The sequence below is a fragment of the Alligator mississippiensis genome, chromosome 4 (assembly GCF_030867095.1).
Source record: "Alligator mississippiensis isolate rAllMis1 chromosome 4, rAllMis1, whole genome shotgun sequence".
Classification (NCBI taxonomy): domain Eukaryota; kingdom Metazoa; phylum Chordata; order Crocodylia; family Alligatoridae; genus Alligator; species Alligator mississippiensis.
In genome coordinates, this window is record NC_081827.1 from 80,767,749 (window position 1) to 80,911,927 (window position 144,179).

Below are 144,179 nucleotides of genomic sequence, written 5' to 3' on the forward strand. Positions count from 1 at the left end.
TCCTTGTTGAATTGTATTCTGTTGTTTTCTGCCCATATGTCCAACCTGTCCAGGTCTGCTTGTAGTTGTTCCCTGCCCTCCAGCGTGTCCACTTCTCCCCACAGTTTTGTGTCATCTGCAAACTTGGACAGAGTACACTTCACTCCCTTGTCCAAGTCGCTGATGAAGACATTGAAGAGTATTGGTCCAAGGACCGAGCTCTACGGGACGCCACTGCCCACACGCTTCCAGGTTGATACCGACCCAACCACTACGACTGTCTGGATGCGACCCTCTAGTCAATTTGCAACCCATCAGACTGTGTAGTCATCTAAGTCACAGCCTCTTAACTTGTTCACCAGTATGGGTGGGATACCGTATCGAAGGCCTTCCTGAAGTCTAAGTAAACGACGTCAACCCCTACTCCTGCATCCAGTTGTTTTGTAACCTGGTCATAAAAAGAGACTAGATTAGTCAGGCATGATCTACCTGCTACGAATCCATGCTGGTTTCCCCTCAGCATTATTTTTCCTTCCGGGCTGTCGCAAATGTGAGCCTTGATAATTTTTTCAAAGACTTTGCCTAGGATGGAGGTGAGACTGACTGGCCTATAGTTGCCTGGGTCCTCCTTCCTCCCCTTCTCGAAAATGGGGACCACCTTGGCCCTTTACCAGTCCTCCAGGACCTGGCCTGTGCGCCATGAATGTTCAAATATTCCCACCAGTGGCTGTGCAGTGATGTCAGCCAGTGCCTTCAGTACCCTCGGATGGAGCTCATCCAGGCCTGCCGACTTAAACGCATTCAGTTCCTCCAAGTGCCTCTGCACCATCTCAGGGTCTACGCTTGGTAGTCTGGTGCCCTGCTGCTGCCTCTCTTCAATCCCAGTGATAGCCTTGTCTTGCCCCTCGCTTAGGAACACTGAGGCAAAGAACTCATTGAGGAGTTCAGCCTTGTCCCCCCTGTCCGTCACCAATTGCTTATGCCCATTTAGTAGAGGTCCTATTCTACCCTGGGCCTTCCTTTTACTCCCTATATATCTAAAAAACAATTTTTTGTTATCCTTAACTTGGGATGCCATCCTCATGAAGTTCATTTGGTCCTGCTGACTTATAAATGTCTAATTTTCTAACTGATCATGCACCAGCTCAACATCAACAGTAGGAAAGAAAGCAGTCATTCCTGCCACGCCCATTCTGAACCTTATCTAGTATGATTTCCCCCATAGTCCAGTGAAATATTGAAGCAAAGTAGTCATTCAGGAGTAGTTTTCTCCCAAGTATCAGTAACTAGCTGTCCTTAGTTGTTAAGCAGTGGACCCATGCTTCCATTTGTTTTCCTACTGTTCCTTACATACCTAAAGATGGACTTCTTATTGTCCTTGATTTCTGTTGCTAGTTTAAATACAATTGCTGCCTAAGCCATCTACTCCCTATAAGTGCAAGCTATTATTGTATAGTTCTCCTTGGGGACTGTCCCAAACTTCCATTTTTTGTATGCCTCTTCTTTTTCAAGAGGACCATGATATCCCTATTAAGCCAAGAGGGCTCACCAGTCCTTCTGCTACCTTTCCTCCTGCAAGTTGTTTAGGGGACTCCTCTGCTACCTTTCAATACCTGCAAGTTGCTCAGAGGACTCAGTTCCCACAGAAACTAGTGTTCTACTTCTGGTAGGATTGAGACTTAGATTGTTGTCCTTGGGGATGAATACGGAAAGGTTCTGACATGTTATAGGAAATAATAATTTCCTGATAAAGGTCTGATAAAGAATTTATTGTATTTGAAAGAGTATTTAACTTTATTCCAACTATATAATTGGTTCAATGAAATATATCACCCTAAGAAATCACTGCCTCTCGCATATTTTTCTGGACCATCACAGCTACAACATCACTCTTACACTAAATATACCCACTGAATGCCAATAGAAGTTTCTCCATGTCTGCATTCTCAAGCTTCTGTTTTTACCATTGAATCAATTATTTTTACCTGGTGAATGAGAAGAAAAGACAGAACGTATGCTTATTTAAATCGCAGATCTATAGAAGAGCCCGTAAGTCTCTGCCTCCTACATTTCCCTCCCACCATCCCTTGAAAATAAGAGAACATGTCATGACTATCATAAGAGGAAAGAACAGAGCCACAAAGGCAATGAGATCACAGGGATATTGTAAACATGAAGCTCTTCACGCTTATGAGATATTTACCTAGTGTCTGAACTGGCCATTCTGAAAACAAGTGATGTCCGGGTGAGAAAAAAGTCTAAAAGCCATGAATTATTCTTGTCAGCAAGGAATGTTAATTCCCATCACTAAAAATGTGTCCTTATTTCCTAATGCACCAAATTAAATTAAAATATTTTGGTAACACTTCATAATAATCTAAAGTAATTTTGTTTATGGTAGGGAAGTATATGACTATTAGTTGTTCTCACTACAAATCCAGATGAACAAAGGGGCAAAGGTAGCAATAAAACCATGTCTGCATTAAATTAAACCTGGATAACATGCTTTGCTGGATAAGATCTGTGATCTAACATTGCCAGTAAATGGCCTTAAACGGCTGTAACAGCAACTGCAGGATAATGTGCATATACCGTACTTGGCTACATTCAGGTAGTGTAGAAGCTTCTAAACAGGTCCATTCTACACAGGGATGTCCTGTGGTGATTTCAAAAGTTTGTTCTACTTTCTTTTTTTGAGAATCAAAAGAGATTATTTTACTTTTCATGCTCCATGATTTGTAACTGATTTTGAAGTGGTTAACATAAAAAACTAAGAATTCTGTTACATGCATCCGACGTTACTTAAAAGGAAAGGTACCTATGAAAAACAATTATCCTTGGATGACTCTCTTCTTCAAACCAAAAATTAGCCGCTTTACACATATTAAAAGGGATGTTTAATACAATACCAAATCATGATTTATCGTTTAGGCTGGCTACAAAGGCTTCATGAACAAAATAAAACAGAACAAAGGTGAACTTAGAATGAATATCAGGAAAATGTTAAATTATATCTATGATAAATATGCTTCCTCCAACATTCCCCCTGATGGTGATATTACCAGTTCAAAACAACTGTTACAGGCTTTGAGAGCATGCTAGGGCAATCAAGGCTTCAACATCTTTTCGTATTTTTACCACTAAGCCAGTTTAACTTATACAAGTTTGGCAGATACCCCTAATTTAATACCTTGCATATCAAGTAGTCTTCCATGTGTGTAGTATGCTTGATAATCTATCCTGAGGTATGTTTGGATTTATTACTCTAGTTTTTACTGTCCACCATAAATACAGGTGTTTCAGAGAGTGTTAAACCCATCAAAGTAAATATCTTGTATATACTATTTCAGTATATACAATTCCTCAGGATAAATACCTTATTAGGTAACCGGAACAAGACATTCTGTACCAAAACAATATAGTTAATCTGTCCAGCGATCCATGATTTTGCATGGGTCTGGAAACTGTTCCCACAGCAGTTTGCACTGTGGAGGCAGCAGTATTTAGTTTGTTTTCTGTGGCCTCTGAACTGTTCAGAGATCCATTTGGGGAGACCATTACACACATTTTTCACAGTCCAGTTTGGACCACAGTAGACTGGTTCAAGAGGTGATGGGGGAACCTTGCCTGGCTGACTGCCATAAGAGAAGGGACAATCTCTCTCATGTATGAAATATAAAACAGCAGGATCAGTTATAAAAAGGGAACAATAAATGATAGAAATTAAAGGAGAAAAGAGGCAGACTGCTGCATGTGAGAGAGCTTGTGTGGGTCCAATTAACATTCCTGAACATAAAAGCAAAGTCATATCATTAAGCAACATTAATACCTCCAATACCTCTTCCATATGCTGTTTCTGCCTTTAAACACTGCATGTGATGGTCTTTGTAATAACATACGGTTTAGTGTAAATACCATGCTTGGAGCAAAGCTTTAAACTATGATTTCCCATTGAAGAGAACAATGTGTTTGTGGGTGCACTGGAGGCTAGTCTATTGTTGCAGAGACTTTTAGAGCTATCCTTTATTTATGGACCCAAAATTAAATCCTAGATTTACACTTGCATGCCTAAGTAATTTTTTTTTCATAACCAAAAATCCTAGCTTGCATAATTGAAATTTTTACACTTGTGCACAGTGAGGCTCAGTAGGCTACACTATGCCCAGGGTGAATAGAAACACCCAGGTATGAATTTAATACTGCATAAATCCCAAAACTCCACTTCCAAAAAGCCAATGGCCCTTCCACCTTTTAGCCTAATAGCCTAGTGGCTAGGGCACTTGCCCAGGGAGCAGGAAACCAGTATCCTGGGCCTCTTTCTCTCAAGTGTTTTTACCTATACTCCCTGCTTCTCAGCAGGTCACAAGTTAGGCATTGCCCAGTGCACTCTTTTCTTGGGAAGAGGATGAGCAGGGACAAGATAATAGGAAAAAAGAAGGATGTATTAGAGCTCAGTGAGATGAGCCCTAGACAGGAGGAGTCTCTGGGTTCTAGCCTGAAGCCTTTCTTCTAATGAGCCGAAAACTATCCTAATACTGTGTATCTATTTTATCCAGTAGAAATGAAATGCAAAGTGCAGTGGGCCAGCTTCAGGAGGGAAGGTGGAGCCTATAGGTGTGCCTATGGATAGAACACTTTGCTGGGAAGCAGGAGATGGGGGTTCAAACCTCCTCTGGTGGAGAGTGGGGGCAGAACTTGGGTCCTCCCACTCCTGGACAAGTGCACCAGCTGTTAGATTATTTAGCTTTTACTTCAAAAAGGTGTACACAGAGGGAGATCTTATTCCACCACATGTGGAAATAGACTCCAGACTCCTCATAAATGCCAAACATTGCTATGTGGCTATGGAAGTATGACTAAGGTACATAAGGTGAAATAAGATTTACCCATTACAATTTTATAAATGCTGAATTAGTCTGTTAGTAGTAAATGAACATTCACATGTAAATACCAAAAAGCAATATAAAAAAATCAAAGCACTACCTTATCATTTGCTGACCATCACTGTTCTACCCTTCTCCCCTAGTTATTTCCTGTCCCCCCCCCCCCCCCCCCCCAAATCATTTCCATTTGTAATGAGGGCTTTGGGGATAGAGAATGCCTCTCATTCTGTGTTCTATGCCTAGTATAATAGAGCCCATTTTTTATTTAGCCTCCACACAGTAGTGTATTAAACATAATTAATATAGCAAAACGTATTGCATATTTGTTCAAATAAAAAACACAGAGTAAACAGAAAATGCTGTATGTTATGCATATTTATGTTTGAAAATGAAACAATATTTTATTTCAACCTTTTGAGGCTTTCTTTCTTATTAGGACAAAATGTTCAAGGATGCAAATTTGTCCACATGTGGAAGCATTGAAATACAATTTATTTTTAAGGAAAGTACCTTAGTTTTTTGTTTTTTGTTTTTTTTTAATTCATTTAGAAATCTGTGTAAAGGTTTTGCATGCATTACATTTTTTTTAACTTTTCATTCAACCCACAGTGGGACAATCAAGTTTAGGTTTCAGCTTGATCACAGCACATTCTTATACTTACACAACCATAATTTCCTTTTCTTTCTCCAAGAAAGATGATTGGGTTGCTTGCAGCTTTCTTAATTAAAACTCTGCTTATTTTGACTGGACTTAGGTTAAGAAGATTAAAAAATACTGTGAATATACCATTTATGACTAAAATGAAATGTTATCTGGGAAGAAAAACAGAAGTGAAATCTGAGATTAGATTTTGATCGTCTCTCTTTGCAAAAATAACCTCATCCAGCATGAGCAAAAATTTCAAGAGGGAATGCACAGCAAGTTGTACTTTTCTCTGTGGACAGTGTGGTGACCATTTTTGAAGAATAGGCAAGCTAACAGATAGCACAGGCATTTCAGGGCCAGTTTCATATACACAGAAATTCCGTAAATTGGCTTCAGTGTGTTGTTCAGCTGTAATGTCTCCTTTCTACATGCCATTTTACTCTGCCACCTGATGTAGATATATTTAAAATCTCACCTTTTTACAGGCTAGTTCATTGGGTACAACTGGATTAATTCATGGATTTCAACATCAAATATATATTCTGTCTAAAATTATGCAAGATGGGGGTGGTCAGCTTGCATCACAAGTGCCACAAGTGGCATGGATGGCTTGTGTGTGTGGCACCTGCCTTATTAGGGAGGAGCAGGCAGTGCAGAAAGCAGAGCAGCTGATCAGCTGGGTATCAAAGCGGGGAGAGTTCCAGGCTTAATTTATGGGCAGACAAGGTTCTTTGGGTAAATCTGATATCATTTATTAGACCAACTCAAATAGTTGGAAAAAATCTTCTTTTCAAGCTTTTGGGTATAAATACCCTTTGTTAGGCTGAGGAAGCATCTGCAGTTGGTGCATGCTCTTCCTGGATGGAATGAATAATAAAGAAGCCAGATGGGCTTAATTTATGGCATGCTTTCCAGAAAAAGTTGTTCCTCACTGATGCATGGCCTCTATGGGTTGGACAAAATTCTCACATAAAAGCAGAAGGAATATATAAATCTAGAAATAAACTATTTTCTCATGTACTTCTGACCCAGGTGATCTACGTTGCAGCCGTTGATGTTGTTTGGCCCAAAGAAAGGGAGAGAATCCATGAGTTGACATGGCTTTTAGTTCTAGGCCTTTTAGTTGACATGGCTTTTAGTTGTATTTCTGTATGCCTGCTTAATATGCAGAAGCTGTGGTAAGGCAGATCAGTAGGAAGGGTCAGAAATGAGGTGTGACAGTTTTGGGTTTAACTAACTGCTGTTTCTGAAGTTGTAGAGGAAGGCTTTTTTGTTGGGAATTTGCCAGGCAGATCACAGCCAGAAATCCTTCAAGAGCTTTTATATCATATAATTCTAACTACCTTCCATCTTGCTTTGTGAGTATATAAATAATATAAACATATATGAAAAAAAATATAGTAATGTTACATTAATTGGGGAGATGGGTTAATAATATATACATAAAATCAAATATTATAATAAATTATTAAAGACACTGTTGCTGACTCAGTGAGTGATCATACCAGAGGAGGAGTAAGAAATATACCTCCTGTGAGGCCTGGGTCCTAATACCTATTCCACATTGAATACTACAGGGTGTTATTCCAATTTACATGGTTACACCATGTTTTGTCCACAATGAACTTGCAATGAAGCAGATGACCAAACTGAAAGTATTTCTGAATTTGGTCAACTCCTCAAGTAATTGAATCTGATCTGGAATGTATTTATTCAGGCACAGCTTCACAAAGCCATTGAAGAAGAAGAGGCAACATTCTTCTTTTGCCCAATAGCCTAAGGTATGGACTGAGGATGTAGGAAGTTGCAATGTTAAATCCTTCCACTGCCTGAGGTAATATGAATCCACTTCATTCATCTCCAACAACGGCATTCTAAACACCATGCGTTTGCATGATCTGGGTTCTTTTCAGTAACTCCTGTTGAAGCTCTTCCTCTAGGTATTTAGATTATTTATATGCTAACTGATCAAAATAATCAGGCGTTATAATTTGCTGGTCAAAGCATTAATAAGAGATGACATACATGGTGATTCAATCTCTCCTCTGAATCAGGAACGGAGTGGATTTGAACTATGTGGGGTAGTTGCCCCCATCATCAGGATGTAAGCTATTTTGAGTAAAGTTTGCCTTAGTCTCTCCTGTTGATGCTGGTTTATATTAAATAAAATACTCACCTAAACTACTTAAGCATTTTTAACCTGATGCTTAGGTGCCTACTTCCTTGAAAATCTGGTTCCAAAATCTTTAGGTGGTTTAAAAAAATCAAAATTTAACTCTTTCCTTCAGTTTCAGATGAAGTTTTAGCAGCATAAGAAATAACAGATTAGTAAACTCTTTCCCCTGATTAAATAGCCATCTGGACATCTTCCCTCCACCCAGCAAAATAATCTTACCATTTTATAACCTTATTTTGGTCACCAGCCCACATTTGCTTATTAAATAGATTAAGTTATACCAAGGGCTTAAAGTTAATTTAAAAAAATCTTTGCAATATTCTAGTATTTACTTAAGTGGAATATAAATGGAAAAATAAATAACAGCCTTTTCAATTTAATTCCATAAATTTAGGCAGGAAAACAACTTATATTATTATGATTCTCTTGTGTGGCTGAAATGTAAAGCAACAGTAGTCACTGTTTTCATAAAATCCTTTATCTAAGAGAAATATTTTGGGCATAACCACAATTAAAAAACAAGCAGTATCAGCAAAAAGCACTATAAATAATCCATTTTTTAAAAGTGTATTCTATTCAATTAACTAGGGCAGACAGAATACATTATGTTGACTAAGAAAGGTTAAGGACATTGGTGGAAAGGCACTGAGAGACTTGTATAATATTTATTCACTTTAGCAAGATGCATGGTTGCGTACGTGTTCAGTGTCTTATTTTTTCCACTGCTGTTCACTCAGAAAATTGTGCTGCTTGCAACAATACATAAATATGAGACGCTGTGTGGCCAACTGTCACAAATTTCTGTACTTTATCATAATATCAGCATGGTCAGTATTAATGGTCTTTTATTTCACGCTCCAAGATAAACAGCTTTGTAATGGCAAGTATTTAAATAATAATACAAAAAGATTGATAAATTATAATTCTGCTGTAGTTCTTTGAAGGGAATTAAAGTATTATTTGGAAAGAGACCACAAATTTTGGCAGCAACTGCCTGTATCCAATTATCCTCCACAAAATTATGTCTCTGCACTTTATGGATCGCAGTTATCTCAAAGAGATGTTTCAATGATGAAACAAAATTTAACTTTGGATGTTTTATTACACTTAATATTAGCTTGATGAGTAGCTTAAAGGATAAGTTATCCAATATCTACTGGGGTAATAAAATCCCAGCTATTAGACTAATAGTGAGAGGCTTAATCAACGTTCCTTCTATGTTTAATCAATTAGAAAAACCTTGGAACCACAGTAGAGTGTATAACAGGAGGCTCTGCAAACAATGGAAAATTTTAACCAAAATCAAACCATTTATTTTGAAGAATGGATAAACCCATTCCAATCTTTCAAATACTTTCCATGCAAAATACCACAGCACCCAGAAAACATTAGTATTGTGCAAATATTGATTAATAATAGTGTAGCTGCTTATTTGTTTTCTTTCAGTGTATATCTGTTATTCTAATGCTATTTTTACTTTTGTTCTGGAGGTCCAAAAAACTATATGTAAAACCTTGATGCCTTTGAATTAGTCTTCTTCCTTTCACTTTCAATCATTTTTTCTTCTCCCTGTCATTTATTTTGTGTCACTTTTACCCAGTTCTTTCTGCCATGCATTTTATCAAATTCAGACCAGAATGAAATTAGTTCTTTGATAGAATGCCTATTTTAGGGTCCTGAGAACAAAAGCATCATTTCATGGTCCATTGGTGCTTCTGTGTGAGGGTTGGCTTTAGGCTTTGTAGGCTTTAGGCTTCCTAGAGCTAAGCAAAAGAGGGACATTGAAGACATGTATATGTCTTAAATTCTGCCCATTGGCTGCTTATTGAAACCTCATTTAGCTGCAGGGGGGCCTCCTCTGTATTTTTGGGTTACAGAACCCAGAATTCTCTCCTACCTGTGTCTTTTCTTTCAAAGAACTGAGCAAAGCTTATTTTTTTTTAAACAGCCAGAGTAGGAGCCACACAGATTTTTTTTTTAATAATAGCCTGGTATTGGAGCACTATTTAAAGCAACACTAATAAAGTACTAATAAAGGTAAACAAGATGTAATGCCCTCAACAATGAAAAAGTATTCAAACCCATGTCTTCCACCTCTGCAAATACTGCCAGGCTACAGGCTAGTTTGGATGGTGAACTCAAAACTCAACTCCTGGTTAAGATGGCTCACTGAGCAGAAAAAAGTTTACATTTGTTGGGTCAGAGAGAGAATTGGAAAGAGAGAGAGAGTATGTCTCACTAGTATAGTAGTTAGACACTTACTTTGGAGTGAGAAGACTTGGTTTTGGTCCCTGATCACAGATCTGTTTCTGTGGTTTACATTAAATGGTCACTGGAAAAATATAGCCCTAAATTCCTTATTGCACAATAGCAGAGTCCCCCCTCCACCCCACCTCCTCCCCACCTCCAAAACACACCATTTATCTGTTGTGGGAAGATAAAAGTAATGGGTTTCAATCCTTTCAGGCACAGGAAAGAAATAATGCTTAGTCTTCCACCTCCTGGGCAAATGTGTCAAATACTACACCTTTATAAAAAAGACCGTGGGATGGTTAACCTCCATGTTTTCAAAAACAGAGTAGCTCCATTTTGGAGGGAGCCTGATTTACAGGTCAGTGGTTTTCAAATGTCTTAAAGTCACGGAACTCTTTCATATCACTTCATCTGGTGCAGGACCCCCATCCCTGCGCTAAAGAGCTGACAAGCAAAGTGACCTATCCTAGCAACAGTGGCTCCCTGTTTCCTGGTTCTCTCCACCATCACTCCCAGTCTCTTTCTAGAAGCTTTGATGACATGTCACAGAACCCCAGAGGTCCACAGAGCACAGTTTGGAAATGACTGCTGCAGGTGTACTCTGAGAACATTTTTGGTATTAAACACATACATAAAAGAACCTAATTTGGCTAAGTGAGAAATAAATGCCAAGAAGCTCAGCCCAGTCCAGGCTAAGACAGTTCTGGCCTTGTCTGAGGATGTAACTCTGAAGACCAGATCCTTTTTCACTTGCTAGGTAGATAAGTGTGAAATTATTCTACCCTGCTAGAGTCCCTGAAAAGCTGTTAATACAAAGCATAGCCCCTCTTCCTCATGGCTTTTCAGTGATTTAAGTAAGAAGAATGTTACAAAAATATATGGATTTGTAGGAACTTTATACGGACTCAGAAAAAATGGAAGATCACACTTTGGAGCCTAATAAATAGAGAAGGATCTGGATAGATGTCTGGGGACCTTAGAAGCAAAGAAACCTGAGGGCATGTGTAGATGAAACAGGGGCCCTAAATTGAAGCAGTGGGTTTTAAAAAAGCACCGCTTCAATTTAGGGCTGATAAAATCCCCATGTTGTGCACACACCTTTTTGACTTACCTGTCTCTCCAGCGGCTGGGAGGAGAGTGCGAGCTGCTGGCAGGTGAAGCAGTCCCTGGAATGTGGGGAGGAGGGAGGCTGGCGCTAGCTGTGGCCCCCTCCCACGCGGCACCCACCCACAGGCACTCAACTCGAGTGGTCCCAGGAGGCACCACAGCTGCAGAAGGAAGCACCGGGCTCCCACACAGCTCAAGCAGGCAGGCAGCCTCCAGGTGGAGGTGGGGAAGATCAGGTTTGCTGCTTTTCCCCACTGCTGTCAAGCTGTCTGTAGGGCTTCCTGCAGAGCTATGGAGTTGCATGGAGCCCAGTGCTTCACTTCGCACCTGTAGGGGCAGCAAACTTAAACTCCTCAAAGGAGTTTTAGTTTGCTGCATCCCAAGTCATTTAAGGTGCATTACACCACCAAATTCCCTACAGCAGATGGAATTAATGCACAATACACCAGCAAGGCATGCAAACACTGACACAATTAAAGCAGTATAAAAGCCTTGCTGAGCTGGGCTGCAGCCATGCAATGCGGCAGCACAGGTGCCAGGTGGCCTGGGGCAGTTCCTGCTGCCCCGTGCTGCATGGGGGGCTGTGCCACGAAGCCCTGAGAGGCTGCTGCTGCAGCTGGTGAGTGCTGGGACACTGGGGCTGGTTGGGGGGTGGGCGAGGGCTGGGACCAGGCCAGGGAGTGATCAAGGACCTGGGGTCAGGTGGGGGAGTTATTGAAGGGGGCTGGGGGAGTGATCAAGGAGCTGGGGCTGGGTGGGAAAATGATTGAGGGGGCTGGTGGAGCAATTGGGGAGCTGGGGCAAGGTGGGGCAGGGGAGCCATTGGGGAGCTGGGGGAGCAATCAGGGGGGTTTGGGGAGCAAGCAGGGAGCTGGGGCCATACGGGTGAGAGATCGGGGGGGGGGGCTGGGAGCATGATCAGGGGCCTGGGGGAGCAAGCAGGGAGATGGGGCCTTGCAAAGCCACCCATGGTCCCCTCCCTACTCCTCCAGCCTCCCCCTCACTCCCTACTTACCTGTCATGAAGCCTGGGTCCAGTTTCCTACAGCCTGCCTGCAGTTGCCCCACAAAGGGAGGCAGTATGCTTCAGCACTGGGGCAAGGGCCAGCCATAGAGATGCTCTGGCTGGCTACTGTTTTTTTCTCCCAGGATATTTTTGGGTACCTGGATATCCGAGTATCAAATTTTGACCCAGCGCTGCAAATATGCAGTGCAGGAAACATTTTTTTGTTCCAGGCGTGCATCTTGCAGCATCCCAAAGGGATTTGAGACACTGCAAGAGGCATGTGCGGGCTCATGTGGATGCACCCATTGACTTCAAAGAAACATTTATTGTTGTGAGTTACTGTTCAAATTGGGCATCATAATATAGTTATTACAGTAATTTCATATCTAACGTATCTTTTTATTGTATTAGGATTTTTTGGCAACTGTTAGAGGAAAAGAATAGATTGAAAGACCCTCAAAGGAAAGCCATGAAGGCATCCTATATTTCCTTGAGAAATACTAATATTCATCTCAATCAATAAGATATAACTGGTCCATGATTTTCTAGGGAGATTTCCCCACATCATTTATATTACAATACATGATTTCTTATATTTCAATGGATATTTTAATAATCAGAAAAAGACAAACTTGCAAAACTTAATAAAAACTCAGGACTTAGCTTGTATTAATTAGAAACAAAATTATATGAGCTACAGAATATTTCAGTTTAGTGCTTCAATATTCAATCTCAACAGTATGTCAGCATACAGCAGTCTGTGTTTTGAGCCAACAAAGAAAATATTTAACTTTAAGCAGATGGTTAAATCCAACCCTAGTAAACAGGACCTAAGTTAAAAACAAATATGTTCATTAATGCTAGGCAGAATTGAGATCTGAAATATTTAATATTTAGTTTTAGTAAAGCCTATATATAAATCTCACATAACTTAACAATCTTCTTTTGACTCAGTAGTTTAAGGAAGAGTTTAGAGTCCTCATTGATAATTATCTTGCTTTTTATTGTCCATTATTTAAGTTATATTTAAGGGAACTTCTAGATATTGGTGATGATTCTTGTAATTAATTCCTTTAAAAATATGTCCTCAGAAACTTATGGTCCTTTGGGTACTTTTTCAGAGTACTTCAGTACTAGTATCTTCTACTCAACTTCAAAAAGTGATGTGAACCACCATTAGGATATTTTGTCAGGTTAGTGTTTTGTCTAATAGAGACTGAATTTCAAACCTTTCCAAATAATGTATTGAGTCATTATTTCACAGTTATAAAGCATTAGTTTATGCAGATCTGTAACAAATTACAAAAATTAATCAGAGACTCCAGGGCATTGATCCCAGAAGGAAAAAAACTATGCTATTCATGCCATTGTCACATAAAAAATGAAGGAAATCTTTTTTTCCATTTTATGATCTAGATCTGATGATCTTCTTTCATTAAATGAAACTGGTGTTAGCAGAGTTTTCATTCTTGTGGAGATTTTAACTTGTGAATATAGGTAGAATAATCCCAAGTGGCGCAATCATTTGGGACTATTTTTCCAACTAACAGATTAGTATAAAAGAGAGTAGGAGACTGAATTGCAAAATTACATCTAGCCTTGGTTTGCTGTGAATTTTGCTTTCCTAGCTCATCTATGAGACCCAGTCCAAAATATGTTTTCATAGGATGTCCAATGCATGGGAAGGACAGTGAGGAAGAAGTCATGTTGTCCCCGCCCCATCCCTAACAGTCCACTGCTTGGGAATGTGGGACACCCTGCCTGATCTGAGGAGGGATTTGAACTCAAGGTGAAGGGAAGCCTTTTATCCACTAATTAAGACAAAAGGAACTTACTTTGTTGGATGGGACCCTGGAATGAAGACAGAGCACACCTGTCTCTTCTCTACAGAATCATTTTATTGGAAAGTTAACACTTGTTTAACTAGAATTCAGATCAGGCAATGAGAATTCAGAAACATCCTAGAAGGATGAGTGTAGGCTGGAACCCAGGATCTCTGAGGCCTTGTTGGTTGTTCAGCTCGTGAGGTCCTTCATTCCATTCCCAATTCTTCCTAGGTTTACAGTCATAGTCATACAATGATTAATGATGATATGCATCTACCAACACTTTGATTGGATATACATTAATGATAGGGATTGATCATGAAGACCCATTCTTTTCCAGCTAAGTGAAGACTTTCTGATAAGGTTCCACATTCCTTTTTTTATGACTTAAACTAGGATAGTCTTCAAAGATTATCATTTAGGTTTCAGTTCTTGACAGGGAGTTCTATTCCTTATGGTTATAGGTTTCAATTACTTTGCTTGTATTACTGTAGTCAAACACTTAGGTCCCTGGCTCACATTAAATAGTAACAGAAAATAGTGGAACAGATGTTCCACAAAATATGTGGAACATCTTTGTGGTTGGTTCTTATGGTTTATAATTTGGATGTATAGTATGCCATTGCTGGGAAGGGAGGCGGGGTGGGGTGAGGAGGTAATGGGAGAAAAGTGGTTCTCTGCTGCTGAGACCTTGGCAACCTCAGTGCCAGAAGCCTTTCCTACTTTGCCCTGCATAGGCTGTTGGACAAAGCATTTTAAAATGCCTTGCACTTCAAAGGCAAGCACTTTATGCATCCAGCCCAGCAACAGAGACCCCAGTATGGGGTAGAGATTCTCTGATTTCAGTGTCCCTGTGTGCTAGGGTGATGGACTGAACACACTTATTTTTTTTTTAATTTCTAGTATACAGAAATCCCAGGATTGGGGATTGAGCTGCACACCTGGCTTTTAGCTATCCACGGACATCCTGATCCTGGCAAAGCGATTATGGGTTTGCAGATGCGAAGCAGGGGGAGTCCATTGATTTCCCCCAGTCCTGTGTTTGTGGACCCCTGCCTGAGGCCACTGTTGGCAGTGTCACAATTAGGATTTGATTCTCCATCCCAACAATCATGGCATGGGAAGATGCATGATTGTTGGTATGGAGGATCAGATCCCATTGCACCAATAAATGAACATCTGCCAGGCCCCTTAATCAGTGCTTTCCTTTTAAATCAGAAAAAAGCATGAAGTCTGGTCTTGCAAGCTCATCTATATAAAAGGTTAACCCAGTTTTTCTATTTTAGTTAGACACTTACAGTGACAGCATAGGTTCCTGGCTTTAAATAATGGAGAATATCCATAAGATGGAGACATTTATGGCGAGGCCTTTGTGTTCCTTTGACTAGTCTTCCACTTCCCATATAAGTATATTAACCAGTTAGGTATAATTTTTCCTAGTTTTATTTGCTGAAGGTTCCAGTCTGTGAATGCTGGTGCCTCCCTTTGGTCTAGAGTTTCATGCTTTCCTTTCTGAGGGGGGCAAGGATTATGCTCTGCCCCTCTCCTTAGTGCGCATGTCTACACATGCATTTACACCAGCTTAAACTTATTGTGCAGTAAGTTAATGTGCAGTAAGCAGTAATAGTCCGGCATTCTGCTCAAGTGCAGGGAGACTAGATCTGATGATCTTGAGAGGTCCCTTCCAGCCCCTAGCATCTATGAATCTATGAATCTACACATGCAGGCATTAAAGCACATTAATGCTGTGTGTGGACTGACTTGGGACTAATTTTAGTCCCAAGTCATCCACACACAGCACTAATGTGCTTAACACACATAGTGTTACTGTGTAGTAAGGCATCCACACATGCATTACTGCACAGTAACTAATTGGGCATAAATTTGAAACCTGCTTGATGCAGATTTCAAATTTATGCTCAAGTCAGTGTAAGCCATCATATTGGCTGCACAGTATGTGCACGTGTAAACGTGTGCCTGTAATATGTAGTAATTTCAGTTACTGCACAGTAAATGCACACTTGTGGACATGCCCAGTATTTATGATGGGCTAGGTCAGATATATGCTTGCTCAGTTGGTAGCTTTGTTGAATCTCATTCTTAGGCTTGTTTGGAGCTTTAGTTTCTCAAGAAGGTTGTAGATTCCTATAGGTGACATCTAAAAATTAGGTATTATAACTATGCCTATATTCTTTTTCTGGACTGGCCTTGGGCCTGAAGCCTTGATCTTGAATTCAGTGCGACTGCTCACTTGCTTAAAGTTTAGCATGTAGTTAAATCTAGTGCTGGATTTGGGGTCTTAATTCCTAAAAAGACATTTTGGCATCATCAAAGCCAGTAGGCATTTTGCCATTGACTTCAGTGGCGCCAGGATTTCATCCCACATCTCTCATTCCTTCCTTGAAGAAGGAGGGATGGAGAGAACATTTTCAGCCCCAGAAGAGGGGAGGCTTTTTTTTCCTACAGCATCTAAAAGTGAAATGATAGTCTTGGAATCAGGTCTCATGCACTGACCTGAGAGCCCATAAACTTAATAACTTATGTAAAGCTGTACAATGAGGTTCTGCAAAAGACAAGCTCACTGCTGACTGCACATTGTAAATGTGACACTGACATCATATTTTAGTCATACCCTTTTAGAATGGAAATGTGGTATCTAACTGGAGTGCAGGAGTGTTGCTACATAACTATAATATGTAGTCACAGTCTAGTGAGAGAACAATCCTTTCTAACTTGCACTAATTTATTGTGAGATGTTGGGCAAGACACTAAATGGTTATGTACTTTAGTTTTCCTACAAAGTGAAATAATGTTGCTTGCCAACTTTTGTTTAAGACTTTTGTCTATAGATGAAAGGTGACATTTAAGCATAAATATTCTTATTTTTATACAAGTGGTTGAATTCTGATTGTGAGGTTTTCATTTGTAAAATCTTTACATAGATATTTCTCTACATATTCATATCATTCTACCCTGATAGGGAGACATTATTCAGTAGTCAGATTTGCTTGTAAAATGATTGAACAGGTTGTTCTAAACAATAAATTTTTCTAAACAATTTTGTGTAAACCTTTGCACTCTGATTGGCTGTAATAAATCCTCTGTCTGTCTAGCTTCTGGATGCTAAATCTTAAAAGTTTTTTGTGCTTTCATTGCTTTGCTTTATTTCATTGGAAGCTGTAATCTTTGATATTTATATAAAAGAAAGAATAAAAAGTAAAAAATCAAACAAATCCCATCTCCTAAATAAATTGATTATATCTTTCCTTCTTACTTCACATCTTTGAAATACTAAGTGGAAAAAATAACTGAATTTGGAAAAAAGGACAGCAATATGTCTTTACCTTGTTTTAAATACATAACTGACCTCTCCACAGTTTGGGATCCTATTTAGTTCTTTGTATTTTTTGTCTCCCTTTTCATTTAAATTGTGACTAAAATCCTCAAGCTTTATTCAGTCAAGCATGTAGTTTTTAATTTGTAAACTTCTGTGCACCATACTTGATATAATTATATGTTATTGTAATGTAAACCCCATTTTTCTAATGGTTTATTCTGCCAGTTTTAAATTAATTTGCATTACATTGTAACTTGGTACAATGCCTTCATATATGTAATTTGTGTACATCTATTAATAGGCTGTTTATTTAGGTATCAAACACTCACAGATGTATTTGATATGAAATGCGTATATAAGAATGTAACATTTTATTCTATAGATATATTTCATGTATCAAACATTGTATCGTTTTACATGGAATAATTACATAATTACAAAATATTAATGTGGTAGATAATTTCAAAGCCAAACTTCCCTATTTTATATTTAAAATTCTGAACTAAATAAATGGTATTCAAAAAATTAAAAACTGGGAAAAGTTTTAGGAAAAGTGGCTTAACTTCTCTATGGAAGGTTTGTTTTATTAGTATATGAGGTGCTATAAAAACTGAGAGGAAATTAGAATGAATTCCATTTGATTCATACTCAGGTTGCTACTAGAGAGCCTGATCCTGTGTTTTTTAACTCTGGCTAGATTTTGGATGAGAGCAAGAAAAGAGTCCATATTCAGACCAAAGAATTTAAGACATCTACATGATGACAGTTAATTTTTAGCCAGATGTGAAAAACTGTTTACCGTGTTTGGCTTTGATGATTTTTTCTTTCATTTCAGTTCTAATTATGATTCAGATCTAGGAGTGCTTTAATATTATTCCTTATTTGATCTTCTTTTCCAGTTGGACAACTGTTGGAAATATGAAATTATAGCTCACCCCAGAAGGGTAAAGTAATCTGAAGAAAGCTGCAGGGGACTACTTCCGGTCATATTGTCCCTATACAATATCCATCTAGAATTAAAACTTAGTGCCTGCTTCTGCTTAGGCTTGATTTTGATACATAGAAGTCATTTGGGGCACCTATACATGTGTAGTGAGGTTGCTCTGATGCACTGTAAATATAGTGCATCAGAGCAGACTCAATTAATTGGGGGATTAATCGAGCCTGCTGGAGTGTGTGGGGCGGGGCGTGCTTTAAAGCTTGTTTGATGAGCCCCTGCTGCTGTTTTTCAATGTGAGGGTACTGATACATGTGAAGCTCCAGGCACTTTAATTAGAGTGGCTCTCAGAGGTGCTCTAATTAAAGCACCCCCCACACACTCACAGACCACATGTATAAATGCCTTGGATGTTTTGCAACCAGCTTTAAGTGGTCAATTTAGCTAGGCATTTGTTCAGGCTACTCTCTTCCTTCCCACTACCCTGCACCCCACTTTGTCTGCAATAGTTGTAACTAGTAGTAGATTCTGGATTAAGAGTAATGTCTACTGAACAACTGCTACTGTAAGCTTTTGTCCTACGATTTACTGTACCATGGTAGCTGCAATCCATGCATAGGTGGAAATGGTATAAGAGCCCCTTTGTCTATTTTGGCTCATCTCCCATTATGTATATGGTAACAAGCATCAGCATTCAGGTCAAAAAATTGTGTTTTTAAATGCAATGTAATAAAGTACCGATTCTACATTTGAAAGTTCTACAGAAGTTCTATAAAATTCTAACTCTAGAGCTCTAATTCACACTGATGCCCACTAAAATATACATATCAATTTAGATGGGATTTAGATGCCAAAATCTAACATCCCACATTCTAGGTTCTCTAAATGATAAGTTCTGCTTTGGGACCAGTCCAGAAAAATCTCAGTCAGGATAGCGCTTAATTCTTTAGTGCCTACCTCATGTCTAATCCCTATTAGGATCAACTAGGCATTTTTCTGCCTTTTTTGCCAATACATTTAATTTAATAGATGCTGTCAGAGAATGGATTTGTGGTTTATGATGTCCATATTTATGTTGGTGAGCACTTAGTCACATAATTATGATGACCAGGGAAACTGTTTTTCTCTGCTAAAAAAAAATCCCCAATTTTCAGATATAAAAAAGAAACCCCAAATCCACATTTTTCTGTGATTAAAATGAAACACCACTAATATCTATCTATCTGTGTGTGTGTGTGTGTGTGTGTGTGTGTGAAATCTATCTATCTATCTATCTATCTATCTATCTATCTATCTATCTATCTATCTATCTATCTGTTTCATTTTAATCATGAAAAAAATTGGATTTGGGGTTACATATTATATCTGAAAATTGGGGATATTTTTTAAACCAGAGAAAACCAGGGTCCTTGATAATTATACATGTCAGCAAGAGAGATCTACAAAAGAGACTTAAGCATTGTAATGCTAGATGTTACAGCACCTAACCTTTAGGTACTCCAATCCCCAACAAACATTTGTGACATTGTCTTTGGTTTCAATTTGCATAGGTTTACACTCCCACTGCTAATAATTCATAATTTTAATATGTAGTTTAGTTGAAACTGGGTGCATCTACACATGCAATTAATGCACTTGAATTTCAAGTCAGTCCCAAGGCTGCTACAACCATTTAGATGCTGTAATAACTCTCCTCCACTCCGCATGAGGCTAGTTAAGTTGCTTTGCATCATTGGTGATTCTTTGGGCAAAGTGATGCCCATCTCCTCTCCAGGTATGGGTGGCCACTGGGTCACAAGGAGCTCATCTGCCCTTTTACAGGTCTTGTTTTTAGTCCTGCTGGGTATCCACACATCCTTCTCAACCAGGTTAGCCCAGGTCGGGGCGCTGACTTAGTTGCTGACAACTCCACCAGGGAACAGGTTCTACTGGTCTACATGGTACTAGATAGCAGGACAAGAGAGGCCCGGCCAGACAAAATCTGCACAGTAAATTCAGGGTCATTAAACTTTGCCTGGGAATGCATCTACACATGTGCCTATCAGATGCATATCTGTGTCCAATATGAGCAGCCTAGTTTGGGGCTGCTTCCTGCCCTACTTTGCCCCCCTGAAGCATCCAGGGGGAGCTGGACTGGCAGGGGCACAGGGGTCAGGCCTGGGCTACAGAGCATGGGGGGAGATGTCCCTGACTCCAGGGGCAGCTCCCAGACCCACAGAGCTTGGGGTCAACTGCAGTCACTGTTTCCAGGAGGAACACATGCAGGCCTGAGCCACCAGCTGGGGAGGTGGGGCCCATGTCCTTGTACTTGCTTGCTCCTTGCTTTCTGCATTGAGCTGGGCACACTGGTGCTTGCCTATCACCTACAGAGAGCTCTGCAGATGCACTGGGTTCAGCCCCACATCAGTGTGGTAGCCATGCAGCAGGTGGCATGCCCAGAAGCACACCAGCAGAGACCTCTGCTCTGCAGAAGCCCCAAAGCCAAGCACAGTTGGTGACAGGTTAAATGGGCCTCTGCCATTATACCAGGTACTGCAAAGAAACAGGGGCCCAGACTGTCCAGCACCCAGTACCTCCCCTTTGGCTGCAGGGCACACCACAGGGATGCTTCAGGCCCCACTGCCATGGCATTTGCAGCTCCTGGTGGGGCTCCTTCCCAGGGGAAGGAAGAAGGGACATAGTAAGGGTGCCACAGGGCCCACCTCCCTAGCTGGAGGCTCAGGTCCACGTGTTCTTCTCTCTGGAGTGCTGGTCACAGCTGACTCTTACCTCTGTGAGGCTGGGAGCTACCCCCAAAGTCAGTTACAGGGCCCTCCACCCCCTGGGGCTTGGGGCTTAGCCAGGCAGCAGTGTGGCCCCCTGCTGCCTCAGCTGACTGGGAGCAATTTGCTCCCGATCAGCATCTATACACACAGTATGGTACTTTAGTTTAATGTGCTGTTTTCTAGTACCTGTATCTATTGGTACTAGCAAACAGTGCATTGGACTAATCTAATGTATAGTAATTGCCATGCATGTGTAGGCAGTGACACTTTACTGCATATTACATTAGTCTAATGTGAAGACACTCCCACTATGTAGTTAGAATCATAGAAAGAAGAACCAGAAGGAACCTGTAAGATCATCAAGTCCAGTCCCCTGCCATGGACAGGAGGTAATTGAGCTCAAACGAGCTCAACAAGGTATTTGTCCAGCCTCCTCCTAGACTTCCAGAGATGGCAACTGCAACACCTCTGCTGGAAGTGTGTTCCAGATTCTAGTTACCTGTACAGAAAAGTGTTCCTTATGATCAGTCAAAACTTTTCTTCAACTACATTCTGTCTATTGGTCTGCGTCTTCCCAGGAGGGATGGGGATGGGGGTACTTTTCTGAAAAGTTGTTCACCTAGGCCCTGGTGTTCTCTCTTGACATACTTGTAGGCAGCTATCAGGTCACCTCTTTTGCTCAGGCTGAAAAAAAACAGATCCCAAAGTCTCTTTTCATAGGGCCCACAATGGGTCCCCTAGGCCCTCAGGCCCTTGATCATGTGGGTGGCCCTTCTCTGCACTCTTTCAAGATTATCCACTCCTTCTTGAAGTGCGGTGCCCAGAATTGGACACAGTACTCCATCTGTAGCCTAATGAACACTGAATAGAGGGGGAGGAGCACCTCTCTGGATCTGTTGGCAACACGCAGGCTGATGCACACCAGAGTTCTATTTGCTTTGTTGGCAACTTCATCACACTGGTGGCTCATATTCTTCCTCTGGTCAATTAACAACCCCAGGTCCCTTTTGGATGCAGTGCCAGTCAGTGGACCACCACCAATTGTACAGATATGACATTTGTCCCCGTTGAACCTCATATGGTTTTGTTTAGCCCATAGGACCCACCTGTCAAGGTCTTCCTGAATGCTTGACCTGTCCTCTGACATGGCCACTTATCCCCACAGCTTGGTATCATCCGCAAACCTAATCATTGCACTTTTCACTTCCTCGTCTAGGTCATTAATAAAGATACTAAAGAGCAGGGGCCCAAGCACTGATCCCTGGGGTACACCACTGGAGATGGCCTTCCAGGATGAGGACAGCCCATCAATTAAGATTAATTGGGATCAGCCACTGAGCCAGTTCCCAACCCAACTCACTGTAGCCTAGTCTAGGCCAGTACTCTCCAACTTAACTGAGAATTTCATGGGAAACAGTATCAAAGACCACTGATACTGGTATTCTACCTTGCTGAAATCTAGGTAGATGATGTCTACCTTCTGTCCCATGTCCAGGTGGTTAGTTACCTGGTCATAAAGGACACCAAGTTTGTTAAGCATAACCTCCCCTCTACAAAGCCATGATGGTTGCTTCTCACTACTTCACCAGATGCAAGCTTGTGGGTGATAGCCTCCTTGACATTTTTTTCAAACATCTTCCCCAGGACCAAAGTCAGACTGACCAGTCTATAGTTGACAGGGTCATCCCTCTTTCCCTTTTTAAAGATGAATACCATGTTCACCTTCTTCCAGTTGTTAGGGACAACTCCTGAGTTCCACAATTCCTCAAAGAGTCTTTCCAGAGGCACCGCTATGAGCTCAGCCAGCTCTTTCAGCACTCTCGGGTGAAGGTCATCTGGACTAGCTGACTTGGAAGAATCCAGTTGGTCTGAGAGTATCTTCACCTGTTCTGGACTGATTTTATGAGGATAGCTGCCATTGCCGTATTCTCTGTGTCCCTGGTCTGGTGACCAGTTCTCACCTGGTTTCAGGAATACTGATACAAAGTAATTGTTGAGGAGCTCTGCCTTTTCACGGGGTCAATTGTGGGCTTCTCCCCTATGTTTTGTAGTGGACCTTGATTTTTTTCTTGCTCCCTATGTACCTGTAGAAGGATTTTTTGTCATCTTTAATTTTGGTCACCAGTTTGACTTCCATGGATGCCTTGGCTTTTCTTGTCTCGTGTCTGCAGATCCTGGCCTCCTGGGAGTACTCTTCTCCTGTACCATTTTTCCATTTTCTTTTTGAGAAGTTCCTTAATGTCTTTGTTGAGTCAGGCAGGTCTTTTGGCCCCTCTCCCTCTTTTCGATTGCATAGGGATGGCTTCTCTTTGAGCCATAAGCATACCCTCCTTGAGGAAGCGCCTTCCTTCTTGAGCTCCCAAGTCACCCAGGTGCTGTTTGCAAAGGGCCTTTCCAACTAGACACCTGAGTTTACCAAAGTCTGAAGTCTAAGACTTTTGTTCTGCTGGTAGAGTTCCCAGCCTTTTGGTGGATGGTGAATCTGATCAGATCATGATCACTGTCACCCAGAGCACCTCCAAGCTTCAGGTTGCCTCCCCTTTGGCCAGCACCTAGTCCAGAGTGGCTTGACTCCTAGTCTGCCCCTCCACAGCCTGTATCAAGAACAGGCTATCTATAGTCACCAGGAAGTTGGTTGTTGTACCTGTTTCACACCGTGTGAGAGAGACAGAGTGTCACAGGGGGCAAAGGAGCACTGGTCAAAGATAGAATCAGCAGCCCCAGCCCAAAAACCCCAAAGGGCCCAGCAGAAATCCTCCTTACCCAGGTGTTTCTGGAGGGGAGGATCTGGGAATTCAAACCGCAATATAAAGAGGAGCCCAGAGCAGGCAGAGGCAAGGAGTGCAGGACTGGAAATAGGTGAGCCGGGCCGAGCAAAGCTGCAGGAAAGCCTGAGAGCAGCCTGGAAAATTGGCAGGAGGCTCCTGCAGAGAGGAAGCTACCCCAGAGAAAGCCTAGAGAGAGGATTGGTGAAGTAGCAGCACCAGAAACTGACTGCAATCTGGCTGACAACCTGAAGAGCACCATGGGGTAAACTACCGTAAAGACCCTAATAGAAGGGCACTCCAGACAGAGAGGGTACTGTAAAAACCCTAAAAGGGGGGCAAGGACAAATTACTGATGGTAGACCCAGTGGGGTGAGAGGACCATAATGACCTCAATAGGAGGCTCATAAAGAGGTACCGTAAAAACTGGAACAAGGTGAAGGAGAAAGTGACCTTACTGAGTATTTTTTCTTTTGTTTGTTAAAAGCTGGGTGAACAATAATCTAGGCTAGGAGGGCTGTTTGTTTGTTTGTTTTTTGTGTAATATAAAGACAGAGGCCCCGAGTGAGAATCCACCAGCCTGACCAGGGACGAGAAGACAATTTACTACCCAGTGGAATGGGTGAGGGTGTAGGGGATAGTGGAGCCCTCACAAACATAGGACAATGAACGACGACTGACTGGAACTACACGCCCAGGTACAGAATACTACTCCCATAAACACCAAGTTGTGGCAGGCAAGTATGTGGGTGCGTGGACCTCTGGTTGGGACTCATCACTAACGTCAGCCAGTAGGCTGAGGTCCTATGGTGGAAAAAAAAAGGAGAGAAAGAGGTAACAGACTCTACCCAAAGACTGAGGGCAGGGCTGTAGGAGCAAAGACTCTCGGGGCTACATAATTAGCTCCGTGACACACTGTAACAGTTGGAGGCTCCAAATCAGCAAAGCACTTGAGTCAGTAGAACTTAAGTATATAGTTAAATTAAAAGAACATTCTCAAATGCTTGCTGAACTAGGTTGAAAATTAGAATTGGGACCTCAAAGCTGAATTTTTATATGATTTCCATGAATAATTATAAATCAGACCAAGTACACGCCAAAGGATAATGAACATTTCAACAAACTTTATCTCAGTTTTCAGTCAGTAACCCAGTTCAGGAACAAAAGCCCATTACTAGGAAAGCTTGTGCAATTGGGGGTTTTGTTGGAAGCATTTTTGTGTAGCTCTACCAAAACTATTAGAGGGGGAGAAGGATCAATCATTAATTTGAGAAGAAAAGGGAGAAGAAGCACTTATTTCAAAATTAGAAAGATCATTTTTAACAGATGGCCCAGATTGTGAAACCAACTCCAGATTCCATTGGTTTTTCCTATGGTTGTAGCTCTATCTTCACGGTCTAAAAGAGACAGACATACACATTGCAAACAGTGGACTGGAAATGAAGGGATAGACTGTATAGAGTTGTGATTCATGTGTGGGCAGACAAGGAGATGACAGCAGGTTAGAGCCAGCAATTTTAAGAGTACCTTATGGACTTAATTACCAAAGTTCAAAAAGTCTTCAAAAGCCAATTAGAACTGCTATTTGTAATAGCTAAAGCGATTAATATGGAAATATAGCAAGAATGAGCCTCTTAGCTTTGGAGCCCAAAGGAATTCTTTGTTACAGGTCTTTCAAATCACTTTCAGAAATTTGGAAAGAAAATTGAATAGGGATTTCCTGCTGTTGTGGAAGATAAACAGAAAATGTCCTTGCATGGGCAATGCACCGTAGTTGTAACACTGAATTGAAATCTCATATCTGAGTAGGACAAAAAGTTACAGAAAAGGTATTACAGAAACCTACTATCATTAGGCAATAGCTAACAGTGCATTTGAGAATCATTCACACTGGAAGATGTTTATTGTCTTTTAATAACCTTATTAAAGCATTAGCAGATAGACTGAGACTGGAAAAGTAAAGGAAAGCAGGCCTAATTTCAAGGTCTGATATAAGGAGAGTTGTATTTGTCTGAGCAATAATGCAACATGTTTATATTATTGTTTGAAAGAAGAATTAAAAAAAAATCTAATAAAAATTCTCAATATTGTTTTCCTAACATTAAATGTATTCTTAGACATGATAACTTCCAGAATCATAGGTACTATAATAGTAAGCAAAATAACTTTTATAATATTAATACAAATGCAAGATACTTTCAAAAAAGGGGAAAGGTCTTTGTTGAGAGATCACTGTGGGCCTTTGTGTCCCATTGACATTCACTGGCCTTCTTCTTTTCCAAGGCCGACACCAGTTGGCACAGCTGTGTCAGTTTTCCTCACTCTTAACTTGCTTGCCCTGACTTTGATGACTTAATTAATGGGGGGAGGGATGGTGACTGCCCGACCAGGTACGCAACAAAATTCTTTGCAAAGGAGAATAGTATTAATGAAAAACTTGCTGTCCATGCAGTTGTTCCTCTCCTGGTACAAGGAACTCAGAGGCAGCCTCTCACTTCTCCCTGACTGCAACCGACAAGTGCTTCATCGCCAGAGCTGCAAGCAAGAGGGTTTGTTTGTTTTTTTAACTTGCAGTAATTGATGCTGCACCAGCTTAATTGACCACCCAAAGCAGTCAATTAATGTGGAAATGTGTCTGTCTTCTCTCTTCCTTCTTTTTTTTTTCTCAGATGTGAGCTCCTCCAAGCTCACCAGACCCAGCAGGTCTCTTGTCCCACACCTGGGGACTTCAGGTCTGGACAGCAGATGGGTATCTCCCCTATCTGCCTGCACTGCCCTCTCCTTCTCATTTCCTTCCCTTGTCCAGTCCTCTGGGGCAGAAATAGCCCCAGCCACTTAATTAGGCCAATCTATCTCACCCAGCGAGGTGATAAAATAGTGCTGGGGTTGGTCGGGAGATCCTGTTGCAGCGTGGTCACACTACTGCATTTGGGCAAATCCCCCTGGCTAGGGACCCACTCCCGGTAAGTATTCTTGGTCTCTTCACTGTCTTTCCTTTGCCATTTCCTTTCCTTTGCCACTTCCTTCTATCTTTACAGATTATAGTTAAATATGTTCTTTGAAATGCAGGGCTGCAAAAACTTTCTAGATCACTAGAATGCAAAATGAAGATATAATAGCTGATAATGCAGTTATTAGGTAGGCAGAACTTTCATAGGAAACATGAAGTATATTAACTAAGTAATGTAAGAGGCATGGATTTCTTAGGGTGATATTTTTTATGGACTCAGGTCTGACCTGAGGAATAATGTCTTGCATTTGAAAGCTTGTCTTATTCTGTCCAACTACATAATTGTGCCAATAAAAGATATTACTGTAAGAAATGCTTGCTTCTCACATAACTTTTGGACCATCACAGCTACAACATCGCTTTTGCACTACCTTAACTAAGTAAAGAATATCGGATCATGCTTATCAGTGCAAGCAAAGGTAAAGAAATTAAGCTAATTACAAATGGGTGCATCTATATGTGTGCTTGATTGTACAGAAGACTGATTTGCTGCAGTGTAAAGCATCATAGTCTACACATGTGACACTATTAGACCATAGCAAACTTATTTTTAATGCTGTAAGATAGTACTGTCCTTGATGGTACTATCTTACAGCAGCTAAAATAACCATGCCTAAATGCACATGTAAATGCTGATCTGGGTGTACATTGTGTCTGGTCAGCCCAAGCAGCAGGGGCTATATGCCTGCTTGTTGCCTAGCCACAGGGCTCCACAAGCTGAGGCAATCTCATGCCTCTGTCACCAGCTGACGCTTCCTGGAGCCTGGGGATGACACCCCACCCTCCCCTGCCACCCTGAGGCTGCTTTACCTTGGCTCAAATTGCTGTGGTCCTGCCATCTGCATGTGCACCCTATATTGCAGCAGTTTGAATATCTACACATGGCATAAAAGCACCTTAATGGCACATGCAGATGCACCTAATTTTATTGTTGTTACTTTGTTTTTGTATCTAGCATGGACCAGAAATTCCACTCAGGACTGGAACCTCCTTTTCTTGTGCATCTAGTACAGTAAAGGCCTATGGCATATCCACATGTTGAAAAGTAAAGGGTGTTTTAAGGAGATTTCAGGTATGGGCACACAAGCAACTTATCATTAAGTGAAAGGACCCCTTTATTACTGGATTCAGGGCTTGTTTTTGGAGCTTATTGAACTCAGTGTAGTTCTTTAGGTGGATGTCAGTGGGTTTTGGATAATGCCTTTGGTTTGTTGTCTGATTTTGTATGGAAAAGTTTTGGAGAAAAGTGACAAGACTTTTCAGTGTTAACACTGTTCTTGCCTTATTCCCTTCAAAAAACCCTTCATTTATTCATCTATGTTTGTTACATAATAATGGTTTTGCCCCCATCAAATATATTGTATGATAAGCTTTCCTTTTTGTGCTTATGCCAGTGACATAATTTCAATTTGTTGGCAAGCCCCTACTAAAGACAACACCACCAAACTGTTTCACCAGTAAATTACAGTATTTTCATTCATGTTTTAATTTAAAACACATACAGGACCAGTTTTCATAACTACATGAAAATATATGATGTTGCGATATTAATGTATACTCAGTTTGAGCTTGCATATATCTATATTTTAAAATTAATTTACTTCAGTCTGTGTTTATATATTACACAAAAATGTTTTAATGAACATTGATAATATTGTAGTCAAGTACATGAAAGTTAAGAAAATGCTAGAATTAAGGTTACCAATGCAAATTTAATTCAGACTTCTTTAATGTTATGATACAATCTTTACTTATGCAATCATATTTTTTCCACAGAATCCTTGCCTCATTCAATACATATATCATTCATTAACTGAGTAGGTATTCAATATTTTGTTTTTTGCTCATTATTCAGTGTATAATGTCATGCCTGTGGACACCTAACTTACCCTGCACTGAAGAGAGAATTATTAATTTCCTAGTAGACTTTTCCATCTTGTTTATTACTATAGTATGTGAGTACTTCTTAAACATGATTTCCCACCCCCCCATACAATTATTAATTAGCTCTTATTTCACAGTTAGACAACTGAAATACAGAGAGAAACTGAGGTCAAATTATTCATTACTTTTGAGTGCCCAATCTCAGACTACCATTGTATAGGAACCAAAATATAAATTTCATGGTAACTTCCACAGTTTTAAAATTGTTTTTGTTTTGAGTTGGAAAAAAAATATCATTTTTTATAATTTATTATAAAAGAAAATTATCTGACCCAACTGAAGGGAAAAAAAAATCCAAATAGGGAAAATATTTCTTGTAACAGCATTCTACTCTGTACATTTTGCACTATGTGCACAGCTGGACCAGACCATCTCATATTCTATCATTATAAAGTTTATTTGACCTGTACTTGGCTCAACATTTATTCCTGGCACTTCTGGTCTTGGTTATGCAATATAATATGCTGTTAGAGCACTTGTAAGGCCTTACAACAAAAGTTGCACCTGGGGTTTGAAGCAATCTCAATAGTGGGTATTATAACACTGTTTTATGTTTATAAGCTGTAACCTAATATAACATTTCTAGAGGAAAGCAGCTAGAATGTACCAGATGAACTTTATAGAAGGGCTTGGAAACAGCTTAAACTGGTTGTTTTCCTGAACTATGTCAAATTAAATATTTTTCACTGTATTTGTTTTCATTAATGACCAGAATATCTCTATCTCCTTTGAACTAGCTATAATACTTCCAACTGATGCAAGTGATCTTCATTGGTGAGAGGGTGGAGCTGTTTAGTTGTAAGGATTACAGCTCTGGAGTGCAGCCAAGTAATCACTTTAGAAACTAGCAGATGTTCTCACATTTTTCAGTCAATGCAAGAACTCTTCAGCTTCCCCCTCAGATTTCCCTATGAATTTTCAGTGAAATATGAAAAGTGAAAGTCTGGATAATCTATCAAAATATAACTATAGCAGGATAATAAACCAACCTTGAATATTATGCACATGGTTTCATTACGTCTAATCTACAGTATTCATTGTAAAAATACAGTACACAACAAACCCTTATTCCTATTCCTGGAAAAGTAAATATGCACTATTCTGTACAACGATGTATACAAAAAGATAAATAAACAGGACCAAAATTTGGTGTGGTTCAGGAAAGTGGTTACTGTGTATGTTATCTTTTAATTTTTTTCTTTATAATTTTAGTAAAAATGGTCAGAAAAATGTATACATCTGTTGTTACTGATGAGAGGTTGAATTGGGAAGATTTTGGCTTCCACAGGTTTTCTGTAATTTAGAACTTTTTTGATAAATAATGTGGGTTTCCCCATAAAGATCACAAATGGTTTTTCTTTTGTTTTATTTTCTGAATTGAAAAAGGCAACAAAAAAGCTCTAAAACAAATCTAAATTCTAGCAATCAAAGTTTCTTGTCTTATCTTCCATTTCCCACAATTGTTATAAGAAACCTAAATGCATAACAAAATTAATATTTAGTAGGATAGTGCCATATCAAGCCATTCCTCTCTGACAATATTTTATTTTAGATCATTGTGGTATTGTGCATAGAAAGGAACAAAAGGGTATGGCTCATAAGTAGCATTATTCTATCTGATCTAACATTTTCTCTATGAGTCAGTGACCAGTATCTAATGATTCTGAAGAAAGTAATTGTCCCCTTTCATAGTGTGCCTAGATAAATGTGTAAAGCTAAGAAATGAGAGGACCAATTATTTCCTAACTCTTGTAGGCAATCAGCTTATGCCCTGAAGCCTGAAATTTGATTACTCACATCATTGTCTAAGCTTGCTTAGCAACAAATGTTAATAATGGTTGTTAAATTATCCAGTCATTTTTTAAATTTAGCCCCCTAATGACCTCCTGTTGAAGATGCATTCTACAGGTTGATGATATGCTATATAAAGAAAGTCTGCTTTTATTAGTCCTAAATTTATGACCCTTTATTCTTTTCATGAGATCCTTTGTTGCCAATGATACACCCAAACTTGCTCTCATTAAAGTTAATAGGAAATTTGTCATTGAGAGAAGCATACCTTGTAAGGACTATGCATTTCTTTCTAGCTGCTAATTTTGAAGTCACATATAAAACTGTCTAGTAGAAGAGAAGTTATTCTCTCTAGGTGTGATTCAAAGTCCATTGAAATGATTAATTTTTGTGGGAGATAAATCAGGCCTTTTCTCAGACAGCATACAGGAAGGCTCAATCTGAACAAACAAATATAAGCAAAGTACATTAATGAACATGTATAAAAGTGATTTTGAGGAGGATATTTCATACAATGTGGGCATGTCTACACATGTGCATTTGCTGTGTAGTAACTGAAATTACTGCGCAGTACAGGTGCACGTCTACACATACACACCCGTACTGTGCAGTAAATATGATGACTTATGCAGACTTGAGCATAAATGTTATACCTGATTAGTTACTGCATAGTAACAGACATGTAGATGCCTTACTGCACAGTAACACTGTGTATGTGTGTGTGGACTGACTTGGGACTAAAGTTATTCTACAGTATTCATTGTAAAAATTTGGTGGGCTAACTTTAGTCCCAAGTCAGTTCACACACAGCAGTGTTAATGCACTTTAACACCTGCATGTGTAGATGCCAGCCTATTCCCGCTTACTGTACAGTAATTTAATGTGCAGTAAATATAAGCCAGTGTAAATGCATGCGTAGATGTGCCTTGTAGGCTGTATTATTTTGTTCCTGTTAATGTTCTCAGTGGGTTCTCTGAAATGAAAGTCAGACTTGGTAACCTCTAATCTGTAAGAATGCCTTTGTCATCTTTTCTGATAAAGAAGTATCTTATCTTATTTAGTCCCCAGTTCTACCAGTTTAAAGTCTTCAAGTTTTATAAAATAAACCCTTATGCATCTTAGTTCAGTCTAGAATTATTAACTTGGGAAATTGAGAGAGAAGCAAATAGTGATGAATTCCCTTTGTCACTAGCAGTGGTTTGTTTAACACTCCTTTGTGTCTTTAAAAATACATCGTTATTTGATTGATTTATTTGAAAGCAGACAAATTGTTTAGGGATTTCAAAAGTCAATAAGGAACAAGATATGTATATTTTTTAATTACCAAAAACAGTGCTTCTCAATGTTTTTGGACTCGGGTCACCCCTCACTGGATTTGAGGCATCCCTCCATAACTTTTGTGAATTGAGTGGCACCCAATTTCAAAAACTAATTTATATATTACAGTACTTAGGTCCTTATGCAGGGGCTGGATGGCAGGGGTGGGGGATCATCCAGGTAGAGACAAGCTTGCACCCAGCTTATCTGCTTTATTTATCTGCTTACCTCCTCACACAGCATGGCACCGGTACCTTTCAAATGATCTGGCAGCACCCCAGAGGGCCCTGACACCCTGGTTGAGAATCATTGACCTAAAAGAGTAAAAGTAAGCAACAGTTTCTTCTCTGTGGATCCTCTATTTTTCCATCCTTGCTGTCCAACACTTTTTCTTTCTCATTATTATGTTTTGTCTGTATTTAAACTATGAGTGCTGTGGGGTAAAACTATGTCTCCTCTGTGTTCTATGATGTATCCTGACACAGTTGGGTGCTATATAAATAATGATGATATAAACTAAGAAGGCTTAGAATATTTTTATTGATCTGAAATAATGTTTTGTTTTGAAAATGCCGTCTCTGGATAGCTGCCTAGACTATTTTGATAATAAAAGGCTTATGTCTATAGAGATTCAAATGTCATAAGTGGAGTCAGATTTTTAAAAGAACTCAGCATATTTGATGCTCAGCTTTTGAAAATGTAACTCCATTCCTGGGCCTTGGCACTCGAAAATCTGGTCTTGAGTGATTTTGAAAACATAGCTCAAACCTGCTTTATCAGTGAGCACTTAAAGTTATTTCCCATGGAAAAAAGAACAATGGCAGTGGGGCAGGGCAGGGGAATATTATGTGGAAAACAGGGAAAAATGAGGGAAAACTTCCAAGAAGAGTTTTTAAGGCAGGAAAGGAAGGGTTTAGAGTCTTAAGGACATTGTGAGGGTGACATTTGTTTGCTTCCCAGTCTAATTCCAAAGCACCGTAACCCCACGGCCTGTTCTACTTCCATATAGATTATACTGTACAACAGAAGTGGTATCCCTCCCCATCTCTTTGGGCAGTGGGGATCCATATGTATAGGAAAAACAGGGAGAGAATCTCGGTCACTGCATGGAATTGTGTTTCTACCCAAAAATAACCTGATAAAGATGCCTACATTTTAAATAAACCTACATTGGCTCAAGGATGTAGGTTGTAGCCGTGTTGGTCTAAGGACATAGGCAGACAAGGTTCTTTGGCTGAATCTGATATCTTTTATTAGACCAACTTAAATATTTGGAAAAAAAATATTTAAGCAAGCTTTCTGTTTTAAAAACCCTTTGTCAGGCTGAGGAAGTTTCTGCACTTAGTGTGTGCTCTTCCTGGAAGGAATGAAAAGTAAAGCAGCCAGAGGCTGGGCTTTTGTCTGCCTACATTGGCTCGAGACATTTCTTGATTTACATTAAATACTGTCATTTAAAAGCTTGCCATTATAAATATTTAAGTAACTTAAAGGATTCTAAAAAGTAAAAGAATCATTACTATAGGGCTAGGTATAACTTTCATTTAAAAGCAAGGAATGTTATCATTTGCATTTTTTAATCCACATGCATCTTGATCACATTTATTGTTAACTGCAATATATTCGTTCACCAGAACAACAGCCTGTATTAATAGCAATATCTAGTTTATGTTTATTCTCATATCTTTAAAGCCAAAATGCACACACATTATAACTACCTGCATTTTATTTAAAATATATATTTTTTAAGTCTTTGGTTTGCTACCATTCTCTGTGATACCAGAAAAAATGTCCTTTTTTTCTCTCCCTGATTTTTAATTAGTGAAGCTGAGTTACATTTTCTTTACAAACAGGACACATTATTTAACTATACATGAGAATCAGAGCCTTAACTGGTATGAAAGCCTACAGCTTTGTTGGTTTTCATGGACCTGTGACAAGTTACCTCAGCTGAGACTCTGTCCCTAAGACCCACTTATGTTCAACATTTTTATTTAAGAACTGAGTATAAGTTCACTGTTTTGTTAATATGCTTGATGAATATCAAACTTGAAAAAAAAATTGAAGAAATGAAATCAAGGCTTTTAATTATTCTGAGGAAACATTTGATTTAAAACTAATGATTCATTGCCAGAAAAAAACCCAGTTTCCTATATTATAAAGGTTACTGCTCAGGAATGTAGATGTTTTGGTTATTAGGGGCATTTGATTACATATTTAATACTTTATGGTGATATACATCCTGATTTTGTTAAGGAATCTGTTATAAATAGCTTTGAAATAGCTATCTGGATTCAGCAATACAAACATGAGAAGAACAGATCAGAGATAGAAATGGTCTGTTTTCTTAGGTTTGTTTTGAAATTACTGTTGTACTTTCTTCTAATACTCTCTTTCTCTCATACTCACCCCTCTTTCTCTCTCTTTCTCTCTTTCTTTGTCTCTAGTAATCAAATTTAGAGAAAAAGACAGAAAAATTACAAGTAATCATAAGGTTTTAGCGAAGAAACTGCCAGAGCAACTATATCATGTAAAATTTTAAACTGCAGATCAAAGCAATGATAAACCTTTTTTAAAATGAATCTGACCAAATTACAAATTAGAAATCAGGGGGGGAAAATGCAAAGGAAATCTACAGGTATTTTTTATATTTTTCCCATGGTTAAATTTTAATTTAAAAAAATCCATCCTGCTCTACTATAAACTTTGCAGCTATTGAAGTATGGATCAAAGGCTTAAATACAAAAAAAGGCAGTAAGACTTGGTAACATTAAACAGCTTTTGCAAGTTAATAGCAGCTTTTGGCTTTTCACTCTACCGTTCCAAAAGTCTGTCAGTTTCTCTTCCATGGAGCTATCAATCTGTTGAAACATCCATACATACAGTAAATGAGTATTTTGTTCTATTTGGATCATGTTGTTTTCCTACTTTGGGAAAACTGTACTAGCTAAAAATCCCCACTAACATGTTTAATCAGCTCAAACTCAACACATGTTTAAATCACAAAATGTGAATTACAAATGTATGGCTATATCTACTATGTCTTGAAACAAAGTCTCTTAAACTAACTTCTGCATTTTCATAAGAATTTCAAAAAGATTATTTTCATTTTTAGTTATCTATTCAAAGGGCCAATGTCTCTAGGAGTTTGATTGAACACATATTCTTTAGTATTCTTTTAATGACTGCTTCCAGACTTAAGTCAATAGATAAAGTAGAGTCCTACCATAATCCTCAATCCTGACTCATGCTTTGTGCTTTAAGAAATACACAGAAAATTATGCATTGATTCCACAAGTTCAGAGAATTAATATTCATCATGTTTCTTTTAAACACAGCATCTCCAGTAGCCCTTCTGAGAGTAGCATATAGGGAAGCAACAAAGTACACTCTGGGTGTGACTACATGTTCATTAATGTGCAGTAACTACAGCTACTGCGCAATAGTGCTAGTGCACTTTTTTGTGATGCTTACTGTACAGTAGCCTAATAACACTGCGCAGTAGTGTACAGTTTTTGACCAGCACACTACTGCAGAGTGTTATTAGGCTACTGCACAGTAAGCATTATGTGTAGATGTGCCCACAGACTCTTAAAAGGGTCATTGTAAAGACAGTTTCTGTAAAGGTGGCATCATAGGTTTGCATATTTTTTTTACTTGATTTTCAGGTTTCAATGTGAATTAGAGTTTTTTCAGTACACTTTTTTATCTTGAGAGCATTTAAAATTATATATAACTACATGGTTACTAAAGGATTTGGGAGTATATTTAGTAATCTATATGATATTTAATTTTGCAGACAGAGGGCACATCTACATGAGACACTGTCTGATCAGTAGCCAAAAAATAGTGTGTAGTAGTGTGTCATACCATAGATAGTGCTAATACGTTACTGTACAGTATTATTAGACTACTGTACAATAGTGTCACCTAAAAGACATTTGCCGGCACTACTGCGCATTAAGTCCAGTTACTGTGCATTTATTTAGTACTTGCTGGTACAAATACTAAATAAAAGCACAGTCACAAATGTGCAGTAACATTTCATGTAGACATGCCCAGAAAAAGGTAAAATAAAATTCGTCATTGTGAATTTAGTAACAAAATGTGAAATAATTTATGAAGAATTTTTTTCATAAAATGCTAGCTCATGTAAAGCTTAACTCTGGAAAGAACAAAGGCCATCCAAATTTCCATGAAAAAATCATAGACAACAATGATCTCAGCAACAATTCCAAGAAAGCACTGAGCACATTGAAGACTGGTCTAGTACAGGGATGGGCAAAGTGCAGCCCAAGGGCCAGATCAGCTTGGCAGTGGACTCTATTTCCCAGCCACTCCTGCGCATGGCTGGGGGTGGTCTCCGTGTCTCTACGTCCTCTCCATCGCTGGGGGTGGTGTTTCAGCTGTGGCTGTGGTCTCCATGAAGATCGGCCCCAGCCATGCAAGCAGAGGCTGCTGGGAAATGGAGTCTGGCTTCTGGCCATATTGGCCATTTTCAGAGTTTCATAGTTTTTATGGGCTGGAAGGCACCTTACAGATCATCGGGTCCAGCCCCACTGCACTTGGGCAGGAAAGACTGCTGGGGTCAGATGGCCCAAGCAAGATGAGCATCAAGTCACTTTTTGAAGATCACTAGGGTGGAAGACTGTTCTACCTCTGGGGGAAGCCTGTTCCAAACCCTCAATACTTGACTTGTAAAGAAGTTTTTTCTTATGTCTAGTCCCACTCTTGGTCTAGTATGTATTTAGTAAATATTGTATAATGCTAGGAATATAATCAACATAATGCCAAATTATTTATTCTGTGATTTGCAGGCAGAGGTACCTGGGGGAGATGTTTAGCTCAAACTATGTAACCAACTATTTTTAAATAAGTACCGTGTGATAAATTTTGCTTACCTTCTCTTGTGAATATTTCAGTTGAAATCACGAGTAAAAAAAAATAAGATTTTGCAATTTTTTTCTAAATAGAAATAAGCAAAAAAGAAGTGTCTTATTTCCATATCTGCATATATTTTGTTTCAATGCACAGATCTTATTTGTTGAGCTTGGGTATACTGGGATGTACCTTAGTCAGATACATGGATTTGAAGAGCAAACAGAAGTCCAAATTCTATTTTTTCTCATGCAGTCCGAACCCTATCATCTGCCACTGAAATTATGCAAGTTTATATTTGTCTTTGGAGAGAATAAGGTTGTATGTTAGCGATCAATAAATATGTGAACTATGGTAAATGAGAGATGATCAGAAAGTAGAGGTTTTAACTAAAACTGTTCTATTTTCTTACCATATTTCAAGAACTAAAGATCTTGATTTCTATTGGAATTTTACATTTGGAAGAATGCGGTTTGGACTCTACTGGGTCTATATAACAAAATTATTTAATACTTCCTTTGGTATGCTGCCAGTTGCAACAGGTGGAAGGTGAACCAATTTAGAGGTCATAAATTACAGCAGAATTTGGAAACAATAGTTTATAGTCTTGGCCTTCCTCATATATATAACTATTAATCAGGTGTTTTGACCGTAAAGCTTTCTGAGCACCTTTTAAATAATTTAGAGCTCTGAATGCAAAAGCTATCACTCTGAGTCCCTCTCAGAGACAAGTATTTATGATTAATTTTTTTAATTCAGAGATTCTATTTTTGAGATCTGAAATCCTGTTATCTAGTAGATTTTTGTTTTGGGTCTACTGCTTTATGGTAATATTCTAAATGTCCACTTAAACTTCCAATTTCTACCAATATTGCAAACCATGGATTTTTCTTTCATTTTGTTCTTTAATATATTTCAAGCATTTTCAATTGTTTTCACATGTTTTAATATCTAAAACATGCTAATGAGCATGTGGTACTGAGAGCAAATGGTACTAAACACAACTAAATGGCAACATTACTTGCATGAGCCATGCCAGTGGGAGGAAGCTGTATGTGTACATGACTGGTCCTTAAGATAATTTTCTGATATTTTCTAAAGTGAACTTTCTTGCATTTATAGATAAGAATTAATGTTTCATTTGTAACAAAATCTGTGCTTATATGTAACATTTGTCCTTCTATTTTAGTGGATATATTATGCCTCTGGAGCATCTGCGAGACTGCTATCAGGGCCTTCTCTTTATCTAATTAATTGATGTCAGTTTGAAAAGAAGAACTGCTCTTTTTCACACTTGATTTCATTTTTAGTTTCCTAGTTGTAACAAGGATTCTCAGCATATCACAAAGGCAGACACTGTGAAAATTAAAGCATACTTTTGGCCATCTTTGTACATTGAACTGATTGATGGGAAGCTGCAAGCTTTCTGTATATATCTCACTATCTTAAGCCTTATACATCAGCAAATGAAAAATTGCTGTTATATTCTGATCTGCCAGAAATCCCATCAGCTACACTTTTGTTATATTCTTTCTTTCTCCCAAATTTCTTCAGTTTTATTTTATTTAATTGAAATTGTCAATAGAAGTAATGAATTCTTTTTCCCCTCCTTTCTTTGGTTTAATTTTCTGTCTGGGCTAATACCTGATTTGATGATTCATGTTGCCCATCCCCAACCAGGACTAAGCTAATCAATGTATCATCCGCAAAGGATGCACTTTGTTACAATTATCATTTACTAATTCTAAGGAATATTAGGTGGTATAAAAGTTAGCATGTGCTCTGAGCAGTCACATGTTAAGGGTTATAAAGGAAACTGCTGATGCTCTGGATAATGGTGTAAGTGTAAGAGGTCTAGTGAGGTGCCTGTGAATCAGCATGTAGCTGACAAGCCCAATTTGAGAGCAGCACAGCTTGTTACAAGTTTCATAGATCCATGTATTGTTTGAGTTGGAGTTCAAGTTTACACCAAACTGTTTTCTTCTTTCTCACTTTGCTTCCATCCTCTGGATCAAAGCCACCTCATGTTGAGCTGCACCTAGTACCAGATCTCAGGTGGGATTCTGTGCATTCCTCTCAGCTTTTTACATTGATGTTAAATGACTTCATATCATTTTTGCACACATGACACTGGTATAGGTGGCGGCTCTGGTTTCTAAAGTTGTCTCAAATCTCACTGTACAAATTATTTTTGGGGATGTGAGCTTTTCCCATTCTCCTGACATGGCCAAGCCATTACAACATCCTTTTCTTGATGATAGTTTCTAAGTGTATCAGTCCTGTGTGCTCAGGTACCTCTGTGTTCAGCATTTCGTCTCCCCACTTTATTTTCATGATTTTGCTGAGTCATCTGATGTGATAACTGTTCAGTCTCCTGATATGTCTAATGTATGTGGTAGGGCTGTGCAAAGCTTCAGTTCCTGATTCGATTCAGTGAAGATTCAGCCCAATTTGGTGGCTGAATCTCCAAATCTGAATCAAATCAGAGGACCCTTTAATCTCTCTGAATAGAATTGGAACCCTCCAAATCAATGTGGAGAGATTTGGAAAGATTTGGCAATCTGGACATACATACAGCTTTATATGTTTTTTTCTACGTACCTCAAGGTACCAGGCGGCTCATGAATGCTGCAATGCTGGGGTGCATGGAGTGTCCCAGAGAAGTGTGGGGGTCCCCAGCACACTCAGAAGCAGACCTAGAAGTAGACCAGAAGCACTTCTGGTCCACTTCTAGGTCTACCAGACAGCATGCAGGGCCCCCCCCCCTCAGCTCAGCGACTGGTGCCTCCTGGGTCTGGGGGCACCCAGGGTCCTCCCACATCCAATAATTGATCCAGGGGAGCACGGGGGGGGGGGGGGGGAGGGGCAGTGCACTCCCCGGCAGACCTGGAAGTGGACCAGAAGTATTTCTGGTCCACTTCTGGGTTGGTTGCCAACCATGTGGGCCCCCCACACACCCATGTGGGATGCTCCATCCACCCCAGCATCACAGTATTCATGAGCCATGCCTGGTATCTCAAGGTATTTAGAAAAAATATTTAAATCTGTGTCTATGGCCGAATGACTGATTCTCCAAATCAGCATCGAATCTTCAGATTCAGATTTGGCCAAATTGCACTGGGGAGAGTTATCCAAATCAACTAATTGAATCACTATCCCTGCTTTGGACTGAATATGAATCAAATAGGACCCATTTTGTACACCCCTAATATGTAGTCCACATTTCCAAATCATGAAGTAGGGTTGACAGCATGCAAGTCTCATACATTCACAACTTCACCTTAGTTAATAGTTTGCTGTTATTTGATGCACATTTATGTAATAGTCTGAAATTCATAGCTGCTTTTCTGATTCTGTAAGTCAGTTCAGTCTGAAGGTCAGGATTCCTGTTGATCATAGAACCCAAGCAGCAAAACTGTTGATAACACCAAGACATTTACCTTAGAGCGTCTTCCACCCATTGGTACATGATCACAGTCTTCTTGAGACTAATTATCAACCTGAGCTCTTGTGTGACAGAAAATGTACCCAAGAGATTTTTCAGGGAAGATTCTTTGGACACCCAGGGCTACACCATCTGCAGACAGGAAATCTCCCAGAACTAGCTTTTTCACCTTGGTTTTTGCAAGCCCCATGAAGTTATACTACTCTGTTGGAAAGAAGAAGTGATACTGCAAAATTTTAAACCTGCTCAGTTTGTACAATTATACAAAAACAAGGGGGTTAGAAGCAACTGTGACAACCACAGATGCATCTCTCTATTGAACATTGTCATAAAAGTTGTCACTCACATTATGCTCCATAGGCTACAAATTCTATAGGAAACAACCCATCCTGAAAGTCAATGCAGTTTTTACTCAGGATGCTCCACCATTGGCATATTTTCAGTCAAGCAACTACAAGAGAAACGTAGAGAAAAACGAATACCACTGTACATAGCCTTTATCAATCTGATGAAGGCCTTTGATACAGTCAACAGACCCCTTTTTACTGTTCTGAAGAAACTGGGTTGTCCCCCCAAACTGCTGAACATCATTCGCTCATTACATCAAGGTATAAAGGCAACTGTAGTGTAAGAAAACAAAGAATCAAATTCCTATGACATCAACAACAGAATGAAACTGGAGTATGTCTTAGCCCTTGTGTTCTTTAACATCTGCTTTTCATACTTGCTTCTTCATGCATTCAAGGACAGCAATGATGGCATTTCTCTTTGAACCAGACAAGATGGAGACTTGTTTTTAATGGTTAATATCTCTCTAACATGCACAGATCTGACCTGCTGCTAGAGGGCTGAGACATGATTGGGAGCTATCAAATCTGCTTCATGGGTGCCTGGCTTGCTAGGTCTAGTAGTAGTAAAGGCTCCTCTGTATAAGCAGAGGGTCTGTGCTGTGCCTTCTGGGACCTTTGCTTCAAGGTCAGTTCCATGCTGGCCCTTGGCCATCCAGATCAGACTCATGTCACCCTCACCAGGTTCCGTCCACCTGGATCAGACCTTTGTCACCCCCACCATCCAGGATTGGGCCTATGCTGCTCCCACCCACCCAGATCAAGGCCTTACTCAAAATTGAAGCAGAGTAGGAGCTTCTCTCATCGCTGGCACAGAAGCAGCAGCTGGGTGAGTGGGGAGCTGGGAGCTGAGGAAGAGCCCCACAGGGGAGAGTGAGCCCACAAGGGAGAGAAAGGAAGGGAAGGGAACATGCTTTTGAGAGTGACAGAGGTAAAGGGGGTGGAAATCTTATCTGCTTTGGGACTCCTCTGATTGCTGGTTCTCCCCAGCTGTCATTCTGGGACAGTAGATTTCCAGATTGGATCTTCCACATATGGGGGTCTGGGAGCAGTGTATCCTAGGATTCTGGAAGACTATTCGCAGCTCATATTGGCCCCACATTGCATCTAACATTACTGAAGTGGATCATCTCTGAGATGTTCGGAGCTCACTTAGATTGATTTTTCCTGCCTTAATGTTTGGACACTCCAATTTTAAGTGTGTGGGAAATGTAGGAAAGGCAATGTGTAACCGCACCTGAACACAACAGTTTATGAAGCGTCTGTCCTAATACTAAATTATTTTGGCTCGTGATCTACATTGTTACTGTCTTGTTCAAGTAACAATACGCATACTGCTGTATCAGATCTGAAACGTGGCAAATCTGCCATTTTCCTTGCACCCAATATTTGCATTATTGGTTTTTAATTTTATGATGTCTTCCTTATTCCAATGTTGTTTGTAAACTAAGGAAGTTCATAAAAGGGTAAATGCTGGGAGTTTTAAAATTTAAAATATCTAGAGCTTTTTAGGCCAACATGTCATTTCCACTTGGTTGGCTTTACTGTGCTTCTATTAAAGAACTATTAAGTTATTTAAATGGGCTTTTAGTTCAATCTAGTGCTTGACATTGGTCATCTAATATTATTATTTAATGAGTAGGTATATTTGGAAAGTTCATTTTAGAGTTAAAAACTCTAAAATTAAAAAACAAGAAAACCGCTTTCCTTAAAGAATTTGTAAAAAAAAAAAAAGCATTAAGAACATGACTGCCTAACTGGATTCACTGGTGTTGCCTTTGTGTCTAGGGATATATGGCCATGACATTATTCTATGTAATAAAGCTCTAATCTTAAAGCCCCATTTCTTCATGGCATTGCTTGTCTTTTTAGTTTTAAAAACAACCATGCATCATTTATATTGCATCTGTCCATAGAAGGCTGCACTGCAGTCAGAAGGAAGGACAGCTTTATTCTGACTTTAAAAGGAAATGTAAATTCTAGAAAATACAGTGTAATTTATTGTAATATTGCTTTTCCTTGGTTTGTGAACAAAGAAGGACACTTTTACTTAATCTATAGCTATGTGACATTCTCTGAAGGACTGTCTCATCCCTGTAAAGGATATATAGTAATACATATGTGCTTTCTTTTCATTTGTGGAAGATATTGGAATAACGATATTTTATTGTGTTTAGCTGCTTTAGTAAGAGAATTACAGTTTTGTAGGACATGTTATTGAGGCCTTTTCCACTGCTGATCTGTGTTCATAATCACTATGGACATGTTCATAAATATGTCCTGTCACATTAAGTATATGCAAATAATGCAGGAAGGTAGCATTCTTGATTGTGAATACACTAAAACAACAGTGTGATTGGTTTAGTAAATGTCAAGGAGATGAGCTTACTTTCTAGATTTATACCAAGTACAAAAGAAAAAAAAAAGATTCAAACAATGAACTTGGGAATTTATGACTTTTCTATTGCCTGCTACATGTATAATAGCTGGGGAACTATTGAAAAATTTAACCTTATCCCAATGTAGAGAAAACTCAAATTATATCAAACAGTACAACTAGGAAGGCAAACTATAGAGGATGTGATTCTTAATCTTTTTAGACTTGAATCACTCCTCATTTGCCTTGAGGCACCCTTTCATAAGTTTTGAATTGAGCAACACCCCATTTTAAAATGTATTAAGATATTACAGTACTAACCTCCTTCCATAAAGGTCAGCCAGTGGGGGTTTGGCAGCAGCCAGGCAGGGGTGAACTGAGTCTGCACTTACCTCCTTACACCTGCTTATCTTCTCACACCCTGTGGCACCCTTCAAAAGATCTCGTGGTACCCCAGGCTGCCCAATCACCCTGTTGAATCATTGGCCTAATGACATGGCTTATGAACTCAAAATGTTTATACTGGAATTGGAGAGTGAATAACTTTCTCAATTGAATAATATTCATAGCCAGATAGAAAACAGCAAGATGTTTGGAGATAATCATCAGTCACGTGAAAAGCACATATTTGTTCATAAAATTCAGCTTGAACATTCAGTGTTCAACAGTGTTCAACTTTAAGTCTTTGTAACTCAACACTGGCGGATTGTAAAGGAATGAATTTTCAGTCACAAGGTAGCTCTCACATCTTATGAAGCACCTTCTCATCCAGTAATGAAGTTGCTCAAAAATGGAGGATATGGATCTGATTCATTTGTTTTGAAAGGATTTGCACCAGACTCAAAGTTAGGATATGCCAGGGAACATTGTATACTGATTTATGGCTTTCTGTTCATCTTTGGAGTGATTTTTCCTTGCTGGTTTGCTTGCTTTTTCCCTTGTCATGCCTTTTTAGACAAATCCATTTCATATAGATGACAAGACTGAAAAAGTAGAATTTTTTGTGTGTGTCCTTTTCTACCCAATTACTGGTGTATGTAGTAACTCATTGTTTCTGAAAGACACATTTCACCACAATAACGTTCCATACTTGGCATTTTACTTGAAATGCAATTCGCAATGTAGATGTGGTTGCTGTATAGGATTTCTTTGCAGTCATTTCCAGAAAAAAATACAACTGCTACCTTCTGCCTTGTGAGATCTGGCTCAAACAATAGGCACCTCTGAAGTGCCAAAGTAGTTTAAAAACTTGTCTGTTACAGAGGACACCATTTAAGGTGCATCTATATTCATTATATTCCACTTGCTTTGTTAATTTTCCATGGTGTCTCCTTTTAATTTCTTTTATGAAATTGCATTCTCTATAACATTCACTAACTTTAGAGTTAAATGTGCCTGAACAACAGTATGCTATTTGACCTTACAATTGGTACATACTAACTCAAGAAATTTATAGATTCATAGAAGTAGGGTCGGAAGGGACCTTGTAGATCATCAAGTCTGACCCCCTGCCCTGGGCAGGAGAGAAAACCGGGCTCAAATGACCTCAGGCAGGTAGACGTCAAGCCTCCTCTTAGAGACCCCCAGGGTAGGAACCAGCACCACTTCCCTTGGAAGATGGTTCCAGATCCTAGCTGCCCTGACTGTGAAGTAGTGCCTTTGGACGTCTAGTCTAAACCTACTCTCTAACAATTTGTGGCCGTTATTCCTTGTTACCCCGGGAGGTGCTAGGGGGAATAGGGTCTCTCCCAAACCCTGCTGGTCCTCCCTAGTGAGTTTATAGATGGCCACCAGGTCCCCCCTCAGTCTTCTCTTGTGAAGGCTGAGCAGGTTAAGCTCCCATAGCCTCTCTTCATAGGGTCTGCTGTGCTGTCCCCGGATCATGTGGGTGGCCAGCCTCTGGACACTCTCAATGCTGTCCACATCCCTCCTGAAGTGCGGTGCCCAGAACTGAACACAGTACTCCAGCTGTGGCCTGACCAGTGTCACATAGAGGGAGAGGATCACCTCCTTGGCCCTGCTTGAGATGCATCTGTGGATGCACAACAAGGTACGGTTAGCCTTACTGACTGTGACCTTGCATTGTTGGCCCATGTTCATCTTGGAGTCAGTAATGACTCCAAGATCTCTTTCTGCCACCTTGCTCCCAAGAAGGGAGTTTCCCAGCTTATAAGTGTGCTACTGGTTCCCACTGCCCAAGAGCAGCACCCTGCATTTGTCAGTATTGAAACCCATCCTATTTTCATTAGCCCACCCCTGTAACCTGTCCAGGTCCTGCTGTAATCTGTCCTTCCCTACTAGCGTGCCCACCTCACCCCAAATCTTGGTATCATCAGCAAATTTAAACAGGCTGCTTTTTACCCTGTTGCCCAAGTCACTAATAAAGAAATTGAACAGTGCGGGCCAGAGGACCAAGCCCTGGGGGACTCCACTGCCCACTTCCCTCCAGGTAGAAAAAGACCCATCCACCATTACCCTCTGAGTACGACACCTCAGCCAATTTGCAATCCATCTGACTCTGTAGGCATCAATGCCACAGTCACCTAGTTTTTTGATGAGAATGGGGTGGGAGACAGTTTCAAAGGCCTTGCTAAAGTCCAGAAAAACTACATCCACCGTGACACCTGTGTCCAATGTTTTTGTGACCTGATAGTAGAAGGCAATCAGGTTGGTCTGACAGGACCTGCCCCTAATGAAACCGTGCTGGTTGCCCTTGAGCATCATCCCCGCTGCTGGCCCATCACAGATGTGCTCCTTGATGATCTTCTCAAAAAGTTTCCCCAGGATTGAAGTAAGACTAATGGGCCTATAGTTGCCCGGGTCCTCCCTCTTCCCTTTTTTGAAGATGGGGACCACATTGGCTTTCTTCCAGTCATCTGGCACCTGGCCCGAGCACCATGAGTGCTCATAAAGCTGTGCCAGGGGCCCTGCAATAACCCCTGCCAATTTCCTTAACACCCTGGGGTGGAGAGCATCCGAACCTGCTGATTTGAACAAGTCCAGCCCCTCTAGAAGCTCTCTAACCTGGTCCTCCCTGACCTTAGGCCTGGTGGAGTTTCTCCCGAGTCCATCTGGCATCTTGGACAGGGAGTCCCTACACAAGAAAATGGAGCCAAAGAATTTGTTAAAGAGGTCTGCTTTCTCCTCTGGTGCAACCACCAGATTGCCAAGCATATCCTGCAGGGGCCCCACATTACCCGGTGCCTTCTTCATTCTCCCATATATTTAAAAAAGGACTTTTTATTATCTTTGATCCTTGACACTAGCCCTAGCTCCGTATCTGCCTTAGCTTTTCTAACAGACCTCCCTGGGTCCCCCTTCCTCCCTTTTTTGAAAATGAGAACCACATTGGCCCTTTTCCAGTCCTCTAGCACCACACCAGAGCACCATGAGTGCTCATAAAGCCATGCCAGGGGTCCTGCAATGACCTCTGCTAATTCCCTCAGCACTCTGGGGTGGAGGTTGTCAGGACCAGCTGATTCAAATACGCCAAGTCCCTCCAGAAGTTCCCTGACTAGATCCTCACTGACCCTAGGCCTGGGCGTGCCTCCCCGGGGCCTGAGGGGGTTCTGGCAGATGGTCTTATCTGGTCCCTGCTCAGGAAAATGGAGGCAAAGAAATCGTTAAATAGGTTAGCCTTGTCATCTGGTGCGACAACCAGATTTCCTAGTGTGTCTTGCGGAGGCCCTACGTTACCTGGTACCTTCTTTTTTCCCCCTATGTATTTAAAAAAGGACTTCTTGTTGTCCTTGATCTGGGTACCTAGTCCCAGTTCCATCTCCAGCTTGGCCTTCCTGACCTCCCCCCTGCAGCCCTGAGCAACCGAAGTATAGTCCTCCCTGGTGATGGCCTCTCCCTTGCATTGGGTGTATGCCTCCCTTTTAGCTAGGAGGCTTTTGGTGAGCCAAGGGGGCTTTTGCGCTCTCTTGCCCCCTTTGATCCTTGTTGGGATTACCTCCCTTTGGGTATGGAGGATCTCTTTGGTGATAGCCCCTCCTTTCCACTGCATGTACACCTCCTATTTGGCAATCAGGCATTTGCGAATGCCTTTGGTGAGCCAGGGGGGCTTTTGGGCACTCTTGCTCCCTTGTTTCTTGTTGGGATTGTCGCCCCTGGGCTCTAAGTATTGTCTCCTTAAGGAACGACCACTCATCTTGGGCACTGAGTTCCCCTACTCTCGAGGAGTCCAGCGCCTCTCCCACTAATCTCAACTCGTTGAAGTTGGCCTTCTTAAAGTTTAGGGCTAATGTCTTGCTGCAGGCCCTTGGCACCCTGCACTGGATGGTGAATTCCAGCAAGTGCTGATCACTATCACCCAGGTGGTTGAGGACCTGGAGCCCTATTACCAGGTCATCATCTGTGGCCAAGACCAGGTCCAGCAGGGCATTCCCCCTGGTAGGACTGTGGACCTCCTGGTTTAAGTGAAGGTCCTGTATCTCAGCCAGGAACCTCTGTGAGCAGTCCGACCTGGCTGACTGCTCCTCCCAGCAGATGTCTGGGTAATTTAGATCACCCATGACAACTACATCCCCTGCCTTAAGTGCCTCTGCAAGCTGACCTGAGAATTCAAGGTCCAGCTCTTCCCCTTGGTTGGGAGGTCTGTGGTAGATCCCCACTGTTAAGTCCCTTTCCCCATGACCCCCCTGTATCCTGACCCAGAGCACTTCAACCTGCCCCTCCTCTGACCCTATCCTGCTAGTAGAGGATGTGTATTGCTCTTTGACATAGAGCGCCACACCCCCGCCTTTCCTTCCTGTTCTATCTTGCCTGTAAAGCCTATAGCCCCTAATGTTAACCACCCAGTTGTGGGATGAATTCCACCAGGTTTCTGTGAGCCCTACTATTTATGGGTTTGAACAGGCTATTCGGAGGGCGAGTTCCTCCTGCTTATTCCCCATACTGCGAGCGTTTGTATAGAGGCATTTAAGGCCTTGTATTGCTGCATATGCCACCCCACAATTTTAAAGACTATCTGGACCTCTGTTATGTACCTGGGTACTCCTTGCATATGTCACCTGTCTAGGTTGGGAGGTGTCTTTAAGTCTTCCTGTGGCCCCATCCCCCGGCAAAGCTAGTTTAAAGCTCACCACACGAGATCAGCCAACCTGAAAGAGAAGACACGCTTGCTTTTAGGAGAGAGGTGTAGCCAATCCCTCCCAAGCAAGTCCCCTGCATGAAAGCATGGGTCATTATCCAGGAACCTGAGGCCTGCCTGGTGGCACCAACTCTGTAACTGCTGGTTTACCTTGCCAATGCAGGCCTCATGTTGCTGTCCACACCTACTCACTGGAAGAATAGAGGAGAATACCACCTGTGCCCCCATCTCCTTAAGCTTGGCCCCCAGAGCCTTGAAGTCCTTCATGATGCAGTCTAGGTTGCCCCTGGCCTCATCTTTTCTTCCTACGTGGATGAGAACCATGGGGTACTGGTCTGTGGGTTGGATGTAGGCCGGGATCCTCTCCGTGATGTCCCAAACCCAAGCCCCAGGCATGAAGCAGACCTCTCATGCCATGGGGTTGGGATGGCAGATGGGACCCTCCAGTCCTCGTAGGGTGGAGTCCCTGATGATGAGGACCCGGTGTTTCTTCCTGCTGGTGTTCATTCTCTGCACCATCTGTGTCGTGTGGGGAGTGGCATTATCCCCGCTGGAGGGATCCCCTTCATTGTTCTCCATCACGGCTGCCAGGGCTTCAGACCTGTTCCCCAGTTGTACCCGGGGAACCTCCACCACTGTAGCCCAAGCAGCTCTGGATCTGGTGGACACCTTCTGCCACTCCTGTGTTGGACGCATCTCCGGGGGGGGGGGGAGGGCTGTACAGTGGACAACTGGGCCTGCAGTGAACAGAAATAAGAGTTGATTTCATCCTCTGCAGCCCTGATTCCCCTCAGCCTGCTCACCTCAGCCTGGAGCTCCCTCACCTGCCCCTCCAGAGCCCTAAGTCAGGCACAGGAGGGACAGGCAAGGGAACCACCTGCCCCCCACACTGTCTGCCAGGACCCCACTGAGCCTCCCCCACAGACAGGGAGGCAAGGGGTCACAAACCCTACGATGAGCTCCATCTGGGTGGAGGTCTCAGAAGAGCCCAGGGCAGGCGGTGACACTGGGGCGGGGCCCCTAGCAGTCATGCTCCGCATCCGCACCATGTCCGTGGAACTGAGTCTACTGCTCTCGCTTGTTGCAGGTGCCCTTCTGGGCTGCTACCACGCACCTGCCTTATGCGAATGCCGGCACAAACACCGGCATGCCTTTATAAAATGCGCCTGTTTGCGCACACTGTTCGTGCACGCTGCTCGCACACGGCTCGGGAGCATGGCTTCCTATCGGGTGAACTAAGAGGGGTCCGAAGGTCTTCCCCTTCGTATCCGCCTCAGCTGTGCCGCACCCTCTGCCCCACTTACCTTAGGGGGATCAGCTGCTGCTGCCTCCTCTGCTGCCTCTGCCGCCGCCAATCCTGCCTGCTGCCTCCGCCGCTGAGGTAAGGGGGTACACATGTGTGTGGGGCACACATGCACCCTGCTCCCTCTGCTACTAACCCCCAATGTTAAGCAGTATTAAAGTTAGCACATGTTGGGTACATCTACATGTTCATTAATGCGCTTTAGGTAATGTGCATTAAATCTAGTACCTCCATTGTGAGGTACTAGCAAAAGACACTTTAGCTTATTTTAATGTGCATTAGCTAAAGAGAATTTTTTTGGGGGGCGTGTCTATACAAATACTTTGAAGTGGTGAGGGCGCTTTAATCAGAGCAGCTCTGAGAGCCACTCTAATTAAAGCACCTGCAGCATCATGTGTATTTAGCATCCCATGCTTCAAAATGGTAGTAGGGGAGCTTTAACTAAAGCTCATTCAACAAGCTTTAATTAAACCACACCTGCCACCATTTTGAAACATGGGGATGCTGAATACACATGATATGGAGGCTGCTAGAGCATGCTAATTAGCACTTTCCAGCAGATTCACAGCAGACTTGATTAATCAAGTTTGCTCCAACACATGGTAATTAGCTTGTGTCGAAGCAGAGGTCCATCGCATGTATAGGTGCCCTTAGTGATGCTTTAACGTGCAGTAAAATATGCTGCTAGGAAGGAGGAAATCTTGTACCTCTGCCACTATCTCTGGCAGACTCCATCCTCCACCCAGCTACTCCCCACAGCCCCAGCTGGAGCAAGGCAGGATCAGGTCTAGGCTTTCTCTAACTCCCAGGTTAGCTGGAGAAAGAGGGGTGCCTATACAGGTACAGTGAGGCTGCTCCAATGCACTGTAATTGCCATTCATGCAAGCAGACTCGATTAATAGAGTCTGCTGGAGTGTGGTAATTACCGTGGTCCAGCAGACTCCAACATCACATGTATCATTGTTTCAGCACTGAAAAATGATGGCATGGCTCCTTAAGTAAAGCTTGCTGAACATGTGATACTCTGGGAGCTTTAATTAGAGTGGCTCTCAAAGTCACTCTAATTAAATTCCTGCCCCCCCCCCACACACACACTTCCAGAGTATGTGTATACACACGTGAGGTGTTCCCTCTTGCACTTGCCTTCCCTCCTTGCACCTGCTCTGTGCTTGGCTTCCCAGTGCCACCCACGCAGGGGCTCCAGACACACCTCACCCCTATCAATTACCCCATGGTATAAAGATCTGGGTGAGGAAACTCAAAGTAGAACACAACTTGGTATCTAATTCTCAAATAGAGTACTGGAATTCTGAATTATAGGGTTCAATTCCCAGTTTGGCTATTCATTTGTGAGCATGGACAAGTCACTTAATTATTTTTATTTCCTAAGATCACATGGTTATCATATGTTCTAGATAAAAGATTCTAGCTTAATGCACAGTGTTCAGCTACTTTAGGATTTGATACTATATGTTCTGGTGAGGCAGAGTTGCATAGGATGATCTGTATCAGTTTGTTCCCTTAATTATGATAAATGAAAATATATTTCACCCAAGGAATCAAGATTATCTCAGTGGGTGCTTATATTTCCTTCCCTTATAACTGACATAAATATGTCTGGTGTTGAAGACCCAAAGATAAAGGAAAGATAACTCATGGGCTATAGGGTCATAAATGTCATTCCTATCATCTTGTCTGGCTTTTTGCATAATGGAAACCATAGGCTTTCTGCAAATCAGTTCTATTAACTAGAGCATTTGAACTTGTGTGATTATAAAGAGGATGGAAATATACTTTTCTCTGTGGCCATAGGGGACAGAGTAACTACAGCAGAGGACATTAGGTCAGAGATTTAGGAGGAACTTTCTGACTATTTGGGTGGTTCAGCACTGGAACATGATACCTAGAGAAGTCTTAAAATCTCCATCCCTGGAAATTTTTAAAAGCAGGAATGGAAATTTGACTGGGATGGCTTAGGGATTGTGAAGGGAAGAGAGTGGGGCAGGAGAAAAGCCATGGGAAACTTGAGCAAGAAGTACTCACTGTAGGAGGAAGCCTGACTGGAGCAGGCAGCACACTGCTGCATTTACATTATGCAGCTTGTGCTCCCTGCAGATTGATGGAATAGGCCTGCTGAAAGGTATTTCTAGCCCTGGAAAGGGACAGCCACTAGAGGACCATGGCAGACAGATGAGGAAGACACCGAAGGGTCTCCCTTTCAACTGAGTCTAGCAGCTGACAATCAGTGAGGGACAGAGTTGTATCAGCCAGAGTGGTCAGAGGACCACTGCTAAACTCAGGTAGACCCCGAGTGAAGACACTGTTCCAGAACAGATCACAAAAGCTTAAATTGGCAGAGCTGATGCTGAGGGGTCTATTAGTCCAGTGGTCGTTGTCCCTATAATTTCCAGTTTGGTGTGGGGGGGTGTTTTTTCCTCTTTTTTTGAAAGACTTGTGTTTCCTTTGGCATGCCTTGGGCAAGGGGACAGGAGGGAATGTCTTCCCTGCTCCACTGAGGATGCCAGCAGGCCTGACATTTTGGGGTAGGAAAGGCAGGGTAACATTTCAGCCTAATGTACTTGGGCCGATCATGGGTGCAGCTTCAAGGCACCCTCATTAGGTGATGTAACCCGAGAGTCAGGCAGCTGTTTGTAGATTTTTCTTTTGTTGTTTGGATCTGTGGATATACCCTTAAGGAACTCAGTGGGGTTTTGGTTTGCTTGAGAAACCCATGAGGTTGGACTCATAGTATAATTGAAGGACTGATTACTTGATGATATCCTAAAGGGACTTACATAGACAAGTTGACCCCGTGGGTCTGAGATGAATTGATAGAGATGCATCCATCTTGTGGATTTGAGAAAGGCACAAGAAAATTGATAGATGTATGAGCTAATAAATTATTTTATTGAAAATGGTCTTATAAAACCTGAAGGACTCTGTGAATTTCTAGGAGGGCATCCAGTAATTCTGTGGCCAACCATCAGTCACATGAGGGGCTACAGGATCCTGAGTCTACTGTGTGTCACCTGGATGTGGTGAGGGTGGGTTGTAAGGCAAAGAGGAGCCCCACAAATAAAGTTCTCCTGTGAGATCTGTCAGAATCATCACCAATCCTACATCCAACTCCTAAGGCCCAATCTGAGCATGTGGATCAGGTGGGGTAGTGCCAGGACTGATCCTGACAAACATAGCTGGGCAGGGGTATTGCCCACCACTCTCCTACCACCAAAGTTTTGGACCTATGTGGAACCCTGTGGGCTAAATGAAATGAATCCTGGGAGCTCAATTTGGTTTGTAGGTTAGAGATTGAGCACCCCAGTATAGGGTGTTTGAATTTCAACTTCTGCTATCTACCAAAATGCCCCAGTCATAAGGCCATTAGCTGGGACTTGCTACTGCATAGGCAGCTCACTGGGCAGCAAAAAGGGGCTGATACTTGGGGACAGAAGGAGAGCGAGTGAGAGGGATGATGCCTTACTGAGATGCTTCATAATCATTTTACTTCGTTCTTCTAGAATACTGATGAAAAGAACAAGTATCAGGCCAAGGCCTGATCGTAATGGGACCCAAAAGAGATTCTCCTGTTTGATGATTCTACATTAAACATTATGTTTTAGACCTATGAAATTATTTTTAGTACATTTAATATATACCTTATTGATTTTGTATCAAATAGGGTAGTAGAAAAAATGCAGAATGTGAGTTATGCATCTTAGAGAAAATAAAGGTATGGGTCAATTCGTATTTTTGCTATAAATAGGATATTTGTTTCCCTTTATCAATTAGTTTCATACCATGTTGGGTAAATAGCCTTCTACGACTGGTTCTTTTGTGACTCAAAGATTTGTGTTAGTAGTTTTACATGACCTAGGGTGAACTTCCATTAACTGATTTCCTAGAGGATTAATTAAAAGGAAATGATTTGCTATTTTTGTCTATGCTTGGCTTTTACCTTAAGTCTCAGAGGTGGGATGAATAAAAGTGGGGGGAAAAGGCCAAGCTAAAAATAACAGTCACACATTTTCTTTATCATTATGTGTATATAATTTTATGTATTAGAATTAGGAGGTGTCGTAACTAAACTCATTCAAATCCCCCTGGAATATTTGGCAAGGAATTCAGCACAGTTTCCAAGTCTAATGTATGTTTCTTTCTTAATGTCTTGACCTATAAACTCAACATAAGAACCACAATTGTGCAGGAATAAAATACTGCTGTCTCAGATAGCCATTCCTTTGATGGTAGCTTCACTCAAACAGATTTCACTCTTGTTTTGAGAAACATTTCAGTTACACTCCTTGTTGTACATTGTCTACCAGATTTGCAGGAATTACCTTTTGCTTTAATTTAGCTGCTGTACCTTGTCTACTATACCCACTTCTATGTAAAAGGTATTGTATAAAGTGTGTGTGTGTGTGTATCAGAGAGAGAGAGATTTCCTTCTTCCGTACCCTGGATTCTGACTGCACTTTATTATCTGGAGAGAAACTTTAGAAGCTGTATCACAGTTCAGGAAGCAGGAACTGGCTTTTGATAAAAGGCTTCCTTTTTCTCCTCCACAATACATCTGGGGCCTTTCACAGTTGATTACTGTAATATTAACTTAATATAGCTTTGACATGCAATTGAGAACTTCAACAAAAATTTACATTGAAAAAAAAAACAGCTTGCAGGAGGGACATTAATTAACTGAAAAATGGTTTGTTTTGATTAGTCTCTAATCAAAAAGAGTCCCTGACTTAGTCAGTCCACACCACTCTTTTATAACAACAACAACAACAACTCAATCTGTCTATAGTGAACATGAGGAATATTTGTTTATTGGATCATTCAGACTTTCTTTGTATATGAATAGGCAAGCATCTTTTTGGAAGAATGTTGCTAGTTGGTACATCCCTGCTGGGTGAGATGAGAGAGAGAGATGGTCAAAGAATTTGTTTTTTCTTTTTCCCCCTGTGAAAAATCCTGTCAACAGTGATTTTTTTGGTGATTTTTTCTTTGAAAAAAATGAAAAAATAATTTTTATAAACACTACAATTTTAAATAAATAATTTTAATGAACATTTTCATTTTACTGTAAATAAAGTATATTGAAAAAATGTTAAATAGAACAAAAGAGTTTCAGACTGCTTGTAAATAACTTACGTTCAATTTTCTGGTCCAGCTTTCTTATTGGTGTGTGCCTTGCATTCCAGCCCTTTTTCTTTGTGAATTACCATGCTAAGAGACTTGATTTACTTGCCAGATTCATCTGGGATAAAACACATGTAAGTTTTACCAGTTAGTGGCTATATGCATCTATTGCTATTTTAGAACTTAGGAAAAAAGTATAGCTATATTTATGTAATGAAGCATTGGTTAGCCTGGCTTGGTGTTGTGTAAAGGGGCTACCTGTTGACAATTCAAAATTGATTAAAATTTGTTTTTTTAATGGCTATAACCAAAAGACTAGAATGAAAGGAGGAAAAGATGCATTTAGCCTCAGTCCTACTGATGATATGTAGTAGACTAAGGGTGCTAAACCACCAGCCCATGGGTCAGATCTGGCTCACAGAACCATGTAGTCCAGCCCACAGATCTTCTGGTGGCTTGGAAAATTCGGCAGTGTACGAGTGGTGGCAATTGTTCCTGCCACTTGCTCCACTGCCACCAAATTTCCAAGTCCCACATGACTGGATTAGTCCCAGCCTGGCAGGCCCTGTGCAGAGGGATTGGGCCTTGTTCCTATGCAGCTGGATCAAGTATCAAGTGCAGTTGTGCAGGAATAGTCTGGCAGGCAGCTGTGTAGGATCAGGCTCTGGCTGGGCTGTTTCTATATGCCCCTTCAATGTGTCAGATTGGGTTTATGGACTAGATCTGGCCTGAGAATAGATCTGGCTTAGGTCATTTAGCACACAGGCCAAAAAAGGTTGGGCACACCATTGTAATAGACTGTAGAAGAGTGTCCCAACAGAAGTGAAAAAAGTTATTTTTTCTAGAGTATAACCTGTGTTGGTAGATATTTCAGCATGTTGGCTTCACTTTTCTTTCTGTTCCAAAAAACCTACCTAGATAATGTTAAGCATGAACTCATGTGCTGTGGTGGATTAGATCAGACATTGCATCAATTTGGAGGGACAGGACTGGAGGATAATTAGCAAACAAAAGAAATATTTTTAACAAAAAGATGACTGCATGGTTTAGGCTGCTTTGGACTATGGATCTGGATTGGCCAGCACCTTCAGCAACAGAAACCAAATTACCATAAACTGCTATGGGAAACATGCATTTGATTTAATGAACATCAAACCTGAGACATTTTTTGTGAAATTTTGTTTGGTTTGAAGATTTTATATTTTCTGAAGAATTTTCTTTGGTCTATTTCCAAACATCTAGAGGTGGATAAATAAGTGTAGCGGAACTGAAAATGCCTTTGTTTCATGCAGGAAACTTCTAGGGTTCGTTTTCCAGGAATTGGCATGAGGATTTCATTACAGTTATGGGCCTTAGAAGTTTGGGCCTTATGTGTTAATCAGACCCATGTGCCGAGAGCCTCTTTGCCATTGTTGCTTTTTATAAATGATATCAATAGTGGTCTGACAGATTTACAACAAGGAACTGTCCAAACTACAAATGGAGGGAAATAGTTCTTCAGGATCCCAAACGCATTTGCACATCTTTTGAATTAGTGGACTTTTCTGGATCTATGAAGATTTTCGTGTTTCCATAGAAATCTAGTTTTGGCAGTATGTGGATTAGATTTCTAGTAGATGTTTTTCACGGCTTTACTATTTGTTCCATTACCAATGCCAAGATTATAATGGTCCTGTGCTATAAGGCAATAATCTACATTTTCAAATGCAGTTCTTGACGCAGACAGTAATTCAGATGGTTCATTAGCATATGGTGATTGAAAAGACTTCTAATTTTCTTTTTCAGTTACCTTGGTTTTCAAAACTTAATCATATTTCCAAAATAGGAATGAACAATGTAGCCATGACCACATGTAAAACCTCTCTTTGCGTCCATTAAGGGTAAGCAAATGCAAAGAGGTCAACAACTATATGCTTGAATTGCGATACCAGTCAGCCAATTTAAATCTAAACCACAAAACAGTGATGACCACTACTCAAAAGAATCCAAAATCATGCAAAGATTATGCATGGTTGATCAAAAATGGAGACACATGTTGGAATAGATTTCTAGTTGGTAGGCCCCTCTCAACTATGGTTGTAATACGATATTACTGTAAGGCAAAGAGCATTGTATTGTGCCACTTGTTTTCTGAGCCAAGATTTTAAAGGCCCGCTTTTCCCTTTCCCTTCATCACAGTTACTTAGAACTAGTGTGAAGTAAGTATAAAATGCTAACATTTGATTTGTTAGCACTTTATAACCATTTTACATTCATTTTAGACAGCTGTGACTAAAAAGGTACAGGGCAATTGTGGAGGATCAGTTTTACTCTGGTTTACTTTCACGGACTTTTACAAGTGAGTTTGATATTTTCCTAACTCTTGTCCATCTCTAATCAAGCTTTCTTACCTCTGAAATATTATATATTTTCCTCCGCACCCATCATCTTTCCTATGAATCTATTTTTTCAAAGACTACATAGATCAACAGAGAGTAATTCAGCTTTAATGTTTTATGAATGACTGGGGGGATTTTGCTACACGTGTGTTCAGCACCTATTTGCTTTTTCTTTAAAATGAAAAACCAACTGGTTGCATATGAGAATTAATGTTTTTAAACAATTCCAGATCATGCCGTTCCTTTGAGTTTGAATTAAATACCCATTGGATACTAGGTATTATTTTCAGATCCGAGTACGCCTTTCCTTTCATATGGTTCTCCTTTCAGTTGTTATGGCTTATGTCCAGAATTGCAGGAATATGGACAATTGCACAAGAAGTGGGGCAAGAGGGAATTTATGTGTATGTGTGAGAGGCAGAGAGAGCTCGAGGAAAGGAGGAGATAATCTCAAATCTTGTTTGAAAAACATAATTCAATTATTTTTTAGATAGGTAATTATTTTTCAGACTGCTGATATGGCCTCAGCTCCCTAGCTAATTATGACTGCAAGATTTTATCTTTTAAATATACTTTTCTGTATAAATAACATTCAAAAGTCTTCAAGCAACAATTCCAGAGATGCATTTGCTCCTGTCACCCCTGTTACTTTGCAGTTGACCAGGAGTCTCTGTCTTTAATAAGTGCTACTTTAATTAGTGAGCATCACTGGAAGAGAGGAGAAACTTCTATCCATTTTAGAATTCTGATGCTATGGTCTTTTTGCTCTAACTTGTTTTAATAAGTTTGTGAAGCCATATGGCATGACTGGCCTGGTTCTGATTTGCAGATATTTGAGAACATATGCAATAACATGCTCCATTTGCTTTAGCTTCTGTTTTCCCTTTTGTAAAAATCAATTCAAAGGTATACAAGTTTAGAATGAAAGATTCTTAGGAACAGTTCACTTTTACCTGTCTCAAAGAACTTGCTGGGTCTGGATAAAGTAAAACAAGCAATAAACTGGAAAGTATGTTTGTGTCATTTAAACTGTGAATCCTGTTTCCAGGGCTTCCTTTGTAGTGTACGCTTCAAAGGAATAGCTCCCTTTGATTGTTATTAATGTGGCTTGTTCCAAGAAACTAATTACTAGAAGAGGAGGAGGTGGTAAACATATGAAGGAAATCTCCCAAATGTCACATAAGCTTTGAAAATACAAATTGCATTATATTACTTCCCCTGGGTTTGGGTGGCTGAGTGTGTAAAATCAGGCATTTCTTATCTCAACCTCCAGTGCATGTCTCAGAGGTATAATCTGTGGTTTAGGTTCAGTCTTTAAAGGATGTTATTTCACATGTTATCTGTGCATAAGCACGCACACACAAACCGCACATACATACACACACATAACTAAATTGCTAATAACCCCCAAATAGAAGTGATCACTTAAGAGTGGGTCAGCACTACTGAAGCACTAATTAAGATCCAGTTCACTGCTTTTAAGTCTTTTAAGTGCACTCAGAGAAGAACTTGAACATGTGGCTGAAGTTAAGTAAACAAAAACATGCTTTTCTAAACTGCAATGACCTAATGAATAGGGCTATATATTGCATACAGGCCCAGATTTTTTGTCTGAACCAATTTTTTCTGTGAAGTATTTGTGATGATGGGTGTCAGTTTCCCTTAGAATATTTTCCAAATATAAAGATTGGAAATTGAAAAACAGCTTTCATGTATAAAAAAAACTGCACATTTGCCTAGCCCAAAGAAGTTACAGAGATTATTTTAGGGATCCTGAATACTTATTGTTTATTTAGTTCATCTGCCTACCAGCAAGTGAGCTGATGGATGTAGGATTAGTATCTTGGCAATCTCTTACACTGAATAAAGGTATTAAAAGATAAAGACTTTACTTTGTCCATCAAACAAAAAATAAAGATAGGATCTTTAAGCCTTATTCTTTCTTTCTGTTTCTTCTCTCTGGGATGATATCCATTCTATTTTTCATTTGGTTTGCCACTTACTGGGTGCATCTACACAGCTATTAAAGCAACATAATTAACTCTGGTGCACTTTGTATTGGGGTTTATCACAAGGCCTTAATGGTGCATGCAGACGCTTAAACTGCTGTGGTCCAGGGTATGCAAATACTGTACCCAGGACCGCAGCAGTTTGAGCTGGGGTGGAGAAGCCCTAGGCCGGCTGGAGGCCTGGCAGGGTTGCCAGGTGTCAGCTAAATTTATAGCCCAAAGTCACTTCAAAACTAGTCCAAAACTAGCCATTTTCTAAAAATGACCTCTGGCCCTCTGGTCCTGCTCTCATTCTCACTCCCCCTCCTCCCCAGCCCCCACAGCCCTACTGGTGCCTCGCACCCCACACCCAGAGCCCCTGCTCCCCCAGCCCTGCTGGAGGTAGCCCCCAGCTGCCAGGGCTATGGACCTGCGTCTGCAAATCTCCAGGCCCCACTCCCTCTTGTTGCTTGCTGTGGGCTTGGGCAGGGCAGCTCCCTGCTACTGTCCTCACTCCCAGGGGGCAGGAGCACCCGTGTCCCCCAGATCTGTGTGTGGGCAGGCAGACACAGGCTGCGGGCTCAGGCCCCTGCCCTGCTTCCCTCCCCTGGGTGCCTCTGCAGCCTGGCAGGTGTGATCTGCTGCTGGGAACAGTGGGGCCGCACAGAGAAGGTGCTTGCTAGGCACTGCCCTGGCAACGTACCCCCTGTGCATGCCGCTTCTTGTAGTGTGGATCTTGCAGCCTCTCCATGTGGCCCTGCTGTTCCCAACTGCATAGGCACCCCAGGGAGGGAAGCATGGCATGCAGCAGGGAACAGTGGCTGCTCGCCACTTCTTGCTCTGCCCTGCTTCTCTGCCCTGGGCATCTGCAGCCTGGTGGGCATGATCCAGTATGGCTAGGAACAGCGGAGCCATGTGGAGAGGTTGTGAGCTCAGTGCTGCAAGCAGAGGCATGCGCAGGAACCCCAGGCAGGCCCCAAGCAACCCCCCCGGCTGGGTAGCAGCCCCAGCCCTGCCCAGCTCCCTACCTATAAGGACCTCAATCCCCCTCTTCTCCCCCCTACTTACTTGCCAGAGCTGCCCTCAAGGCTGCCTGGGGCCATGTGCATGTGCTGTCTATGCATATGGTGTTGTGCCCCCTGGCTTACCGCTTTCCTTCCACTTTCTTCCAGCTCCCTGCACAGGCTGGAACTCTGCCAGCCTGCAGGGAACTCATTGCCAGTCGACTTCGTTATAAAGGAGCTTCCCTCCCAGAGAATTGGTTAACAGAGGTATTATTGTATGTCAATAAAAAAAAAGCACGTCTGAAAAAGACCGCAACTACATTTTCAAAGTAGCCCAACTTGGTGGGAAAACCACGGACCTGGCAACACTGGAGCTTGGGGAGTCAGCCCTGGGTTCTGGGAGGTGGCACCAGGCAGTGGAGGGGTTGGCTGGGCCATGAGAGTGCCCCAGCATGTGGAGCTGAGCTCTGTGGCTAGGTGGCAGGCAAGGGTCTGGCCCCCTGCTGCCTGAGCACAATATACAGCTGGGTCAGTATTTACATGGGCTTCTATGTACAATTATTTTTGCCTCAGTAAGACAGTACTGTCTCTGACAGTACTGTCTTACTGTGGCAAAATTTAGTTTGCTGCTATCTAATAGCATCACATGTGCAGAACTGCAACCCTTTACATGGCAACAAATTATTTAAGTGCACATGTAGATGCACCCATTGAATTTACCTTGTACTATCAAAGGAGACATGTGGCTATGAGTTTTCCCCCCAATGATGTAAAACAGAAATCAACAGCTTGCATTACATTTCTGTTCCACTCTACAGGTTACTCACCATGACACTCCTTTCTAAGTTTCTTAATGCCCTAGCTCAGCATTTCATCACATATAACTACCCAAGAGAGACCTGGCCTAGTTGATGCAGTGACTTAGATTTCAGTCACATACAGAAGTGCACAACCAGAATGACTCTACTAAAATCAATAGGAGACACGTCTACATGAGATGCATTAATTCATATAGGCCTAGTTTACTGCTCAGTATGGGTGTGTATCTACATATGTTTGCCCTTACTGTATGGTAAAAATAGCTAATTGTAATTGTTGTGATTAGTTAAAGCAAAGTAATGCATTTGTAGACACGACCTGGCACTAACTTCAGTGGTGCATCTGCCCAGCCACTAGGACACCAGCCTAAGCCCAGTCCCAGGACTTCTGACTGGCTGCCTCTCCTGCTGCAGGGCCGGGTTGCTCTCTGACAGCCCCTAGCTGCAGGGTATACAAGTCTACAGCCATTTTGTGCTTTGGGGCACACACCACAGCAGTGTGCTTGAGTGCAGGCCTTGCACACACCACAGAAGCCTGGGACTAGTGCAGGCCTTGTGTGCCCTACTGGCAGAGCCACTTTCAGGGAGGGCAAATTGGGGTGACTGGCCCAGGCCCCATGCTTTGGGGGGCCCAGCACAGTGCTGTACAGGCATGTGCTAAGGATGCCACCACTCTGCACAGCCGCCATGTGCCACTCCCTTTCCCCCACTCTATGCTCCGGCCACTCACCACCACACCCCCCCAGCACAGCCCCTGCGCAGACTGATATGTCCCAGGCCCCACACACCCCTAGGGTTGGCTCTGCCTGCCGGACAGGCCACAGGCTGCATCTGCCTGGCCTTTCCCCTTTCCAGAGCTGGCTGCCTCTTGGTTGTCACAGGTGAGTGTTGCAAACTGCGTTCATGCCCCCCCCCTACCTGGCCCCCCCCCACCCACAGCCCTGCAGGGCCCCTGTTTCCTGTCCGATGACCCAGAGCAGGCCCCTGCCTGGGCCTGGGAGGAGGTCCTAGGGTATCTCCTACCCACCAGACCCCCTGGCCCAACCCCTACCCCAGACCTGCCCGCACCCACCTGGGCTTGATCCCACTTCTCTCCCCAGCACCACAGACCTGAAGACCCAGCTGTGCATGAAGCCAACACCTGCTGGGGTCACCATGGCCCCTGGACCCATGGGGAAATATCCCAAGGCGGGGATGCTGGGCACCTGCCCCTGGGCTCTGGCCCCTAGCACCCCCCCCCCCCAAATCTGTGCTCAAAACCCAGAAATATTGTAATAGTTTTCTAATTGGAAGAAGTTTTTTTTTATTGTTTGTGGGTGGGGAGAGTGGTGGAGGGGTTCTGTTGGTTTTGGGGGGAATGGGAAGGGGGTTCTGTTTGTTGAGAGGGGAGGGGAGGGGAGCAGAATGGGGTGGGTGTCCCTGCACATGTAGACACCTGCCAAAAATCACTTACTGTGCATTAGCTTAATGCACAGTAAATTTAGTTTTACTTAAATGCATGTGTAGACTTGCCCAGGGTTATACTGAGGAAAAGAGAATCAGGTTCCAAGTCTCTACAGACACTGGCATGGAGTTAAGTATCAAACATTTAAACAAAGTACAGGGAGAACTAGAGACTCTAACTGACCACCCTGCCCCATTTAAAAAAAAAAATAAAGGAAAGAATTCTTCAGGCCACTGCATTTAGTTTAGCTAGTTTAATTCATGGAAGCTACTTTATCAGACTCTTTTAAATAATAAATGATCAAACAATTGAACAAGCAATTTGAAGTCTGTGAATGTTAAGAATTTATGTGGTGCAAAATGATTTTTTTTTCGGGCTGGGCCAAATGTGTCACTTTATCTAAATTATCACTCATCTACCAATATCTCTATGTTTTTTATCCTTTTATAAATTGTATGTGGTTAAAAATGTAAGGATCATGGTCTATTAAAAATGAGTTATATTGGGGTTCTGTGATTTTCCTGTGAAGCTTTAATGCAGGAGTCAAAGAGCATGGAAAGTTTAATACTCTACTTAAAATGAAATTATATGTAGTGTAGGTGTACAAGGTAGGAGGAGGGTTAGATATCAGTAAGGCAGTTTTGCATGGAAGATCAAATACAGACACTGAAAGGAAATTCATTACTTAATGTAAGTTTTTTCTATTATGGGAGAAGTTCAATGGAGTGCACCTACTTTGAGCAGTTCTCTCTTTGGCACAACAGCATTATTTTCAATCAGCCATTTAATTTATAAAAGTATCAGAAAAGATCCAAATATTGTCATACATCATCCTCTACATTTTTATATCACTTGTTGCCAATGCTCAGTGACTGTGACCATTTTCTTTATATAGCGAATATCTCAGACTAGACAGCTGTGTAGCACTTCAAGGACTGTCACGTAATCAAACATGAAAGGTTAGTAGTCTAGAGCAAAATCTGACTACCGCTAATTCATTTATATTCTAAAATACCATATTAAAATATTTCACTTATAAATTTACTGAAATTTCATTTTTAAAAAGTTCTAATATGAAACAGTATTCCATTCTAAATTGGACAAAATGTTTCCCTTGATGCAAAATACCTTTTTCAGTTTTACTTCTAACAGAAATAATACAAAAATAATTTTGAATCAGCCATTTCTTTCCTTCCTTCCTTTGAAATTTGTGTTTGGCCAAAGAGCCATAAAGTCAGTTACTTACACAACCATAACTTGTGTGGAGACTGATCATGAACTGTGACTAAGGAAAAACTTGAGACATAGGTTAAGTTTATTCTCTTCCAAACTGTACTTAGTCCTGGTGTTTTTGCACCATCTGTTGTCACAAGTCCTAAGTGTGAGGAGGTGTATCTGGTGTAGTGTTTATGACTTTCCTATACTATGGTTAATGCACTTCGTTTGAGGATTAAGTGGTCACCTTCTACCAGTTCTCCTTCTGTCCTTTCTAGTTGCACTGAGGAGAAAATCAGTGAGAAGCACTGCTGTACAGTGTGCAGAAGAGTCCAGAATCCTCCCTTATATCGTAGTTTACTCTCTCACCCTCCCCTCAATCATGCAGAAGGAACACCAATCATTCATTTCATTTCAGGTAGCTGACACTTACACAGTGTGAAGCTATGTCCAATGGATTTCAGGGCTGGAAGTCTAGCCTTAGGACTGGGAGTGCATCCTTAGGGCTTGGAAACATCTGGGGTTTCATTGAAGGGGCTAAGAAGAGGTAAAGAGGTCCCAGCAGGCCCAAGGAGAAAGGAGCCAGAAGGCCCAAAGAGTGAGAATGGAGGGCAAGGGTACCTGTAGGTCTCACTGGCCTAGGAGTGGGGCCAGGGCTAAGAAAGGGCCAAAGGTCAAGAAGGGCCACAGCTGGAGACTGGCAACTGGCCTAGGACCACAGCCAGGGTCTAAGGGGAAGGACCAAAGGCCAGGAAGGCCACAGCCAGAGACCGAGGGGGCCAGAGTGCCCATAGCCCAGAAAAAGCTGTAAGGATGAACAAAGCAAGAAACACGTAGTGGGTGGTTATGAGTTGATTAGTATGTGTGACATTTGTGAGGCATAGGCATGGGTACTGGGGAGGACAGAGACCATGTTATTAGCCCCAGTGGTAGAGAAAGATCTCATGGGAAGCCCTGAGGCAGCTTCTCTTTTTTTAAAAGATGAATACACCAAGGCATGGCAAGAGAGTGGAAGGGGAGATTATTGTCCAAAAGAGAGTGAAGCTGACAGAGGCTGAAGGGGCTCCAGGGGCATCATGGCTATCCTTGGAGCAGGACCCTGTTACAAGCTTGTAGCAACCTTCCTGGTTCTTTCATACAACCATCACAAGCAGCAAGGTTTACATAAAACAAGGCAATTAGCAAAAACACTAAGGTTTTAGGCATAATATTAAAAATGTATGGAAACTATAATTATTTAATAACAGCATATATCTAATTATGCTTATAAAACAATTACCATACAATTAGGCACCAAAACTAACATTTTCATATACATAATCAATTGTTTAATCCTCAGAAAGGAAAAAATGCTTTGGTTATTAAGAAACTGAGATACTAACTTTTTGGGTGACCCCTAGCAAGTTGCTTATGACTCATTTTTGCAAAGTGATGAGGACCTTGGCTACCAGCAAAGCTCCCTGGAATACAAGGTATGCTGGACAAGGAGAGACTTCCTGGTACAGGGATTTCCATGCTAAAAGTCAACTACAGCATATAATCGTAGTGATAAATTTATCAAACTCCCTCTTAAATTTAATTGAGCTACTTCACTTTTACTGATAGTTAGAAACTTTCCTCAAACTGGCAGTATAAATGTATTCATAGCTAATATGCCCTTCTGGTTTTTTGGGTATACCCACATTTTCCTTTATCTTCAATAGCCCTTCTCATTTCCCTTGATATATTTCTAGAGCAAAAATAGAACCTTAATTTTGCTACGATCCAAGTACTTTTAGTCTCCTCTAGTGATGTAGTTTCTCCGTTCCCCCAATCATTTCAGTAATCCTTCTCTCTACATGTTTGCCCAGTTTAAATTAATCTTTCTTGAACATGGCCTTCCAAAACTGTACACAGCATTCCAAATGAGATATCAACCTTGCCTTGTATAGTAGCAATAATACTTCTCTATCTCTGCTGGAAATACATTGAGAAGTGATAGGATGATTTTTTCACAGTTCCCTCATTTTAATGGTTCCTAATTATCCTGTGATCAACTGGTACAGTCGGTTCTTTCTTTTATCATGTTTGAACGGTTAAGCCTCATCAGAAATTCTTCTAATTTGTCATGAAGGCATGTCCATACATTTAGTACTACTAAATTTCATCCCTTTGTTACTCCCAAAGAGATTATTCAATTCTTGTGTAAATTGTGGGACAGCCACTGCCTCATGAGAGAAGGAGCTATGAATTTGAGAGGGACTTTAAGGGAAAGGACTCCTTTGGGTAAGAGGGAAAGGAGTTGAAGTGGGAGGAATTAAGAAGGAATATAGAAATAAAATGTCTGTCTTTGATGTAAAAAGGGAATGGGGGTTGGGAAAGAGGTAGACCAGGAATTCTCAGGTCAGCTCACGAAGGCAGTTAAGTCAAAGGATATGGTCATCATGGGTGACCTAAACTATCCAGACATTTGCTGGGAAGAGCAGTCAGCCAGGTCTGACCACTCATGTAGGTTCCTAGCCATGTTACAGGACCTCCATCTAACCCAGGAGGTGCACAGTCCCACCAGGGACCTTGTTAGACCTGGTTCTGGCCACAAGTGATGACCTGGTGAGGGGACTGCGGGTGCTCGATCACCTGGACAATAGCGATAATCACCTATTCAAATTCACCATCCAGAGCAGGGTGGCAAAGGCCTGCAGAAAGACAGCAGCCCTGGACTTCAGGAGGGTGGATTTCATTGAGCTGAGACTAGTTGGGGAGGCACTGAGGTTCCAGAGGGGTGGGGAGTTGGGAGTCCAAGAAGAGTGGTCGTTCCTGAAGGAGACGATCCTCCAAGCCCAAAGAGTGGCAATCCCAGCATGGATCAGAGGGGGCAAGAGTGCACAAAAGCCCCCCTGGCTCACCAAAAGTATCCAGGAATGTCTCAAAGCTAAAAAAGAGGTACACACCCAATGGAAAGGAGGGGCCATCACCAGGGAGGACTATACATCCATTGCTTGGGATTGTAGGGGGGCTGTTAGGAAAGCCAAGGTGGACATGGAACTGGGACTTGCAACTCAGATCAAGGATAACAAGAAATCCTTTTTTAAATACATAGGGGGTACAAAGAAGGTTCCGGGTAATGTGGGGCCTCTGCAGGACATGCTTGGAAATCTGGTGGTCACACCAGATGACAAAGCTAACCTATTTAACAATTTCTTTGCCTCCATTTTTCTGAGCAGGGACTAAGTCATCCCCCCAACCAGGATCCCTGATGGTCCCAGAGGAGGCACAGCCAGGCCCAGGGTCAGAGAGGACCTAGTCAGGGAACTTCTGGTGGGACTGGACATGTTCAAATCAGCAGGTCCTGATGATCTCCACCCCAGAATGCCGAGGGAATTAGCAGAGGTCATTGCAGGACCCCAGCACAGCTTTACAAGCACTCATGGTGCTCTGGTGAGGTGCCAGAGGACTGGAAAAGGGCCAATGTGGTCCCCATTTTCAAAAAAGGGAGGAAGAAGGACCGGAAATTATAGGTCTGTTAGTCTTACCTCGGTCCTGGGGAAGCTCTTTGAGAAAATTATCCAGGTGGACATCTGCAAGGGGCAAGCAGGGGAGTATATGCTTGGGGCAACCAACATGGGTTCATTAGAGGCAGGTCTTGTCAGACCAACCTGGTGGCCATCTACAACCAGGTCACAAAATCCTTGGACACAGATGTTGCGGTGGATGTAGTCTTTCTGGACTTTAGGAAGGTCTTCGACACCGTCTCTCACCCCATGCTCATTAAAAAATTAGTTGACTATGGTGTTGACACCTACACAGTCAGATGGGTTACAAACTTGCTGGTGGGCCACACCCATAGAGTGGTGGTGGATGGTTCATTTTCGACCTGGAATGATTTAGGAAGTGGGGTCCCCCAGCGCTTGGTCCTCGGGCCCGCACTTTTCAACATCTTCATCAGCAACTTGGAAAAGGGGGTGAAAAGCACCTTGTTCAAATTCACAGATGACACTAAGATGTGGGGAGAAGTGGGCACGCTAGAAGGGAGGGACAGGCTGCAATTGGATCTGGACAGGTTACAGGGGTGAGTGGATGAGAATAAGATGGGATTTAATACTGACAAGTGAGGGGTACTGCACCTAGGAAGAAAGAACCAGCAGCATGCCTACAGGCTGAGGAACTCCCTTCTCATCAGCACAGAGGCAGAAAAGGATCTTGGAGTCATTATGGATGCATCACAAGCAGGTCCAAGGAGGTTATCCTCCCCCTCTATATGACATTGGTCAGGCCTCAGTTGGAGTACTGCGTCCAGTTCTGGGTGCCACACTTCAGGAGGGATGTGGACAACGTTGAGAGGGTCCAGAGGAGGGCCACTTGCATGATCAGGGGTCAGTAGGGCAGGACCCATAAGGAGAAGCTATGAGACCTGAACCTGTTTAGCTTCCACAACAGAAGGCTGAGAGGGGATCTGGTGGCCATCTATAAACTGGCCAAGGGAGACCAGCAGGCTATGGGAGTGTCCCTGTTCCCCCGAGTACTACTGGGAGTAACAAGGAATAATGGCCATAAGTTGACGGAGAGTAGATTCAGGCTAGACATCAGGAGGCGCTACTTCACAGTCAGGGTGGCTAGGATCTGGAACCAACTTTCAAGGGAAGTGATGCTCGCTGTTACCCTGGAAGTCTTTAAAAGGAGGCTGGATAGACTCCTTGCCAGGGTCATTTGACCCCAGCATTCTTTCCTGCCCATGGCAGGGGTCGGACTTGATGATCTGCTCAGGTCCCTTCCGACCCTACCAACTATGAAACTATGAAATTTGAGAAGTGAGGTTGGACTGGGAAGGTAAATGATGCTGTTCCAGATGAGGAAAGCAGGTAGGATGGATTTTTTTAAGTTTTAGGGTATTATTTAGCTACTGTATTTTGTTCTATTATCTTACTTCAAATTTGCATATATTTTTAAAGTTATCATGAACTTTTTGGGGGGAGGAGGGGAAGGGTCAAGAAGGGCAGAATAGCAAGAAAGAAAGAAAATTTGTTCTCCAAGCTGTATCTGAGAATTTGGAGTTTCCTATAATGATACAAGTTACAATAGCATTTTTTCTTACTAATAATACTACATGGAGATCTCTTTTCTGTATTAAATTGCAACTCTGGAGTTCCATAATAGATCTACATATGGTCCTTGTTTAGAAATTTTAAGAAGTCCATGAAAAACTACCTAAGGGTATGGGCATAGGACACATTTAATACATAATTGGAACCACCCGTAACGTTCACTTGAGCACTTCGCCTTTTCTGGTCCTTTGGACACAGCTGCCTCCTTTTGAGTTGACAGTTTGCCTTCCAGTAAGATACCACTAATGGTCCCCAGGGATTCTCTCCTGCCACATCTTGTTGTTACTGATTATTGCTGGGAGGACGTTCTTGAATCCTGCCTCTCCTGGTTCCCTCTTTTGGCTCCCTTGCCTGGATCTCCATTTTGGGGCTCCACCTCCCCTACACCCTGCCTTATGCCAACCAAAAATGTTGATCTTGACCAAGGCTAAGACAAAATTTGCCAGCCATGGTTGGGCCTTAGACTGTATCTATCAACAGTCCTGTTTGGACGGTGTACTCATAGATTCATAGATGTTAGGGTCGGAAGGGACCTCAATAGATCATCAAGTCCGACCCCCTGCATAAGCAGGAAAGAGTGCTGGGTCTAAATGACCCCAGCTAGATACTCGTCTAACCTCCTCTTGAAGACCCCCAGGGTAGGGGAGAGCACCACCTCCCTTGGGAGCCCGTTCCAGACCTTGGCCACTCGAACTGTGAAGAAGTTCTTCCTAATGTCCAGTCTAAATCTGCTCTCTGCTAGCTTGTGGCCATTGTTTCTTGTAACCCCCGGGGGAGCCTTGGTGAATAAATCCTCACCAATTCCCTTCTGTGCCCCCGTGATGAACTTAAAGGCAGCCACAAGGTCGCCTCTCAACCTTCTCTTGCGGAGGCTGAAAAGGTCCAGTTTCTCTAGTCTCTCCTCGTAGGGCTTGGTCTGCAGGCCCTTGACCATACGAGTTGCCCTTCGCTGTACCCTCTCCAGGTTATCCGCATCCTTCTTGAAGTGTGGCGCCCAGAATTGCACGCAGTACTCCAACTGCGGTCTGACCAACGCCCTATAGAGGGGAAGTATCACCTCCCTGGACCTATTTGTCATGCATCTGCTGATGCACGATAAAGTGCCATTGGCTTTTCTGATGGCTTCGTCACACTGCCGGCTCATGTTAAACTTGGAGTCCACTAGGACTCCAAGATCCCTTTCCACCTCCGTGCCACCCAGCAGGTCATTCCTTAGGCTGTAGGTGTGCTGGACATTTTTCCTCCCTAGGTGCAGCACTTTGCATTTCTCCTTGTTGAACTGCATCCTGTTGTTTTCTGCCCACTTGTCCAGCCTAAAAAACTCAACAAATTGGAGGATTGGACCAAACGCAGTCTCATGAGGTTTAGTAACGACAAATGCAAAATCCTGCATGTAGCATGGAACAATCCTATGCACTGGTACAGACTGGGGGCTGATTGGCTAAGTAGCAGGACCTAGGGGTTAAAGTGGATCAGAAGGTGAATATGAGCCAATGCTGTGCCCTTGGTGCAAAGAAGGCCAATGGCAATTGTGCTGCTTTACCAGGAGCATAACCACATACCATACTGTCCTTATTCAGGCCTTGCGTCAGCCTGGTTTGCTCTACTGTTCACCCCAGGATGTCTTACTTCCAGGCTGTAACAGGGCTGGCCTTCTTGGGGCTGATTTGCCTTTGGCCTGCCCACCTGTTTCTGGGCAAACCACCCACCTTCTCTCCTGCCATGCCTTGTTGTTATCTAATCAATTATCTTAAATAGGAAGGAGGCTGCCCATTTTCTTGCCCCGATGCCAGGGGGCACTATCTGTGGCTTCATTCCTGCCCTACACTGCACCCCATGCCTCACAGATGGCATCCACTGATGTGAACCTCACCGGACCCACACTGGGCCCCAGAATCCTCCATTCAGGACCCCTTTAAAATCCCTCCATTCAGGCAGCCTATTCCACCTTCATTCAGGTTGTCTAGCTCCCTGGAATTATTTTCCCTCTCAAGCATGGTCCCCCCGGGACCTTTGGCCACACAGGCCCTGGCCTCACCTCCAAGGCCAGTTGGAAACCCCATGCCCCCAAGTCTGGGCATCCCTTGTGGTGGGCCCCTGGCCCTTTTGACCAGTCTGGTACTGGCCTCAGCATTGACCAGTTGAGGGTGCTCTATGTCAGGCCTCTGAGCCTCTAGCCCCACTCTCTCTCTGTACCCTACTAGCAGGTGACCCACCCAGTTGTGGGAGCTGGGGTTAAGGCACCCCAACCCTCCTTTCACCAGGGTGGTAACTGGCCTGGCATTTCCTGGAGGTTCCCATGCCACTGAGAGCCCCACTAGGCTACCCACTAATGGCAGGGTGCAGTTTTAGGTCATGGCCAGGACCAGGAGCTTCCTAGCCATCCCCTACAGCTCCTCCCTTACCTCCAGGTTGTTTCAAGCAGCCTTGCAGCCAAGCAATGCTGCTGCCTGGCTGCCATCAGGGAACTGATCTGTTTATATAGGCAGCCAGGGATCTAAAATGGCTGCCGCAATCAAGCACGTGCTGGCTACTTGGCTCAGGTCTTAAAGTGGCAGGCACAAACAGTTCCCTGCCACACAGGCACTCTCCCTTTCCCCAATGGCTACTTACAGCTTCAGACTCCTTCTTTCTTTCTCTCCTCACAGACTCACCACTGTCCCAGTCTACACTGTCTGTATCTGGGATCCACAGTCTCATAAAAGGTAAAGATCCTGGCTCCTCCAAGCCAGCTTTATCTGGGAATCCCTCCTCCTGGGGTTGCCACCATTCACCCCTGCCAGAGCAGTTGTTTGTTCCTGGTCACTCCGGGCCTTCCAGAGGACTCACTTCTGGTCCTCCCCAAATGTCAACTGGTGGACTTTTACTCCCCTTTCTGAGGTACAGCTGGAAAACTGGTGTTGGCACACAGTTATAAAGTGTGTCCACGCTGATGCGGTTGGATGTGCCAGCTCTCCTGCAGCATGCTGTAGCCATTGCTGTTCTCTTCCCTTCAGCATTAATGCGGCTTGCCTTTCTGCAGCAGCCTCTCCCCCACCACGCCTTTGAAACTTAGCGGCATCCTGCAGTCTCTGCATCCCTCTCCACTCTTGGCTTGGAGGTAGGTTTTGGTCCTTGGCAGTGTCCTCACCACACTAATAAATTGACTTTAGTACATAGTAAAAATGGAGTGGACACATGTCCCTATTTTGTAGCAAATCACTCAAATGCAAGGTAAAGTCACTCCATGATAAAAAAGTGTAATTAAGTCCATAGTTAAGTTCCTCCTCAGGTAACTGTTTGCTCAATACAAACTGGTGACCTCTCTATCAAGTAGCCACCTACTTGTATAACACCTACTACAGGCATTCAAATTGAAGAGAGTTGGCCTGTTCTTTTCTATGGAAAAAATTATTGTTGATTAATATATGGGGTAAGTTAGTCCATACTAATAATTCCATGTGTCCATACAGTAAGCCTAGCCTTCTTTGAATTTCTGTCACAGCCTTGGTGAAATTATACTTCATGTGTTCCAGACAAAATCTGGAAGTGTCATTTGTTAGGAAAGAGAATCAACTTTCCTTGCTTCAATTAGGGTCCTTTCTAGACTCAGATTTATATCTAATAACTTTGCTTTTGGCTTTTCTTTTAATCTGCTCTGTTAGGAGGACAATTTATTTACATCATGAGGCATCTCTAACAAAATAGATATGCTTTTTATTCTCATGTTAATATGAGTTCTTTAATTTTAAACTTTAAATTTAAAAGGTAATGTGGCACCTAAAAGCAGATATTGGATTTCTCCTAGGATAAAGTATCTTACTCTGGGTTTCTACAAATGTATAAACCCATTTTCCCACTTTAAGTACCTGTGAGGTATCCAAGATCACTCTTTTTTCTGGGTACTACCATGGCTAATTCTAGGTAGTTGCCATTCAAGTGTTTTATCATCTCAAGCAAAACTAAGGAAGTTATTCTTATGCTCTACTCAGCATTGGTGAGGCTGCAGCTGGAGTATTGCATCCAGTTCTGTGTGCCACAGTTCAAGAAGGATGTGGAGAAGTTTGAGAGAGTCCAGAGAAGAGCCAGTCTTATGATTACAGGCCTGAAGAATAAACCATATGAGGAAAGGCTGATAAATGTGGGACTCTTCAACCTAGAAAAAACAAGACTTTGGGGGGATTTGATGGCAGCTTACAAATATATAAGGGGTAAACATTAGGGGCTAGGTGAACAACTATTTAGTAAAGCACCGTAGAAGAAAACCAGGAGCAACGGTCATAAACTCCTAGAAGAAGGTTTCAGACTGGATATATAAAGAAAAAGTCTTGGTTTGTGTGACCAGACTCTGGAATAGACTCCTAGCAGGGTTGATGCAGGTACCTGCCCTGGAGATCTTCAAATGGAGACTGGACACACACCTTTCTGAGGTTATTTGACCCCAGCAGTCTTTTCTGCCCAGAGCAGGGGGGCTGGACCCAATGATCTCACAAGGTCCCTTCCAGCCCTAAACTTCTGTGAATCTGTGCAACCATTTGTAGATTACAATCTACTTTGTCAGATGCTATAAATGGACTTGAAGACAGCAAGGGTACTAAATAGAAAGGAATAATGTCATTTAAATACAAAGGGAATTTAAATGACATAATTTAAATACTCATTAAATTGTAATACTTTCTTCCACTCTCCCAATCCTTTGTAGAGGATAGACCTTGCAATAGACTTGCAGAGAGCTGAAGTGCTAAATAAAAAGGATGAAGTCATGTAAGTACAAAGGGTAGAAAAGGGGGAGGAAACCTTATCCTTGCTATGTAAATGACTTCATTACTTTCCATTTAGTACACCTGCTCTGTACAAATCTATTCATAGTATCTGGCAAAGAAGGCAGTAGACTACAAAAGCTCACGCCTCTCTGAAATAGTGTATAAAGACCATCTCTAGACATGCTCACTATTTTCTAAACTGTGTTAACTGATTCACATCACACAGTTCAAATCAAATTTCAAATTGAATGAAGGATTAATAGACGATCATGGATCATCAGGGAGGTTCTTGTGCATTTCTACACTTCTGTAGTAGAGACAGCAGGGGGTGCTGGACACTGCCCATCACTCAGAATCAGGGCCACAAAACTAAACTCACTTGCTACACCTGGTGGTGGGCACAAGGAGCAGCAAACCGTAGATGGCTGCTCACATCACCATACAGAGACATTGCTATGGTGCCGTGCTTTAGTACTTCCTTTTGGAAGCACTAAAGCATAGCACAGTATTGTTGGTTACTGCACCGTGCACATGGTGCATGGTTAGATTTTGCCACTATGTCGCTGCTCTATGCCAGGGGAATGCACAACTATGGCAATATAGCTAGTGATCATGTGTAGACCCACATGGTCTCTACATCGCCATAGAGCGATGTGTAGACATACCCATATACATGTTAATTAATACCGTTCAAATTGCCTAGTTTGGACTGCCGTACTCTGCATTAACTTTAATCCTCATTTGGTGAGGATTAGTTAATTCAGACTGGATCCAATTTTAATTCAGACTACAGATGTTCACATGTATATAGTAACAGCTGTAGTTTTCATTAAACCTAGAAAAACATAGTGTCTTTAAATGGCCTAAGGTGACATCCTGTCCTGCCTTCAGCCTAACTTCAGAAAAACATGGTTAACTACTTTTTAAGTTTAACATTGAGTACACACTTTAGAACTTCTCTGTACTTCATGTCTTATGACTTCATAGAATTGAGCCACCTACCTCACTGTTTCCATTTCCTCAACTTTAAAATAAGGTTAATTCTGTTTTTCTACAGCATGGAAGGATTGGGAATTTAAATTTAGTTTTATTTGTGTATTGCTTAGATAATCCTCCCTAGAAAAAAGTTTTAGGAAAATTAAAATATCCAATGGATTGTTGCATTCTCATGTTATTCCTTTTTCAAATGATTCTCTATTTTACACTAAAATGAATTGAAAGAAAACAAAAGTCTTCTTGAGAACAAATGATTTTTGAAAATGTTTTTGTTTCTCATATTTTTGGTGTTATTTCAAAATTTCTGTAGTTCTGTAATTCTGACTCAGCTGATTTTATGCAGGCACAAATGCTTCAAATTAATATGCTCTTTGATATTTATTTTCAATAAAAATATGCAGTATTTATAGTTAGAAAATACTTTACTTACAATAAATTCCTTCTTGTACCTTTTGAACTCACTGGGTGCATCTACATGTGCGCTTTACTGCAGAATTGACTAATTAGCTCTGCAGTAAACTGTCACTGTCTACATGTATGGCATTATTAGGGCACATTATAAACTAGCTAACTCTGCCTTAGGATAGTACTATCAGGTACAAGTACTATCCTATGGTGGAGTAATTTATGCAGCTGCAATGCACATGTAGATGGTGACTGAGACTGGCTGGGGCACGAGGTTGATACAGTGCAGGGGCTGCCTGCTGATTAGCTCTACACTGTAGCACCCTCATGCCCCAGCCAGCTCCTCTGTAGCATCCCACTGGAAACTTATATTTTATACTTAAATAATAACTTCTTCACATTGATAACATATATTGATTTTGTTCAGTGTAATATAAAAAAAAGTGTACTGAGCAATCATCTGTGCTGGTGATCTTTCTTGCATTTCAGCCAAAAATTATAATGTGTAGTCTTTTGTAACTATGCAGGATTCATGCAGCCTGCTGTCAACTAATAGAACAAAAAAATACAAACATATAAGACAAGTCAGAAAATTTGTGACCAGCATATGGAAAATAATATAAGTTTGATTGCAATAGCCATTTCAGTTGACAGAAGCAAATTGGCTTTTCTGTAGCAAGATAATTTATGCATACAATGAAAATATGGAATCAGGTTATAACACTAAATGATTTTTCAGTGAATCAGGCCCAGAAAGCCAATGAGGGATTAAAATGAAAGATTAATGGGTTATCTCTTTTGCACCAATTAACTGAAGAGTAAAAGATGGCACATTTATCAGCAGTTCATTGTTAACTCATTGAAGAAGCTGGCCTTTTGCCTAAAAGTGATCATGCAGATTGTGCAACCAGAGAGGGATTGTTTTGCTTTAGCCATGTAGCATAATTAATTTTAGATAAGTACCTACTCCTCAGACAGATCTTAAAAGTTATTAGAAAAAGGAAAAAAAAAAATTGGCATTTGAGTGAATATTTACAGCATGGCAGAATTCTAGACTGTAACACGCTCATTGCTACCCCGTCCCTGTCTCACCAGCATGAGAGGATAACTATGCCTAGGAATACCAAGAGTGACTATTTACCTGATTTACTTGACTAAAATATAAGGGTTTAATTTTCCCTGGTCAGCATGGGGAAAAGGCCCCCCTGTCTTATATTCACTTACAGAAAAACCTCTTCATTAAATACGTTTTCTGTTATTAAACTGCTGCCAGAAGCAGTATGGCATCAGTAATAGAAACCAACTATGAAGTTGATTGAATGCAGTCCACACTGAGCACGCCTATGTAACACATGGCTCATACTGGGCAAACATACTGATGGGAACCAATCTTGTGCTAGGTTAGTGAAGCTCATAAGGAATATCAGAATAAGGTATACTACCCAATGTGCTCAATCCCCCTCAGAGCTAACGCTTTTTCAACTCATGGTAAGCCACTACATCATTGACTTCTTCGCTCTCACAGCTGTGTAGTGCCGTTTTTCTCGCTGTTGATGATTTTTGCTTCTTCACCAGCCTCGTGTTGGCAGACATCACCAAATGTCTACGTAGAGGAGAGGCTCTGTCACCCCCCATCTTGGCCCATCTTATGTGATGAGTATGGCTTTACCCTCCATGGGGTGGTGGAACCAAGTGGCCTCACACCTCATCTGCATATATATTTTTGGAGGGGCCACCTCCAATCTGTTTCCAGTTCTGAGTGGATCCTTTGTTGGGCATATCTGGAGTACACACATACTGGGATGTACTGGACTATGAGGGCATCGTGGCTAGAAACACTGACTCTGTTCAGGCCCAGCTCAATGAACTATGCAGTAAATCATGAGCCTTTTGGCTTTGGACTAAAATCGTGCATAATTTTAGTATGTATAAGGACGTACAAATGTGCCGCTAAGAAGTGAGTTTGTGGTGTACCTGTGCTAAAACCTGCAGCAGTTTGCAAAACAGATAAAAATGCATCAATTCTGGATGAACTCAGTTTATAGGTATCCATAGAGATATATTTATTTTGAAGTCAGTGTTGTTTGGTTCTTTGCATTTCAACTTAGCACTGCAGTTTCTTCCCCTTCACATGCTTCCCGAGCAGGCTTTACTAGTAAGGAGATGGGGGGGGAGAGGGAGTGGAGGAGGGAAGGGAGAGGGCTACAGGTGGAAAAAATTGGGGGTTGAGGGAAAAAGGGGGCCACCTGATGCCCCCCTTCCCAGCCTGGAACCAGGACACACTGTAACCGCATTATTTCATATCATACAGATAAGCATATCCATCTCTAAATTAGAAACAGTATCCCATTTCTTTGTCTAATAACTCTTCTTCATGTGCTTCCTTAAACCATATGCAAGAAAGCCATACATACTAGCCTCTGCCTGCTTTACCACTCCATCCAGGAAGAGCACAGACCATTTGCAGATGCTTCCTCAGCCTGACGAAGGGTATTTGTACCTGAAAGCTTGCTAAGAAGAATTTTTCCAACTATATGAGTTGGTCTAATAAAAGATATCAGATTTACTCAAAGAACCTTGTCTGCCTATGTCCTTAGGCCAACATAGCTACAACCTACACTCCTTAAATTATAGCACTCTTGTTAGTCATTATTGTAAAGCTTTCTCATCTTTTTAAAATAATTTTCCTTATATCAGATTTCTGGTATATTATGCTCCTTAAGTCAAGAAGTACAAGGCCAGAATCTGGTTTCAGTGAGTCTGAATGTAGATATATAAGAATTCTTTTAATGTATGTCCAAATATACTCTACTGTAAATTTCCCAACATACCTGGTGGACGGAATACCATCACACTCAGCAGTTTCTTCCACTCAGTTGTATTTATCACTGAATAGTGCAATAACTAGGAAACAAAAAGACTGACTCAAATCTGTTATAAGTTGCAGGCCAGTTTGCCAGACTAGCTCAAATATGTAAGCTTAGTGTGGGGAAGATGGAGTGAAATATCCCTACAGGATTTCTAATGGAAACTTGTGGTCAGCAAAGAGGAAGGTAATGGAAATCCCCCTCCAGTTATTGCTCTTGATGGGTGGGGACAAGATTTTGTTAGTTCCAATTGGTGTTGCCTGAATTTTAACAGTGGATGGGTATAATCAATACATCTCCTAAATTATGTACCTCAGTATGGAGCTGTTTAGATTTTAGAAGCTCCTCAATAATTTGGGCTGGAATAGGTTCATCTACAGAAGCCAGAAAGTATCTAGCTTCATGTAACTCCCAGTCACTACTGTTGTTTCAAGACCCCATAAGAAACTTACCTTTTCTCTAGTATCAGTGGCTGCTGTAGTGATACTATATAATTAAAACAGTTTTTTCTAACCCTGACACACATCGAGCAGCTGGGATGGTGGGAAAAAGACCAATAAAAGAGTCTGGCTGAATCCTTGATAGGGATGCTGCCATTCAGAATAAAATGAGGGGGATGAATGTTACATGCAGACCAGCTTACAAGAACACTGTGCCTCATATCTGTCAGAAGGTATTGAGCAGCTGGTTGTGAGAAATATTGATTACAGGAACTGCCAGAGGAGAGCTGGTTGAAAATGTGAGGTAAAAGTAGAAAAAGATTTCCTGAATTTGTAAATGAAGATGCACAGTGTGCTGAGTGGTATAGTGAAAGCGCCAAGTACATTTAGGATCCATTTGTGCATGGGCCACTCACATCTATTGATTCATGTTAGGTTGCTGTCCGCCAGCATCCCAGGCTCCTTTCTGGCCCCTCACAGTGAGGCTTGCTGGAACTCTGATGGGCTTGGCTGCTCCACAACCATGCAGTGGGGCCTGTCCAGGGCTGTCAGAGAGCCAGCCAGTAAAGCTTCTGTCTCCCGCCCTGCCTCCTGCCTGCAGCAAGCTGGCAGTCAAAAGGAGGGAGCAGTGTGGGGTGGAGCATCTGTTGCTCCTGTATAAAATAGTATAGTATTTTTCTATCTTTATACAATGCCCTGGGGGAAAGGAAGAATTGGGTCTCTCAGTACTCCGGTGAACTACAGGTAACAGCAGCAGGTGCCCAGTGTGATTCCTGTGATTGCACTGGGCATCTGCTGCTGGGTACCCACTGCTTAGTGGAGCTCCAAGGGGCCCAATCTTTCCTTCTGTGGACTTGTCAGGCCACCCCTGATTGGCTGCCGGGCACATGCCTTCAACACTCTTCCAGGAGAGTCCCATAGCAGGTCACCATGGCATGCTGGGCAGCCCAGCCAGTCGGGCAGTGGGGTGGGGTGCATGTCATAGTGAAGTGACCTGCTCTGGGGCTCTCCTGAAAGGGGGTTGGGGGCATGTGCCTGGCAGCCAATCAGGGGTGGCCTATTGCTTATCTGCATTCTGCTGTCATTGGCAGCCTCAAGCATGCTCCAGCTGCAGAAACATTCCCAATGTGCTGGCCTTGGCCAGTACAGGCAGCCTTATGTCCCCACGCATGAAAAGGAATACTTGTGTTCTGTTTGCTTCCAAACTAATAAAGTCTGCTTAGGGCAGGGGTTGGCAATCCCTGGTACTCATGCCAGAGCATGGCACATGAGGTTATTTTGCTCAGCATGCCACAGGCTGCTTGCAGTAGGTGGCTAGGAGGCTGCAACCCCTGCTGCAGGCAACCTGGGCTCTGTGGCAGGCAGCAGCTGCCCAGAGCCTGGGCTGGCTGTGGAAAGCAGCCAGGAGACTGCAAACAGTTGCACTGGGTTCTGAAACCTCAGACGTGCTCCATGGTGGTGGCAGGTGGGAAGGGACCTACCTAGGGCAGCACAATCCTGGCCCTTGCCCCGCCATCTGCCTGGAGGCGTGCATGCACCTGCCACCAGAAATGAGGATTGGGCCTCTTGCAGCTTGCTCGCCATCTGCCTTTTGTATGCCAAGTCAAGGTGTGGGGCGAGGTTGGGGTGTTTTTGGCATTTTGGCCAAAAGCATTGATGACCCTTAGTTTAGAGAAACCCATGTAAGTTAGCGGAAATCCACTTTGGGCTTTTTGCATGTCTGTACCTACCCACAAACTGACACCTTCCAGTCCTCCTTGAGTCAGGGGAAAAATCTATTGAGTGCTGCCAAAGGAGCAGAACAGGTATTAAGCTGTGAGTCTGAGAGTCCTTCATCCATGGAATCCCTTTCCCTGGCACAGACATTTCCCTATTTCCACTGACTCAGCTGTGCTGGCAGCCCCCGTTTTGGCTTCCTTCCCCCTTACCTAACTGCATTTGGGAAACAACACCAGATGCTCTGCCCTTCTGTGCAGTCACACCCTTCCACAGCCAAGCTCATGGGGTGAGTCCTAAGAGACTGCCAAACTATTATTTCTGGTCATCAACATAAGGATTTGGGGGGCCTAATTCTGCACACCTGACTCTTGCAAATAGCTATTACAGAACTCTTCATGTGAATAAGGCAAGCAGGATTCAGCTCTCACTGTGGGTAATGGAAAAAATGAATAAAAGATAGAATTGTAATAAAAGGTAGGAAGAAGGCCAAAGGAGACAGATTATAATAATGTAGAGTCTAAATTAAATATAAAAGTTTTACAAGAGCAATAGCTTTTTTAAAGAATTGAAGGCACAGCATTTCAGCATGAATTCCTTTTCACATTGGAGTTTAAGATTACAGTATAAAACATCTCCTCATAAAATATATATTGGGTACATGCATTCTGGAATACTTCTTGAGACTAGGCAATGGCAGACAGCACGCAGGAGCATAAACAGAAGGATGTTCAGAACTTAGCCTGCCTCTGATAAATGAAGTAATTTAATATCTATCTAGACACCTTACTCTTAATTCTGAAATTAAAAAGGTAGATGAGATGCATCTTGAATATTCAAGCATATTAAGGGAAAAAAAAAAGAAGTAGAGTGGAAAAAAGCTCATGCTCCAGTTCTAGATGGAGGATAGATGGTATGAAGATGCATTTTATTTGATTTTGATTTAATTAAAGCAGATAGACCAAACTGAGGAGAATCTGCTTCTGATAACCTTGAAAAAAGTTATTCTTTTTTTCTGATAAAATCTGCAATAGAAAGATATTGCACTGTACTGGGGCTTAGAAAGGTTGGGGTTCATTTCTAGCTATAGACCTCATCTCTCTGTGTTGCTCTTCCCACCTACCAAATAAAGATAATGCTGTTTTTATGTGCAATCACAGGCTTCATTTCTATCTTACCAGTTTTTCTATGTTTACCTAGGATGGTTTTGTTTTTGATTTTAGGGGTGAAACTGGAATTCTCTGTTTCCATGGAGATATGCAATAGAATGGAGCCTGAAGACACAACAGACACCCACCTTTCTGGATCCAGGATTCCTATTGGAGGAATAGTTTGTCTAACACAGGTTACAACCCCTAACTTCCAAAAACATATGAAACTTTCCTTAAAGGTTATTTATGTAGATTAACAAAGCCAGAAAAAATAAGTACCTATCAAGCTGTAGTGTTTTTTAACAATCAACTATTAAGACAAAAATAGTGGCAGCTAGCACAAATTTCAATCTGCAGTGGTTATAAAGAAAACGTAACACACATGCTCACCTAATTCTCAGTCTTGTTATCAGAGTGGGTAATTTTTTTTTACAGGTGTTGTGGTTAGAGGTTGTTGCTGGGGAGAGATTTAAAACTGGAAGTTGTACTTATGATTCTTACCCTGATTTATGGTTGCCCTTACCAGCCCATCATTGTCCCTACTGTCTCTTTTTTGAGAATACAAACGGGCCTTTAAGATGAACTGCAAAGAGAAAAAATTATAGAAAATTAGGGTTGGAAGGGACCATAGGAAGTCCATCTAGTCCAATGCCTTCCTCAAAGCAGGACCATCCCCACTAGATCATCCCAGCCAAGGCTTTGTCTAGCTGGGTCTTAAAAACCATCAAGGATGGAAATTCCTCAACTTTTCTGGGCAACCTGGTCCAGTGATTTATTACCCTGCTAGTGAGAGAGTTTTTTTCCTAATATCTAATCTAAACTTCCCTTGCTGCAATTTGAGACCATTGCTCCTTATTCTGTCATCTGCCACTACTGAGAACTGTCTAGCCAGAGCTGCCTTTGGGGAAAAGGTATCCTGGGTGAACTTGTATTTTGGTGCCCCCTCTCCCCTGCCATCTCCTCAAGATACTGGCACTGTTTAGTATGTGTGGTGTGTGTGGCAGGGATGGGATGTGTGTGTGGGCTGGGTATGGGTCTGTGTGTAGGGTGGGGATGTGGGGGATATGGCCAAGGATTGAATGGGGGGTTGCATGCATGAGGGGCACATGCACCAGCGGCTGTGGGTGCAGTGGCAGGGGACCCTGTGGGCTATCTGCTCATCCAAGATGCTGGCTTGCTGGGCAGCTGAGCCAGGGGGGAGCAGGGGCTCATCCCAGGGTATCAGGAAGGGCAGGTGAGTGGGCAGCAAGCAGGGCTGCCTACACAAGAAGACCAGTCTCAGTGGCAGGGTGGCACTGACTAGCTGCCTATGCCTTCACCCTCAGCAGTGGTGGTGATGGCTGGAGGGTACTACAGCTTAGCCTCCAGCCCCAGCAGCTTGTTGCCTAAGCTGGGGCCACCTAGCCATGCCATCTTCACTCTGTGCACTGGTGCCTTGCCCTTGGCCTGGCCCTCAGTGCCCTCCTCCTGACTGGGTATATTGTCTGGCAGTGCCCACCACCACTGCTGCCCAGAGGCTTTTTATCCTGCTGTCCTGGCCGGCTGGCTCCAATGAACTCCAGGCACAGCCAGAAGTGGGGGAGGGGGAGAAGTGAGTCCCGCTGTCCTGTCCCTGGGATTATTTCCCACTGAAGTCCTCCAATAGCTCACCCCAAGCACGAGAGACAGGGCAGGGTGTTTGTGCATGTGTGTGGAGTGCACCCCTGCCCACAGCACATTGGACAGTGGACAGTCGCTCACACTGCTCACACCCTAAGGCTGGCACTGAGTTTAGCTCCATCCTCTTTGGAACCACCCTTCAGGTAGTGGAAGGCTGCTATTAAATCCCCTGTCAGTCTTCTCTTCTCCAGACCATTTTAACCAGCTTTCACTTGATTTGTTTCCTTTCCTCAAGCTAATAAATAGAGCTACAACTGTTCAGATTTGTGCTTTCAAGTGAGACTGTGGGTAGAAATTGCATTTGGAAAGCATAAATCATCTTCAGACCCTGTGTATGTTAATCACACAGGTCAGCCCCATAAACACAGTTACCCTATCTAGGATTTTATGCTACTTTCCATTATTCTTATCTGATTATTTTCCAAATACAATTGTTAGGGAATGCAGGGTCCTTACTGGATTGCATGAAGTCCAATGAACTCCAGGGGCAGTCCCAGCCAGCACCAGGCTTCATGTGCAGACTTCCCCATGAAGCCTGGGGCTGTCCAGGAACTGTCCTGGTCTGGGGCAGGTCTCAACTAGCTCCAGGATGGGCAGGGAACTCTCCCCATGAAGGAAGATCCCAGCCCCTACTCTGTGATTGTGGAGTGAGGGCTGGGAGCTTCCTGCTGCCGGGGCAGAGGGACAATATCCCCACCTGGGCTCTGGTGGTAGAGCCCACCCCAGCAGCAGGCAGATCCTGGGGGCATGGAGCAATGTCCTGCTTCCTGCTTCCCAGTTGACAGGGAGCAGATTTGCTCCCAGTCGGCTGTCTGCATGTGCCTTACTGAACAGGAATTACTTGGCAGTTAATTTGCAGGTAGCAAATTAACTGCTGAGTAGAACAAATTACTGCACAGGTGATGGCCTGTTTTGGGGCCATAAGAATTGCCTCCTTAAGGAAACTCCACCATTCCTGAACTACCAAGTCATCTGGTTGCTGGTTGCATAGTGCTTCTCCACCTAGCCTCTTGAGTTTGGCAAAATCTGCCGCCTTGAAGTGCAGGATTTCCATTCTGCTGTATGATTTCCCAGTCTTATGGTGGATGGTGAACCTAACCAGGTCATGATCGCTGTCTCCCAGAGTACCACCAATTCTTAGGTTACCTACCATCAGCAGTTAATGATGATGATGATGTCATCACCTTTGACCAGCACTAGATCCTGCATGGCCTTACCCCTGGCATCCCCTTCCACAACCTGCATCAGAAACAGGTTGTCTACTGTTGCCAAGAAGTTGGCCGACCTGCTGGAAGTGGCTGAGCGATCCTCCTAACAGATGTCAGGGTAATAAGTCAATCATGCCTCTAGTGTTAGTTGCCTGAGTCAGTCCTCTGGAGAATGCCTAATCACTCTCCTCTTCTTGGGAGGGAGACCTGTAGTAGACTCCCACCATCAGGTCTCCCTCTCCTGATCTCCCTTGTATCCTGACCCAGAGGGTCTCAAGGGACCCTTTCCTATTGTCAAATGTGACCTGTAGGGAAAGGTACTGCTCTTTCACATAGAGGGCCATACCTCCTCCCTTCTTCCCAACCCAATCCTTCCTGTAAAGCCTATAGCCCTCAATAGTCACTATCCAATTGTATGTGTCATCCTACCAGGTCTCCATTAACCCAACCAGATTGAAATCCTCATCAACCAGGAGGAGTGCCACTTCCTCCTGTTTGTTTCCCATGCTTCTGGCATTCCCATAAAGAAATCTGAGCTCTCCCCCTAGTTGCCTCAGGTTTTCTGACATGCCACCTGTGTTGCAAGATGTCATTACCAATCTGGTTGCCCATTTCTTGAATACCCTCCCATGTGTTGTTGTGGCTAGTGGCTTTGTGTACCACAGTAGAATCTTCTCCCCAGCCCCCAAACTTGTCTAGTTTAAATCTCTCCCCAACAAGTTGGTAACTCTTGTAGCAAAGAGCTTCTTTCCTATGTTTGTGAAATGAATACCATCCCCTGCATGTAGACCACCCCTGTTGTAGAATTGTGTGCCACGGTCAAGGTACCCAAAGCCCACATGGTGACACTAGCTCCTAAGCCTTTGGTTGACCCCCTCAATGCACTTCTCCAACTGACAGCCATGGCTTCTGACCGGGAGGATTAAGGAGAAGACTACTTGTGCTTCTAGGCCCTTGAATGTCACCTCCATGTTCTTGTAGTCTCTCATGATCCTCCCAGGGCTGCTTCTTGCTGTGTCATTGGTGTCCACATAGACAAGGAGCATGGGGTAGTGGTCAGTAGGGTGGACCAGTTTAGGAATTCTCTCCATAACATCTCTGATCCTGGCTCCTGGAAGGCAGCAAACCTCTCGTGCAAGGGGGTCTGGATGGCAGATGGCTCCTTACATGCCCCGCAGCAGGGAGTCTCCCACAACTGCCACCCTACATTGCCTCCCTGATGGGTTTGGCTGATCCTGCACAGATGCAACATCGGTTGATGGTGGGAGGTTGCATAACTGTTGTGGAGGGTTATTGGTGGGGCAGCTGAGGCATGTCATGGCTTTAGTCCTGACATGACCATTTTCCACTCACCATTGGTTGGGGCATCATGGTCAGGTTTGCTCTTCTGCCCGGTCTCCATGGCATCCTTCTCTAGATGCAAGGCCTAGCAGTAGGCATCAATCTGCATGGTCTCTGATGATCTGCAGCCTGTCCACCTCCTCCTGTAATTTCCTCACTCGGCCCTCCAGAGTGTCCAGCAGTGAGCACATCCCACAAGTGAGAGTGCTCATGCCCCTGGGCTCAGCAACCAGCAAGCATGCCAGGCAGCCATGCAGCCTGGAGTTAAGGGCTCCATTTGTGTGGAGTCCAGGACCATAGGCTCCATCTGGGTGAAGGCCTCTGAGGTACCAGAGTGGGTGGTCCATCCAGACCTGGAAACCTAGGGGTGTGGTGCATACCCATATTGCAGGGTGACCCTGGTTGGGTGGCTGCGTACATGTTTGTATGGGTAGGAGACCAGGTGGGTATTAAAGTCCCCATGTGGTCCTCTCCAGCTGCTGCCACTGCTGTGGCTTAGCAGGTAGGCTGGAGCAGCTGCCTGTAGGGGGATCCCCTAGCTTCCTGGGTTCTCAAGCAGCTGGGGAATTCCCAGGGTCCGTTGGACTCTCCCTGGATGGGGGGAGGGTAGTTCTCTTGTCCCTTTATCTGATGTTCATCTTGGTGGGGGGGGGGGGAGGGCTTTCCTTAGTGTGAAGGGCTACGGTTCTCTGGAGGGTGCCCTGCCATGTGTGGGGCAACTGGGGGCAACTCAAGATTGAGAGTGCTGGCCAGCAGCCCTCCCATGCACACTCCCATGTGAACTCATGCACTAACTCACGCACCAGGCCAGCGCATACCTATTTGTGCACTCTGTTTGCATGGCTCCCTGTGGGGCTGGGCCAAATAGGAGCTGGGTGGGAGCATCACCCCACTCAGGTCCTCTCAGTTGCTTCCCTCACCTAACTGGCTTCCACCCACCATGGGCCCCACCTACCTCCTGGCTACATTGGGGGTCAGGTTTGGGGTCTGTCAGGTGTCCCACTGGGGATCCTGGTGGTCCAGGACTCACAGGGGTGCAACAACCTTCTGCCAGTGACTCTTGCACTGGAGCCAGACCAAACTGCAGCTTTTGCACTTAGTGGGCCCTTTTAAATTCTGTGCATGTGCAGTGGGCCTGCTGCCAGTACCATGCTGCTCTCAGGGGCTGGGGGTCATTGCCCTGCTGGAGAAAAGGGCAGGTAAGTTGCGCCCTCCCCCCCCATCTCATGCCAGATGGCACCAGTAACATGGCTCCCTGGGTGGTCTGGGCCAAGTAGGAACCAGGGAGGGGGAGTGACTTTTCACAGCCCCTTTCAGCTGCCTCCCTCACTTAACTAGCTCCCACCCACTGTGGGCACCACCTACTTCCTGGCTATGCTGGGGGCCAGGATCGGGGTCTTCCAGGTGTCCTGCTGGAGGTCCTGGGGGTCCAGGGCTTACTGGGGAGTGATGGGCTTCCTCCCGTGCATCTCATGCCAGAGCTGGACCGAACCTGCAAGGGCAGCACCTGCATTGTGGTGTATAATTTAGTCCCAAAGCAGAAAAGTTATTAAGCATGCATACACATAACTTTAAGCATGTGAGTAGTGCTGTTTGAATCCATAAGACCACTCTCAGGATTAAAGTTAGCTATATACTTAAGTGCTTTGAGCAGTCTTTGGCATCTCATCATATCAATATCTACATTAACGGAAATAGATATTTAAATTACTGTTAAAATTCAGCACTCTAATTTGATTTAACTTCCAGTGGTAAGTAGCTCTTAGTGTAACTCTACTAATTTCCTAAATTTCTAATGGATGTACCTGTATGCAGATAAATTCAGAATCAGGCCCAGAAATTGTTGAAATTATCTGCTAGCGAGCATTCATTTAGTACACAATAAACCTAGCTGAATCTAAACAAAATGAAAACTGTATTTGGAAATCTGAATTTGATAAATTCCCATGTCTGGATAAAGGAAATGACGGGAAATGATGTTTCTATCAAATCAAGACAATTTATTGTATAAAATGATCCTGAAAAACAAATCAACTTAGTTGAAAGAAAATTTACACTATTTTAGCCTCGTACAAGTCTGGAGTTTGCAATTCTACATTATTAGTGATGTCAACTTTTTCAGAATACCAAACATTACATTGAAATACTTATTTAATCTTTTTTGCTGTTTGTGTCTGCCTCATCCCATAACATCAACTGACAATCACAGTGTAAAGATGTTCAGTTTTTACAGTGTCCTTTATGCCATTCATTTTTGTCCTCTGCTGATATTATTCTTTTTTAAACTTATGATTTTATATGGATATGTTTTCACTAAGTACATTTTAACCAGCTTTCTGTTATAAAAGCAATTCAATGAGTTACTTAAATGAAATGTTTCATTCAGAGCTTTCATTTTCTTAAAATCAATCAATTCATAAACTGATTTACATTTGAAAACAACCCAAGCTACCTTTGTTTTATAATGTTAACTTTTAACAGTGATATGGGCTCAGTTCCTGGGAATTTTAGTTCCTGTATTCCATTTTCAGAACAGGCAAAAATATGATTCAATTTTAGACTTATGTCTTTTCCTGGGTGACTTATTTGTTGTCAAATTATACAACAGATTAATTATTTTTTTAATGTTTCTGAATTATTTAAGAACTAGTCTTGATTTCTGAAAATATGCCATTGTTCACCAAATAGTTTATGCAAATCATTTTAAGCTTTTTGTTTGTTTATTTGTTTGATTTTTACCAGGTGTTCATAGTGTTAATCAGCTTTTATATCTGGTATGATTAGTCATTTTGATCACATGATGCTTCTACTTCCTAACAGATAGCTCAGTCTTTAAAGAAGCCCGAAAGAATATTTACTGATATTTACATGGTTATGGCAAAAATAGTCCAGGGTCACATTGGTCTAATCCATTCACTGGCTGAAAGCGAAGCTGTACATCCTGTGGTTAGAATGATTACCTACTGGTGTGTGAGAGTTATGCTCAGATCTCTGCTGCAGATCAAGCAGGGTGGAAATTTGAGACCAGGTCTCCAGCCTCCCAGATGGCTGTCTTAACAATGGCACCTCTGGATAGAATGACTTACATACAAAAATAGCTCATATCTAGCTCCTTTTTTATACAAATCTTACACTTAGATCCCCAGTTAGAGATCTAACTAGGGATCATCTGGGAGTGGGGAATGGGTCACAGATCTAAAAATAGACCCTGGTTGGGGTGGGGAGCCCCCCCAATCCCACCAACCACCCCTACAGGACCCCACCAAACCTTTCCCCCTGCCTGTGGAGCCACTAGTCATCTGATCCCACCAACACCCCACCCTCCCCAGATAGAGCTGTTAGTCCCCTGTGATCTACTTACCTCTCCCCCCCATCGTGACTTATTTTGATCAAGCTCCTGGCACCAGCAAATGCCTGTGAAATTGGCACTTGGAGTTGTTTGTGAGATTGGGAGCAGTATGGTGGGATCAGAGTGGGGGAAGGGTTGGCAGCATTAGAAAGACTGTCTGGGGCCCTTCAGCCCTCTTTGGACCCCACCAATCCACATGCAGACTCTGATAGTTTCCCTCCAACCCTGCCAAACCACCCCATATCCCACCAGCACTTCCTAGACCCCACCAACCCTCCTCCATGGACCCTGCTAGCCATCCATTCCCCCCAAAACCCTATGCAGACCATGCTAGCCCCAATCCCACCTTCCCTCCCCTACCTTGACTTACCTTAGATCTGGCCCCTGGCACCCGTCTAGTCACTGAGTTAGACTGGGTAGCCATTTTTTACCTGGTCTAACCTCCTTACTTCTGAGTGTAATTTCTGTCTGCACTCTGAAACTCAGGACTCCCCCTTCCCAAATGAGTGTACTAACTGGTAGGCTAGAGAATCAAGTTCACTTTTGGTTCCTGTTTCTGGCTCAAAGAACATCGAATTATATTTTGTTATTGGCATAGCTTCAACAGATGATGGGGAAGTGCTCTCCATAAAAATCATCTTTAGCTTGATGATTAGGACACTGTACAGGAGTGTGGAAGTGAATATGTGAATCCCCTCAGGTCAAGGAGAGAATAGTGTCTTATGAGTGAGTGCTTTGCCCACTGCCCTATTGCATTAAATGAGATAGCACCCGCTTGTGCTCTGGCTGTTTTTGAAAGGAAAAGTAACTTTTGCTCAGTTTTTTAAAGGAAGGACTTCACTTCCTAATAGAGCACTCCAAGCTGCAAATCCTGAGTGAACTTAACCATCTACCTGAAGTCTTGCATAAAGCACCTGAGTCTTAGAAAGGGGAAGAAAAAGAGACAAAAACGTGTCCTCAGGATTTCTTCATTGGCTAGCTCTGGATAGCTTTTTTCTCAGTACATTTATTATTTTGGATCCCTTTCTGAGTCTCCTAACTCTCCTCATGTAGTGTATGATTAGCCTAGATATAGAACAAAAAAGGACTAGCGACCTAAATGTTGCAATACTCTATGTTGTGCTACCCAATTTAATTTTTTAATTCTGCCTTTAGAAAACTTCTACACCTGGTGAATTAATCTGATTACAGTACCATGATAATGCAGCTATACTTTTTCCAGATCCAAGTGAATCTCTACATGACATTATGCTGTGCTATATGGACATACCCATTAGTACCAAATGGCAGATTAACATCCTACTGTTAATCAGATGTGCCATTTATCTCTAATGAAGTTAATTTACTTCCAGATAGGCTTAATAGCTTGTACATGTCATGTTTTAAAGCAGTTCTTGAAATTAAGCCTTGTCAAGCACAAGATATTAGAGATTCTGCAGTTTTTATGTAGGCACATTTCCAATTGAAGTCAATGGATGACTTATGCAGCAGATGACTCAGGCATGAGTCGTATTCCTTGCTCAGAGACTGGGATTGAAAAGAAAATATTATTATATTCTTATATATCAGTAAAAGGTTGGGCTTTAATTTCTGTGTCCAGATAGCACATTAAGTGATAGCATAATTACTGTAGATTGTAATCTAAAAAGCCTCTTCATTTGTATATGTAGCAATGATTACTTTGGCTGTGTGCGCTGCTGTCCTTGAACTGTAGGGCTGGTGTTAGGGCAATGCAATACAGGCAAATACAAAAGCCCTGGCAAATTGCATGTCTCCCTGTTACATTAGTTAGTGTTAATATGTTTGTCTAGTAAAGAGCAGGGACACAAATCTGAGTTCTGCATGGGGTACCCAAGAGTAAATCCTATTGTTGTTCAGCAGAATGGTAGCCTCAGGATGTCTCAAGGAACAAGAAAAGATGCCTTTTCTTTTTTGCTCTTGCTTCTTTCAAGTTCTTGGTAGATTCTCAGCCAAATTCAGCTGTTTGGGACTGCACCGAACTCAATACTACCTACTTTTTAAACACAGTCATCTTCTATTTGGAAACCAGGAAACCCTGCTACCTATACACTTTTCTTTTGACTTCATGGAATTGCCAGTTAATTTGAACCTCAGCCTTCTTTTTCACAGTCATTTACTCTGCATTACCTCAGCCGAGAACTTTACTGCACCAGTCATTTAACAATGTCCTGAATACCTTGCATCAATGTCTACTTTTAATGTCACCATTTATAAAAGATAGCACTGGACTCTAAAAATGCATTTAATATAGCTTAAATTCTACTTGAACACCGAGGGGTGAAGTTAATGGTGCCAGTATACTGCTTAAGAAGTATTTCATGGAGTCCTTTATGTACCTCAGTACATAAGGTTTCCCACAATAGCTTATCTACCTTCTGGACCCTCTACACTCCATTTGCTTGTCTGCCTTACCCTGTGGAAAGGGAGGCAGAATCAGATGGCAAAGAAGTCAGGCTTTTCTCTGGAAAATGTTGCACCTTATAAAGCAGACTGCTTTACATTCATCCTTCCTTGTAGAAACATCCCCCTAGGAACAGATTGTATCATGATCTGCAGTACTATATCACATCCATACATCGGGTTAATGCTACAATTTAAGTCTAGCCCACAAAAGCTAAACATCTGTAATTTAGAGGGACAATGTCAAGATGGGGTGAACCACAACAGTGACCTTTGCCTGGATAATCTTCTTAGATCTGTTTGCAAAATCCGTGTAATTTTAAAAATATGTTGTTTTCTCAAAACAAATGCTTTTAGAGGATTTTTGTTTGTTTTGTTTTTTTCTTTCTGAGAAAAAAATATGGCAGCAGCCCAGAACAACATGGGAAAATGAAGGTAAACAAATGGCCATGGGTAAATAAGATGGAGAGGCACATATTTTGGTAATAAAATAGATTTTTGATTCCAGCTTTAGAGGGATTTTCATAAACAATCAAAACGAGGACTTGGATTATTAAAAAAGTAATTTCTTTATCTGTCTAATAGTCTGAGTAATACCGTTCCAAATAGTTTTAGGAATACAATTCAGTATAGCAGCTCGTAACACAATCAAAACAGAACGAGAAATAATTTGTGGTATCAATTCTTTACTTAAAACTATTTTCTGAATATCTAATCACAAGGAGGCAGATAGTACTTTTAGGCATAACTCTGAGCAAGACCCAGAGTGGACATCTCATAAGGTAATGTTGGAGGTCCCGCTGGGAGGGTCAAAGTGCCTCTTGTGACTCCTAGGAGGACTAATTTGTGCTACTTCTTAAACAGGCACAGCTGCCATTGGATGACATTTTCTATTAATATTAACTCCTCCCTCCCCCCCCCCCCCCGCCCCAAAATACACAGGTTTGGGTCTACTAAAATATTTTTAAAAATGAACTTATTTTCTCTGGGTGGGGAGAGAAATCTTTTCAATTCTGTTCTCTCCCCGCCCTCCCCAAAAAACAAACAAACAAAAAACAACCCAAAACAAAATCAAAGTATTATCTTTAGGTACTTATGAAGCAAATCATTTTGATTGTTTCATTTGAAATCATGGTTTATTTTGAAGTATGCAATAATTGTATTAAAGCAGAAGGAGTTACAAACCTAATTCATTCAAATATTTTGTTTTTGGTCCTGGGAAATTATTTAATATGTGACTTAAACACACTAAATCTTTAAAATGTCCATTCTTTCCAGAATAACATTGATGACAAACATATGCTTACCAGCTATCCTGATACAAGCTGTAAGAAAGCAACAAGTAAATGAACAAATTCTAACAAGGAAACTTAAAAGATGTCTTAGCGATAATTTTTTATATATATATTTGATTTTACAGAGGTTTCACATATAAAATCCTTCATTTGTAAGAGAAAATAAAAACTTGTTTAGTGTACAATGCTGCATCTATTGACGCCCATGGAGATATTTCTACTGGCTTCAAACAAAGCAGTAGCAAGGCCTTAGTTATTACAAATACTTTACAGTTTTTTCAGGCTATGTGATGTGGTGGGATGTATTAGCGTGTTTGTTGAAATGCTGCTCTGGATTATTGCAGAAGCAACAAATGTCTTTGATTTCTTTTGTTTTTTTGTACAGAAGAATGCATGGAAAGGGTGGGATCTAAATTCCATGAGAAAGCTAAACTTCAATTTAAAAAATGTGGGAAGTTATAGTTAAAAGCAATCTTTCATCAAAGTATATTTCTGTGCTTTTCCTTCCCCATAAGAAATAATTTTGATTGTGTGAAAAATATAAAGCATGGATAAGAGCTACTGTATGGGTTTCTGCTTATGTTCTAAGAGCGTGGCATCCTGTGGGTGTTTCCATTTTCATCTTCCTAAATGAAAAAAGCATTTTTAGCACACAGTACTTGCATACCACAATGGGGAAATCTAGAGAAACAATGGTCAGTATGCCATTATGTCAGTATGCACCAGGGATCAATATGCCAATCCAGGGCTGCTCTTGTCCAGCAAAATGTGCTGTGGAGGGGCTGGCTGGGGCACAGGGGTACTTCAGTGCAGGGCTAGGTGGCAGAGAACCCCTGAACTGAAGCACTCTCATGCCCCAGCCAGCTGGGTTAGCCTCTCCATGTGGACTGGTCCACACTAAAAATACAAGTACTAATCTGCTGCAGAGTTCATTAGTTTACTGCAGCCGAATAGGGCCACATGTATAGATGCTGAGAAATTTACTGCAGAGCTAATTAGGCAGCTCTGTAGTAAACATCTCATGAAGATGCCCTCAGTAGGCATGACTACACATGCAAATTTACTGCACAGTAACTAAAATTACTGCACAGTAAATATGGAGACTTATACCAACTCAGGTGTAATGCAGGTATCAAATTTACACCCGATTAGTTACTGCACGGTAACACACATGTAGATGCCTTACTGTTGAGTACCACTGTGTGTATGAACTGCCTTGGAACTAACTTCAGTCCCAACTCAGTGTTAATGAGCTTTAATAGCGTGTATTTGCTAGCCTGTTCCCATTTACTGCACAGTAAACTTAAGCTGGAATAAATGCATGTGTAGGTCTTAAAATCACATTTTTGAAAATGTTAACCAACCTATTTTCTTTTTATTCCTAAAAGGATAACATTGAAAGGTTGCCTAAAATTTTAATATCTAGGAAAATTAAAGTGAAGGGAAAGGATGTAAAAAGAAAAAAAAAAGATGCACAGGTGTTGAAAATATGAGAGGAAAAGTTACATTTAAACAACAAGAATAAATCAAAATTGAATAATGAGGGAAGAAAAGAAAGAAAGTGGTAAGGAAAACAGATTACTTAAAAAAACATGCCGAATAAATGTAAATAATGCAGTAAAATACACATGACTATTACACTCTGGAGCTCAGTATCAAGTAAGGAGTTTCATGGTGAAATTCCTTCCTCATTCCTTTATCCCAGCCTAGACCTCAAGAGACAAGAAGTAGGAGGAAGGGGGAGAATCTTGTTCCAGGAACATTTTTAAAAGCCCTGTTTATGAAGATTAATACTTTTGTGCCTATGGAATCCATCAGGTAATACTGAAAATCCTATATTTTCCTGGAGAGAATACCCCTGGGTGTGAATACAATAGAAAATCCCTGCAAAGGTTTACTTCATTCTCTCAACATTTTGTTGACCGCCCAAAAAGAATTGTATAGGCTGCTTGCACCTGTCAGTGCAGTCCTGCGGGTGGCAAGGTAGATTGTCAGAGGACCTGTTCTGCAGAGCTTCAAATGGTAATAGCATGAGAGCTTTACTTCCTTGAAAAGCTGTGGTGAGGTTTTTCTTTATTAGCATGGCTCTCACTTTTCCTTTCGTTGTTTTTGAGTTTGATTTGTTCCTTGGGGATGTGCTAGTGGTATTGAGATGCACCTTGTTAACTCATTTTCATGTTTCATGATTTCTTTCAAAGCACTAGCCTGAAACTGTTGCACTGAGCAATGGTTCTTGCCACATGCAAAGCGTGAAATGTGTTTGAAAACAAACTTTTAATTAAAATCTACTTTTATGAGCCTACTGTTTCTTTTTCATTTAAGCAGCATCTGGTGTTATTTGTGACAGTGACACTAGGAGAGCAAGGTATCAGAGAAAGAAAATTGGTTGTTATTAATAGTTGAACAATCTGAGGAATAAGTCTTATGTTTAAAATAAAATATAACATTTTCAAGCACGAAGTCTTCTGGCTATTAAAGAATTACATTTTCATTAGAATCAGTTTTCAGTCTCTGCCATTGGACATTAGTGCCAGGATCACAAGTTACATCCCTTTAAGTAAAATGGTAGCTGCCAAGTATAAGTTCAAAATGTTAATTTTTACTAAACCTGCATTGCAAAAACATTTTTCACAGGTCTTATGGATTGACAAATACTTCAAACCCTGCAAACAAAACAGTTTCTGAGGGCATTGCCTGTAATTTTCTCTTAGAGAGCAATATACTATACACAATTAATATAATTTACATTTTATTTGTGCACTGACTGCCAAAGAAAATGGAGCCTAGTCAGGATGAACCCTGTAGGTCCTTTCTCAATTTAAAACGCAATATTAAATTTTAGAAAGCAGAATGATCTGTGACAGGAATTCATCTATCATCTTCTGAGTAATTTATTAACATGCCGATATTTACAAAGGTCCAATCACACCCTGTTTCTAATCTACACAAATATTCAATTGTGTAAAATAATTTGTGATTAATGAGGCACAGACTCTACAACTGTGACATTTAAACATTTTCAAAAACAAAGCAATGTAACCTTATCCATCTGTTAGAAATAGCATTATTGTTGAAATTGAATGATTTTTCTAGTCTCACTTCAAGGAGGTGGAACAGATGTTTAACCCTAAATGTACCTTTTTTCACCAGTTGTATCATCATTTGGTTCTTGTTTTGAGTGTCTCAGTTGCATTATCCCTACAAAGTTATTCCTTAATAACGGCGCCATACAATAAATCTTGCAGTCTGATTGGCTGACAGCACTTATTAGCCAGTCACAGAATAGAAATTTCCTTAATCACTTTCTAGAGTTGCCTTTCCTCTCCAAATATTATATGGTGACTATGAAAAATTCTTCTGGTCTGGTTGATTCCTATGCTCAGAATGAACAAGCTTGTCACCTAGAAAGAAGAAACTACATTAAATATCTGCTTGATGAATAAATAAAACACTAAAAAGTGTATGAAGAAGGAGGACATAAAATATTAATTATAAAGAAACGAAATGAAATGAATTGCTGAAGGGAAAATGTGTGTATTTAAAAAAGTTTATGAAGAAAAATAATGGGTGATTCTTTTCTTTCCTTCATGGTTGATTCTTTCCTTGCAGAGCTAGAGGGCAGGGAATATGACTGAGATAAGGGGATGGGGTGGGGAAACAGAAAATAAAGTAAGTTTTAGATATCTATTTTGGAATTGTGAAACATGATTGACAAGTTTAGCTGTAATATCCAATGACTCTCTGCTCTAGATTTCATTCTTCAGCAGCACAGCTTCTGCTATTATCAACATAGCCCAATGCCTGGAAAAATATGGAGTGGATAGACTGTTGAAATGCAACTGACTCACTTTGATATAAGGAAAAACAGAAAATTGACAGAAGTGATTATGACAGGAAATGGGAAACATTCGGAACAAGTTTCTGAAACAAAGAACATCCAGCTATTGGCTGTCAAACTAGTTAAAAGCCTTGAGGCCAAGATTGAGTTCAAATAGCTCAAAGATGCACATATTTCCATAGCAGAAAAAATGCTTTGAAATCTATTCCATCTTTCCCTCAAATAATTCTACCAATGAAGATATTAAAAAAAAACAAAACAACAACAACCACCCCCTACCCTGTCTTAAGAAATAATCTGATTATTTGCATACGTAGAACAGAGATGCACATTTCCCCCCCACTTATGGCTATGCTAGAGATAAGTTTCTCATTCCTACGTTACCTTTTAAAGCCCAAGTATTGAAGTGCTTCCATTGCTGATTATTCACCTTTTTGCTTGTGATTTTGCTTTGCTTGTCATTACCTAAAACTCCTTATTTTTAGGGAAATTGGTATACTATATGTACTTAAGGAACACAGCATAATAATAAACTGAACCTTAAACTCCAGTTTTGCTGTAAATAGTCCACATGACTCAAACAACACATTTAAAGAACACGGCCATCATAAACATGATATTCAGCATTTGTTGATGTAAATGCCATACTTCTACTACATCATCAAACCTATCTTTAACAAAATAGCTAGCAGACTACATACTCATAGGGTAATTGTAGCTAAGGTCAGAGTTCAGATATTGAAGTAAAAGTCTCAGTTAATTTAAATCCCTCTTTTTCTGACACACCTTGAGTGTGTACTCATATGCAGGAATGTGTACTTGTAGGCTGCATCCAGATAAGTGTGGCTGTGTGGTATGTGGCGCCAGAGACCCATCTGTGGAGCAACACACTACACATTCAGGCATTCCCCACACTGCTCCCTTGTAGTGCAGGGTGGGTTTTTGACCCTGGGAGATCGTAGGGTCCAAAAAACCTATATGGAAAAAAAGCAAGGCAGCACACGTGGTGGCAGCACGCACATCCCAAAACCAGACCCTAACTCGCTGGAACCATGCTCCCACTGCTGGCCATGTTCTCAGCCACAGGCGCATCACAGCTGCAGCTTTTCTGTCCCCCAGAACCCCAGATAAGACTTCTGGGGCAGCATAGTTGCTGGCCTCAGCCCCCCACCCCACCCCACCCCACCCCACCCCACCCCACCTGGGATAACCAGCGGCACACCAAAGCATGTGTGGCACAGGTGTCTCCAGTGACCAGTAGAAGCGGCCCAAGGTGTGCCACTACTACTTGTCCCTGGGGAACCAAATATCTGCACTCATCTGGAAGTGGCCATAGAGGCACAAATAGTACCACTGCATTGTGCCTCATTGCATGCCCCTGCATGTGCAGTTTAGTGTTCAGCAAACTATCCTGGGTAGGGGTAGGGGAAGGCTGATGCAAGCTCTGCACCACTTATTTCCCTGGATAATTTTTTTGCTACTAGGATTTCCCAGTAGCAAATTTTGCTCTCACATTCCCTGCACGTGGTTTGTGATGCCATGTGGTGGCATGTGGTGCATACAGGGACCCACCCTGTCTGTCCTTTTGTACTGATCTAAATAATATGTTTTCCATCTGTAGCTGGATACTTTGTTTGAAAATAAAGAAGGCAGAAAGAAAAGGCACTTTTTTAAAACTTAGATTTTTATTACCAAAATTCATTCAGCGTTCCACTATTATATTACCTGCCAGTGACACTATTTATGTCCACTAAAGCTTTAAGGAACATACTATATCATGAGTAGTGTGGTAAAATTGTGAATTATCAACAGTATTATAGTATTATTAACAACAGTATTATTTCCAGGCAAGGGGAAAGCAACTTCCAAAAGGTTCACAAAGTCCACATATAACAAGAAGAGTGACACCTTCAGATTCATGCCCTAGAGAAATCTCATTGTTAGATGTGTTTTTCTGAATTGGACAATGATGAACATAAGTTTCCTTCTCACGCTATTCATTTGTTTATGTGATGACTAGGAAAAAAAAGTGGAACCCCAGAAAGTGAAAAAAGATTCAGCTGGAGCAGTACACTACACCTAGAATGTGGTTATCATTGTTGCCCTGTATATACTGGAGGATCCTGTTGTATTCGAAACAGCACGCTGCAGTGGAGTGAGTGTCAGGAATTGTTTGTACTGTGATATCTCTTTTGAATGCAATGTACTATAGTGACATGTCCATTTCTTGTACCTCACAAATAACATGCAATTCAACAAGAGTCAGAAGACCTACAGATCATTTGAATTTGTGATTGCTAGTGGTAATGGTGATGTTCAGGGTATGATATTCTCTGGTTTAAGATGCAATTCAGGACTCTACCCTCATGTTCTAGGTAATCAGAATATTTGAGTGTGCGAAGAATGTGCAAAGAGTATGTGAAGAATGATAGAATGTATTAGTATTCTTTGTGGGTTTGTCAAGAATGATAGTCACTTTAGTAGTCTGCTTCTATGATTTGGCGATCATAGGAACCATCTAAGGTTTTGTCTTTTCTACAGGACAAAAAGAATAGCATGTTGCAGACCTAGCACTAGTATGATCATTTAGGTATTTTAGGTTATTTCAGTTTTAAGCCTATATTAACATAGAATGATGTGATTCAAGAAATTAAGTTTTAATCAGGATTTGATTGTGCTTTGAAAGAAGATAGTAATTATTTTTTGGCACTGTGTGTGACTGATATTCTTTTTGTTACACACTATGCATTCAGATTAAATGGTCTGTCTAAATAAATGTTCCAAAATGGTACTTGTGTGATTTCTTTGTCCTTTTAGAAGAGAATGAGTTATGATGTCATGATTTACTTAGCTTCTCCTTCTTTAAACCTAAATTCAAATGCTATTATGAGAGTGGCAATTTACAGTAAATCATTTGAATCAGATTATAATGACATGTAAATTATAGTACAATACAACTGTTCAAGTGCACTTTTCTAGTGGAGTAAAAGATTGGAAAGAAATCATCAAAGAGAAGGCTAATTGCAATCAAATTAAATGACTGGATGGATTGGAATTACGATACAGAATTATGGAAAATTGTCTGCTCTGGTGCTTTCGGGGGGTGATGTGTCTTATCTCTGAGTCTGTGTTAACTTGCATTTACTAAGCATAGCTACATCCTGATTCATATCATAAAATTAAAGGTGATCCAAATATAGGCCAGAGAGAATGATACTATCTTTTCCATATGTGGAAGAAGTGATTTTGCTTAAGAAGACAGAGAAGCAGCCAATGTGGTATCAAATACTTTTTGATTACAAAATATACTTAAAAAAAAGTTTAGTTCACCCTCAAGTAAAGTTCAAACTTGATTTGCTGCCAGAACCAACTCTTTGAGGTAGTAATGAGTTGGAAGGGCATTCTGGGTAGTGTCATGCAAATGAGCACTTGAAGCAATTCTTTTCAGTATACTTTGCAAGCCAGAACTGTGGAAGTAATTAGTCTGCTCTTTGTGGGTCTCGTAAAACTTTTGGATGTTTTTATACATTCAAAGCTTTCCTTTCTTTAATTTACTCTTCTAGTAACTCTTCATATATTTACAAGGAAGCTTTACACCAAATGGAGTGTGGGGATACAAAAGGAAGTTAACTTAAACCAAACTGGAAAAACAAAAAGTCCAAACAGATCCATAAGCAAGGCCCTAAAGAGCATCAATTGATGCAAAAAAGATTAATAAACAGTAAAAGAAGAAGCTTACCAACTTGTGCGCTGAACAACCAGCTTTCCTACCCTGAAAGATGCTATTTGAATAAGCTTGGTGGTACTTCAGCAAACATGCTCCAACATACAATGAAGCATGAGTAAAGGAAGTTACAACTGGTCATATTCAAGTTGATATTGTATATGCTTCTTTTCTCAAACATTAACCCAAAATATAAGACGTTCGTATGACAAAAGTATAGTTTAATATTATATATTCAACTATATGGAATTATGACTTTCATAGTACCTGATTACATTTGAAACACATAACAAATTATGTTTTTAAAATAAAAATAGTAAACTTAAGTCCTCCCTCTCATCCCCTTTTTGGTACTGGATATAATGAATCTAATAAGACACAAATTAACACTGCAGTCTTCTTCACACTTTCCATGGTCCTATTTCACAACTAAATGCTCTAGTTTTAAAATTGGAATTATCACTACTGTGAGCTGGTCCCATAAAATGGAATCAAAATTTTCTATTGCCTGCAGACTAGGATTAGCATGTCTACTGCTAAATTCTACTGATGTATGTCTCACACAATATGAGCTTCTGTATTTTGTTTTTTCCCTTATGCTACAACAATACAATGAAAGTGACAGTATCACATTTGAAAAATGGACAAATTGGTATTCATGCTTAGTCCTTCTATAAGAAAAAAAGTGAATAGTATGCATTGCTGGTAGCTCAAAGGTAATTTTTCAAGCAGTAGTCTCTTACTCTTGTTTATAACCCCACATAGGCTTGAAATTGAAAAACTTGTTTCCTTATCAAACTTTTGCATTCATTGCATGTGTAGTCTGATTTATGCCCGTAGAGTCTTTCTCATAAGCATTGGGCTGCTAGTATTGATTTTTTTTTAAATAAATAACATTCAAGCACTTCTTTTGAAGGATGGAAGGAAACAAATGAAAAATTACATACTTTGAAGATAATAGTGAAAAAGAAGCTCAGGGAAAATTTGTTCTTCAAAATTTTTAGATCTTTGCTTTAGAATTATTACTAATTTTATGCATGATCACCTCTATCATGTGTAAGACAGGTAAGCAAAGAAGTGGAGTTGAGTCTAATGCTGGAAGGAGTTTCCTTTAATCTCCCCCAAAAGTAACTACTTTTCAGATTCCTTCTTAAAGTTGTTCTTTGCTGTGATTCCTATAAAAGAATGAGATCAGATAGATGGCTAGTGTGCTGCAACTATTGTCTATACTGCTGTCTCACTGCCTCATTATATTCCTCTACCTATCTGTCTATGACTATTTATTGACTCTTGATTTATATGCTGATTGACAGCTCTTTGGGACACAAACCATCTTTTGGTTTTTGTCTGTACTATACCTAGGACAAAAAGTTACTTGCTTAGAATTTGGGCATTTAGGTGATACAGTAGTATGAATAGTAAATCGACATGAGAAAAACTTTCCCTACATATGGAAGGAACTAGAAACTGAGATGCTTGATTCCTGTCCTTCACTGAAACTTTGGAAGCTTCTCAAGCATCACATAATTTGTAGTCATAAGAATTTGAGGATTGGAGTTGGTAAAATCATTCAGCCAGAGTTGACAAGCAGCAACTATCTGATCTACTCATATCAACATATATTTTAAGTTGAAATCCACACATATAGCCAGAAGTTAATACTTCTCCTAGCTGCATAATTATCATGTTAACTTCTGTTATCTCCTCTCATTGCCTTCTCTTTGCTTCTGCATATAACTGAAATGCAGGTTGCACACATGACATGTATATTACAAACTATACTGAGTTCACAGTAAAAGGAGAGGGGACACAACGCACAGCCTGACATGGGGGTAAGTCATTCCACTTTGAGGTAAAGTTACCCTTCAGAAAGTGATGATTAACTATACAGTGGTATATATTACACTTGTATACTAGTTGCTTGCCCCTTTCCCTAGTGGATTTCACACCAATGTCACCATTTATAAAATGCAAATTGGCTGTCCCACCATCTAGTAGTGGCTATTGTGGGCAACCAGCTTACAAAAGCTGGTCACATGATTTCCTGTGGAGGAATTTATTACAGAGTAAAATTTAAAGTAAATTAAATCTTAATAATTTTGTGAATCTGTATCCATATAAATTACATTTTCTGGGTAAGATCTTAAATTTCAGAACGTAATACTTCACTTTCGAACTCACTTCTTTACTCATCTTACTTATCCTTCCCAGGCCTATATTTCTTAACTTGCTAGGCACACTACAAATTCTACTTTTCCATTAGGCTTCTGGGAAGCCTAAAGGTGAGCTGAGTCTCAAGTGGGTTGATGTGTTGTTATATATGAAAAACTACTTTTATTAACATTGTATGGTGTATGTCAACTTATAGGAGAAAAATCAAAGCAAATGATTAAAACTCTTGATATTAAAAAGAATAATTTGAATAAATAAATGTGCCATTAAGTTTTGCTTTGCTTATTTCTGTTTTCTTCCCTAAGCTCTGAGAATGAGGTGTCTTTTCAGAAAGCAAACCAGAAAATAATGCATTTATCTAAAGAAAATTAAGTTAATCACTCATAGACTCCTTTGGAGACTGTGAAGGTTTATGAAAATATCTGGCCTTCTTTAGTATATACCCTAACTACAACAATATATTAAAAATAGCATGGTATGCTTGATTATGGATTTCTGCCAGTTCTCAATGTGGGTTATTATTACAGATCTGTTTTGACCATTGCACAGCTAATAGTAACATCTGGAAATCTGAGGTTCAAAGGTTAGTTTCCTCACAAAGTTAAACCACTTTGATTCATATCAACCTAATTTTGACCTGGAATTTAACAGTCCTGCTCCTAACGTTGTATTGTAAAATATAAGACCCTTTTTTTTCTTTGACTTGGTTTCATTTTATTTTGTTGAAGTATTTAAGCATATGATGTAGATTGAGAAATCTGTAAATGATCCTTCTTTGTGTTTAAAAACAAAAAGTTTCTACAGGTAGGTAGATTGTTATATTTTGCACACAAGCATACCATATGGGAAATTCAGTACCGTATTGAAAAAAAGCAAATTGTTCCTGTCATGTAAAATAGCCTAAAAAAACCCCTTGTTTCCTTTTATATTTTCTTATATGGTATCCTGGCATTCTTTTTTTTGTCTCTTTTTAAATGCATATAAATGTAAACATATAGTGCGTACATATGTATTTCTCAAACTTTTAAACTCAAGGCACCTTTCATTTGATTTAAGGCACCACTCATTAGACTCAAGAGACCCCTTCATAATGTTTGTGAATTGAGTGGCATCCCATTCCACAAACCTATTTATTACAGTGCTTGCCTCCTGGCAAAGGGTCTGGGCAATGGGAACAGTGAAGCAACCAGACAGGGTCAGCCTGAGCCTGCTCTCCTTTGCCAATTTCCTCACCCCTCCTCCAGCCCCTGTCAAAGGATCTTGTGGGACTCCAAGGTTCCCTGGCACCCTGGTTGAGAATAACTGAATTAGACTATTTACTTTTCTTACTGTCTATGGATTAACATATTATGCTGATACAAACTGCTACAAAATCCTAAATTACCATATGTTCATTTTACCAAATAGATTATGCCCTTGGCATGATGGCTGTTTACAGACATTAGAAAAAACGCAAAAAAAACCTCCAGTCCTTTACTTTAAACTTGGCACACTCCCATGCTGAGCCCAGCACATGCCCAGAAGAGGCCTCATGTTAATTTGATCGGGCTTGCCCAATATCTGTATAGATGCGTTTTTGGCACTTTTATCTAATAGCTGATTGAATCCTCTTTTGATAAAAACACCAACAAGCCCCACTGAAGTGCCTAATCTGTACAAACGCTGCAGAGCTGAGTCAAACTAACACGCTGCTTCTTCCAATAAAGGACATTTTTTTAACATCTGTAAGCAGCCAATGATGCAAAAATGAACAAATGTGAGTAAATCCCTGCCTTTTTCTCACACAGAGCTGAGTTTACTATGTTGCTAAGACTGTGGCTCCAGACTCCATCTGTGTGCTCAATAGATCCTTTTTACTCCTACAAATAAGTACAAGAGGGTTGCAAGTGAAGCATGTTTTTCTCACAAGTGGATCAGGGACAGAGGAACGTCAGACATCCTCCTGTTCCCTTCCAAGTAAATGAGCCAGATCTACAAGCTGGCAATTGGGGTGGTGACAAAAACAGGCCACCTGCTAAAACTTTGGAGGGTATACACACTGACCAATGGGAGGCCACGGTTCTACAAGGTCCTAAACAAATTTCAGAGCTAATAAGAAGCCCCTGTGATCATGACCAACCACCAGAAGATACAGGAGGTAGTCAGATCCAGAGACATACCGTTGACCATGGACCTGCTTCCCAGTGATGGCTGCCAGTCTCTATGGGAGTGAACCTTGCACAAGGGCCTACAGAAGCATAACAGGGACTTGAATTGGTAAGTAGCGCACTAGGTAACCCCATGTGAGCTCTGAGACACAGAAAAGGACAGAGAAGCCAGTCCAGTTGCTCTAGAGAAACCTACCAAGGGAAAGTGGAGGCCATCAACCACCTCCTGCAGTTTTGCCCATATGCCAAGGAAGTGTGGAAGAAGGTAAACTGGCTCCATTGGGTGGTGACAGGGGTCAGGACCATGACCAGAGAGGCAGCACTGTCTGGGCACCTAACCAAACAGGGGTCCCCATCAACCTGCTTATATCAGTTTTTCTCCTGTGTCAGGAGTGCCCTGCTGAAGATCAGAAATGTCCTGATGTACCAACACACAAAGCTCTCAGTTGATGACTGTGCTAAAATGGGACTGAGAGAGCTGCAGCTGTACCACCAGAAGACGGTAGGAGAAGATGGCAAAGAGGTAGCAAAGACTATCTGGCAGATGTGCCACTGGCACAGACTGTTCGAAGACATCGCCTCCCCGGAAGAAGAGAGTGGTGATGTTGAGGAAGAAATTGAGGCGAGTGAAGAAGAAAGTGGATCAAGTGACAACAACAATGAGAACAGTGACAGTGATGATGGAGAAAAAGACAGTGAAAGGATAATGACATTCACTAAAAACTAAAGACTAAGTAAATGAGCAGAGAAACAGTGTATTTGTAACAGTGAAAGGAATGTGGATGGGTGTGTAGGAGTGTGGGTGTGAGAATTGTAATGAGTGTGCAGGAGCATGTGTGTGAAATTTGTAATGGGTGCATAGAAGCATGGGTGCAGGGGTGTGATTATTGTAATGGGGATGTGAGTCTAACTGTACATGCTTGAAGACCTGTAAGGTTGTAGTGCAGGGGTTGGCAACCCCTGGCATGTGTGGCATTAGTGACATGCGGAGACATTTTTCCATGCACAAGAAATTTAAAAGAAATTGCTTAAATTTTTTTTTTAAGTTGCTCCTCTGGGTTCTCTTCTGCAGCCCCAAGTCCCAGCACTGTAGCAAGCACCAGAGCAGAGCCAGGAGAATGCAGGCAGATGTTGTCTGTGTTCTGCCCCCCCTCCTTGCTCCCAGGCTGCACCCTCCAGCCCAGCTCGCCCCTGGAGGGAACTGCAGATGGACAGGGCTGGGGCTGGGGCAGGCGCTGTGCAGAGTCACTTCCCAGGAAGTTTCCAGTGAATGGCAGAGCCCTGGGCCCAGGCAGGCAGACACCCTGTGCCACCCAGGGCAGCACTGAGGTGCTGAGTGCTGGGGCCAGGTGGTAGGGACAGGGTCTGGGCAGTGTGGGTGGAGGCACCGTGGGCAAGGCAGTCTGGTACAACCCTTAGGAAGGCAGAGGCTGGGCAGGAAGTGGGGGCACCCCTGGGGCTCTGTGGACTCAAGTTGTGCTGGGCGGGGAGGCGGGGGTGCCCAGTGGCACCTGTGGTGGGACCTGGCCGGGGCAACGCAGCTCCTCAGAGATGGGCCACAGCCATCCTGCACACATGGGGATGCTGCCTGGCTGGGGCAGGATGCCGGGCTCTGGGGTCTTCCCTCTCCAAGATCAGCCTCTCTGCATGCTGGGCACAGTGCAAGCAGGGCAGAGCCATCCCTGGTGCAAGGGCCTGGCTGCAGGAGCCCTCTGGAGCCTGGGAACAGCCACCGCAGCTGCCCCAGCCTGCCTGGGTCCTGGCCTTGCCCACCCTCAGCTCCCCTCAAGGGGCCAGGGCTGGGGCAGGCACTGCATGGAGCGGCTGCACTGCAGGCTCCCAGCCGGCTTGGCCCCGAGCACTGTCTGTGGCAGCTATTCCTAGAGCCTGGGGAATAGCCTGTGGCTGCAGCTCTCACTCACACTGTACCCGCATGCACAGAAAACAGGGAGCTCTCTGAGCCCGGCGTTCTGCCCCAGCCGGGCATCCCTTCATAGGCAGGATGACTGTGCCCCATCCCTGTGGAGCTGCATGGGCTGGCTGGGCCCCACCTCCAGTGGTGCTGGGCCCCCCACTGTGGCCCAAGTCTGCAGAGACCTGGAGCAGCCCCCGCTCCCTGCCTGACCCCAGCTCTCCTTCAGCAGCAGCCTTCCCAAGGGCCTGGCCAGGCCAGCCTGCCCGCAGCAACTCCCCGGTGCCTGCTGCTACTTGCTCCTCTGTCCCTCTCTTCCCCCTCTCATCACAACATGCTTAACAAGTAAAAAAATTCACAAGTACAAGGCAGTACATGGTTTTATTTATTGTCATCAGGTTTTGAATTTTTAGAAAGCCTGGTATTTACTGTAAAAAAATAATTAAAAAAAACTCCACAATATTAATGATTATTAATTGTATTAAATATGCAGTACGTCTTGCCATGTACCCCCTCCACTGCAGTTTTGTTTTTGTGGCGTGCCGGCACTCTGGCACCTTACAGGGTAGACATTGTGGTTTTTTCAGCACTCCAGCCCAAAAACATTGCCTACCCCTGTTGTAGTGTATCTATCTATCTATACACAGACACACACACACAGACACACACATAGATAGACAGATAGATACAATTTGCAAAAAAAAAAAAAAAATAGTCTTTCTCCTAACCTAGCCCTTGAATATGCTAGACAGTGCCAAAAGGCTGAAAAGTAGCATCAGGCGATTGCCCTCAGGAGAAATAAGGAAACAAAAGAGTAATTATTTTCCCCCATGTCACAAACCTTTTTCTGGTTTCCTGCTGGGTGGAAAAACTACACATATCCCCTATCATAGGGCTAAACAGAAAGGCTCAAACTAATCCTGTATTTGCACTTCCTTTCCCTCTTCTGCCATCACTGCCCTTAAAATAAAATCTGAAAGTAGGTGTCAGTTAGGATATCCCTTGATATAGCATGTTCAGAGTGGTGTATCATAGGAAAATAAAATTAAAAGGAAGCATACAAGATCATGCATATTGTTCACTCATAAAAGCTATTCCTTACCCAAGTATGGCTTGAAAGGCAGTAATCTGTACCATGATATCTAGCAGGGAGAGACTTAAAAGCTTGTTTTCTTGCAGAAAATATTCCCCCCTCATTCTTTCCTGTAGATTGTAAATAATTAGGAAAGTCTACATCCCAATGGGATTTAGATGGAAATGAGAACTTTCATATACCCCATTTAATCCCTTTTCTAATGAGGCATGCACATAATTGGGTTGACATTAGAGCATAACATTTGCTGCATGGAGCAGCAGGTGATAAGGTCCATGGAGAAATAATTGATAGTCTGGCCATGATAAGCTTGCCTGCTTATGGAAAGCAATTCAAATTATATAAAAAAAATCAGGGACAGTGCATTATCTAACATTTATATTTATTTATTTAGAGTAGAAATACAGAACTCTATAAAAGTTTTTCAATAAAAACAGGGCTAGAAAGCAAAGTCTCTAGTTTTATAACAAACATGAACATCAATCCCAGACGACTACCTGCTGTTAGCTCTTTTTAACTCTAAGTCATTCTTTTACAATTTTACAATTCTTTAATAATAATTATTATTATAAATTCTGTGTTATAATGCAACTAGCTAAAGATATTTGTCAAATAATAATAGAAAAGATCCATGGTGAAATACAGATTGGCTGTTGGACTGAAATCTGGAATGTCAAGCTTTAACTCAGCTCCAACTTGTTTTCCCCAAGTTGCTGAATGATAAACCCCTTGGAAAGAGGAGTTTAAAACCAGAGTGCCAATTTAACCTTCCTTATATTGCTGCTAAAGTAAAAAGACAATCTCATTTTGTAACTCTGACAGTACGCTTTTCATTGTTTTAAAACCTCTTTCTTTTGACATATACCTTCCATAGCTGGTAAAGATGTGCTATGATTAATGAATAGATGTATATCTTTTTTTTAAACAAGTACCAGGTGCCTGTCAGTTAACATTTGTCAGTTTTCTGTCATTACCTGTGAACAAATGTTCCTATTTAAATAAAACAGGAGGCCTTGGGACTATGAAAGGGCGAATCTGTACCTGGGTCATTGTCAGCTTCATTTGTTATTTTAAAGTTAAATGTCTGGACTATTTAATATCAGAAACCTGCTGTTATACCACACAACTTCCTTATCCTAATCCTTTATGCCCTGACTGTAAAGATTTTCATAGTTTACAATATGAAAATGCTGCAAAGTATAATCAATCAGTCACATTAGATGACTGATTTTTTGTCACTATAAAATAACATATTATAATAAATCAACCTAGCAGCAGTTCTATATACAAACTTATTTTCCAGATCAAATATGCTTTAATAATCATTCAAAAAACAGACATTGTTATGTAGGTTGTAACATAATGCCCAAAATGTATTCTATACTGTGTATTTATTATTAAAAGTTGGGTAGATTCCTGTATTCCTTTACTTACTGATTTTCTAATCATGAAAGTCAACTGTTAGAAGACAGGGACTTTGAGTTGTGCCATAAGCACTGAAAACGAAGAGTAAAATGAGGACCTTGCTAAAAAATGTCGGTCAGTTTACTTTTAATTGCCTCCAGTATAGTTCAATGAATAGCATAATGATCAACGATGTTGTAAATCTGTTGAAAGTTTTGCTTTTTATATATATGAAGATTGATGACAGTCAGAAGCACAACACAAGCAAAACAGTACTATTACTACATAATGGTTTCCCAAAGTAGATCTACCACAGAAACTTTAACCTTGACCTACTGAAAGTAGTTCAACCTACCACTGGATGTGTTCTTTTATGTTCAGTATACTTCAACTATGCATAAAATCAAGACTACTAAGCCCACAGTCATTTATGACCCAGGCTCATGCAAGTCTAAGCTATCTAAGGCTGAAGATTTATACTTTTAATTGTCTATCTCCTCGATTGGCTCTTCCCTTTGCTTTTTCAGTGAGAGAATGAAAGTACTACGTTATTTTTACCTTGGTAAAGAAGTCAGCTTGTGAAGTGTGCTTGTATTCTGTGTGACCTTCGAATCACATAATTTTCATTTTATTTTTCTTGAGCCTTTGTTCATTTTCTTCAAGTTTATTTGCTAACATAAAACATGTAATAGTTGAAGCACAAAATGTAATGAATGAAATGTCAAAGAAATGAAAACAAATTATTTGTGATTTCCAAGATGAGAAAAAAAATGTGCTGCACAGGGGATTTTAGAATTAACTATTTCTATATTCTTTTTCAAACTATAGACAAAATTCTATCCTTAGTTACATTCCTGAAATCAGCTGGTTTTAGGGCTATATCTGTTCTATCACATTAATGGTGCATCATTATTTTCCCAAAAGGCATATTGTTTCATAACTAGATATAGAGTGTTATGAAACAATGTGTCTGGATGCTGGACACAATTGAACTATAGAGATGCAATTGAACTATATATATACACATACACATACACACTGGATGCAATTGAACTGAACTATATATATAATATAGTTCAATTGCATCAGTATAGTTCAGTTGTTCAATAGATGCAATTGAACTATACTAAATATGTAGTTCAGTTCAATTGCATTCAGTATATATATATCCAATATAGTTCCATTGCATCCAGTACCAGGCATATTGTTTCATAATAATATATATCTAGTTATGAAACAATATGCCTTTTTGGGAGAATAATATATCCAGTATAGTTCAATTGCATACAGGTCATGGATGCATGCATATATATCTTCATTATTCAGTATAAGTAGAAACTGAGATGGAGGGGTAAATAAAGAAAACTTATGACTATGTACTATTCTTTGAATATGAAATAGTTTCTGAATATTAAAATTCTACTTATAATCAACAAGGGTCTATTATTAATCATATTTAAAATTATATCCTCCTCAACATATTCTAGTATACCTCACAAGTACATTTATATTAAGAATACAAGTCTGGCTTTATCACATTTAACAATGGAAATCTATAGTTCCCAGATTAGGCATCTTGGCAGTGCTGCTATCCAAATAAATCATATTTATGCTTTTTCCTATGGTGCCCCTCACACATAGTAGGAGTTTCCCCATGAATATCTTCAACCCTCTGATCAGTTCATAAAGCATTGCTTTGCTGTGATGCTTACAAAAAACTGAACAGTAGTTTGGCTGCTCATGAATTTATGAGGGACTAAGTGGGCCAAATCCAAATTAACCCTGCAGGCATGTAGGCAGGATTTAAGTAACTAAATCACAAAAAGTAATCCAAATTAGTCCCACTGTAAAGTACACAAAACCACTTGGGTGGCCACTCCATTTTAGCTTGCATAGATTTCTAAGCACCCAAAATTTGGCTACAGTGAAGGCTTACAAATTATTCTGATCAGCCACCTATAGCAGTGGTTCTCAACCTTTTTGTACCAGGACCTATTTTTACACACTGCTGGCCAGTACCAAGCCACTCTCCCCCCCCCCCCCCTCCCTCCAGTGTGGCGCGGGTGTGGGGAATGGGGTGCCCCAAGCAACCTCTTGCAGGCTGAATCTCTACCAGCCTGCAAGAGGAAAGCTGCGGTTTCCCACATTTTTCTCTTTTGAAGGAGAATCCATTTTTAAAGTTTGTTGATCCATTTTTAAAGTTTGTTTGTGAACTTTTTATATATTCTTGTGACCCATTTTTGCTTGGGCCTCCCATTTTTGGGTCACAATGCATGGCTTAAGAAACACTGTCCTAGGGCACATCTACATGTGACACTACATTGTCGTAGCTACATGCTACAGCTATGTACCATTGGCTGTCACAAACCATGACACTGCAGCTATGTCACCGAAGCAATGTGCTCTCTCATTATAGTGCACTTGTATGGCAAAATAGCAGCTAAAAACCACCATGTGCAGCATGCATGGCACAGTACAGACTGTTACTGTGTCATTATTTAGTACTTCCAAAAAGAACTACTAAATGGTGGTGTAATAACACAGGCACCACATGGACACATGTAGGTGCGCCCCTAGATACATAAATCCTGCCATTTCAATCAAAATCAGTGTACACTGGCCTATTATCTATGTTATATAAAGCAATTTTAGAGAGCCATATAGAGAAAAAAAACACTGTTTAATAACAAAATGGGATATTGATACTGGATCACAAATTAGTGATGAAGAATGGGAGATCATCTGGAATTATGGTTCTCACACATACACCTTAAGGACAATAAAATTATTTTAAAATTTTATATTGGTGATCTCTAACTCCACTTAAAATTAAATGAATTTATGGTATAGGAACGGGGAAATATTGGAGGAAGTGCAGTCTGCTGGGAAGATTCTACATATGGTGAGCATGTCCTAAAATCAAACTATTTTGGAGAAAGGTTGAAGACACAGCAAGGGAAATAACAGGATGCCAGGTATTAGACAACCCCTTAAGCTAGGTACAGACATTCAAAAAGCCCAAGGTGGAATCAGAGTTATGCTGTTTTCTGTAAGCAGCATAGTTTAGATCAGTAGCGAACAGAACACACATTATCCCTTTGGTGCGGGGTGAGGGCAAAACTTAGACTGGATTCCACTATTTTTAAACCAGTCTACATGTGCCAAACTTCTGTTCTGTTATGCGTATAGGCTGGTTTCTGATCACTTATACCAGTAAAAGTATAATGTCTGTACCTGGCCTTAGTGTTCATACTGAGCCTCCACGAGAACTCTGCAACATGTATGAGTCATAGGGAACAGATCATTCATCTTCTAGTAGCTGGAAAAATTACAATTGCAAAAGCCTGTAATAGAAATTATAGTCTTTAATTCTCTGATATAAAAAGCTTTGACTATGATATGTAAAAGAAATGTCAGAGACTGAAAGGAACAGAAGAAGAGAACAAAATACCTGCCTCTTTGCCCCTGCAAGTATACTTCGCTGTTCCACAGCCACAGCCAGAAAGATCTGGAGGCTGGGGCCAACACCAGTGTTGGCCCCAGCAGTCTTAGCTGGTGGCCTGGAGTAGCAGGGGCACAGGTCAGGCAGCGTGGAGTCCTGGCTGGAAGTCAGAGTGTTGCTCTGGATAACACAGCCTCTGTGTGTGCTAGCACATACTTGTGCATGTGTTGTGCTCCTTTTTGTTCTGGTTTATTTATTTATTTATTTATTTTTGGTACTGGGAAATCCCTGGAGCTCTCCCTGGTGGTGGCAGGGGCCCATTGCAGGGCCCCAGGCAACAGGAACAGATTGGCAGCAAGTCTGCTCCAACTTCTTTGCATGTGTAGATGCCTGCCTGGCACCATTTCCTTGTGAGTAATTTACTTGCAAGTAAACTGGTGCCGTATTAAATGCTTATGTAGGCACACCCTATGAATAGTATTTCCTATTTGGTAATTATAAGAACTTTCCTTTTGAGGTCCTAGGCTATCTGGATTACCCCTAGGAGGCATTTAGGTGTAGGACACTGAATCCATATTTAGACCACTGGCTTCAGTGGAATCTGTTTAGGACTTAGCTCTTCTCAAACTTAAGCCAAGTGCCTAAATATAGATTCAGACTCCTATCTTTAGATACTTTTATTTAAAAAAACATGGCCTAATTTTTACAAATACCTTATGTGCATAGCACCTAAGTGGGCAAGTTACTACAGTTTGTGTTCAAAAGATGATCTTCGTATTATATTTGTAGCATTGGATATTTGTAGAAGGATGAATTATATGAGCTATTTGGCATTGTGGGATTTTTCCCTGAATCACACTTTTATCTCTGATGTTTGCATTGATTTTTCCAGAGAAAATGGCAGAAGAAAAATGTTAATAAAGATTTTTCTTTAATGGAGTATTGGTGTAAGGTTTTATGGCTGTAGAATCAGATTAGGTGAGAATTTCCCATGAGTCTTTCTTTAGGTTACTGTTATTTCTTCTCTGTGTTCTCCATCTAATGTTTCCCTTTGTTCTCATTTATGCCACAGAAGTGGCACTGAGTACATTAAAATGTTGCTCACCACATAGGCATACAGGATAATTATTTTTGGATATTAATGCCTGATCTGCATTTGAATTTAATTTAACTGGTGACTGGTTATACACAACAATTAACGTCAACTTAAACCAAACACAAATCTTTCTTAATTTGAACAGCTTTCTGTATAAGGATTTCTAAACCAGACTGACCTGAGACAGCTTGGTTATCTGCTACTTATTTGGGAAGCTCATACAAAAGACTTTTAAAACAGAAATCTAAATGAGTACAAATATTGTTGAAGAAAGTATACTGCTTCATCACTACATTTTTTAACTGTTAGTGATTTTTTTCAAGGAAGGAATAATGCATTATCTAATTGAAGGTAAATATAAACTACTCATTCCATCAAATTCCTTCCTTCCAATATCAGCATTAATGATTTAATTGCTTCCAAGAAGCTATTTTTTCTCTCTAGCCCCCTATTTCCTGATGATATTGAGTAGGGGTCTGTGGTACTTAAAGGGAAAGCTATTATGAAGGCCTAGGCAAGATGCTATTGATTATTTTAATGGGAGATAGTAACCTCCAAATAAAGTACATCTTTTAGATCCCAGAATATCTTTTCTGCTCTTCTCCCTGTTGTGCTTGCAAAATTCTCAAAATTTGTAATAATCATAATACAGGTAATCTGGACAAAAATTCAATTATTTTTTATATTTAGAACAGAATAGTTTGCATATGAATGTGTTCCAAACACTTTAGGTCAAATTGCAAATTCTAAAATATATCAGGTCATACCAATGCACTGAAAATAAGGTGTACTATTGACAGATTCATATAAGATCTATAAAACAGAAATTAGATGATTTATGTAAAATGGTGGAATGTTCCTGTGTCCTTATAAATCTTCTTCTTCATCTCAGAATCAAAATTAACACTAACCTGTTCATAATGGTAGTTCCAATGAATTACTATGTAATAATCTATATTTTTATATCACACTTCAGAGTAGGAAAAATATGGTCTCATCTATTATACCCAATAGATTAAATGAGTCTCTTATAATTAGTTTAAAATGAGCCTTTCACAAGGATTCGAATTCTGTCAAAACACTTTCAGTCATTTGTTCTCAAAAACTTGCCAACTCACTGAAAAACAAGAAGTTCGCAATCAAGAGCAGATAGCAAATTCTGCAGCCGGCCCCCCAAGCTAAATACTATCAATCTAGAATGAGAGTTCCAAGCATGATGGAAAAGGCTGTTGGAACCATTGTAGCACTGTTATGAGGGAAAAGCATTGCTTCATGGGTTTTTTTTATGTGAAAGCTGAAGGAATGCATAAGCAGAAGAATAGGAAATAGCATGGCCATGGATAAAGGACTGTTATTATTAGAAATTATTTTCAAACTATCTATTCTACTTATGGGTAGTTTTCATGTCTTTTTTTTTAATTAAATTACTCTTCTGCAGGTTGTAAATATTTTCTAGTGCCTATTCAGAAAGTGAAAGCTCTCTTTAAATAGTTAATGCCATGAAAAAAAACAGGTGTATTGTTTTTCCCACATGCAAGATTACTACACAGGATTTCATATTCTAACATAAACTGAATATTGTGGTGAATGTATACAATCTGTTGGAGTGGAAACATGGGAGTCACAGAGTACTCTGCAAAATGTCTTCTCTCAAATTTTTTGAAACCCCATAGGATTCTGCGAACTGCTGGAAACTGCTTCAGGGATGCAACTGATGACACTGTAAGTGAAACTGAAGGATTGTCTTAGACCCTACCAGGAGACAAACACTCAGGTTCTGGATAGCACATTTTCAAAGTTCATCTTCTTTGGATATTTTCTGGTTCTATAACTTCTGAAAGTTGTGGGAAAGAAAGTAACATTATTTGTTTTAAAAATATTACTATTAGGTTTTTCATTTGTTCTTCTGGTGGCAGAAAAAGAAATAGACAATTGTTTGGCTTTATTTATTTTGACAAATTAAATAGGTTATTCTGACAGGTTACTGATTGGTAACCTGTAACACAAGGAAAATCCTCCCCCCAAAAATAGAAATAAAGTTCATCCTTAGATTTTGTGTTTCCACCAAAGTCAATGGAGCTATGGGGCATTACACAAGCTAAATATTTAGCCTTAGAAGGTTAATTAGGATATGGGCATGCAAACATTTACTGCTCAATAAAAGAATGAGCAAGTTTACTGTATATCAGCTGCTTTATATATTGTGTATCAATCACTGTAATTGCCTGTGAGCACACCTCTACCCTGAGGTAACTGGAATTTAAACCATGGAAATTTATATCAGGCCAAGTTTGACAGATAAATGATGTGAAGCCAGTCTCTGGGCTGGATTGGGCCCATGGATTGTTCCTGTGTGCCAGATCCAATATACAGGGCTGGGCTGGTGTAGTCACTGCATGCAGTGCCCCAGACTGGCCCTGTGCATCATGTAAAGTGTGCACTGGCACCAACACTGGCCCCATCCCTATACATTGTATGCAGTGCATGCCCATCTTAGCCCTGTGCACTGTCTGCGATGTGAGCCCAGCCTGGTCCCATGTACCGCATGCAGTGCATGGGCCTGATCAAATGTACACTGCATTCAATGTGGGTCTACTCCGAGACCCCCAGGCAGCACCTTGAGCTAGATGATAGGGCCAGATCCAGCACATAGGCTGTATCTTTGACACCCATGATTTAGACCTTAATAAAAATATATGAACCCACTACCTTTTACTGCATGGAGAACTGTTCATGTGTCCATGTGTTTGTTCACTACCAGTATTTCCCTTTTTCCTGATAACCTCGAGGGCTGATTTGTCATTATCTGTAGACAAAATTTCAGTTAAATCAATGGAATTTTTACCAGTATTAATGTTCTAGGTTTAAAATCTGTATGTCATGTTCCAGTGAATTCCACTTTAGGCCTCTATTCTCTTAAAGGGATATAATTAGTAATGTTAGTCTCAAACCAGGCAGAAGTCAGGACAGGGTAACACCTTCAGGTATGTAAAATTATTTGCTGTACCCAGTCTAAAATCACACAGCTTACTTTAATCCATGTGATTGTAGACTGGGAGCGGTGTGTACAGACATTTGCTTTAGACCATGCCCTTCTTCTTTCTTTTATGGGAGTGTTCCTACAAGTCAAATTTTATGACATACTGTTTGCTGTGTTATAATTCAAGACACCACATCATTTCTTACAATTTATCAAAACCTGTTTTAGAAAAATCCTAGGTAATAACATAGTCTGAAACCTCAAACATCTATTTTGAGAAAAGCTTTAAAAATGTTATCAATAAAAATCTTCCTGAATAAAACACAAAGAAAATAACACATCAATAAAAACAATGAATATTGACTTGACAGTTGATTTTACATAAACAGTAAACCATAGGAAAAGAACATACTATTATGGAGTACCAGTGCTCTGTAGAAAGTACATACTACATGACATTACCTGCCAATGTAATGAGATTTACCATGAAAAATATGAACAGGCCTTTGTGAACCATTATACCAAGAGAATATTAAATGTAACAGCTACATAAAAATGCTATTAAGAGTGTGACAACAAATATAAAGAAGGCTGCCACTCTGATTTAATTCGGCCTAGTCAGTCTTACTATATTACCTCTCATTTACATATATGTTGCTTAATTTTAGTAGCTATAGCAGTATCATGCAGGACTTTTCAAACTGGGACAATGCTATCCAGCTTTTCCTGTACCATTAAATAGGAGGGGGGGGTCTCAGATATATTTGACTGAACAGGAGGTGGTTCCAAAATGAAAAAGGGCATTGTTATTGCATGGAGAAGGTAGAAAACTATTAAGTTAACATAGAGAAGGAGTAGTGGCCTCAATTAAAATTGTGTCTTTATTTTTGGTGAGACTTCTAACATTAGTTTGGGAGCATTTTTAGTTTATGTATAGCTTTTTAGTTTGTTTAACTTTATTCTTGTTAAAATATTATTACTGGCATTCTCTTGCATCTCTAGGTCATTTCCTCTTTGTTTTTCACTCATACTGATTATTTTAATGAAAATAAGTAACAGTCTAATATTTTTAATAGCTAAAAGGTATGAACTTATGAACACTACAGTGGTGTAAAAGGCAGTAGGACAGCTGCTCCAGGATAATGGTCTGTGTGGATCCTTTTTATTTTGCAGTAAGAAATCACCTAACCTGCCTTAGCTTCTCCTAAAATGTAAAAAGGGTAATCACCACTAGTTAGTATCCATCTACTATATTAATAGTTGACACATAATAAAACTACCTTGTGGCTCACAGTATGTTGTTTATGGGTTGAATACTACATGTTAACAGTTTAAGGGGAAATTTTAAATGCAACCATGTGGTATAGATTTGAAGAAGATCCTTACAGAAGCTTCTCTGTTGCATTTCTTGTATCATAGTTAGGGACCACTATAATTCAGGCTTCAGGGGATTTCAGGGGAAAGCCCAAAATGTAGCATTTCTCCTGAAGCCCCAGAAAACTGCTATTTGGCCAGAAATCACCTGAAACTGTGGGTGAGAGGGAGGTTAAGAAAAAAGAGTGAAAAAAAACCCAACTTACCAGAAGTGTGGAGAAGAAAGATAGCAGAGACCTGGAAACACTGTTGATGCCCCACGTATTTCCAGGGGCAGCCAAATAATCAGATTGTTCAATTCCCCACTTCAGGAGGGAGTTTAAAAGCCCTGCCCAGAGGAGTAGGGAAGCATCCCTTGCCCTAGGCATACCGGATACCTGCCCCACAGCTGGGCATGGGACCCAGGGTGTCCCTGCCACAGGGGCTTCCCTCTGACCAGCATGGTTCTCCTGAGCCTCACTTTACTTTGCTGCTGTGTGGGAGCAGAGGGGAATTTCCTCCTTCCCTTCTCTGCAGGGCAGAACAGAGAGGGGCTCGGGAGAACTGTGCCAGGTCAGGGGAAGCTTTGCTTTATTAAAACAGCTGAAGAACTCCCTGTGTGCTGCTGTTCAATGGTGACCAGCACCACTGCAGGCTCCCGTAACCTGTCAGAACCATGGGAGAACCCATCATGAAAATATCCTGAAATTGGCTCCGGCAAGCCTGCAGGACACCCACTTTCCCCCTGCCAGACCCTGAATTACAGTGGTCCCTAGTCATAGTCCATGTGATACAATGTACAATTACAATGTTTCTGTTTCATTTCTTGATGGCATTTAATGCTCCATATCCCCAAATACTCCTGTCTCACCTTTAGGAACCTGCAGGAATTAAGAAAAACGTTCTTACATGTCTTAAACCCTTCCATTCAGATAACAAAAAAAAAGCAAGCAAACAAACAAGCCCTGGAGAGTATATGGGTAAGACTCTCCATCTATAAAGTCTTCAGTTCCAGAATCCAATGAGATTCAGAGTGGTGTTACAAGTTCATTTGCAACTGTTGTAAATCATTGGGATGTTGTGACATATTAAAGTTAGAAAATATTAGGAGATAAACCTCCCCTAAAAGTGAACAACTTTTCAATGCCACGAGGGCACTTAGCATGTGCTAAACTGCTTGAATTTGTGTCTGCTTGTATTGTATCTGCACTTACTAAGTGATAAGTTGACATGCTTCCCTCAGTCCTCAGTATCATTCAATGTCTGTTAGCCCATTGAGATAATGATGGTGGGAATGCGGTGGAGGCCACAGATGAAATACACAGTTCTTCATCACCTTTGAATCAGACATGGAACCATCTTGTTAATGTTTATTGGAATTTAACTTATGGAAAAGGTTCTGAACCAATGTCATGTAGAAGTTCAAGACAACTTGAAGATCTTGCTTCCTTAGATATTAGGGAATCTGTCCCTGTAGCTTTAATACAGGCCACAGTCTCTGTGATTCCTTTTAGATTTCTCACTGCAACACAATGTGGAAGTACAATGCATATTTCCTTCAGTGACTCACATTGCCTCACATTATAAGCAAACCAAGGCACTTAACTAACTTAGAAATTTGTTTACAGAAAGATATGCTGTATATTATTAATTGTATTCCAGTAATATATGGAAGGTCACAACTGGGAATCAGGGTCCATAGTGTGAGGCATGCATGGTACATGCAAAACTATTATCTATCTCATACACATAAAGAAACAACCAACCAACCAACCAACCAACCCCCCCTACCCCCAGCATAACAGGAAAGATCCTGTTGAACAAGTGGGCTCAAATCCTTAAAATAGAAAACCTCAGTAGAACAACTGACAGGCTGAGTTCATTTTAAGGTCTATTACTCTTTAAACTGTCCCTTCATCATAAATATCATGAGGCACCTTACCATATATACTAAATATGCAAAGCCCCATTGAACTCACTTGCATTTTCTATACTATCACTGCTTTGCCCCTGGCATTATGTGCCACAAAGTAGTTTTAAAATATTTATGGAAAGGAGTTTCTTTGCTTTTACCATCAATCCTTTAAGATTTTATATAATCCAGCTTTTTCAGTTATTTTTATTAATATGCCAAAGGGACCTAATCAGCATTATGGCCTAATAATTTTCAGATCTTTTATTGTTATTTTGAATTAATCCTTTACAAAGTCACAGGTACAAAAAGTCCAAAGTAAGGAAGTAATGAATGAATAGTATGGTATAAAATAGATGTTATTCAGAGGGGAGGAGGAAAAAAAGAATCAAAAACATTCTGTAACTTTGCTGAAAGCTTCTGTGCCAAGTTTCAGCCCATTGTGACTTATAGTAATAAAGTCTTTGAATGCAGCATTTTTTTTAATGGAAGGATGACAGTTCTTCAACTATAGTGGTATTAGTAGTGGAGCTAAAATGAGTAAGAACAGAGAATCAAATCTTTTGGCAGCTGTATGTTTCCGATAATATACTGCAGTGATAGAAGTATGATCTCAGAGTGTTCCACCTTGAAGAAAAAAATTAGCTCACTTGGGACACTGATGTCATCAGCTTTTGTAAAACAGGAAAGAGTCTAGACAGACAGCTACACCAAGGGCCTTATTTTCAGAAAATTATATTAAAAATACCAATAGAAAATCAAGGCATTTGATTCAATTCAAGTAAATCTGGATCATATCACTTTTTAAAAATAAACCAAAACTTTGCATATGTTGCTGAGAATGCACACCTATTAAACTACAACTTAACCCTTTGAATCCTGAGTAGTCTTTGGAAAGACTGCGCAAGACTACCAAGAAGTGTACTTCCTCAGTTGGTGTCTGATATTTTAAATTCTGTGGAGCAAAAATAGCTCTTTTCCCTCAACTGTTGTCTTTTCAGGAAGCCTTTGGTCATTAATAAGATTTTACAAAAGCTATAGTGTGGCATGTGCTATCTGCAGAAGGCTCAAAAACAAATATATCTCATTTGCATGCCTCACTTTTGATGCCATCCCTCAAGTTTTTACTGAGATAATAGCAGTGATGATCTTGCTCTTAATGAATATCCCCACCAGGACTGTTTGTCATTGGGACATTTTACAAATGAGAATACTTCTTTGCCTTGGTCCATATGTCTCTTTCATCACTTGACTTTTATCTCTTCTATCATCCATTTTACCTCTATTCTCCTCAATTCAGAGGGGGTTAAAGGTCCTTCATTTTTTCTGTCACAAGAAGACCTGGTCCAAAGTTTCCCATTAAGCCTTTGTTTAATTTGAAAATGCCAATGTTTTCAGCCTAAAATATTTCTTTGGAGGTATTTCAGGTTCAAAGAACTTTTGTCACACCAAAGGCAGATTACCAAATATCTCTACCTGGATTCATTGAGAGAAGACTTGGAATCCATGGCTTTATTAGAATATACAGCTTGCATTAAATTAAAAGGAGCTACTAAGGTGAAGGTGGAGAATTTGCAAGCAGCATGGGAGCTGCTTAAGAACACCATATTGAAGGCACAGAGCAAAATGGAAAGTGAACCAAAAGAAAGCCAGCATTATTTAATGGCCGAGTTGTGAGGTGTTAAGAAGAAAAAAGGCTTCTTTCAAAAAGTGGAAGTCAGATCCTAATACAGAAAATAAAAAAAAAGCATAAACTCTGGCAAATCGAATGCAAAACTGTAATAAGACAAGCCAATAAATAATTTAAAGAGAAACTTGCTAGATACAGAAGGTAACAACAGAAATTTCTTTAAGTACATTAGAAGTCAAAGACATGCCAGAGAGTCTGCTGAGCCTTTGGATGATCAGAGTGTAAAAGGGGCCCTAAAATATGGTAGGGCCATTGCTGAGAAACTAAATGCAGTCTTTGCATCTGAATTTCCCATGGAAGATGTTAAAGAAATTCCCTCACCAGTTCCACTTCTCTCTAGGGTCAATTCAGTGGAGCTGAGTCAAATTGAGGCTTCAATAGATGAGGTTGTAGAGGAAATTGGTAAGCTAAACTGTAGCAAATCACCAGGACCTGACAGCATTCACCCCAAGGTGCTGAAGGAGTTTAGATCAGAAGTTGTCTAAATTCCTAACTGAGGTGTGCAACCTATCATTAAAAACAGCCTCGGTACCATATTTTAAAAAGGCTCTAATGGGGACACAAGGAACTACAGGCCAGTAAGCCTAACTTCTGTTCCTGGAAAACTGGTAAAAACAATAATAAAAAAAGAATTGTTTGACACATGGAAGAACATGACTTGCTGGTGAGGAATCAACATGGCTTTGTCAAATGGCAATCATGCTTTATCAACCAGTTAGAGTTCTTTGTATGTGTCAATAAGCAGGTGGATTAGAGTGATCTAGTTGACATACTATAATTAGACTTCTAAAAAGCCCTTGATGAGGTCCCCCATCAGAGACTCTTAACTAAATTAGGTAGTCGTGGGATTACAGGGAATGCCGACTCATGGATTAGAAATTGACTTAAAGACAGAAAGCAAAAAATGAGTATAAATAGTCTGTTTTCATGATTGAAAGACATAAACAGTGGGGTCCCCAAGGGATCTCTGTTGGGATCAGTGCTGTTTAATGTATTCATAAATGATATGGAAAAGAGGGTGAGTAATGAGGTGGGCAAATTTGTGGATGCCAAAATTATTCAAAGTGGTAAAGACCAAGGTGGGCTGTGAGGAACTACAGAAGGGTCTTACACTATTCAGTGAATAGGCAAATAAATGGTAAATGAAAATCAGTGTAGATTAGTATAAAGTGATGCACAGAAGCAAAAATAACTCAAATTATACCTACACTATGATGGACTCTACATTAGCTGGTACTGCAAAGGAAAGAGATCTGGGAGTCATTGTGGACAGTTTGTTAAAAATGCCAGTTAACATCAGCAGTAATAAAAAATGCAAATAAAATGTTAGGGATTATTGAGAATGGAATTGCAAATAAAACTGGAAATATAATTATTTCCTTTTAGAAATCCATGGTGCTTCTATACTTTGAATACTGTACCCAGTTCTAGTCCCTACACTTCAAAAAGGATATAGGAGCACTAGAGAAGGCTCAAAGAAGGACAATAATCACGATTAATGGTATGGAGGAGCTTCCATAGGAGAAAAGACTGAAGAAGTTAGACCTATTCATTTTAAAAAAGAAATGCTTGAGGAGGGACATGAAAAGGGTTTACAAACTTAAATGGAGAAGAGAAAGTAAATAGGGATTTATTATTTACTGTCTCTTACAAGAACTAAGTGTCACACAAATTTGTAGGTAATAAGTTTAAAACCAACAAAAGGAAGTTATTTTTCATATACAATGTAAATGAAATGTGGAACTTATTGCCACCAGATGTTGTGGAAGCTGATAGTTTAGATCCAAAAAGGGATTGGACAAATTCTTGGAGGAAAAGGGCATCAGTAGCTTTTGAGCACAGGAGTTAGGGATACAGCCCCTGAATTAGAACTTCCTCGACTTTAAATGCTGGAGGCTGACAGTGAGAAAAGAGCAGTGGAAAAATCCCTGGTCATAATCAATTTTTTTTTCCCTTTTGGCATCCACTCTCTGTCCCTGTGTGACACAGGATACTGGGCAAGATGGACCTATAGTCTCACACAGTAAATACCATAACTATGCATTAAATTAAGAAATGGGCACAGTATGATAGAGAAGCAGTCTTCCTGATTGGATTCTTGACACTTCACCCTTCATAGTGATATATTTCAATTAATTATCAAAAAATATTTTAAAAATATTTATATTGCTGTTTTTAAACAACTTTGCTTGCTTTGTGCTTGCATCTAATTTGTCGTGATTCCCCACACTCTTTAGAGTAGGAGTGTGAAAGATATGGCCCACAGGCTGGATCTGGCCCACTGAGCCACATCACTCAGCCCCAGTGTTGGCCCCATATGAGGTCAGTCTGCGACGCATCCCAGATCTAGCACCCATGACACCTGATCTGGGTAGTCTGGGATGCGAAGTCCACATGGTACCCACTCCAGCTGGTCTGTGGTGGGTGTCACATGAAACATGAGTCCCCAGTGCGAGACCTGCATGCAGTGCACAGTCCTGGACCAGGCATATGAGAAGTGGAGTTCCTGAGTGCTGGATTCAGTGCCTGCTTTGGCCAGTCTGGGACTGTGCCCCACATAGCCTCTGCTCCAGCCAGTATGGGACCCATGCTGGATGTTGTGTCTACTTGGACTGGAAAATGTTACAGACTTTCTGTGAAGCAGAAAACTGACTGATCTTTGACTGCAGCTGCTGATCAATTACAGACTGCTGTAACAGGACTCCTAGATACCATGTGTAAAAGGTGAAAAATACCTTTTACCGATGGATCTGGTCTAGCAATACCATTTCTTTAAGTCATAGCATAACTACTTCATATCTACACTAAATTGCAGCTAATCAAGCCAAATCCTAAACTAGAGCTGGTTGAGAATTCTTTGATGAACTGACTTTTTTTGTCTATTTCAATAAAACCTAAACTTTTGACTAGAACATACTAATGTTTATCTCAGCTTCAGAACATAATACCTGGTGTAAACCACAAAACAGAGAAAAAGCAAGTTTAGCCCATCCTGGACTAGAAAACAGGACAGTATTTAGGGTGTTTTTATAAATTATGGGATACTTGATTTAAACTAGGGACTTAAACCAGGTCTTCCACATTACTGGTAGGTGCCCGTATCACCAAGCCATTGGCAATTCTGGATAGATGTCTCTCAATATTGTTGTTGCTACTGTTGTTGTTAAAACTATTTTACTTTATATAAAAAATAAACCTAAGGGATTTCTCTATAGCCAACATCCTCCCATTTTATATCTATGATCTGAAAGAGGTAGAGAAAATACATGAACTTTTGTAAGGTGTCGCAATCATTGGATTATTTAATAATCTGGAATGGTTATGCTTCTTAATGAAAAAATCTTGAAAGATCTCATTTCCAACATGTTATGTTCTGGAAGAATTTTTAAAATTTTTAAAGGTTCATGGTGTAGGTAAACTATTTCCTACCCAGCTACATCCAAAACCTATGATCAGGATGATAAGAAAGATAACTGAGAAATGTGCAGTGTTTTCCAGGCACTCCACAAAGTCCAGATGATTCTCATATTTCTTCAGAACCCTTTTTTTTTGGTAGTCACCATATCATTTGATTAAAAAATAAATAATAGTATTTACTTATACTGTCTTTTTAAAACTTTTTATTAAATTGTATGATGGCATTTGCAGTTATATTTATAATTTTGATTAGTGAAAAAATATTTTTAGTAATGATCCCTTTCCCTGTCATAAGATTAAAAAATATTAAAATATATTCATCAGCAAAGTATAATCATTGTGCTGGAAAAAGAAATTATTTCAACATCACAGTTTATACACTAAGTCTCTATTTGTAATTGTAAGACACTAATACTTTTGCCAGATATTTCAATCTTAGCAGCTCAAAGAGCACAGTCTTTATTATTTCTATGAATGAACCCTGAGGTATAATTCCAGTGAATGATTAAAATATTGTAATTATAACAAGGGTTATGATAAGCACATGAACAAGGAGGACCCAGTTCACATAATATAGCTGGACTTTCAAAAAGCATTTGACATGCTCCCTCAGCAAAGGCTTTTAAAAAAATTGCATTGTCATGGGATTGGAGGAAAGGTTCTTTTCTGAATTGAGAGCTGGTTAAAATTTACAAAGCAAAGGGTAGAGATAAATGGTCACTTTGGGAAACTGAAAACAAGACAGAAAACACTGTCATGCCACCATGCAAATCCATGGTTTGTCCACATCTTGAATATTGTGTGCAGTTCTGGTCCCCACATCTCAAGACAGATGTAGTAGAACTAGAAAAGATAAAGATAAGTGTAACCAAAATGATCAGAAGCTTGGAGCAGTTGTCATAATAGAAGAGATTAAAAAGGCTAGGACTCTTCAGTTTGGAAAGGAGAAGACTGAGGAGGTATATGACTGAAATCTAGAAAACCATGAAGGGTGTGAACCAAGTGAACAGAGAATTGTTGTTCACCAATCCCAGAATACTAGAATTAGGGGGCACAGACTGAAATTAGTAGGTACAGATTTAAAACTAACAAGGGAAAGTAATTTTTATAGTTAACTTGTGGAATACATTGCCACAGAAGGTGGAGGAAGCAGGTACCATACCTATGTTCAAAAAGGTGCTGGATACATTCATAGATGATAGATCTATTAATGCCTACTGAACAGAATAGATCAGAGGTGGGCAATTATTTCAGGCAGAGAGCAGCTTACCAAGTTTTGGCAAGCTGTCGAGGGCCACATGGGTAGCTCCACCCCTTGACAGGTGCCCCGCCCCATGGTCATCATCTGACCTTTGCCACAGGAAGTCCCTCCCCTTGTCCCTGGACATAGTCCTTTGGGGAAGAGTGCTTGCCATCTTGGAGGGGGGGGATTACATACTAAATATCAAACACCCATAATAATATTTTTTCATTTAATTTTACATATATATTTTTGTCCTGATTTATGCATGTTTCTGGTGTATATCCAGAAGTGATTGCATATGGGGGTTTGTGGGTATGGATGTGGGTATGGGAGCCATGTAGTGCACAGTGGCCAGCGGGCAGGCAGGAAAGTGGCAGGGAGGGAAGTGGAAGTGTGTGGGAGTGTGTGGCCTGTACCAATGTCCCAGGGTCAGCACCGGTGGGGCCCAGAGCTGCATGGTATGAGTGCGGGGTGTGAGCTGGTAGGGGTCTGTGGAGCCTGGCTGGGCTGCACCAGCAGGGAGGTGGGAAGCTGACCTGGCTCCATAGAGTCTCTGCTGGCCGGGACCCTGTGCTCCTGCTGCCATGCTCTGGGCCCCACCGGTGTTGGCCCCAGGGCACTGGCATGGGCCCCGTGCTCCCGCCCGGCTGCCACTGGATCCTGCACGCCCACTCACTCCCAGGGCCCCAGCCCCACAGTACAGGTGGGGAGCAGCACACAGCCCTGACCCCCATGCCCCACGCTCACCCACGGGGAACAAGCTGGTGCTTAGCATGGGGGAAAAGCAGCCCTGCCTCCCGGTGGCCGATGCCCCATGCTGCAGTCACTCACAGCCTGCATGTGGCTGTCTTGCTTGTCTGCTGCATCACTGCCACTCTGCGGGGCAGCAGTGGCAATGGAGAGAAGGCACAAGCAGCCCTGTGTGGGCTCCAAGTGACTGCAGCAAATAGGAACCAGCCATGGGGAGGGGAAGCAGCCACTTTTCCCCCGTGCTGAGTGCCAGCTCATTCCCCAGAAACTGCCACTCAGTGTGGAGGAAAGTGCCCCCCCCCCCAGCAGTGTTTGCTGTGGCTGTCCACTCAGACCTTGCATCGCACTATACTGTGGTACAGCTGCTTCCCTACCACCTCTGTGCTGCCCAGCATGGCAGCAGTGGCCATGTGGAGTAACCGCTGGACAACACAGAGGTGGCGAGGAAGCAGCCGCACCGCAGGGCAGCCACAGCAAGCACTACCCGGTGACGGCGAGCTGGGGAGCCTCTTTGGTCTGCCCTTAGCAGCAGCTTCTGTCCAGCTGCTTCTGCTGCAGCTTAGCTCCGACAGATGAGCCCAAAGCCGGCATGGGGCCAAGGCTAGCAGCAGCAGTAGGGAACAAACTGGTGCTTAATGAATTCAGTAAGCAGTCCTTTGCCCACAATAATTGCCTGTCCCTGTTCTAGAGATATCGGTTTTGATGCTTTCCTAGCTTAGCATTCACTTATGGCACTCTTGGAGACAGGATACTGGGCTAGATGGACCATTGGTCTAACCCAGTATGGCATTTCTTAGGTTCTTGTAAAACTCATAATAGAACAATCCCTTTAAATTATGTTATTAGTTTGAATAGGTACTTTTAATTTATGTATGATTTCTTGGTGCAGAGTTATAGAAATTAACCATGAATTTAATATTCCTGTTCTTGTATTGCTTTCTGCTAAAAGTTGTTTCAGCTGGTCCATTTGGCTGTCAACTACTTAAAGATTAATGGCTACATAAGGTAATTTATTAGGCCCTTGTCAGCATTAAATCTATACATGTTACTTCTTCTAATCTTTAACATTTGATCTTTTGAACATAGCCTTTATCTGAGGTATGGTTCTGATTATTTTATAGTGGATCACCAACTGATGATCTTAAATAAATGCATATAAATACATATAACACTTTATCTCAAGTCAAGATTACACACACTTTTTGAAGTCTGTTAAAAATAATGTTTGATAATCTTTTTGGTCAAGAAAGTTCAATTTTATATTCATGTATGATGTTCTGTGTAGAAGCTAATGGAAATTTTCTAATGAAACATGATTTCATCAAATATTTTGTGGATACTGATCAATTTTGACAATCTTTTACTGAACCATAAGCAGGATTCCTACTGGCACATCTGGTGGGCTCTTCAGGAATCTTTGCTTTCATTGTCTGCAGGTTGTGGAGCAGCTCCTCCTATAGGGATTCTCAGAGCTGCTGTCCTTTGGACTTTCAGGGCTTGCTTATGTTACAGATCTCTGTAGCAGGAACCCTGGAAGTCCTAAGCATACAGAAGGGCTCTTTAAGTAGAGCTGAAAAAGCTTGAGCCCATTTTACCCTCATAGTAGGGGTCCTGGAAGCCCTGATAGTCCCGGCTTGAATTGTTTCCCTGATGCAGAGATTGGAAGTCCTAGAATGAGGTTTAAGGATCTGTGTCTCAGGGTTAGACCTACTCTGAGGACTTCTCAGGTTGGGGATTTGAAGATCTTCATTTCACCATGTCAACTGGATTCTTAGCCACCCAACTCTTAATATTTCTTCCAAATAGGAGGGTGCAACACATTACTAATTTGAGTCCTGTTATACCATCTTTATACACAAACATCTAACCATACATTAACACGTTTTAGTTAATGCACATTAAATCTAGTACCTCAGCACTTTTACACATGCCTCAGGGGTTGTAGGTGGGGGAGGGAGGACACAGCACTTTAATTAAAGCGGCTCTTGGAGCCACTCTAATTAAAGCACCACTGCAGCTCATGTATCAGTTCATGTGACAAGCTTTAGTTCAAGTATCCCCATCATCACTTTTAAGTGTGGGGATGCTGATGCATAAGACGCAGGAGACTGCTGGAGCGGAGTAATTGCTATGCTCCAAGAAACTCAATTAATCAAGTTTGCTTTGATGTGCTGGAATTCTAGCACTTTGGAGCAGCCTTCATGCTTGTGTATAGGCACCCTCCATTGTAAGATACTAGGAAAATGCACATTAGTCTGTCTTCATGTGCATTAACTAAAGAGCACATTTTAAAAGTGAACTTAATTCACATTAGCCTATTTTAATGCACATTAACTAAATAGCAGTGTTTTAGTGATGCTTCAAAGCACATTAATATAGGTTAATGTGCATTAAAGTGCATGTGTAGATGCACCCAATGGGTAGTACAAGTGAGATTGCTCAGGGGACACGGAGCACAGTGTGAGTGAAAGTTTCAGAATAATCCTTTGGCAAGAACAACTAATATCATTGCTCAAAGATATTATGCTTACTTGCCTTTTAATGGTGGAAAATAACACATAAATAAAATAATATTATTCAGTGTCCTCCACTGCAGAAAATAATGCCTGCATTAAATGATCCTCCCTTTGTGCCACAACACAGTAAAGCTTTCAACATTTTTAGAATCCTCTAGGCAACCTTTTACAAGCCATGGGCTGGAACAACACAGGCTGGGTTGCTTCCACACTTTATCAGTGGCTTCTGGGCTTTCACCACTTCCGTGCAGGGTCCAGGCAGCTGGGAGATGTGCCCACACCACTGTAATATGTACTTCAGTTGGGGAAATAATAAAAGTAATGTAATTATGCACACAAAATAAAAGCTAGGCAAAATAACAGTAATGCACTTGAATTCAAATTTTCAGGGGAAGGAGAGTGGGGGAAACCCTATATTTCTTTCTGGTACTGGGAGTTGTAGTTTTAATTCTGGATGCTCACATTCTTCAGAATAGGCTAGGACCTCTAGCCTTACTAGGTATCTGATGACTGACAAAGAGTATGGGCAGACACTCATTTGGAGTGACTTCAAAAGAAGAACATTTCAAAAGGTCAATTAATTTTATGTTCTAATTGTTACATGTGGACAAGCTGGGTATAATACAAATGTATCAAAACTGCTCCACCCTTAACATCTTCATGCAGTGTTAAAGTTGGAGTGGTTTTGCTACTTTCTTATGGCATCTGGCTTGTCCACAAATAACAATTAGAATATAACAGCTGTTGCCCTTTTGAAATGTTCCCCTTTTGTAATGGCTCCAAGTGTACATGTGTCCATACCACAGAAGTCATGTAACATATGTGAGTACCACGTGGTTTGGGCAGAAAGAAGGGGATTTAATGTTAAACTCAGACTGAAGAATTGCAAGTCATTTCAATACACTGCTACATATTTTGTTTTGACCTGATTTATTTCCTTTTCAAGATTCTTGTTTGAAAGTCAGTTCTGCAGAAAATTTTCATTTCATGGAAAATTGCAAGCAGCTCAAATATTATCATATGAGGCATACAAGTGCTACTTTGAAACATAGTCATATATATATTTTTATCACATGAGTAGATTTTAAATTTTGGAAGATATGTTGTGGGGCATGGTAATTTTCTTGATTTACATTTAGAGGCAACTTTGGCAGAGGAAACTGTGAGAGCCTTGAAAATATATCTCATCTGTCTGTGTTTGTCATTTCTTACATGACTTCCTAGTAACAAGGCATGGGTGTTGGTCTGAGATTCCTGGAACAATGAAATGCTAATTTAATCCTGTTATACAATGGGAAAATCAATCTGGGTGGAGCACTGTGGTAATTTGGATCCACTGCATCCATTACTTAAACTAGCTCAATTAGACTTGGCTTGGGCATGTCCAAATGGCACTTCAGAGATATATATATATAGAGAGAGAAAGAGACAAAGACAAAAGGCAGATCAATAGAAACAGATAGATTTAGAGTTGCCCTTGTGATAACTTATTAATACCATATGCTAGCTGTGTGGTCGAGGTGTTTTTGGTACAACTATGTAAGTTTAGTTTGACAGGAGTCTCTGGGGGGAAAAAAAAGGCAAGAAAAAATCACAGTATAAGCTATCTGTTAGCAAACTTTTTAAGGGACTTGGGCAGGCAGCAAGGCAGGCCAGGAAGTGGGGCAGGCAGGGGGTGACAAATACCAGGGAATTCAGGAACTGAAACTGAAGGGTCATCAGCAGGGGTGCAGGGAGGTGGCTGAGGCTGCAAGGGAGCAGGCGGGGGACAGAGGCAGTAGGAAGGCAAACAGTAGCTGCAGCTTTAACCCCAACCCTAGGTTAAGACCAGAGTCAGGCTGCAACAGCTCTTCCTCCCTGCCCCTCCCTGCCCCACCCCGCCCCACCTTGTACTCAAATCCAAGACAAGGGGATTTTTCCCCATGTTAAATAGGGTAAAGAATGGCATTTGGAATTGAGTAATATGGCATATACATCTGTATGTATATGTAATATTAGTAGTAATTACTTATGTACAAATGTTACTTTAGTCACCTTAGAATTAGTCACCTTAAGATATTGGCTAACATAATATCTACCAAAAGGAAAGGATACATTTCAAAATGCAAATTGGTTGGGCATCTCTTTAGCTGACATAATAACATCATATTTAATATACAACCTCAAAATCAAAATCTTGACAAATATATAATCATGTGAAATGAATGATTATACAAGACAAGAAGCAAATATGAATGAATCATATATTTAAATGAATAAATTGGCTCTGCACCAATTTCTGACAATGCAATTTGCAGTGATCATAATAAATGAATGCTTGTTAAGATATTAGAACTACTAAAGTACTCAGTCTCCTACAGCAAACTATGCACTTAAATTAAAATTGTATCTGATAACTTATTCTTTTTCCCCTGCAGCTGCTGGAATCAGCCTCCTGTTAAAATTTGAATTTAGTTGTTACATTGATTGAAATTTAATTCAGACTCATGTAATTTTCATGAACAAAGGTTCATTGCCCAAATTGTCCGGTAAGCAGAAGGAAATAAAACATCTGTTATTTGTTTAAATTAATATGTATTTATCACACAACACTGCATGCATTGGAGTTGTTACTAAGTCCATCCTTGTTATAGCTTTTGCAGAATGACTTGCAACTAACACTAAATTGGTAAGCTTTTTTGTTGTTTTTCAATAATCTGAATACTTCAGTGAGATATCTATACTGTGTAATACAACAGTAGAATTCAGTGACAAATAAATAGACCAATGTAGTTTCTAAGGAGTACTTTACAATTGCCTTCCATTCTGAATTCAGTTCATTAGACACCAGAGCAGATCGTTAGACTGATGGAATACAATTTAGCATGAAAGCTTGTTTCCAATCTGTGTTCACAAGAACATTTAAATATGGATGATCAAGGTACTGGGTGAAAAATCTAAATGAGCCATAGCTAATTAATTAATATATTTGTCTGACTGTCTGTCCTTTTTTTTTTCATTTACACTGGCAATATCCGAATGAAGCCTGAATGCAGGTATATAGCATATGGATAAAGATCATATTAGAGAATGTTTCAGTTTTAAAACCTGAGTTACATCCTTACCCAAACAATTATTTTTTAACTAATGGATATTTTCTTTAGTTTCCTGCTCACTGTGATTTAGAGTTTTAATGGAAGCATCCAACTGGCAGGTGATTGCTCAGAATAGTTCTTCTCAAGAAAAGTGCTTTGCAAAATTAAGCAGTTGCTATTGTGTAGCAACATGGATGGGATTTGATTTCTGTAATAGTTTATCATAATATACATTTAACAAATGGTATAAAATTATTAATGTAAATCATATGCATACTGTATGTTTATGTTCTAGAAAAAACAATGATCCTGTTGCAGGGCACCTCGGTGCTCCTGCTCCTAGAGAGGAGAAACTGCCAGGGAGAGAGTGAGCGAGCCCTGGCACGACATAACGAGCCCAGCTGAAGGTTGCCAGGGTAACGAGCGCAGCTGCGGGTTGCCGGAGCAACTAAGGGGAGCCAGCTACCTGTAGGGGGCAGGGCCTGGCCCTTATAAAGCCCAGGGCTGAGGCCAGGCTGGCAGTTCCTTGCCAGCAGCCAGAGAGGCAGGAGCTCCCTCAGCCAGGATGCAGAAAGAAACCAGACTGCAAGTATAGCTCTTGATAGTTCTGGAGGCAGGAGCTATGATGCTAAGTTATAGCCAGGCGGCTCATGTTGAGTTATAGCTAGGAGGCTCTAGTTTATGTTCGGCTTAGATAATACACCGGAGGTTTGGGTGAGGCTGTAGGGGTTGGAGGAGGCCTCATAGGGACCCCAGAAGTGTGGGGGCCCTGATGCCAAGAGGGCGCACTATTCTCATAGGGGGAACCCCAGTGGTATGGGAACCCCAGTGCCAGTGAAGGCGCAGCGCCAGTGAAGGCGCAGCTTGCGGTGTGGAGCGCAACCAGAGGGTTGCGGGCAGGGAGCATAGACCCCGGGTTGTGTGCGGGGTACGCAGACCCCAGCCCCAGAGAGGGGCAGCTTTGAGATGCCCTAGCATGGGCACGACAAACCCCAGAGAGGGGGCTATATTATTAGGAAGCCCAGTAGGGGCACGACGAGCCCCAGAGAGGGGGCAATATTATTAGGAAGCCCAGTGCAGGCACGGTGAGTCTCAGAACAAGGGCTAGTGCTGCGATAGACCCCGAAGCAGGGTAGAGTGCTGCGGTTGCCCCTGGTGAAAGGGGGTAGTGGCACGGTGGGCCCTGGGAGAAGGAGGCAGCAGTGCGGTGGGCCCGGGAGTCGGGGGACGTTACCGAGAAGTCCCCAGAGTGGGCACAGTGAGCCCCAGAGAGGGGGCGATACTACTGAGAAGCCCAGCGCGGCATGTAAGGTCCCAGAGAAGGAGGACTATTGAGAATCCCAAGGTGGGCACGGCGAGCCCCGAAGGGGGGGGGCGCCATATTGAGAAGCCCCAAGACGGGCGTAGCGAGCACGGTCGTAGGCTAGTGTGGCAACAGCCCTCAAGCAGAGGCAGGGTGCTGCGGTTGTCCCTGAGGAGAGGGGATAGCATTGCGGTGAGCCTGGATCAGAGAGGGTAGCCGTGTGGTTGGCCTAAAGGACCGGAGACCCGCTAGAGGGTCCCTGAGCAGGACAACACTTTTAGAGAAGGCCCAGAGTGGGCTCGACGAGAGTCCCAGTGAGGGGCTGTGTATTAGAGAGAGCCCAGAGTGGGCTAGACCGTAGAGGAGGCCCCAGAGAGCGGGGTGAGAGTACATAGAGAAGGCCCAAGAGACGGGCCGTGAACACGGAGAGAGACATACCAGCGTCTATTCCATCAGCGAGGCTTGGGGCGTGGTATTAGGGGTTGGTAAGAGCCACGCACAGCCCATAAGGCTAGGGTGCCTGGGAAGCACCCATCATATCGGGAGACCACAGGAGTCCGGGAGAACCGCGGGGATAGAGGTCCCGAGTAGCCGTTCCCAAGGAGGAGTAAGGCAGCCTCCCTATTATATTTACCAGCAAGATGTGGCGGGCGAGAATAAGAGGGTGCCTTGGGCCAGCCTTGACATGGAGCGAGGGACTTCGAGGAGATCACGGCCCTCCTGGTGGACCCCGCCGTGACAGATCCACAGAGAAGAAACCATAAAGCAGTAATAAGGATGATCTTACTAAACGGCGCTCAGGGAAGAGGAGACTAAAACTGATGCTAGCCAAGCCCCTAACATATGCTTTCTGTGTATAATTGAAAAGTAGCATAAAGCAGCTCGGTTAACATTGACTAGACATAAAAGAACTGGAGCTGGGCATATCAAAGAATAGAAGACACTGCATCAACCCACTCACAGTTTCTGCATCCCTTAGGACTTGGTGATAGTGTTTATAGTAGCAGCATGCCACCTACATTAACATACAGCCCATAGATATGGAAGGATTTGTGCGTAGGTCAAACACTAGGTCACCAGAAAGTTTCCTCTCTATTAAAATTAAAGGAAGAAAACACAGCTGTGGCTGGTCAGTACACAACTACTATAGAAAAAGAAGCAGCAATACAGAGGAGGATTATACAGTGAATTTAAGTATATAGACTGCTGAGGGTATAACTTGCAGCAAATTATGAACTTGATTTAGTCAGTACTTTATTACTCCTCATGCACTACATTTTCCTTAAATCAGTCTTCATTTGATTGCATTTAGTAAATCATTCATTTTATTATATTCACTGATTAAAAATACTCTTAATTCAACCATGTGTTACTTTTAGAACCTCGGACAAGTCTTCTCAAACCAGGATTACAGCCATGCCTTTTACAATTGAAGTTCATAGAGTCAGGTTCCTCCTCTTGGTTGCAGTCTTACTTCTGGAACTGAGATTTGTTATGTGTATCATTTTTTCAGTCATTCAGTCTCTGCTGACTTCCATGTTTACCCAGTCTTGAATTTCTTCAGCAGTATGGATAACTTTCTTCCAAAAATCCTTAAAGAGCTGCTTGAGGAAACCTTCAGTTTTCTGATGCTCATTTTTAATAAACCTTGGAATACTAGGGAAAATACAGGAAAAAAATCTTATTGTACCAATATGAAAATGACTCGGATAACTGCAAACTGAACAGTTCAATATCAGCTCCAGAAAAATTAATGAAACATTAATAGAAGTTTCAATTTCTAAAGAATTTTAAATAAGTACACAGTTAATGGCAGGCAATATAGTTTTATGGAAAAGAAGTCTCATCAAGAGATTTGTTTGCTTTCTTTGATGACACATTTTTGTTTGATGAAGTTAACCGTATGGATGCAACAGATCTGAGTAGGGACTTATTAAAACATTTATTTCTCATACCTCCCACTCTCATGCACACTATTCAAAATCAATAAACAATGTGTTAAGTTTATTAATAACTGACTCAAAGATTTCAGGAAGTTTTGGGGCTCAGTACAACGCTAGTTGGGTGAAATGTAAAGATTCGTGATGCAAGGGAGCTCATAATGAATGATTCTGGTGCTATATTATATGAATACTTGAAAGTGTTTTTTGGACCTGCAATTTTGTAGGTGCAAATGAGTTTGGGAACTGATGACATTTAAGGCAAATCCCATTGAAATAAATGGCAGGAAGTCCAGTAATTTCTATGAGAGATAGCTCAGGTCATTAATACTTGACTGAATACACAGATCACATAGCTTATCTTAATGCTATCAACTGTACTTTCATTCCCTTGTACTTTCAAAATTGAAGGCCCCAATCATGGAAAATTAGGTTAAAGATCTTTCAAAAATCTAGTTCATCATATTAAATAATTAAGCTGCGATGATTAGTGGTATGGAGAGGGTTTTCATATAAGGAGAGAGAATATAAAGACTATGATTTTTAACAATAAATTAGAAAATGCCTGATTGGAAACCAGGAATAATAGTTCACATTTTTCCTTCTCTGCATGTCTTTTTTTAATGGACATTTTGTACAAGTTTTAGTGCTAAGTATTTTTACTACTACAGTTGAATGCTTTACCTATTTTGAGAACACAATTTTATAATTGAATCTGCTGGGAAGAGCATTGTGAGGACTTAAAAAACACTTGTATTTAGCCTACATGATTTAATCGTCTAATACTTCTTATCAATTTATCTTAATATCTTCACTATATTTCTACGTTCTAAACTAATATTAAATATATACATTTAAAGAACCAAGTGTTTTTTCTTGGTCTCTCAGACCTTTCACATAATACTTCATACAGGAATTTTCACTAGGTCTTTTTTCAAAATCAAAAAAAAATCATCCTTTACAAAATTAACCAATTATGATCAAGAAACATTCAGGCAGAAATCTAGGGAGAAATAGTAAATATTTATATACTCTGAATAAACAAGCATGACAGGATTTGTTTAGCTGGCCACACATTATGCTGTGATTGCTGGAGATCTGTAATTTACAGTAATAAATGGTCTTCTATTGCATACGGGAGTGAACACTAAAATGATAGTCTTGACACCAGTGGATCTGACTAACAAAGGTTGGAGATAGGTATCTTTATCTTGTAGCGCTGGGAGTAGGTTCTTTATTTTATACCTCGCTATCCTTTATACCGGGGTTATGAAAGACATGGTCCCCAAACTACATGTAGCCTGGGGGGCCCTATCATCTGGCCTGCAGTGCTGCTGGTGGGTCTTTCCATGTGGCACGGGCAGCCAGTCTAACATATACTGCACATAGCATGTGGGGCTGGACCCAATGTACAAATTGCATGTAGCATATGAGGCCAGTCCAGGTGCACGCTATATATGGTACATGCAGCCAAGCCAGAGTATGCACTGCATGTAAAGCTTATATCAGACCAGCCCTGTTTGCTGGATCCAGGGCAGTCCAGATCAGGCCCACACACCTGGCCCATGCACGGACTGGCCCCACACCGTTCATCTGGCCTTCAGGGCAGGACATTTTTGATACCTCTGTTCTGTATCAGTATCCATATCTTTATCTGTATAGTGGGTGGTGATAAATATTATAGAAAGGCTTTTAGAAAGGGTATACTTGGAATTGAATTAAAAATATCTCTCTGCATGTACCCTGTACATGATTATACATTGTATACTCCAGCTTGGTGGTCTCCTTGTGAAGATGAATTTTTCAAGTTTCAACATCTTGACTTTTTAAAAAGACTTGCAATTAAATATGCATTATTACCAGAAACTATTCTGAACCTTTGAATTTAATGAGAATTGTTTTGTTATTTTTTTAGCAACTTAATGTTGGATTTTTGCGGGGAGGGGTGAGCCTTTTTTTCCTAAACACCATAAAAGTGTTCTTGTCAATAACAAGGAATAATAAATCTATCCAAAATGAAAATCCTAGAAATTGAAAGAAACAACAACAAAGTCATTAATCAGTAGACAGAATCCAAGTTTTGTATAAATTATTTTGTAAATCATTGTGTATGCAGAACATAACTCAGATATGCAGACAATCTTTCAGCAAGGTTTTTATAATGGATTTTATGAGTTTTCATCGTCCTTGCTCTTTTTGTGAAAATGGAATGCAATACATTGGGGAATTAATAGTAAGATCAAAGAATGATATAGATTTGAAAGAAAATATACTATATTTTTCTGAGCATTGGAGAAATTGCTTAATGTCCTAATTACCTACACAAGAAACAAATGTTTTTGCTAAAAATGTTGTTTTGTTGAGCTGCTCTGCAAAACTGCATCATATGTGTACTTAGAACATAAGCTGTCCAGCGGCACTTTATAGTCAAGCCACAAAATGGTATTTAATAAAAACGTTGTATATCTGCACTGTGAACATATTTTTCTTAAGGTTTTGATTTTCCTTCCCCTTTGTGAAGGATAAATAGGTATTATTGTAAAACGGAGTATTATTGTTTATTGCACTAAGGAAATTACTTGTGTTTGAAAGGAGAATGTTTCAGAGTCCTCCAAGTATACAACTCAGATCCGTTTGGATAGAAATTCTATGCACTGGGTCTTTGAAGGATCATATTGCAAGGGCTTCATCCTGCACAGTACTATTTCCTTGAAGGAGCTGAGAGTTTTCAATGCCCACTGAAGTCAATAGGAAATAAATAATTTAAGGGCAGCTTTTAAAGGTATTTTGGAACCAACATAAATAGGCAATGAGTGGGGTTTCCAGCACAGAGCTACTTCACTTCCATTTTCCAATATTTTTGGCTTGGCATCTGAACTGAAAAATCAATTATTTACATAGCTCTGATCACAAGCAGTGCTGGAAATCTTTCTGAGGTCCTTGGTTCTGTGCAAGCCCTTGTTTTGGTTATTCAATCTGACCTTATGTAAATAATTAAATGCTAGATGATAAAGATGCAAAAGGGTGTATTACGAAAGGTCTCTGAGTAGTTCCCTAGGAGGGGATAGGCAAAGGAAGTTTTCAAGTTGCTCAGATAGATTTGGCAGGTACGAAGAAAGCTAGAAAAATGACTTCTTAAGGATTCAGATTCTAGGCTAAGTATAATAGGAACCTTGTTTTACATATGTCTATGTAAGTCTACATGGATTAATGATACTGTTTTTGAACATCTTCAGGATGACAACGGTTAAGTACAGATGTTCAAAAAGCCCCTGTTGGAAGCGTTTTAACTTGTACATCTTTACTCAAAGTGTGATAAGTTAGAGCAGAAGCCAACCAAACAAACATTTACTGTCATTTCAGCCTGCTCAGACTGGCCACTGGGGGTGTTTCTACATACCTTCCAGATGACTGTGGTGAGTAGAAACAGTCAGCATAGATTCAACAAGGGCAAATCATGCCTGACAAATCTGATTGCCTTCTATGATGAGATAGTTTCTCGATATGGGGCGAGTAGTGGACATGATATCCCTTTTGATATGATTTCCCAAAACATTCTCACAAGCAAGCTAAGGAAGTCCATATTGAAAGAAAGGAAAGTAAGGTGGCTGTAAAAATGTCTGGATCATTGGGCTCAAAGTGTAGTAATCAATGGCTTGATGTCTAGTTGGCAGCTGGTACCCAGTGAGTGCCCCCAGGGTTGATCCTGGCGGTGGTTTTGTTCAATATCGTCATCAATGATTTGGAATATGGGATGGATTGGAAATTTTGAAAATGCAATTTTGAAAATGACAACAAGCTGGGGGGAGGGGGGGGGTTAGTAGATACATTGGAGGGTAGGACAAGGATTCAGAGAGACCTAGACAAATTGGAGAATTGGACCAAAAGAATTTTCACGAGGTTCAATAAAGAGAAGTGCAAAGTCTTGCATTTAGGACAGAACAATCTCATGCACTAGTATGGTCCAGGGACTGAATGGCTAAGCATCAGCTCTGCAGAAAAGTACCTGAGGGTTACAGTGGACAATAAGCTGAATATGAGCCAACAGTGAGCCCTTGTTGCCAAGAAGGCTAACAGCATACTCAGCTGCGTTAGTAGGAGCACTGCCAGGAAATCAAGGGAAGTGATTTTTCCCCTATATTTGGCACGGTGCTTATATTTGGCACTGATTTGGCACTGTGGAGTAGTCTTCATTTTTGGGCCTCCCATTCCAGAAAGGATGTGGACAAATTGGAGACAGTCCAGTGGAGTGTAACAAAAATGGCTAGAGGGCTGGGAAACATAACTTATAGGGAGAAGTTGAGGGAATTGGGCTTATTAAATCTAGAGAACAGAAGACTAAGAGGGGATTTAATAGCAGCCTTCAATTCTGAAGGGTGCTTACAAAGAGGATGGAGCTAATCTGTTCTCAGCAGTGGTAGATGATAGAACAAGGGACAATATTCTCAAGTTGCATCAAGGGAAGTTTAGGTTAGATGTCATGAAAAATTTTCTCACTTGAAGGGTACAGAAGCACTGGAACAGGTTACCAAGAGAGGCTGTGGAATCTCCATTATCAGAGGTTTTATGACTAGGGTATACAAAGCCCTGGCTGGGATGATCTATTTGAGGATGATCCTGTTTTGAGCTGGGAGTTGGACTAGATGACCTCCTGAATTTCCTTCCAACCCTGATTTTCTATGAATCTATGATTTTAAACCAAAATATTGTGGAACTGTCACCTTTATGACTCCACCAGGTGAGCCTAAGTGAATCTCAAGGAAAAATGGGCATTTTCACCCTTTACTATAGGCCTCTACATACCACTACAGATCATTCAAAAGGGAAATAGGGAGTTATTACCTGTGAGACAAAGATTGCAGAGCGAGAGGTGAAAAGTAAATAATAATGAGCTACAAAAGAAAGTCGGTGGTGTCTCACAAAATTAAGACATACTTTTCCCACATGTATCTTCCCAAAGTATAATTTAGGTTTCTTTTGTGGAGAAGGACTGTGATATCAAAATGTTTTCTTAATTCTATTCTGTAAAAAGTATTCTCCCTTGCTCGTGCAATGTTTCTGTTTTTTATCATTTTTCTGTGGGAGTTCATTTTGCAGTGTAGTGGCTGTTTGGTTTCAGCCACATAGTTTCTATTGGGACATGTGTTACATTAAGTGAGATATATCTGATGTTATGATAGGCAGAAGGAAAATCCATGCATTCTGGAGATTTGTTGTGGCGGATGATTGTGGTGGTGGTAGAGATCTCAGGTTTAACATTTGTTGTTTTTGATGAAGTCTGGAGTTTTTTGGTGTTTGTAGAGAATTTCCTTCTGATTATGAGTTTGGCAAACTAGCCATTTGTTTGAAAACCAGGGAGACTTGTGGGGGTAGTAGAATATGTCTTTCAAGGCATGAACTTTTTCAAGAATAGGTTGTAACTGCTTATTGACCTTTTTTTACAGGAACCACTGTGACAAGAAAGGGTATGTAGTTATGTGAGGCAGTTGAGTCATTCTCTCAAATATGCTGTCTATTTCTCTAGTGGAAAGCCCCCAGTGTTGGTACTGGGGTTGGCTTTATTTAACATCTTCATCAATGATCTGTAAGATGGGATGTAGTGCACCCTCAAAAGGCTGCAGATGACATCAAGCTGGATGGAGCAGTTAGTGGAATACCCATGTTTAGTAAAGGCAGCTTTTAGAATGGTAAAGTTGCAGCTGGCAGCTGCAATATTATTCAAGACCTTGGGTATAGATTAAATCTTGTTTGGGATGGTTACTAATTTTGTAAGAAGCAAAATGGTTTGTAGATATTTTGTATTTAGTTGTAAAGTGTCATTCTTGATGTTGTTCATGATTTCTAAAAAGCTGATGTTGTAAGCCTATTTCAAAGACAGCTTGATGGAAGGGTGCTTAATATTTTGTTTTAGAATCATGGCCATAACTACTACATACTTTTTTTTTTTCTTTTGTGGTTTATATGCTATTGTGAAATCCCTGCTGTGAAAACTTGATCTCTTACAAACAATGAAAATTATAGGAAACTATTCTATTTCAGGAAATAAAGACAAAATAAATTTAAAGGCTTAGGTTGTAATCTATGTTTTTAGTACCCGTTACTTAAATAGATACACTGCAGTTTGTAAGGTGAAAAGCAAACACTCCCTGATTCAAATACAGGATACTACCCAAAAACAAGTCTGTTATATATGAGGTAAAGTGAATTTCAGCAGTGTGTCTCAGTGCTTTATGTCTTCTCTCTATGCCTTGGGCTATAAATTGCTTTAGAAAGGAATTATCTTAGTTTTCTATCTTGTACAGACTTTAACACATTGTCAATCACTAAAAAATAAGAATAATATACTTGTGAAAGACTAATATGAAGAAAATTACATGTTTTTAAATCTCCTGTGCATTGAGCACAGCCTCCAAAATTAAAGCTGCTGACATGTTCATTTAAAGGTGTGATGAGCTCAGCAATTGTGCCTCCTGCCATGCCATGCATGCATGGCAAGATACTTGATTTTGGGTTCTGGGGATCAGATATCAATCATACCCTACTTGCTAGTATGATCTGGGGCGTCCACTGCCCTGGCAAGTTAAAAGTTGGCTGCCTGACAGTCAACTGATTGTCCATTTGCTTTGGTGACTGCACCAGTGCAGGTATGAGTCCCGGTGTGTCCCCCAAGCTGGCTTATGATTAGCTGAATGTCAGCTGGATTGAAGCCATACCAGAGTAAAACTTGCCTTGGTGCAGTCCCATGAACCAGGCGGCAGTCAGCTGATTGTTGCTGGATCAGTACCGTATCAGGGCTTGAACAAATCTTGGTACAGTCCTCAGGACTGGTCATCAATTAGCTGATCATCAGCCAGCATGTAGAGCACTGGCGTTGGTGAGTACTGGGCACCGCACTTCAAAAGGGATGTGGCCAGCCTGGAGAGGGTTCAGAGGAGGGTGAGAAGGCAGCAAGACAGGCCCTACGAGGAGAGACTGAAGGACCTGAACCTGTTTAGTCTCAGCAAGAGGAGGCTGAGGGGAGACCTGGTGGCTGCCTACAAGCTCATCAAGGGGGATCAACAGCAAATAGGCAGAGCTCTTTTCTCCCCAGCACCACCTGGGGTGATGAGGAACAATGGTCATAAGCTGATGGAGAATAGGTTTAGGTTGGAGATCAGAAGGCAATATTTTACAGTTAGGGTGGCCAAAATCTGGAACCAACTTCCCAGGGAAGTGGTCCTCACCCCTACCTTGGGCAAATTCAAGAGGAGGTTGGACGATCACCTGTCTGGGGTCTTGTGAACCCAGCATTCATTCCTGCCTGTGGCAGGGGGTCAGGTGATGATCTGTTCAGGTCCCTCCTGACCCTAGCTACTATGAAACTATGGTTGGAGACTCTGGTGCAGTTCTTACTCTGCCACACATTCAATTTGGGGTGCGATGAAAACCAGCCACAAAAATATGATACATTTTTCTGTCATATTTTTGTGGCTGATTTCCCTTCTTGTGGTGCCATTCATTTCTGGCGGGCAATGACCTCCCCTGGGACACCTATCCTGTTACAGAAAGGTAAACACCAGGAAGGGAGGAGAACCATTTAAGCTAATGAACATGGATGGAAAAAACAACAAATGCATTTAAACTGGCCATGAATAAATTTAGTCTGTTCTCTTCTAATTTTGAACTGCCAGTTCTTCTTAAGACTGGATGCAGGAGTAGCTTAGCAGACATCCAGTATGACATTTAAAGAACAGAGAGTGACCTGTTCAGTGCTAGCTACCATTGCTTTACCAGGAAGATCTGGAATATAAATTATTTTTGACTCACTGAAGAAATCCCTTTGACAATTTATTGCCTGTGATGCCAGCTAACCTAAGGCTGGGCCTATTGTTTCTTTGTTTCCGTGTGTGTGTGATTTTTTTTTTTTTTTTTAATTTCGCAGATGACACACTGTTACTTAAAATAGCCAATAGCTCAAATTAAGAGCAAGACCTTAAAAAGGGGGATAAGGCAAAATGCCATGTTTATTGATTACATGAAGCAGATACATAAACTTGGACACACTCATCATACACACAGACATACACAAGCATACATACAAACAGACATACAGACAAAACCACTCCAGTAAGATGGTATAGTTACCAGCAGATGTTATTCAATATTAGCACTGGATGGCTGGGCCAAGCTTATTAAGGATATGAGTAGGGGTATACAGGCTTGCATGCCAGTACTCCATGAGGTTGCAGAGAGTGGATTCCCCATCTTGGCTTGTCTGCATCTCACTTTTATAGGGATGTTAAGTCTTTGTTCAGCATTGGGGGTTTTCCATGCTCAGTCTTTAATTAGAGGTTGTTTCTTCTGGTTATCTCAACTTGAGGTCATTCCAGTGTATCTCCAATGAGGTCATTCCAGTAAAGTTGGTTATCTCAGAGTTGGTATTTCAATCTTTACCTTTACCTTGAAGCATTGTATCTTTGAAGCATTGTAGTTGGTATCTTTGCCTTGAACTATTTATGTAGTTCAAATGGCAGGATATGCAGAATTCCTTCTTCTTTGTACCTGATCCCAGATGAGTTCTTCAGCCATCCATTAATGAGCTTAATTAGTTTACTGTCTGGTAACTTATACATTGGCGCCTTGTTGCTTACACAATCAATTAAATCTTCTTCTGTTTTCATGCAAATAGTTACCATTCTTTCACCACTCACTCTCTCACACAGACACGTACACAGGGCATACGAAGTTCATATACTCATGTCAAGCAGGAAACGAGCACAAAATGGAGTTTTAGTTGTTTATAAAATCGTACAGGTTGATCAATTCAATACTATTATCATTTAAACATGATAACTAATATGCAAAAATTCATACTACAACACCACTGTAGCACTTACGAAGTGGTCAGCTTCTAATGCTTCTTAAAGTGAAAAAGGACTGGAGTTGAACTGAAAGTAGCATTTTTTTCCCTCTCTGGTAAGGACCTTTGCAATTCCCTTTAGTGGAAGCAGCACCCTGATTGATAGCAGGTACGTAAATACAAATGTGCTGCTTCATTGAAAGACATAAGTGAAAAAAGAAAGGAAATGATCTGTATGTTTCAGGAGAAAAGACAACTGCTTTTATATCCTTTTTGTATGCAGTGACCTCAAGACAGATACGGCTAGCAGGAGAATCACCTGGCTTGTTTGATATACGTATGGTTAATAACCCATAGATAGATGTAGGTATCAAGAGGATGTATATATATCCTCTTATTATATATATCAAGAGGATCCTGTGCTATCATATATCTCCTGGTACAAATGGCACATAAATAAATAGCTGCAATTAGCATAGGATTTTTCACTGCATATG

At 41.2% G+C, this 144,179-nt stretch overlaps 1 long non-coding RNA gene across 1 annotated transcript; it reads left to right on the forward strand.

Annotated features, from left to right (window-relative positions):
* Positions 1–26,556: 26,556 nt before the first annotated feature.
* LOC132249827 (uncharacterized) lies at positions 26,557–98,432 on the forward strand. The gene is made up of 6 exons (XR_009461333.1): positions 26,557–26,642; positions 27,645–27,761; positions 28,466–28,506; positions 31,982–32,069; positions 80,637–80,758; positions 97,696–98,432. It is a non-coding gene; the product is annotated as an uncharacterized LOC132249827 (long non-coding RNA).
* Positions 98,433–144,179: the final 45,747 nt, after the last annotated feature.